At 43.1% G+C, this 144,179-nt stretch overlaps 4 protein-coding genes and 1 pseudogene across 6 annotated transcripts in view; 1 reads left to right on the forward strand and 4 right to left on the reverse strand.

Moving 5' to 3' along the window:
- Positions 1-13,289: 13,289 nt before the first annotated feature.
- On the reverse strand, positions 13,290-58,902 carry kcnh1a (potassium voltage-gated channel, subfamily H (eag-related), member 1a). Its single transcript, XM_056291640.1, has 12 exons — positions 58,830-58,902; positions 50,120-50,243; positions 44,972-45,078; positions 44,474-44,602; positions 43,157-43,275; positions 38,674-39,066; positions 30,828-30,985; positions 28,804-29,075; positions 22,926-23,125; positions 20,998-21,250; positions 17,273-17,469; positions 13,290-14,141 (listed from the first exon to the last, which is right to left on the reverse strand). Exons 1-12 carry the CDS (start codon positions 58,900-58,902, stop codon positions 13,290-13,292), a joined length of 2,877 nt encoding a protein of 958 aa, XP_056147615.1.
- A 1,415-nt stretch (positions 58,903-60,317) lies between these two features.
- On the reverse strand, positions 60,318-64,965 carry mrpl57 (mitochondrial ribosomal protein L57). 2 transcript variants are annotated; one of them, XM_056291281.1, is made up of 2 exons: positions 64,827-64,965; positions 60,318-61,038 (listed from the first exon to the last, which is right to left on the reverse strand). In XM_056291281.1, exon 2 carries the CDS (start codon positions 61,020-61,022, stop codon positions 60,711-60,713), a length of 312 nt encoding a protein of 103 aa, XP_056147256.1. In that variant the 5' UTR covers positions 61,023-61,038; positions 64,827-64,965; the 3' UTR covers positions 60,318-60,710. The 2 variants fall into 2 exon arrangements, with proteins under 2 accessions (XP_056147256.1, XP_056147255.1); XM_056291280.1 differs by lacking the exon at positions 64,827-64,965 and adding an exon at positions 64,300-64,433 and having other exon boundaries at positions 60,320-61,038.
- On the forward strand, positions 64,871-77,699 carry LOC130122393 (cytochrome P450 3A30-like). The gene is made up of 13 exons (XM_056291279.1): positions 64,871-65,028; positions 65,339-65,432; positions 68,922-68,974; positions 69,304-69,403; positions 70,354-70,473; positions 71,651-71,736; positions 72,170-72,312; positions 72,456-72,580; positions 72,790-72,871; positions 73,552-73,712; positions 75,606-75,832; positions 76,367-76,529; positions 77,016-77,699. The coding sequence occupies exons 1-13, from the start codon at positions 64,880-64,882 to the stop codon at positions 77,082-77,084; spliced, it is 1,572 nt and encodes a 523-aa protein (XP_056147254.1). The 5' UTR covers positions 64,871-64,879; the 3' UTR covers positions 77,085-77,699.
- A 6,344-nt stretch (positions 77,700-84,043) lies between these two features.
- LOC130123182 (solute carrier family 22 member 7-like) lies at positions 84,044-98,954 on the reverse strand (annotated as a pseudogene).
- Positions 98,955-138,419: 39,465 nt separating this feature from the next.
- epas1b (endothelial PAS domain protein 1b) overlaps positions 138,420-144,179 on the reverse strand; it is a 75,164-nt gene continuing 69,404 nt past the window's right edge. For both annotated transcript variants that reach the window (XM_056291798.1, XM_056291797.1), the window contains exon 16: positions 138,420-144,179. This exon is cut by the window's right edge and continues 2,159 nt beyond it. The gene's annotated coding sequence lies outside the window, so the exon portion shown is untranslated.

Raw genomic sequence — 144,179 nt, forward strand, 5'->3', positions numbered from 1 at the left:
GCATATTTGAGTATTGTTGTTAACACTTTATTTTAGGGGGTCGGAAATTACCTAGTAATTTCCTAGTAATAAGGTGGTAATTATCACATAATTTCTTAGAAATAAGGTTGAAATTACCTTGTAAATTCCTAGTAATAAGGTGGTAGTTTTTACAGGTAATTTTACAGCTAACCCTAACCCAAATTACAAGGTAATTTCAACCTCATTTCTAAGAAATTACATGATAATTACCACCTTATTACTAGGTCCTACCCCCTAAAATAAAGTGTAACCATATTGTTTTTTAGTGAAGCCACTGTTAAGGGAGTTATTGTCACCTGTAATTGCATTCCAGTTTGAACGGCAGGATACAAACAGCTGGCATTAACGTGCCTTATAGGGTCATTTGTAATAATCTGCACATTCAGTTAGTGATAGTGGTCTATCTGGTCTTTTTAAAACTATATTCACATTGGTGAAATTCATTTTGACATGGAAATGGACGTTCTACTGCCAGCTGTTCTATATTGCCTATATATTCCAGTATGCATTATGTGAGATTTTCACAACGGTGGAGTCATTCTGTCTTGCAGTTCTTCCACCATCCACTCACGTCAATGGATGACGGAAGTAAGCTAGTTGGCTATGGCAATAGTCAACATTGGCATGTTTTGTCGGTGTTATGGACATGCCACCGCTACCATTAACACAGGAATAAGGCTGAAAATCAGAAAAATTTCCCTTTCAATAAAAAATAATTGTATGGTGAAAATACTGTTAGGAAGATGGATTATGATATAAATACATGATTCATACAAATAATTGAAAATAAAGAGCTCTTAAAACGATGATGCCCGTCTCCTGAAGTCGCCCCCCCTTTTCTCCCCAATTGTACTTGGCCAATTACCCCACTCTTCCGAGCCGTCCCGGTTGCTGCCCCCCCCCCCCCTTCTGCTGATCTGGGGAAGGGTACAGACTACCACATGCCTCCTCCAATACATGTGGAGTCACCAGCCGCTTCTTTTCACCTGACAGTGAGACGTTTCACCAGGGGGACGTAGCATGTGGGAGGATCACACCATTCCCCCCCCCCCAAACAGGCGCCCCCAACTGACCAGAGGAGGCACTAGTGCAGCAACCAGGACACATACCCACATCCGGCTTCCCATCCGCGCAGACAGCCAATTGTGTTTGTAGGGACGCCCGACCAAGCCGTAGGTGATACAGGGATTCGAACCAGCGATCCCCGTGTTGGTAGGCAACGGAATTGACCGCCATGCCACCCGGCTTAAGTCCGTTTTTAAGCATAATTCCCTCATTACTGATGATTACATGTATGCCTCCATTTAATTTTTTTAATCAGTCAGAGAAATTCCCCTGCTTGCTTGAGTGAATTCTCATGTCTCATGGGCTCAGCAGATGGGAGGGTCTACTACTACTTTTGGCTGCTCCCGTTAGGGGTCGCCACAGCGGATCATCCATTTCCGTCACTTTCTGTCCTCTGCATCTTCCTCTGTGACACAAGCCACCTGCATGTCTTCCCTCACCACATCCATAAACCTCCTCTTTGGCCTTCCTCTTTTCCTCTTCCCTGGCAGCTCCATATTCAGCATCCTTCTCCCAATATACCCAGCGTCTCTCCTCCACACATGTCCAAGCCATCTCAATCTTGCCTCTCTTGCTTTGTCTCCAAACCATCCAACTTGAGCGGTCCCTCTAATATAATCGTTCCTAATCCTGTCCATCTTCGTCACTCCCCGTGAAAATCTCAACATCTTCATCTCTGCCACCTCCAGCTCCACCTCCTGTCTTTTCATCAGTGCAACTGTCTCCAAACCATATAACATAGCTGGTCTCACAACCATCTTGTAAACCTTCCCTTTAACTCTTGCTGGTACCCTTCTGTCACAAATTACTCCTGACACTCTTCTCCACCCACTCCACCCTGCCTGCACTCTCTTCTTCACCTCTCTCCTGCACTCCCCATTACTTTGGACACTTGACCCTAAGTATTTAAACTCATATGCCTTCGTCACCACTCCTTGCATCCTGACCATTCCACTGGGTAAGACTTGAAACACTGGAATCGCACATCAACCTTTTTGCTTGTTTTTTCCTCGCTATTTCCCAGAGGTAAAGGACACAGTTAGTCTAATTCATACTCTGCTTTGAGTCAATTTACACCATAATGTTTGCAGAAGTTGATTTCGGTTTTGCCCCTTCTGCATTACAGAGGACACTGGTGGAGATTCTCAGTATTGAGCCTATTTGACCGCACGCATCACTCTTCCAGCATACTGCATGCCGCTTCCTAGTGGCATTAGAACAGTGAAACAAGAACAACTCATGCCTTCCCAAAGATTCACTCAATCAGTCATTTAATTAACCAAATATGCACTATTATGACATCTTGATGAGTTAATAACTATTCAAATGAACCATTCAGCCCCTAGCGTAAGCTCTTTTATTAACTGAATGTTTATAATTGGAGGACCAAGTGAGAAAAAATATTTGCACTTGGCAACAGAAAGCCTACTCTGGATGAGCCTCTGGGTTTTTCATTAGTTGATTTCTTTTCTCATCCTAAGGATTACCACATCTGTGGCACTAAGTAGGATCAGAATGTTAGGTCAGCGAGGAATCCTCTTAAATTAACACAAACCTGTGAGGTGTCTCGCATAAGAAGATTAGCCAAGAGAATACATCTTCTGAATTACACTTTGAAATGCTTGTAAAACAAGTGTTCCTATTTGTCAGAGATAAGATGCACTCATTACATGTTACAGATGTCAAATGGAAGCCACTATTCTGGTTTTCCCAATGAAAAGAAATGCACCGTAAACTCAACAAACAGGGTATATTATATAAAATGTTTATTGTTATCAACAATATATCACAGCTTTTAACAAAGTATTTCCATTGTGCTCGCAATAGCAACATTTTCTGATCACGTGAAGTGTATATATAAAGAGGCAGGTGCATATACATGAATGATCATATCCTATAGGCAATCTATATCTCTTTCCTCGTAAGCATAACAGTCCAATATAATTTGTGCATACACAATGTCCTATTACTAGGCAACTCCCATTACCGAAACACAAAAATAGTTCTATGTTGTTAATAAATCCCAATTCATGCTTAAGTGTATCTATCAGAGATGTGGTCATAACTTGGACATAGCACTTTTCATAGTGCAGGACTGAGCAAAGGATATAGAAAATTATCTAAAGGCACAGTCTTGCATGCTTTTCGATGGTAGACAAAGGTAATGACTTTTTGATTGGAATGATGGTAGAAAGTTACATTGGTAATTATAAAAATCCATCATAATCTGCGTCTTAAGGTTTTTATATTTCTGTTGCTGCTTGAGTTTTTAGTGTATAAATGATAAAGCACAGCACTATATATTGCTTTCAAAGATGTTGCCTATGAATTTTAGAATGGACTTATAGTCCCTTCTACTTTCTGCAGAGATGTCTTTTAAAAGATTCATCCCATCACCATGGCCTCTAAGTAAGACTGCTCGTACAGCTGCAACCCTTGTGCCAGAAAGGACACCGTTCAAACAAACTATTGGTTGGCTACATTTGCATAAGATTTTGGGTTCCTGCACACGGGGGCCGAAAATCATACTTAAGTGTTTTGTGAGATCGATCTGTTTGTTGACCATGTAATAAACATCAGATAAGGCTCATGCTCCTATCACATAACAAAACACTGAAGGCTGCGTTTTAACTGATCAGCTGACATCCACATTGTTAGCATCGGTTACCACTCACATGTCTAAGAGGCAGGTGATCTAATACATTGCACCACATGCTGAAAAACATAAATATGAATAAGCATAACCAAAATCTTTCATGTAAAAAGGAAACTAATCACATTTTTTAAATTTTGGACCCCCCCCCAATTTTATCTGGCCAATTACCCCACTCTTCCGAGCCATCCCGGTCACTGCTCCACCCCCTCTGCCAATCCAGGGAGGGCTGCAGACTACCACATGCCTCCGATACATGTGGCGTCGCCAGCCGCTTCCTTTCACCTGACAGTGATGAGTTTCGCCAGGAGGATGTAGCACATGGGAGGATCACGCTATTCCCCCCAGTTGCCCCTCCCCCCTGAACAGGTGCCCCAACCGACCAGAGCAGGCGCTAGTGCGGCGACCAGGACACATGGCTTCCCACCCGCAGACATGGCCAACTGTGTTGTAGGGACACCCGACCAAGCTGGAGGTAACACAGGGATTCAAATCAGCGATCCCTGTGTTGGTAGTTAACGGAATAGACCGCTATGCTACCCGGACACCCCGAAACTAATCAGTTTATAAGTCACATAACATAAAGATGCATACCAGGACTTAGAAGACAGATCCTTGACGTGGTAGAAAACAATACATGCACACCTTAGGCAACACACACAATTTAACCGGCTGTACAGTTTATACATTTTCATTTATGTAACCGTTACCTTGAATGAGTGTTCTTTTGTACAAGGTGGAGGTCTACATATATATTTTGTTCATCATTTTGTTTTCTCAGGGAGTAAACATAGTGGAGATGGACATCAGATATTAAGAGTAGCTCAAGGCATTTGGGTTTATGTTATTCAAAACCAAAATCTCGAACAACAACAAAGCTTCTACCACTCTCATTGGTCAACCGTACAAACACATCCCTATACCGTTTAGCAAAAATAAGCTGCTAAGGGCTAAAGAATAACTTTTAAGGTTATAGTTTTCATTTTCCTCAGATAGCTGTATAGTCTATTAATAATGAGCAATGTTAAATGTATGAAGAAGCCGTCTATACGGAGACTGAAGTGCAAACAAGCGTAACGTGGTGAGAGGATTGTCGAGTAAAGAGAAAGTAAAACTGAAAATGTAATTATTTTTTCTTGGAGGGAAAAGGCTGCAGTTGGTATGGGCAGAGTGAGTCAAGAACACTAATCAGAAAATCAATCGAGACATGAAAGATGACAGCACATCACACAGTACAGAGATAATAGTTCATCTGTGTATTTAGCAATCATACGTCTTAATCTCTTATTTCATATCTGGAAATATAATCACAGTTCTGTTAAAACCAAAGTGGATCAAGTGGCTATTAACATGTCTCCCATAAATTTGTAATGCAAGTTTAATTAACCACTATATCAATATACGCATACATAACATGACAAGGATTATGCCCAAAAATTTGATGTAGTTTTAATAAACCATGTTTTGAAAATATACATTGCTTCAGATGTAATTATCTTCCCTTTTTAAATCGGCTGTACCTTTTTGTGAACAGTGTTCACAGTTATTGTTGTAAAAAAGATGGTTTTATTATGGATTTTATTTTGCAATGATTTTAATTTACTAGGAAATGAATAGTAATCAAGCTTAACTGACTCTGCCCGGAAACCTTTTGTAATATGTGTCACATGCAGTATTGGAGCCTTAAACCACAAGAGATCAGATTGAACAAAACTTTTGGATATAATACCCAGTTTTGGGGAAATGTCTGAAAATATATGGATTGTCAGTACTGATATATAGAGCTTCACGTGAATCGCTCTTGCGCAGTAGGAATCAACACTAGCTTAGCATTTATTTTGATGATATATGCATCGCCATAAAAAAGTTTGTAGATTAATTTGATATGATTTGAATTTATGTAATGATAAATAGCACCATAATCATAAAGGTTAACTTTTACTATTAGGGTATACTATATTTAATTGGTAAACAGAGGGAACAGATTCTCTGGCAGAAAACTCTGCCTGTTTTTTTTCTTCTTCAACAATTCTGGTAAACGTTGGTCTGTGCAGCTTCAAGAGCAGTCTGTTTGGAACAAGCAAGACATTTTTAACACGTTTTCAAAGGTTGGCTTTCCAATAAGATAAATGCTTGGTTTATGCAGCCCAGTATGACGGGTGGCTTCAACTCAGCAGGGTTCTCCCCTATACCAAGATTTTCCTCTTCCATGCTGATGATTTTTTTATGAAAATATTGCTGAAGTGCCAGTGACAACTTCTGCCTTTTTTTTTCCCATTCCCCATATCTTTCTCAGCCTGTCTCATGTTTCAGTAAAAGGAAAAGGTTTACAATCCACATACTGAAAATGGTATAAAGTTTACTTTTTGGCCAAGAACACTATGGAATAAAAAAAAAAATCAGTCGATTATTTATTTTAGATTTTTCCCCCTTTTCTCCCCAATTGTACTTGGCCAATTACCCCATTTTCCGAGCCATCCCAGTCGCTGCTCCATCCCCTCTGCCGATCCGGGGAGGGCTGCAGACTACCCCATGCCGCCTCCGATACGTGTGGAGTCGCCAGGCGCTTCTTTTCACCTGACAGTGAGAAGTTTCGCCAGGGGGACATAACGCATGGGAGGATGACGTTATTCCCCCGTTCCCCCTCCACCCCGAACAGAGGCCCAGACCAACCAGAGGAGGCGCTAGTGCAGCAACCAGGATACATACTCATTATCCGACTTCCCACCCACAGACACAGCCAATTGTGTCTGTAGGGATGCCCGACCAACCCGGAGGTAACGGGGATTCGACCGGTGATCCCCGTGTTGGTAGGCAACGGAATAGACCGCTACACTACCCGGGCGCCCCTCAATCGATACTTTCATTATAATTCAACACACTTAAAAGCAGGGCTTCTTAAAATCTATCAGCTTGGGAGCCTATTTTGTAGTCTCTCTGGGAACCAGTCTAATAAAAACCCAGCTGAACTCTTGCCATGTTGGGACCCAGCAGAGGACCTGTGTAAAACAAATGTAAAAGTGCATAGATGATATTAATTCGACCATAAAATTCTCTGAACCAAAGTGACACAATCGGCTCTAGTTCATTTAAAACCATGCTATAATAATACTGACAATACAAAGATACACTCAATTATTGCTCACCGATACCAGCACTCAACCTGTTCATAGTCTTCCTCCTGCTACAATCTTATGGAACTCCACCCCCCCTTTTTTCCCCAGTTGTATTTGGACAATTACCCTATTTTCCGAGCTGTCCTGGTCGCTGCTCCACCCCCTCTGCTGAGCCAGGGAGGGCTGCAGACTACATGCCTCCTCCGATACATGGGGAGTCACCAGTCGCTTCTTTTCACCTGACAGTGAGGAGTTTCACCAGGGGGATGTAGGGCGTGAGAGGATCACGCTATTCCCGCCAGTCAGCGCCGTGTATAGAGAGAGTCTGGCCAACTAGCTACACGGGCGCTATAGCCCCATGCGCGCGCTATTCAAAATCGCGTTCACTTCATGATCTCTTAAGATGCACTTTCAAAGAAATAAGGGAAAACAATTAGCTGCTCACATGGCAAAATGAGGCTCACAGCTTACCCTGTTTTGTGGGTGTAATGTACCATGAATGGATCACTCTGTTAATTTCTATTACTAAACTTTGACCCAAACTTAGAGGAAACAAGAATTTATTAGTTTAACATTTAGACAACATATTGAAGCTATTGAGAAAGGGGTTTGGCCTTTTAAGGCCACACCACTGTGTAAATAATTTTGAGAGGCACTTTATGTATTTTACATCATTCAGTACCAGTACTTAAGGTTCCAGAAATTATGGATTTTTCAAATCATTAAAATCCCAGTTTCAGAGAACCAGGAATTTTTTTTAATCATTGCGTAACAGTAATCAGAGTGGGTGGTTTAACACCAGATCAGGGGCAGAGGCTATAGTAATAACGTGTTTCACTTTTTCAGTCCATGATGATGGTGATGAGATCAGGAAGAAACCCACCAGCGGTCATAACACAGTCGCAGGCACTGAGCAGGGGCCTCTGCTGCATATATGTAGATTTCAACCCAAAGAATGTACTCCAGAGACTTTAGCTTTTATCCACTACACTACTGGTGTGGTGGGTAAATTGGTGATCAGTACCAGTATTACATATTTTGCAACGTTCAGTAGGCTACTAGTGAATGACAATGAGCAATAATATCAGGGACACTTGAGAAATATTAGGCCTAGCTGTTTCGAGGTTTAGCCAGTGCGGCGTCAGTTCTGTATCGGGGAACTTGTCTAGTTTACCAAAACACTACACATACACTGCCTGAGCTCAGGCTCAGGCCTGTCACTCAATCCATCTCATGTGACAATCTGACACTGTTTACATTTGCCTGATTTCTGTCAGCGGTTATACATGGCTTGGGTTCCACATCAATACCTTACAGACTCTCGGATTGCTCTAGGGAAGTTAGTTTATCGAAAAATCGTAAACACTGAAATGAACTCACCGAGCACATGTAGGAATTCGCCGAGGGGGACCAGCCCAGCCTACGAATCTTCACGATCCAAACTGCCCTCCTTTGTCCATCCTGTGGAAATCGATGCATCATATGGCCTAGTCCCGGCCGAATGAAACTGCCCCAAGCCGCACAACACACCATTTCGCCTTCGACTGCTACAAATCGGCGAGAAACGGGCCGAAAACGCAGGGGGGGAAATCATTGAAACACCATGGCAGAGCAAGACGCTGATAGGCAACATGGCGCCCGTCAAGCACGTGACAGGCTCTCAGCCAATCACAGCGCGTGTTGCAAAGATCAAAGTTTGGCCAGTTCCCCCTCCCGCCAGTTCCCCCTGAACAGGCGCCCCAACCGACCAGAGGAGGCACTAGTGCAGCAGCCAGGACACATACCTACGTCCATCTGCAAACACGGCCAATTGTCTGTAGGGGCGTCAGACCAAGTTGGAGGTAAAATTCGAACCAGCGATCCCCGTGTTGGTAGGCAACGGAATAGACCGCTATGCCACCCGGACGCCCCTCTCATTTCATATTTAATAAATGTACTTCAAACTAAGGGTGGGGCAACCCCGAACAGAAACCCCCGGAGGAGTAACTCCCCGTAGACGCATTATCATGGCCTACTGGCATGTGGACACGCCGTGATAATGAGTCAGTGTTACCTCAGTTATGGGTTAAATAACAAAGCTACGGGGATGCAGCATAGTGGATGTGATATTTCAGCGGAAGAGCCAATCAATGACCAACGGTGAAACTCACAAGACGCTGAGCGGAAGAACCCTTTTTTGGTCAACGGTCAGGGTCACACCAATTCAGTCGAATCTGATACTGCTCACGTCGTCCATAGTTGTAGCGAAACATGGACGTGTTTTAGTAAGACTCGTCTTACTTAACAAGCTATCGAAAGATGACATCCGAGGATACTCGACATGATGATGTTGATGATGATGATGACTTCTAACTAGTATCTCAGCAGGCTCCATGTCCTGCACTCTGGGTTAAAGTTTGCTATGCTTTTGTATTGGTTGTGATGTGTTTGAATATGTAATGACTGGATTAGCAAGGTCAAGGACATGAAAATCTAAAACCCACCCACAATTCCTTGCAACAGCAAATAGTTGATAAATTCATTAAGCACTAAAAACAAGTTACGTGACGATATTCACAGTGAGGTGAGGCTAAAAGTAACAAATGCAGGATTTTTTTTCACATTTTGGTGTAGATATGCACAGGCTATTAAACTTCAAATGGTTGGAGCATAAAAAAAATTATTAAGTTAGCTGGCTTGTGCTTGTGTTTAGCATGATGATAAAAGTTGACTTTGAAACCCCAGTTTACAACTGATTATTGACAAGCCAGTTAGGAGGTCTTGAAAGCCATTGTTGATACACATGGAAGTTCACGAGGCCTGACACACAAACATACTTTCATACTGACATTATAACTACACCGCCCGTTTTTCAACATTGTGGTTTTACTACAGGCCATGTAGACACTAATTAAAACTAAACTTTAAATTTTGTCGAGTTAAAGCCAATCTTGACAAGCTTACACATTAGATCACCTCATTCAGTCCAAATGGGTTTATGTCATGGATTTACAGTTATATGGTGAATTGTTGCAAATATACCTTGAAAAGCAGACATTTACTGTATGTGCTGTATTAAATGGTGTGGACAGAAAAAAAAACGAGATGTACACCAAGTAATAGTGAAGATGCAGCATTGGCAGTAAATGAAAATTTGATGTCATGGATAAACACGTGTGGATTGTAGACTTATTTATTCAAGCAATAATATTGGAAAGGTCATTTTTTACTGTCATTATGCTGAAAACGGTAATGCTTCTAGGAAAAAGGCACCACCATGTGCCATCAGCATGTATTAATGACCCATAATCACAGCAAGGAGTGCAGTTAAGTATTTGTGGCTTTTCTGCAATCATTGCTATCATGTATTGTGTCAGAAGCATTTCTTAAAAGTAGTGTTTATACATAACGGATGATCAGTGCAGTCCAGTCAGTGCAGCCTGCCTCGACTGCACTGACTGGAGTGTTTTTGAGGCCGCATCTACAGACCTGGATGAGCTTACTGACACTGACTTCTTACATCAGCTTTTGTGAGGACATGTGTGCCCACCAAAACCTTCTGTACCTTTAACAACAACAAGCCCTAATTCTCAGCTAAATTCAGGCAGTTTCATCAGGCCAAAGTTGAAGCCTGTAGGAGTGGAGATAGGATCGTGTATAACAAAGCCAGAAATGTACCCACAAAGGAGATCAGAGTGGCAAAAAGGTGCTACTCTTAAAAGTTAAAAAACAGGTTTTCTGCCAACAACCCAACATCAATCAGTCTGCAGCAGTTTGAAAGACATTACCAGCTACAGGAAACCATCCCTCACACTGCAGGGAACTACTGATGACCTAAATGGGTTTTGCTGCAGGTCTGAAAAGCAAACTTTCACACCCGTCACCCTTCCCAGCCACAATACACAACCAACTGCACTCCCTGCCAGTCATTCCCCCCTCCTCACCCACACTCAGGATCTGTGTTGAGGGCATGCACTAGCTCTTCCAGAGACAGAAGACCAGGAAGGCACCGGGCCCAGGTGGTGTGTCATTCTCCTGTCTTAAAATCTGTGCTGACCAGCTGGCCCCATTTCACATTGATCTTCAACAGATCACTGGAGCTATGTGAAGTCCCTTCCTGCTTCAAGAGCTCCACTATCATCCCAGTCCCCAAGAAACTTCATATCACAGGATTAAATGACTACAGGCCCATTGCCCTAACGTCTGTGGTCAAGAAATCTTTTGAGAAACTGGTGTTGGCCCACCTGAAGGAAATCACAGGCCCCCTGCTCGACCCCTACAGTTTGCCTACTGAGTAAACAGGTCAGTGGAGGATGCAGTCAACATGGGATTGCACTAAATCTTCCAACACCTAGACTCCCCAGGGACGTATGCAAGGGTCCTGTTTGTGGACTTCAGCTCAGCGTTCAAGACCATCATCCCAGATATCCTCCACTCCAAGCTCACCCAGCTCATTGTACCAGCCCCCATCTGCCAGTGGATTAAAAACTTCCTGACAGACAGGAGGCAGCTGGTGAGGCTGGGGAAAATCACATTCAGCACCCAGACAATCAGCACTGGTGCCCCCCAGGGATGTGTGCTCTCCCCTCTTTTCTTCTCCCTCAACAGAAATGACTGCACCTCAGGTGACCTGTTTGTTAAACTCCTGACATTAGTGGACAACACAACCATCATTGGCCTTATCCAGGATGGTGAGGAGTCTGCATATAGACAGGAGGTTGATCAGCTGGCCATCTGGTGCGGCCATAACAACCTGGAACTGAACACACTCAAAACAGTGGAGATGACAGTGAACTTCAGGGGGAGTCCCCCAACACTTCCCCCTCCCCCCTCACCATACTCAAGAGCACAGTGTCTACGGTGAAAAACTACAGTTTTCTGGGTTCCACAATCTCCCAGGACCAAAGGTGGGCATCTAACATAGACACAATCATCAAAAAGGCCCAGCAGAGGATGTACTTTCTCTGCCAGCTCAAGAAATTCAACCTGCCTCAGGAACTGCTGATTCAGTTCTACACTACAATAATCCAGTCTGTCCTCTGCACATCCATCAATGTCTGGTTCAGATCGGTCACCAAACAGGACAGGGACAGACTACAATGGAGAGTTAAGTCTGCAGAGAAAATCATTGGTGCCAACCTGCCCTCCATTCAGGACTTATACACCTCCAGACTCAGGAAACAGGCAGGCAACATCACTGCAGACCCATCACACCCTGGTCACAACCTGTTCTAACCCCTCCCCTCCGGAAGGCACTACAGAGCACTGTACCCCAAAACAACCAGATATAAAACGTTTCTTTCAACAGGCTGTCATTCAAATGAATGCTTAACACCATCAATAAATCCAACCATTTTGTATATACTGTACTTTACATTGTACATATACTGGTATGCTCTGTCATGTCCATCTACATCAGGCATGTATGTAAGTAACCTGCGAACATCTATTTCAGCATCTGATATATTCTCTGTACCATTGCACTTTATCACCTCTTATTTCATCTGTATAAGTCAATCCTTGTGTATATATTTGAAGATTGTTGTGTTGTAGTGTTATTCTATGTTTAAGCACACACAGAAAGCCATGAAACTGAAGTCAAATTCCATGTATGTGCATACCTACATGGCCAATAAACATGATTCGGATTGAAAACAAGAAAGTGGCAAACTTGCTCCCTGCTGCAACATCCATAAGTAAAGCAACCGATTCAATGTTCATTAAGCACATTTAGCCCTGCTTTCTGATAACTGTATCCACCATCAATAGTAAACTGACCTACTTCTTTATTAACATTAAATAAAAACGACTTGAAATTCCAGAAAAATATACCAATAGATCTGGAAATTTACACGGTCATGTTTCTTTTCACTGCCAAGGTAAAATAATGCAAATTAGTTTGCCCATGATACTGATGCCTTAAATGTGAATCATCTTCTTGATGAGACAATTTTGTGTCATGCAAATAGTTCTATACAAAGTTTCAGTAGCAAACCAATACATCATGCTGTCTCTGGAGCTTTCCAATACAAACTAAAATAGTCATACATTACATTAACGTGTGCCTTAGTTCAGACACACTGATAAAAGGAGCTGGTGATTGGACTTGAGATTAATTTATATACTGATCAAGATATTTTTCCATCATAGGGTTACAGAAAAATAAATTAATATATACAGACATTGTAAAGCTGTCAGTGTTTGTGTTGCATTTAAATGTAAATGAGTGTTCAGTGCTAAAACCATAGGCCACAACAGCTCAATATGTTCACTTCTCAGCATAACAGTTCCCTTGTAAATCATTAAAGGTAGGAGTCTTTGACTATCAGGGTTCTCTCTAATTTACCATTGTCCAAATGGTTTACTTGTGGTTTCCTAAATTGGGCACATTATCCAAGTAAACTGGATGCTCACAATGCTGTTATTCTAGATAACTCAAAGGCTCCTGTCAACCTTTAAGAGAAGATATCATCCTTGTCCAACTCTGGTGAGGTGGGTCTAGAGATGTCAAAGAGATGCTTGGGAGAGCCATCAGTGGCTTTCCTAGCTTTAAGGAGCTTAAGTGCTTCTGTCAGTTGTGTCTCCAGGTCAGACATTCGAGCATTCAGGTTTTTGAGGTCATCCTTCAGTTCCAGCTTTAGCTCCTGAAGCGAAGCCTGAAGTGTTTGCTCCGGGATTGGGTAGAAGGCATGCCTGGCCTCTGGTTGGATGGGACTGCGGTCCTGGGGGGTTGTGCGGAAATCACCTACTTTGTCCAGTAGCAGGTCGCTTTTGGTGATACCACTATCACAGGAGTCTGTCTTCTTCAGAGACATCTGCGATTCGTGGACTTTGGTCCGTTCAGGCAAGGTCTCCATGGATTCTGCCTTAGACACTTTGTTCCAGTTATCAGCTTTGGTCATGGAGTCTTTGAAGCGGCCCCAGCCTTTGACTTTGGAAGACTCAGTTTGCCGACATCCTATGAAGGCAATGGGAGACGGCGCCTGGAGCTTAGCTTTGTCTGAAGGAGTCGAACTGGGAGGTGTTGAAGATGAGGGTGTTGCTGGGCTTTCTGTTACAGTGACGATGCTGGTGGTGGCAATGGCTGTTTTGGTGGAAGGGGGTTCAGCATAAACAAAACCTTTCTCAATGTCATTTTCATCTGGGTCAGGTTTGTCAGTTCCCAGGCGAGCTTCTTTCTGCTGTCTAAAGCGTTGAAAGAGTCTTCGCACTGGGTGATCTGGTGGAAGATTCAGGGGTGCTTCATTTTTATGTCTGAGGCGCTCTTCTTCCTCTCTCTTCACATCACTGATCTTCCGAAAGACAATCTAAAACAAAACAAAAGCTCTAATGAGCATAACTACAACTATACGGCAGGTTTTTTGCTCATTAAAAAAAATCCGTGTTTTACCATAAATGATACAGAACAGGAAAAACAAGGTAATTAGAGCAAAGAAAATTATCAAATTCATTTCCAGTTACTTGGTTGCAGCCGTCACATTCATCAATTGTGTCTGAGAAGATAATTGTCTAAGATGCTTTTTTTTTTAAATGCGTGCTCTTTAAATGTCACCTTAACAATGAAATTCCCATGGTACAGAGGAAAGTTCACATCATGCCTTTGGCCTCAGTGAAAAAAATACATAATTCCTATTCAAAGGGATATAATGCTCAGTTGCAAAGGATCCTTTAAGGTGGCAAAACCAAACTGTGAATGTCACTTCTTTCATTTTTTATTTTTTTAGCCAATGTATATTGCTTTTCATTGTCTCCTACCTTTTTATTGATGAAAGGTAAATAATAAATGAAGGAACATTTACTATACATGGTATAGTGTATTCTTATGGCTATCTCTGGCTTGTCCAGTCCATACTTGTGCACAGAAGTAAGACATGAACTCGTGTCATTTGGAACTGTACAAAAAAAAACCCAAAAAGAAAACATGGAGAACTGATCTTGTGGCTCACAAAAGGTTTTGAGAATTCAACTCTGCTAAGCGTTTTATGATAATGTTTTCAGTATGGAACAAAAAAAGCCTTAATCCTAAGAAGATCCCCCTGGAGTGCTTCAGCATTTAGTGTTTATTAAAACTCTGTTCATTGTCTCTTGAGAAGGCCCAGATTTCCCATCCAGACAACAAAAGGTATTGGCTTTCGTTCAAAAATATTGGCTGGACTTTTCTCTGCTATCGGAAGAACATCTAGTATGTACTGTGTGCATACTAGATGTATGGTTTCCCCCTCACAGTGAGTAAGAAAAAGACCTTGATGTTACTGTGCTACTTTGCATAATTTGTTTTGGGGGGTTTTTTGCCATGCAATTAAGACATGGAATATATATTAATTGGCTTGTTTGGACTATTGAACACAGACCTGTACTAAAAAGTAAGCTTTTTTGATGAATATTTTAAAAAAAGGTTGTTGATCCTGACAGTTCCATTGTTTTACATCCAGCCTTGGTGTGTTTACAGTTGAGCATTCATTTATCTGTAGCAAAGCTACACGAGTGAAACAAAAATATAGTTCAGTCAATTACTGGGCTATGCTGGACCACATGAAAGGGACAATACTGGTGGCACATTTTATTTTTCTTCTGCACACTGAAACAATTTAACCGAATTATTCTCAAGATTGCAGTAAGAGCTGAAATTACGTTATTGTGCTTCTGCAAACTTTGTCAATTAGTTTAAGGTGTTTACTGTGCCAGGAGCTGAGGCTTGTTTGCTGTGCAGTGAAATTTCTGGGGCAGTCACAGTTGAGAGAGGGTGGGTGCTTGTGCAGCTTTACGCAATCGCTTCATCTCTTGATCACAGTATCAAGTGTATTCCAGATTTGAAAAATGATCTCAAGGCCAAGTTGAAGATGACATTTAAGAGCATCTTAATAAGTCAACCCCTAGTTCCCAGCTCTGGTTCTATCAAGTTTTCTTGAAATACAATTGGGGTGCCTTAAACTGCTGCAAAACAGGGGTGAGGGCCATAACTTCGGTTTCATTCGATGTTCATCATATGGTTCTTTCACAGACAATGAAAAAAAAAACCTGTCTTTGCATTGGATAACTTAATTAGGTTTAATCTATAAATTCACAAGAACTGTATGGATAACTTAATTAGCTTTTCTTTCCCTGTACAAACTTCTTACGTGCAGAAGCCAACTGCATCCCACCCCCGTGCTTTTCATTCAATCAATTGCAGGATTTTCCAGCTGTGTAAATCTAGAGTACAATGAGCCCTAGTGAATGGTCAGTTCAATGTGGCAGATGAGATTGCCTCTTCGTATTCAGGCAATTTGATCTCATGCGCCCTAATGTGAAGAGCGGCTTCCTAAGTAAATGAGGGAAAGACCAGCAACTACAATCAGCAATCATGCAGTTCCCCATCATGGCTGTTTATTTCTGAATAGAGGATGCGAGAGAGATTTAAGTGTATGGGCATCACTCAGTGGCACTCTGTGTTTTTGTTTGCAGTAAAGCAGGTGTATGCATCGTATGTGAGGTATATTGTTAAGCAAAACTAGCAAACCAGCATTTACGGCTACTTTTGAAACTGGTAACCCTGAACAACTTGACAGTTAATTAAACCAAATCCACAAGATTAAGTATGCAGCTTAAGTGCTCATTAGGCATATGTGGGCGCTTGAGACCATCTTGAATTGAGCTGAATCCCACGGTGACCTTCTTTCCTATGCTTTCTTCCAACTTTGAGCATTTTTATAACCATGTTTCTTGAATTAAGACTATTCTAAAAGAAAAAATGCTGCTGGATTCCTTTTTATTATTATTATTATTTAAACACACTTACTAATAGAGAAAAAAAAGGAAATTAAGCTGCTGGAGGGCAAAATGTGTGGAAGGAAAGGGGATGTGCAAAATAAGTTTAGAGAAGTCAAAAAAATTAAGAAGGAACGGTAATTCAACATGCAGAATAGAAGGGCTGTTTTTAAGCTTCCAATCTTTTCTCTGCAACGGTTGTTAAATCAGTTAAGCAGGCTAAGTCATCTCTAATTTGAACTGAAATAATATTACTACCCTGGAAATGTACATCTGGTTAAGGGTCATTTTAGTTTTAGGTTTAGGTGTTGATATATCTTTCTCTGTCTTATCTCTGTGTTGCCTGAACATCTTCACTTACTTTTACATTTCTATCTTGAATATCTTATCCTTTTGAAAAGTTTTTTTTTCTTGCCTTACAAATTGGGTTCACCTGAAAAAGAAAAATTGGATGATGCCTTGCTAATAGTGTGTTTATAAGGCTTTATATTTTTTTCCTAATTAGCAATAAATAAACCATCATGAAAATGATGCAGCTGCACCCTGAAGCATGTTGACTGCAATCTAAGGCTTGGGCAGTAAAGGACTTGTTTAATTGCCCCCTCATTGACAAATGAAGACCATATCTCAATGCCCGCCTTCTGACAGCTTGTATTGACTTCATAATGTTTGCATTAAGAGCCACACTCACCCTCTTCCGAAGGTTGTAAGTTAGCAGCAGATTTCTCGAGAAGTGGTTGGAGAATGCCGTGTAGAACTCCAGCACCTTTTGCAGAGCGTCCCGTTTGATGACATGGAGGTCACAGTAGGTTAATGCTCGAACATTGGCACAGGCTTGCGCAAGAGTCACCTCCTTCCAAAAAACATCCCCAAAAACATCTCCCTTACCTGGAAGAGGGAAGAAAAAAAAACACACCATAAGTAACATTTACACCCAAGAAGCCAATATTCGTCCTGTTGAAAGAAATAAAGTTATCAGTCCTATTATAAAATGGACTGTTTGAAACTGCTATGCTAGCTATGTAAATAATGAATTGAATTATCTACGCTGACACACTGTCATGCTCTGCATGTTTTCAGCTGTACTGTAAGCCATTATCATCCCCACCTGGAGTCATTGTACAAGAGAAATTCAAATGAGAGAAGAATTTATTACAACCCCGGAGCAAATTGTGCAGCTCGCTATTACAGACAGCTTCCACAGCCATGACATAAGCAGCCATTTAGGGCCCCATAACTAAAAAAAGCTCAGATTAGTTCAAATAATAATTAGCTATTATCATGCATCATTCCCCCTCCCCCCCTTTTTCTCCCCAATTGTACTTGGCCAATTACCCAACTCTTCCGAGCCATGCCGGTCGCTGCTCCAACCCCTCTGCTGAGCCGGGGAGGGTTGCAGACTACCACATACCTCCTCCAATGCACGTGGAGTCGCCAGCTGCTTCTTTTCACCCGACAGTGAGGAGTTTCGCCAGGGGGGATGTAGCGCATGGAAAGATCACACTATTCCCACAGTTCCCCCAAACAGGTGCCCTGACCAACCAGAGGAAGCGCTAGTGCAGCGACCAGGACACATACCCACATCCGGCTTCCCACCCGCAGACACGGCCAATTGTGTCTGTAGGAACGCCCAACCAAGCCGGAGGTAACACAGAGATTCAAACCAGCAATCCCCATGTTGGCAGGCAACGGAATAGACCACTACGCCACCCGCATGCCTCATCATGCATAATTTAACTACATTCTAAATGAGTGTTACGAACTCAGGAAGTACCCAAACGCAGGACTCACAGACAGGATGATATGGTAACGGTTTAATGAACAAAGGCAAGCAGAGGTCAGGACACCAGGAAACCAGTATGACTGGAGACCAAACACACAAGGAACAGGGCAGGCAGATAAACAGGGTCAGATACAGTTCAGGTTACTGGGAAGTTGGTCCAAAAACAGTCCACAGAGCAGACAAGGGCAGGCAGCAAACACGGAGTCCTAAGATCAGGCAGCAGAGTCAAACATGAGCAGGTCAGGCAAAAGTTCACAAGGAAAACCCCTAAAAAACTAGACAATCTGTCAGGGTCAGAGGGAAACCAGGGGAGTGTAAATGCTGGAAAGCTAATCAGGGGACAGGGAACAGGTATGTGGAAGACACGATTTTGACTGGTGGCAAAAGCAGATTCAGGAACTGAAACGACAAGACAGATGAGTGCTTCAAAATAAAACAGGAAGGCAACAGATAATGGAAAAAGTAACATGAGTAGACTGAACTGGGATACAGCCACATCCGTAACCATGAGTTGCTTTCATAAAACCAAAGAACCATTCTTGGATTTTGACCACGTACGTGTCAGCTGTCAGCCAGAAATGTCTTATTGTAGACATTTTATTGTATTTGAGTGACAAATCACACATGTAGGGGAAAACTTGGCCCTTTGGATTAGTGTGGGGTGTCTGCAGATGGGTATATAGAATTTCAGTGTCATGTAAAGACCCAAAGAAAGTTTCTTTACAAATGGAAATCTCCATCTTGTGAACACTTGAACTTATATTTGTATTTGTATATTTGTTGCACTTCTACAGTGCCATTAGGATAATTACAATCTGACTCATGGCAGTAACTGCTTCATTACTGGGGACACCACTGCAGTGAGCCCCCTCCAAGACAGCAGTGTCAGCCCTACAGGATATTGATTGTTTCAAAGAGGAAGTGATAGCAGGTTATTGATGCACAGCAGCCTGTGCTGTGCCACTCATCATGCCATTGCTCACTGAATGAAATCATTTGGCTAATGAAATCCAGTTAACAGCCAGGCCTTTCAAAAATTTGCGTGACGAAGTTACAAAGATAGCGTAGCCCTATGTGTGCATGTACATACATTCCAATATGCATAGAAGTTATATTAGCTTTTCTCATGATAAAGGACAAATTGTACTAATTCTATGTATGTATACATTTTACAAAAGAGAAGCAACTTGTATTGTAGGGGATACATTTGGTATCATTAGCTCTCAATTGCGGGTTACACGGACCCAAGGCCCATGCCATTTAAACCACAGCTGATCCATTTTCACTCAAAAAAACAAGACCTGACTAGATCTGGGGCAGGTCCTTTGAAAGTTGCGGGGATGGGAAGCTTTGAAGACTTTTTTTAAGTAAACAAGTAATTAATCACTTAATTTCAACATACTTAATACTTGAGTATACTGAAATTGTCTATTTCACATAGTGAACAGATATGTTTTAGGAACTGAGGAAACGAGTAATGCATTGCTCAAATATTTTGAATAGGTCTGTTATTACCTGGTAAATCAGTCAGTATTTGAAATTTTAAATTGAGAATTCTTTCAAGCCAATTATATATATGTATACACACACACACATATATATACACATATATATACATATATATACATATATATATACATATATATGAGGGAGGCATACCGTACTTTAGCTTCATTATGTAGTATCGTTCTGTTATCTTTTTAATATGATCCAACAGTTCTGTGTGTTGCATACTTATTTAAATATCATTCCTTGCAGCTAGAAGGACCCAATTTCCCCTCAATGATAATTAAACTCAAGGATCATTAAACTTTAATCTTAGTTCAGGGTCATGGAGTAAGCTCAGCAAACGGAGTAACAAAATTGCTATTTGACCAGTGTGGCAAACTCCTTAGGGTCAGACAGCTTTGAAAATAAAGGATGAAGCCCCGGGAGCAACAAGACACCATTCCCTTCAGCCGTTCACATTCTTGCTGAAACTCCGTTGCCCCCCCCCCCAATTGTACTTGGCCAATTACCTCACTCTTCCGAGCCGCCCAATGACTGCTAGGATAGGTTCCAGCATCCCCGCGACCCTGAGAGCAGGCTAAGCAGTTTGGATAATGGATGGATAGATACTATATCTGGCCAATTGCCCCACTCTTCCGAGCTGTCCCGGTCATTGTTCCACCCCCTCCGCTAATCTGGGGAGGGCTGCAGACTACCACATGCTTCCTCCGATACATGTGGAGTCACCAGCCGCTTATTTTCACCTGACAGTGAGGAGTTTAACCAAGGGATGTACCGCGTGGGAGGATCACACTATTCCCCCCAGTTACCCCTCCCCCCTGAACAGGCACCTCAACCAACCACAGGAGGCGCTAGTGCAGCGATCAGGACACCCACCCACATCCGCCTTCCCACCCGCAGACACGGCAAATTGTGTCTGTAAGGACGCCTGACCAAGCCGGGGGTAACACGGGGATTTGAACCGGCGATCCCCATGTTGGTAGGCGGGGAATAGGCCGCTACGCTACCCGGATGCCCCCTCAGTTGTTTTTTTAACGTTAAATAGCCGGAAGTTTTGGGTTGTAGCATTGTAATACCTCCGAGTCCACCTCTTGACACCATGTAATAAAAGTGACTGGACTCACCCAAAATGGCCACCACCTCATCATCCTGAATAACCTCCAATGATCCCGACACCACAAAACAAAGGCTGTCCACACTCTCGCCAGCGTGGTAGATTAGGTCGCCGGGGGCACAGTGGATCGTTTGAAACTCCATGGCCAGGGCTCTGAGGCACCCATCGCTGGCTAGACGGAAGGCAGGGTGCTCTTTGAAAACCTTCCGGTTGAGATGAACACAAATATCTGCTCTCATATCCTTAGGGCATATCTGTAACACCTAGAAAAACGAGTCGAGGATGGGGGTGTAAAGGGAAAGAGGTGAGAAAGGAAAAATCACATGTCAAGCTTAGTGGTCAGTCTTTACACAGCTTGTATATGTCAGCCGAGGAGATAATCTGCTTCGTTCAGGTTGGTTTTACAAATTGGGGACCTGGGTCCTTTTAGTGCATTGTTGTTGTTGTGCTCTAGCATTCCCAAATATCGCTGTACAAGTAGTACTTTGAATCACTAAAACTAACAAACCAGTCCTGATACTTAATGTTTTAGGTTTTGATATGTATATGAGAGCAATGCTAACAATGTCTCCCAAAATGTATGAACAATCAGTGCATGTGCAAATAAAGATATACTTATGCCAAATGAGCCTTGCTCATGAGACCATATTCTTTTTAAAAGCTATAATTTAAACCATGCTTTTGTATCATGGAGGTAGAACAATGTTTTGTCTTTTTATTTTATAAACCAGGGAAGATGAAGTTGTACTTCCTACCTACTTCCACTCTACAACTGATGCACTTCTCACCTTCTGCTATTTTCTCTAACTCTGATAACTTTTCTGGTAATATGGCCTTGTTAAACGGTGCAGGAAAATGAGCTCTACCGTGAAACAAGCCCCTCGAGTTTAAAGGCTCAAACAAATATTCATATCCCACACAGTCGGCTTCCGGTTCAGTGCCGGTGAAGCTCCCCGGTCTTCCTCTGATGACCATTAACGATCAGAGACTTCAGACATGAGTAATTTTGTTGTCTGTTTCCAGCCGCAGAAGACATTCATAAACTGTCATTAAAGGAGTTGAATGTATGAAGTCCGTTTCAGGGTGGATGTTTATTGTGGGTGGATGTTTATTGTGGGTGCATTAAGGTCGTTCACGCTGGGGACCGGTTCAAAGTCCGCCAGCTACATGCAGACAAGTTGTTTTTACGGGTGTGGCAGCATGCGGTTGGAGTAAACGTCGTCCATGGGGCACCACCTCTGAAGCAAGTCTCTTTGATGATGAATGTCAGGCAGAAAGGGAAACGGTGCCATTTTTGGGGCCTGTGGCATGGCCCAATGCCAGATGTGTACAGAGACATTAATACACAGAGTAAGGAGGACAAAATAATAAGCAAGCTGTTTTTTTTTATAGACCTACCCTGAGGAGGCCAAAAAAAAAACCCCGAACAGTATTACTTGAAACAAATTTGTTAACGTTGATATATCAGAACGGTAGATTTAAAAAAGAAGGGCTGTGTGTGATATGAGCATATTGGCTAGAGCATCATTAGTTGAGCATGAGCGCCGCTTTGCCAGCTTGAATTTCACCCATTCAGATCACATTGCATTATTTGCATGAGATGATTTTTGCCAACTGCTGACTGCTGTCGAATATGATCAGCATACCTAGCCAATGGCTGTTTTTCCAATTTGTGAAATCGGTCTCAGGCTTGCCCTTATAACCATTATCTCAATCAGACTAGTGGTGAAAGCACATTTAACACACACTGTGACCTAGAGGCAATGGAAACAAATGAACAAGTTATCTTTCCAATCTCAATTTAATACACACAGCAGGAATATATGTAGATAAGACCACCATGCTGAAGGAACTACCGGCAACCATGTAAGATAGCCAACACAGACGGGACAATGATGCATGCAAATGAATGAATGTCCGGCTTACAGTTTGTGATACCTTTTCAGTATCTATACCCCGAGACATGGACCATGTGGATGCAATGTAGTCCATAACCCTTTCACTCAAGCCCTTGGGCACCTGGTAGAGCTTAAGAAAGTCTCGGACGCTGTTCAGCATCTCGTGGTAACGATTGGTATTGGCATACATCTGCTGGAAGATGGTCGTCACATTACCAAAGATGGTGGCGTAAAGAAGAGCTGGAAGAAGGAGAGGGGAAAAAATAAAAAGTAGATTTTTTTTTTTATGTAAGGGTTTCCTAAACCAGTCCTCAAGCCCCCTGCAGAATTTCATTGTCTTCTTCTTTCAGCTTGTTCCCTGTTTCTCAGGGGTCACCATAGCGGATTTTACAGTTTCCATCAATACCCTGTGAGGGCACAGCACCAATGGCGGTCATTATTTACCTGGGCCTCGACCAATCTGGTATGGTCTTGTTAATCCGCGTAATGATTTGGCAAAATTTTTCTGACACAACCACTAATCCTATGGACGGGGGCATGGGTAAAGTGCTGGATGCCATCCCAGGATTCATGGACTTGCACCCATGCAGATTTTCATTGTAAACCTGCATAAATAGGCCTGCCGGTACTTATTCAACCAATTATATAATAGTACTCAATTATTCCAGGTGTGCCAAATCTGACATAATTAAGTGCTGATTAGCTGAGTAAGTAGTAAACAGGGGTACAATAAAAACGTGCAGGACAGGGGGGACTTGAGGACTGGATTGGGAAACACTGCAATGCATTGTCAAATAGTATGTTTCTGTCCTGATGATAAAGATATAGTGCCACCTAATGTTTGCTACAGAAAGATTTGAGACAGGACATAATCGATCACAATGTTACCGCAGCTGTTTGAAAGTGAGGGTGGAATAGGAGGCCCACTTGTCTTCATACAGACATGTCCACACGACCATGCAGACTTATTTTGCTCTACAGTTGTGAAGAGTATTCTACCAAAAATAATTCATCTCCGAAACTCTTAACTCCACCAAGCATTTCTACCCATAACAGCTGAATTCGTGTCCAATCACTTGGTGTATAAAGCAATCCAATCCCCGTTCCTAGCAGCAAAGATCCCATACTGTATGTAAAATCTGCCGGAGCCGTGAGTACCCGTGCATATCCTCGTGTAGCCGGTCACACTCGCACTTATGGCTCGAGTACATCGATAATAACAAGATACAGTATTGATTCCTGTAGGGCAGTACTCCTGGAGCTGGTAGTGACTCAGTGTCTTTCTCCAGGACTCTGCAACACAGCAGATGATTCCCAACAAGTAGGCTTAAAGTGAAGTCCACCAGTCGAAATACAACCCCTCCACTCACTCAACCACCTTGCTACTCTAAAATCGAAATTCTCTAATGAACAATGCCCTATATAATCCAATATAAGTAAGACTGTTATAATATTAAAGTTCTCTTCATTTCTAAATGAAAATTCCTGCAGCATTTGACTTCCAATTGCTGTAGAGGTGCAAAAACAAAATGTCTGCCGGTTTAAAAAAAAATTTTTTCAGAAAGTCGTCAGTTCGATTTTATGTTTTAGCATAATTATGTGGTGCATCGCATGATGTATGTGACTGACTATAACTTCTTGTTTGGCCTTGGATCATGTGTGATCGCTGTGAGGGAGATTGAGGAAGCAAAATGGCAGAGAGCTGACAGTAAGAGAGTGTAAAATTAACTAGTAGTACTTTTACATACCATAAAAGCTGTAGTTAACATACCCCAAGCAATTCAGTCACAAACAGCAAACTTGTTTCTTGGTCAGACCCAGTGCAATCTATTCTTGGGAACATGAAGCTGTTCCTCCCCCCTCCCCTTTTTCTCCCCTATTGTATGCAGCCAATTACCCCACTCTCCTAAGCTGTCCCAGTCTCTGCTCCACCCCCTCTGCTGATCCGGGGAGGGCTGCAGACTACCACATGTAATGATGATGATGATGATGATTATTATTATTATTATTATTATTATTATTACATGCCTCCTCCGATACATGTGGAGTCACCTTCCACTTCTTTTCTCCTGACAGTGAGGAGTTTCGCCAGGGGGATGTAGCGTGTGGGAGGATCACGCTCTTCCCCCCAGTTCCCCCCTCCTCCCTGAACAGTGCCCAAAGGAGGCGCTAGAGCAGCAGCCAGGACACATACCCACATCCGGCTTCCAACCCACAGACACAGCCAATTGTGTCTGTAGGGACGCCTGACCAAGCCGGAAGCAACACGGGGATTCAAACTGGCAATCCCTGTGTTGGTAGGCAACGGAATAGACCACTACACTACCCGGATGCCCTTCGTGAATTAAATCTTGTATATATGAATAAAGAACGACCGGGTATACGTATAGTGTCTCATTTTCAAGCGGGTTGCCTGAAAATGAGATGCTAAACCTTGACATTTTTTGGGGACGGTTGCAACAGCTGGAGTGCAGATGGATCAAAGACATCAGATGTCAGCTCTGTGTGTGTAGTGTTCTCTCGGCAATGAGGTCCTAATTAGCCCTGCTAGGAGGGACTGAGAGGAAACATGCCAACCCCACATTTCAATTATCCTCAGATGATGACACTAACCTCTTTGTGTGTGTGTGTGTGTGTGTGTGTGTGTGTGTGTGTGTGTGTGTGTGTGTGTGTGTGTGTGTGTGTGTGTGTGTGTGTGTGAGTGTGTGCACACGCGTGTACGTGTGGGTCTTTTGTTGATTTATTTTATTGTACATAATCCAAGTAGTGAAAACTGCACAGGGAATAATACTAATTAAAAAGTGCCAGAAACCCCTCAAGGAAGGAGATAATGATAACTTTAATCCTTTGATCACCACTGCATGGCAGTATGGCAGTGAGAGCACGGTTTGCTGTGCATTTTCATTTCCCTATATCACCTAAAGATGGATAAGCACATCTGGATACCTAACTTGATGCCAGTGCTGCACATCTGCGAGAGTCCAAGCTACAGAAGTGTTAATCTGGACAAGTCTCAACAGCTGAACCTCAGGAATAACTTGGCAATCATTTTCCTTTTTTAGGCTGATTGTGTGCTGGGATAATAACTACCTCAGACTCATGCACAGATGGGCTGCACAAGCACTCATCTGAAAGCCGCTGCAAGTGCATCAAACCACACTCCACGGTCCCAGTGGAATAGTAATTCACATCATCCCTGGCACTGGTCTTCCTTTGCTCGTGCACTTTTACGATGTTGTGTTGCACCTAACAGCCGGCTTGTTTGAAGGTAGTTAAACGACAGTTGTCAGAAACTAAAGCCCCAGGCCAGCAGTTGCTATAGCAACAGGACATATGTATAGACCCCCGCTCCCCCATCCCGCCACTTCCCCAATCCCTCGTCACGCTGTGATCTTCTGCTGCCAACACCGATCCAGTGCTGATGGTAAAAATAGAACAGTATCAGGGCATCCATATTTCATAGAGAACAGCCACGGACTAAAATAGATAGCAGCTTTGAGCGAATCATCTCGAGGTTGTCTCTAATTCTTTTTTTTCTTTCCCCCAGCTATTTAGGCTTTAAGATAATTTGGCTCTCATAATAAAATTAAATTTTAAAAAAAGTCCGACCAAAATAAGTGCAGCAGAGTTTGTTAGTACCCTTGAGACTTTACTCATAAACCTAATACCCAGACCACCGGGGGACTATGATTCTCTCATCACTGGGGTTTAGGTTGTAGCTCAGAAAGCCACTGCATAGGTGAGAAGGGATTGCAGGAGGATTTCAGACGGTGTTGAGCTAAATTGATCCGGTGGTGTCAGTTATTACTCGGAGGTGCTGCTCTCTGCATGAAGCCGCGCATAATGGCAGTGCACTGCACACCGTATTGTGACCCGCACAAGCAGCCGAGGTGCCTTATAAATGTTTAATCTCCACAGTTAGGTGGGGACAGAAGAACAAGCCGTGCAAATGTGCGCTCTTCTTCTTTCTCGAACATTTTTTGATGATTTTGTCAGTGAACACCGAAAGAAGAGGGTTTCTTGGCAAAATCAGCATCTTGAGTTTTTGCCATAACACCAACAACTGCTATCCGATTTATTCCACCCATGGGCTTCTAGTGTAATACAAACTCGATTTCTTACACTCCATTAAGCCAGGGAAACGATCAAACCCTTGAAATTCCCAGAGTAACGTGAACTGCACGTTATTGCATCGTGGCCCTTTTCCTCTCCCTCCTCACATTATGTCTTAAGGCTCTGTCGTGCAACTCATCAGATGGCACCTAATTTGGCTATTTTTAGAGGCATTACAGATTCAGTAGAAACCCATGAGAATTATGCGTCAACAAAATAAAATGCTATATTGTATTCAGCAACATGTCCAACTGCAGTCTCGGGTATTAACTTCTGTCAACACAAAATTGACAAAGCTCTCAGATAACCACATCAGGGTTGACTGCCAAAGGTTGACAACACTCTTAATGAAACTGGCTAAGGGGCTGACATCATGGATTTATACAACCTTCTCTTTCTTATAAATTGTGTTATGTTCGTGGCGTAGTAACCTAGTGGTTAGCGCTGTCACCTCAAAGCAAGAGGGTCCTGAGTTTAATTCCAGGCCATCTGTTTGAATTTGCATGTTCTCCCCGTATCGTCTATGTGTTTCCCTTCACAGTCCAAAGACATGCATTTTACCCATATGTGAGTGTGCGTGTGCGAGAGCCCTGCGATGGACTGGCGAGACATCCACCCAAAGTCTGCTGGGTTAGGCTCCAGCACCCTACAACCCTGAATGGGATTAAGCCTACACATTTTCATCACATGGTGTCGTATACTGACGCCGAAGGTACCCTTCTGCCTCTGTATAGGGGTGGTGTTCCATAGACTCCAATGTGAAACTTCCACCCTGATTTTTCATTACCAGTTACATAACCTACCGATCAGGGAGTGGTTAAAGTTAGGCTCAGGGTTAGATTGTGGTTAAATTTAGGTACTGGTTAATCTGCTGCATCTCATACAGACATGAAAGTTGATGTTATCGCACCCTGATAGTGTGCTCCTCATATAGATGCCAAAGGGTAGCCTTCCCTCTCTCTCTCTCTCTATGTATATACTTTTTTTTTTTAATTTGATTTTTCCCCCTTTTGCTCCCCAGTTGTACCTGGCCCATCACCCTGCTCTCTGAGCCATCCCGGTCGCGGCTCCACTCCCTCCACCAATCCGGGGAGGGCTGCAGACTACCACATGCTTCCTCCGATACATGAGAAGTTTCCAGCCGCTTCTTTTCACCTGACAGTGAGGAGTTTCACCAGGGGGACGTAGCGTGTGGGAGGATCACACTATTCACCCCAGTTCCCCCTGAACAGGCTCCCCAACTGACCAGAGGAGGCACTAGTGGAGCGACCAGGACACATACCCACATCCGGCTTCCCACCCGCAGACATAACCAATTGTGTCTGTAGGGACACCCGACCATGCCAGAGGTAACACGGGGATTTGAACTGGCGATCTTCCCTCCATATTGACTATACGGCATCCAATACCCATTGCTTTGCATGATAAAAAGCCTTCAAGCTTTTTACTTTTCTTTTTGTAGTAAATGATTCAGGCTAGAGGCAAACTGATGAATTTCTACAGGGAAGTCAATAACCGAAGGTCACAAAGGACAAATAAGCTCGTTAAAAAATGACAGCAGTAATTAGCACGGTAACATGCACTAAGCTCCATTAAAATTGAGCACCATATATTAGGCTATACTGGAGTTAGAAAGTACGCTGAGATCATGACATCGAGACGTGTCTTCTGAATACCTATAACCGTGTGCATGATTTATTTGCACAACTGTCATAATGGATTGTGGCTTTACGGGGAACAGTTGAACTTCTCATGTATCATGCATTTTTTGCATAGGATGAAAGACAAGAGAAACTCTCACTCACATCCAATCATCATCATGGCCACGGCAAAGATCTTCTCTCCGTCTGTAGTTGGGGCGATGTTCCCAAAGCCAATGCTGGTCAGGCTTGTCATGGTGAAGTATAGGGAAGTGATGTAAACAGAGTCTTTGTTCGGGCCACCCTCCCACTTTCCCGAACCACTGGCATTGAAGCGGTATGGCGTTCCTACCGTCTCAGCCAGTATGTATAGCCAGCTGTCCATGCGTGGGATATTGGTCTCTTCGTCAATCACCTCGTAATCGCCAATGCTGTACCTGGTGTGTAAAAGGAAAAACTAGGTCAACAAATATGAATTCTAATTATGAATTCAGTCAACTTTGTTGTTTGGAGCCGCTTTAAAATTGATCGGTGTCTGTTTTACGTTGAGTAAAAATTGATCAAAAATTGTAAAATTGTTAGCATCTTTGTGTATCTCTCAATTGTTCTTAGTTGTACATTTGTCATGATGTAAACGTGAGAATATGTAAGTTGGACAAATAAGTGTTCAGCATCAAGTACCACAAGCAAATACGTACAGTACATTATACGGTATAGTTTTTTTTCCTGTTTTCAAGTTTTTCTTTTATCATCATGGCAATGTAATCACTCTAGATGAGTAAAACTTGCAGTACAGCACTTGAAAGTAATCATTCAGGATTTCCCTCTGTTCTTTATTGAGTAATGACTAACACAATATGTAAAAGTTGACCCATTGTGAAGCCCTTATTTCTTTCAGAAAGAACTACACACATAGCCACTGAAGTGCCATGTGAATTTGCTTAGTCTGCACTTGTTAAATATACTTACTTTGAAATATACTTTCAAGGCACTGAGACCAGGGGCCAAATGTATAAAACTCTGTGTATATGTATTTATGCATGCTCAATAATCCAAGTTAGAAAATCACAGAAAGTTGAAACAGCTCCTCCGGACAAAATGTTTATTGAGAGAAATGTTTCATCGCTCATCTAAGTGACCGCTTCAGTCTAAACCGACTGCAGGTATCCCCCCACCCTTATAAACAATACAGGGGCATAATGAGTGAAGCCAGTGATCGGTTTCATATGCAAATTGCCATGACCATTAACTAGAGTTACAATGGCCATGTGCACTATTCACTGAGGATTTGGGAATAGTTGCAATCACAGCATTGTAAGATGGTGACAGATGTACCCTTAGGCCCCCTCTCGGTTCAGGGATGGTCGTTCCCTCTTAACACAGATGGCCTCTTTGACTCCCCGTTCAAACCAGTGTTCCTCCCTATCAAGGATGTGCACATCATCATCCTTGAAAGAGTGGCCACTGGCCTGTAGATGGGTGTAGACTGGAGTCCTGGCCTGACGCGTTAGCTCTCCTGTGTTGTGTCATCCTCTTGGCCAGCATCTGTTTGGTTTCCCCAATGTACAAGTCACGGCAATCCTGCTGGCACTTAACAGCCTACACTATATTGCTCCGTTTGTGCTGGGGGACCCGATCCTTGGGGTGGAACAAATTCTGGCACAGCGTGTTTTGGGGGTTTGAAATCAACTGAGACATCTTAACACAATGTAGTGAAAGAAAAAAAGCTCTAAATAAAATGTCACCCAAATTCACACTTTTCTTATCCTTTTTTGCCAACTCACAACATCGCACTCATCTGACTCAAGACTGTGTGTACGGTACGCATGGTGGGAAATATGTGAACCTGCGTGGGAAGTGGCGTAAGTACAGTTTTTGCGTGTACGCGTAATTTATACATTTGGCCCCTGATATCAACACCACTAAATATAAATACCACCACAGATAGGGGGGCGATGGAGAGAATGCTAAAAGCTCAAAGCAACACTCTTCTATGTGACCATTCATAATTTACACTTTATAATTGCACGATGCAAGGTCGACCCCAATGCTGCCAACAAGGATGAGCTGTTCCAACACTTGAATAGCCCTCCCACTTACGTTTCACATTTAAAAATATATATATTAAAAAAAAAACAAGGCAGTATACTGTGCACTACATATACAAATCACTCTAGAATGAAACATACCAAATGCAGGCAAGCCAATGAGCAGCCAGTCCAAAAACACACACTAGCAGGACTAGGACGGCTGCCCCATACTCGATATAATGATCCAGTTTGCGGGCAACTCGACCCAAACGGAGCAGGCGGACCACCTTCAACGAGCTGAACAGACTGCTAATCCCCTGAAAGAGGCACAAAAGAGGAGACACGTATAGAGACAAGCGGCAGAAACAGCACAGGAGGCCTTTTGGCAACAAAGAAAGTGTGCATGTAGACCCTTGTACGGCGTTTTGTTCCTTATTCTTAATTAAATGGATATTTGAAACCTCAGACCGATAGCCGTGTTCATGTCCCAGTAACAGATGACCCTCCTGGAGTCGTGCGCCACACATCACTCCCTGCAGTGCCACTGAGTAAAGGTGCACACAATACCTCAGCATAAAGCATCGAAATGAAGAAGTTTAAAGACATCAGAAAAAGGGAAAAAGGGAAATCTTCTCTTTCTTCATTTGAAGAATCAATTTCATAATTTCGTTATTTAGCCAGTCGTTTTAAATTGATTTGCTGATACTGGTATTGTTGTTTTTGTATTAAACTAATTCCCAAGTAACAGTACTCCAACGGCAATATTTACTTTAAAATGAAATTACTCAAATTCCTAAATTACCCTTTTTAACTAAAACCATCTCAACTTTTCCCTACCCAAAGCACCAGGCTCTTCATGTTATATCATCTTCGCAAATTAGCAACGAACCAAAAGTCTGCATCTCAGAAAGTATGGTTATAGTATATAATAAATTAGCTCTTCGCCTGCTCTTGGTCTGGACTTTGAGTCAAATATCAGGATTAATCAGGCGACAGTTGAAAAGCCCATTGAAAGACATTAGGGTGTAGGATTTAAGCCAACATGAAACCAAAAGGCCGTGACCCTGCAAGGCATTATGAGAGACTTTCCAAATAAACCATATAGTAGTATATATAGATATATATATATATCATAACATGGATGGGTAATCTAAATAACTATTTAAAAATTATTACTATTTTTGAGTCATCCCTACAAAGGATGCTTTTACTGAGCTGTTAGCCTTGAGATTTCAATTTCAGCTTCATTACACTTGCCATTTCCCAACATTACTGTGAGACACAGTATTTAACGTTACATTAATGTGCATTATAATGGAAGTATGCCATTGACAGTAGGCTCTGTGGGCGTTGTGTCATGGTGACATTTTAGATGGATCAGTCTGTAACCCAGATACAGGAAGTGACATCATTTGATGGGAAAGTTGGTTGATCTCTCTCTGTGTTACCGCCAGATTGGTCGTGCTTCTCTACACACAACTGGCCGTGTCTGCGGGTGGGAAGCCTACTTGGCCAAGTAAAAAATTTGGGGGAAAACGGGGGGGGGGGGGGGGGGGTTGGTCAATGTCTCATCACACAGCTGCTAATCAGAAAGGTAATTAATTATATGACAAAGAGACAAATTTCAAAGCTAATTTTGCACGTGAGCTCGTACAGTATATTCCTGATAAGACAGCTATCCGTGTTTCCAAGTCAAGTCGGAAGAGTTGTGTTGAACCAATAACAGTTTTAAGAGTTGTGTTGATGCCAATAAAGCATAATTGAATTGAACGGTCTATTATCATCCTTTATTTCCGGTGTTATGGACCCAGGACCTCAACACTTGAATACAGGCACGCCATGGAAGAAGAGAAAACATGGGCATTTGGACGGTTGAAGAAATGCCTCACATGCTAATCTCTCTCTCTCACACACACACACACACACACACACACACACACACACACACACACACAGGAACGCAATTTCATAATATTGAAGGGTTACGTAACCATCCGCTAAATGTCTACTCAGCTCCAGTGTGTACTGAAACAGCCACGCTAAATTCAGAGAGACAACAGTAATCACAACAGTCTGCTCCGGCGTTGGTGAGTGTACGGGATCCATTTATTTATTTATCTGATTTATTCCTAGTGTGGTGTGCTGTATTGTGTGAGTGGGGGGGGGGGGTATCGATCTTACTAATGCGCTGCGGTGTGTAATGAGAGTCCACCTTCAGCACTTGGGGTCACTTGATCCCATCCTGCTCCAAGCCAGACCCATCAGCTTTTCTGAAATCAGCTTACAATCCCGAGGTCTCAGCTCAATTCAATTAAATGTGAGAATAGAAAATTAGTATCCACTATAAAGTTGTATTGGCAAAGTTTTTGTATTTTTTCTTTCTTTCTTTTGAGGGAGGGGCTGCATGCTCTGGTTCGGCCACAAAGACGCCCACTGACCATTTTCAGGTGGTAAAAGGCGCATTTTGGGAGTAAACCGCTGCACTTATTTTACAACTCTACTTTTTTTTTCGATCCCCCCCCTCTTTTCTCCCCAATCGTATCCGGCCAATTACCCCATCCTTCCGAGCCGTCCCGGTCGCTGCTCCACCTCCTCTGCCGTTCCGGAGAGGGCTGCAGATTACCACAGGCCTCCTGCGATGCATGTGGAGTCACCAGCCGCTTCTTTTCGCCAGGGGGACGTAGCACGTGGGAGGATCACGCTGTTCCCCCCCTGAGCAGGTTCACCGACTGACCAGAGGAGGCGCTAGTGCAGCGACCAGGACACATACCCACATCCGGCTTCCCACCCACAGACATGACCAATTGTGTCTATAGGGATGCCCGACCAAGCCGGAGGTAACACAGGGATTCGAACCGGCGATCCCTATGCTGGCAGGCAATGGAATAGACCGCTACACTACCTGGACGCCCCCCAAAGCTGGAATATTGATTAAGGTATGGTAAACCTCTTTGATAAATATTGGAGCGAGATTACTTTCTCTCACGAAGTCATTTGAAAGCACGTGGAATAGTGGGTAAAACAAAGTGGGGGTGCAACTAAAACAAAACAAACCGCTTCCTCTAAAGCTCGTCCATGCCCATCATAACGCTCACTCGCAACCTCAGTCAATGCCAAGATCGCTTTCATTTTAAAATTTCCAATCAAAAAAATTGACCCAGCGTTTTGCTACTTGAGTGCAAATAGCGCAAATAATTTATGCGCGTTATGGAAGCTTATAAGATCATGATTATCTATTATGTATTGAAGGATGTGTCCTGAGGCTTTTTTCTTTTTCTTCGTTTTGGAAAAAAAAAACTTTTTTGAAGCAACTGTTCTGGCGTTATGAATGTGTTATAAACATGGTACACCTTTGTAACACGGATACATTAAAACAAAGCTATAAACGCACAGTGGCTGGTGGCAACACATTCTGCTGGAATCAAAATATACTGATATATATATATATTTATATATATATTCATATTTGGATCAAACTGAAGCCTACTTGTGTGACAGCTCGGTGGTTCCAATTCTTCCCATCCAATACGTCCCATGCATGAAAACAGGCAGAGGAGGAAGGGGCCATGCAAACAGAACAGAGGAATGAGAAAGAAAAAAAAAACACAAGTGAGACAAGAAACAATTCATCAGTAGTAAGTGATGGATTTAGAGATGGGAAATCAATGTTCTGTGAACATGTCAAATGAAGAAAAGAAGAAGAAGAAGAAGAAGAAGAAGAAGAAGAAGAAGAAGAAGAAGAAGAAGAAAAAAGGACAAATCATACCTCATGAATACAGCTGGTGCAAACAAAAAATAAAAGAACCTCAGAAAAAGACAGACATGTTTTTATTTCATTCTGGCTTCATATATTGGTTGTTTTTCAACATGAAATGACACAATAACTGTGAAGCTGAATCAGTGTGAACTCATCTCGTGACACGGCACATAATGTTTTACGTGTTCCCCATAGCAGCCAAGTTCTGGGAGGATAAAGCAGGGAGTAGCAGCTTGTTAGATGGAGCTACAGGGACCAACAAGCAGATAGAGTCGAGCAAGCCTGCAGAAAATCAACAGATTCGACAACATCAGTACCTAAAACCCAGGTTCTACCATGTTTGTTAACGGCATTAGTTTTATCTGTGTCATTGTGAATGTCTCTCTGGGCTTTGGAGTGGTCAAACACCTATACGATTACCAGTACCACCATATGTACTGTAAGTTGAACAAAAATGACAATCTTCAGTATACTGCATCTTAAAACATGACAGGACACACCTGCAGGGTTCCCATCTGCACATATCCTGACAATCTTTTTTGTTTTCTTACAAAATATCTCCAAGCTGCATACCACGAATGGAATATGAAGCCAAAACAAAACACAAGAACATTTTTATGGAGATCAAGACGTGGTACATATTCACACTTACACAAAACAAACAGTGTGGCCCAGTGGTAAATCTGAAATGTCACTTCACAAGCACTACTGTTTCTGTCTCCTTCTGACCTATTGCCACTTTCGTCCCGGTCTCCTGAACTTGTCAGCATTTAGGCTGCTGCTGAAACACTGAAAGACTAGAATGGGCCAAAACGCTGTACCTGCAAATACAGCTTACTGCTTGCTGCCCACAAACAAGTCTTTTAAGCATCACATAGCACAGACCACAGCATTTCAAAGAGCCTTGTTTCTGTGCTGCCCCCCCCCCCCATGAGCTAACGTACACTGTATTACCTCCGAGTGACACATTGGACCTCTAAATGCTGTCACAGCATTTTACACACATGCACTCTCACTAAAACACACACCGACTTACAATCACCCAACCACACACACACACACACACACGCGCGCACACACACACACACATACACCCATAAACGTAATGAAAACTGACAAGAACTGGGCCCAGAGCCTACATTTAATCAGTGCATGTGTGGATACAATAAATGTATACTTTGTGAGCTGGATCTATGATAAACTGTCTCAAGGTACACTGGGGGGGACCAGTCCAGCGTTTCCTCAGATATAGTTGAGCTGAATTTCTATCTTGACACTGCTGCAACACATGCATTCTATCATTATCTGGGGTTCCCTTAAAGATATATGGCGAGGTAATTTAATATAAAGGTTGAGGAATTTTGCTTTAATATGCGAACCACAAACTACAATGAAGCCAATTTTTCTTATTGTGCCGCCTGTGACAATTATTGCGAAACAGATGGCTGGACAGCCACTCAAGCTGCAAAACAGTGAAACCATAGAATTTTTTTTTTTAAAGAAAAGAACAAAAGAAAAGCATTATGTATAATTAAACTGTGGGAAGGTTCACTATGGAGGTCTACTGCAAAAGAAAAATCCGGCATTGTTAGGGGCTGTCAAGGTAATTTAGTGTTCAAAATAAAAGAAAAGTGGAATCACTCAAAATGTGTGAGATGGATAAATGGACTGCAGCTGGCATTTCCAATTGTGTCCCTGGCTCACATGTAGTATCGCACAGCGAGAAACATGTCGCGCCATGGATCAATCCTTATGATGTCAGCTTTCATAAGATGTTCACTCAATAGTCGGTCCATTTGTGAAATAGCGGTGGCACAGTGTGCCAATTTGCTACTGTCCTCTGGACAATCACCGAATAGTGCTGTGTCTGCCTTCATCCAGAGTCTCAATGTAGAAACAACTCACTTACCCATCTCAAACCAGCCAAGTAGGTCAGGATTTTGTAAAACAAATCAAAAACAGGTTGCACAGACAAAATGCCTCATTCAGGTTAAGACTCCATAAATCCATAAACCAGTGCTTCTGTAATGGTCTTTGAAAAACTAACCTGTTTATCGGTAAAGAGAGATCATCGACCAAAAAAACTGAATGTTAAATGAAAGAGCAGATGGCAGAGCTGTATACTTGACGTTTGAGACTTGGACTTGGGTCAAACTTAAGTCGGGGGACTTGGACTCACACCAAGACCTGGATTTGGTGTGAGACTTGACTCACTTGCGGTTTGATCACTGTAAGACTTGACTCGAGACTTGATAGCAAAGGCCTAATGAAATTTAAGTCAGTAAAACCCCAGAGCAACTGTTTAATCAAAAAACAATGCAGCTTTTAAATACATCCTTTTATTGTTTTATGCACAACTCTGCCTTTCCGCAGCATTTGTTTTAGAGCAACCTGGAAACTGGCTGGCCTTCAGCCAACGCAAGATGTTTCTGCTGTATTTAAAGGGCATGTTTGAGAAGATGCCTTTTGTTTCTCTTCCGGCCTTTCCACCTTTTTTATGTGACGTCTGTTTCAGCACGCTGTCCATCAAGGCTTTTTCTTTCCTTCATTGGTAAAAGAAAGATGTCATACAACAAAACCGTGGGACAATTTGACATTGACAACAAAATGACAGTGACCAGCACTGCTCTCAATGGGACTTTTAAATTTGGAGCTCTAATTAAGGATTAGGCAATTAAAGGAATTGTTTTTTAATAATCCTCAATAAAGCTTCACACTAGGAAGCCCGTGGGGCTGCAGAAAGACCCACTTGACTTATTTAGGGCCATGCATATAGGTACTGTTAAGATTTATTCGTGTCCTAGCCAGGTACATGGCAAATTAAAAGAAATGGGGGGGGGGAACAAAACAAACAAATAAAACATCTTTGAAAGGAAACTGTCCAAAACCACAATGGTCCCCTGTCATTGTAACGAGTATAGCGAGCATTCAGAGACCCAAAAGACTTGCGTCTTGACATGCAATTTCTAAGATTTAAGACTTGACTTGGGCTTGCATCAAAAAGAATTAAAAAGGCGTCTGGGTGGCGTGGCAGTCTATTTGGTGCCTACCAACAAGGTAGCTGGCTTGAATCCCCGTGTTACCTCTGGCTCGGTTGGGCGTCCCTACAGACACAATTGGCCATGTCTGAGGTTGGGAAGCCAGACGTGGGTATGTGTCCTGGTCGCCGCACTAGCACCTCCTCTGGTCGGTCGGGGTGCCTGTTCAGGGGGGAGGGGGAACTGGGGGGAATAGCATGATCCTCCCACGTGCTATGTCCCCCTTGTGAAACTCCTCACTGTCAGGTGAAAAGAAGTGGCTGGTGACTCCACATGTATTGGAGGAAGCATGTGGTAGTCTGCAGCCCTCCCCGGCTCAGCAGAGGGGGCGGAGCAGTGACCGGGACGGCTCGCAAGAGTAGGGTAATTCACCAAGTACAATTGGGGAGAAAAAAAGGGGGGGGCCATAAAATAAGTTCTGGGTGGCGATGACACTATAGTTATTATCTATAATCTATGTGATCAGCATACTTGAGAATTTTGCTTTTTACTAATTGACATTAGCCGTGTGTTGTATTAGGCTATGTCATCCAATCAATCACCTCGGTCACCTGTCTACTTAAAACCATCACGTTACTGGACTTCCCTTTTTGACCAGAGAGACCGGGGGACAACATTTCAGTATACAAAAGCAGATGAGAAAAAGACGTTTAACTGTGTAACTATTGCTGTAATCACAAATATTGAGAGGCAGCTGAGCACATACAGTAAATTTAAGAGATTAAGCTCTTCATATTCAGCTTTCCTCTTCATGTATTGAGACTCAGCCTTGACGTAGCACAGATGGATAAGCATGTATAACATACTGCTGAAAATAAATGAGAGTAGTCCCACATAAATGGTTTAATTAACTTTGTCTACTAGAGGTCAAATGCTCCATTAGTGAACTAAAGAAGTTTTTCTACAAAAAAACACAAGGTGTTTGCATGCTAAATGGTAACATCATTAGATAATAGACAATACATTATTTCTGCTACTGATTATTCGAAACTATTTTTTTCACGCCGCTTACTAGAGTTGTTAAAAATGCTACTTAGCTCTACCTCTGAATAACTTATATGACCAAGACACCAGTGCAAGTGGTTTTCATAGGATCTAGAAAAACCAAACATAAATAGGCCATACAAAAAGCTCGAGCTATACATATGTTAAAGGGACTGAATGAAAACTGCACTTGTTAACACGATGCCTAAAGAAACGCCACACTCACCTCATCTACGTTCTCAAAGGCATTGATGACATCGTAGGGCAGGCAAGACAGCAGGTCAATGACAAACCAGGTCTTTAGATAGTTCATTCGAATCAGCTTTGGGTCCGAGATTACCTCACCCGCGGGTCCCACAAAAGTTGTGTGGAAGTTTAAAACGATGTCCACTAGGAAAATGACATCAACGATACTGTCCACCACCAACCACGTCACGTTGTTCTGCTTGGTCTTGAAGGAGACATTGTAGGGCACCATGATGGCCGTGTAGAACGTGAGGATGAGGATGACCCAGTCCCAGGTGGTCTTGAAGAGGCAGTAGTGGAGGATGATGTGGGGGGGTGTCTTGGGGGTCTCCTGTTTATACTGAGGTAGAATGTCTGAGCCAAGCTGCAGCACCTGCCAAGGAGCAAATTTCAGTAAAAATCAAGGAACCTTTAAATTATGCAGCACAGGAGAGGCCTAATATACCTACTTGAGTAGGTTATATTTTTGGCAGTCTGATAGATGTTTATTTTATTACACATTGTGTGTTGCGCTCTAGGCCAAAGTATTTCAGAGGCAACACTTGCTTCCATGCTGTCTTCTTGTGCTCATGAAAATAAAAACCTTGAACCTTGAGATACCTAAGAGCTTCATGTGGCTCTCCTTTCCTCAGCTTTCCCCCCCCCCCTTTTTCTCCCCAATTGTACTTGGTATGGTCACTGCTCCACCCCCTCTGCCAATCCCGGGAGGGCTGCAGACTACCACATGCCTCCGCCGATACACGTGGAGTCGCCAACCGCTTCTTTTCACATGATAGTGAGGAGTTTCACCAAGGGGGGGCGTAGCACATGGGAGGATCACGACATTCCCCCCAATTTCCCCTCCCCCCTCCCAAACAGCCGCCCCGACCAACCAGAGGAGGCGCTAGTGCAGCGGCCAGGACACATACCCACATCCCAATTCCCACCCACAAACACAGCCAATTGCGTCTGTAGGGACGTCCGACCAAGCCGGGAGGTAACACAGGGATTCGAACCAGTGAGCCCCGTGTTGGTAGGTTTCTTAGGTGCATTTTTACAGTATAACTCAATGATGTTGGGCATACCTAAAATGATCTACTATTCTTTAAATCCCATGATAATTTCTAAAGTTGATGGGTTAATATAGTCATGGTTTGTGTAAATTTGTTCCCATAATAAGCTCCAAGTGTTCTCTAGTGTATCTAATCGTCTCTATGGGAACACCCCTCAAAGCAAAGTGAGCAAAGCAATCAATCTGCCGTGTTTAGAGCTGAATAAGCTATTTCCCATCATTCAATTCGAAGTTGAGAGCACATGTTTTGCTGCATTCCACTGAACGTGGAACAAGTCAGGATTTCTTATTCGGCATCTTTGAAATCTGAGGCAAAAGCAGGGCTGCCAACTTTTACAAATTATCTGGTGTGAGACTGAGTGGGCGAGAGGGGGAATTGCAATTTCCACAAGTTTCATGACTTAAAAGTGGCACAACTAAAAAAACATTAAGAAAGTTTTATTAGTTTTGTAGTACAGTGCTTCTCAATCTGAGTGGGAACCAAATACCCTGCAGGTTTTGGCTCCTCTCAGATAGATGATGAACCACCCTTTGTTTCAAGTATATTTTATTATTAACATTCAAAGCTCTTCATAATCTACCCCCTGCTTATCTCACAGACCTCCTTCAGACTTACACTCCATCTGGCTCCCTGTGGTCTTCACCAGCACGTCTATTGGCATGACCAGCCATCAGCCTCAGCACAATGGGTGCAGGGCTTTCTCCTATGCTGCGCCCAAATTCTGGAACTCCTTTCCCCATCTCCTCCACTTACTGAACTCCATTACAGAATTCATATCTGCTCTTAAACCCCACCTTTTTAAACTAGCATAGAACACTCTTTATTAGTCATTTTGTACATACATACAAATGAAATTTACTCTCTGCATTTAACCCATCCTAGCTGTGTAGCTAGGAGCAGTGGGCAGCTGCAGTGCAGCACCCGGGGACCAACTCAAGTTCTTTTTTCCAAGGGGCACAGAAAGGAGTATTAACCCTAACATGCATGTGTTTTTGATGGGGGGGAGGACACCCAGAAGAAACTCACGCGGACACAGGGAGAACAGGCAAACTCCATACAGAAAGGACCTCAGACAGCCTGGGGTTCGAACCCAAGACCTTCTTGCTGTGAGGCAACAGTGCTAACCACTGGGCCACTGGGCCGCCTACTTTAACAGTATTAACAGCATCAAATTCATCTTTTTTTTAATTCCTGCTGATGTATGCACTACTATTGCTTACTGTGTGTTTTATTGTTGATTGCACTCATGTTCTTTTACTGTTTTGTTTTATTGGATTTGATGTAAGGTGACCGTGAGCGCCATGAAAGGCACCTTTAAATAAAATGTTTATTATTACAAGTATGTGCCCTGTTTTTGTCTCTCTCCTCCCTACGTTTTTCTCATGTCACGCTGCTGTGTTGTGTCCTGCTGCTCTGTTTCAACTTGCACTGATGAGTAATGTAGTCGATTGAAGCAATAAAGTCCTCACCGTGTGCTATATTGACAGAGAAAGTGCTGCTGTCCTCTGAGTCACAGTGCCTACACATATCAGGATGCACTGCTGCATGCTAGCCTCTGCATCGCTGTCCATAAAATCCTCTGCACTAGTGCTGTGGGACATCATTTCCACCATTGGAACACCAGCTTAGTCAAAAGAACGAGGATGTGTTTTTTGAACGGTACGTTCAGAGTAGATTACAGTATCAGAAACCCTGATAGACTAGTTTTACTCGGTTTCACTGGCGCTCCAGAGATGCAGAAACAATCGGGGACAACTGCAGGTATTTTTAATGTGTTATCCCTGCTGCAGATAGACAGAGATAAGGTTGAACATTTAAATCAGTGAATTTTTCCTGCAGGTGTCCGAAATGAAAAAACGTCTCCTTTTCTTCCTTGGCCCTGCCACTTCAAATAGCTTTCTTAAAACGAAGACACGTCTATTCAAGTCTGGTTAAACACTGATGAAAGCACAATCCCATTTCCTCAGCTTCAAAATCCAGTGTGCATGCACCATATAATGGATGCCACCTCAAAGCAAAACATATTTCTCTGTTTCGATTATGATGGACGGCTATTTGCCTACATGTATTTATTCTTTGATAAATATTGAAAATAAAACTCTATAGGAGTCCTGTACCCAGAGTGCAACTGTTGGCTCCTCTTCTCGCAGGGTAATCAGATTGGGAAACAAAGTGATGAATGGAAAACACTATACGCCATAAGCATTCAGTAAACACATTATGTTCTGCCAGAAGCATCACCGTTACTGAAAACAGTGACAAAGAAATACAATTTCTGCGATACAAATTCTTAAATCTATGCTACAGTAAAATCTAATGCAACACCACCACCACTACCATCTCACACACACACACACACACACACACACACACACACACACACACACACACACACACACACACACACACACACACACACACACACACACATCAAACCGGCAATCACGCTGAAGAAAACCACCACCCTGTGTAGCTGATTCGTTGATTGAGGTGTCAATCAGAATCTGCTGCCTGGGTGTCATGACAACGATTCCTACTCTGAGGCTACAAGGCGCCAGGTGGGGAGGAGGAGACATTCAAGTTGTTTTGCAGCCTGGGATGGATGCTGTTATTTGTTACGCTGAAGAAAACTGCCTTTTCAATAAGGAATCAATAAAGACTATTTGGATTAGACCAAGTTAGATGCACGTTGCAGGGACGACCAATTGGTGAAGCAACAAGTTTGAGTAGGCTATGGATATGGTCTATAACTACAGGCCCAGCTAACATTCATCTCTGCTCGTGATCCCACTCAAAGGAAGCTGTCACACAAAAAAAACAAAAAAACAAAACGAAAAACAAAACAAAACTGTAGGGTAAAAAAAAAAAAAGCTGTCAAACGGGAAAGTTGCCATTAAGAACTCCTCTTCAAGTTTTAGATTTGAAATTCTAGCTTCAATGGGCCATCCCATCGCCCTATTCCTGGTAGAATATCAGAAATACCCATTTCCCAAGTTAAGCAGAATGGAGCATTTGACCATACACAGATCCATCCATTATCCATTATCCAAACCGCTTATCCTCCTCTCAGGGTCGTGGAGATGCTGGAGCCCATCCCAGCAGTTATTGGGCGGCAGGCGGGGAGACACCCTGGACAGGCTGCCGGGCCATCACAGGGCCAACACACAATTGGATATATGGATGAGGAATTTTTGGAACAACTATATAAAATTGGTGCTAATTACAAGGTATTGATCTCTTATTTAGATAAGTATTTTACTGAAAAATACAACAGCAAATAGATTCATAAGTCACCTTTGCTGACACATCCCATGTATCCTCCTCCATACACAGATGTCAAACAAATTATCTGTCATAAAAAAACAAAATATGGAATGAAAAGGGAGGGGGGGGAAAAAAGCGTTCCCCTACCTCAGCCAAGCGCGAGTGCTTGTGGACATTTTCTCCTTTGTGGACCGTAGGCTGCAGCTGTTGTAGTACCCCTCGACTGCTTGTCAGGGCACGAGTCAGGCGGGCAAACTTTCCCCAGCCTGAACACAAACACAACCACAAACAAGTCATCTCTTTAATCTATAACATGATGACTTCGATGGTTTCCTGATAGATTTGAAGAATTCTGCGACCATATCTGGGACATTGAAGACAAAATGTACATGATCTGGGCTCAGAATTAAAAACAGATAAATGGTTAACATGCACTGATGAGTTTGGTATATAATAATGATGATATCAATCAATCAATAATCTCAGTTATGATTCAAACTTCTCTACAATCATGTCCGGATTAACAACTGCACATGCAGGGCATATGATCTGGACCACCAAGGCCTGCAAAGGGCCTGGTACTGTGTGTGAAAAAATATTTTGCTAATTTCAATGGGATATGTGAACATGTTGGCAAAGCTATAACAGAAAAGCATTCGAGGCCTAGAAACAACCAGGGGCCCAAGTTTCAGCAACACACAAGGTCCCCAGATGCACTGTCACTATAAATATGATATCCCTACAGGTACCATAAATTCTAGTCTAGTGTTGTTAAGGGGCTCTAATATAGCTGCAAATTCAACATTATCAATGCAGCGGGGGCCTCTGCCAGCTATTGATGCTTGTGGCCCATGTAAGCTACAGTTTCTTGTTTATGAGAGGACCCGTCCTACTCTGTTCGATGATGTGAGGGGCCTGGAAAATCTATACCTGTCTACTGCTGCATACATCAATTTAAGTTCTTCATCAATGTTTATGAGGAACAATCACTTGTGATGATTCCACACCCTGTTGCCTCATAGTCACCCTTTTATGCTAATTTGCATATTTCAATAACTCTACATTAAGCCATTTTTAGTGTTTTTGGCCTGACCAGGCGCTTTCCTACCATGTGTCTTTAACAGCCCTGTATATGCAAGTTTTGGTTCTGGCCAAATACACCTGCTGACTGTTATTGGGACCCTCCGTCTCCAGTTGAAGGGGTAGACAAAAGCCTGTAAACATTTTTTTAAAGCACAACCCACACACTGAACAGGAGGAAAATATCTTAAAAAAAGACTTAATAGGGTACTAATATATCAAGTAGTAAAAATGCCTGGTGACTTGAGTAATTTATTGTAGTTTTTATTCAAATGTGGAATTAGTAGTGAATTTGGTTGGCGGGGTCACAGTGACATCCTTTCCTGGCAGATGATGTAATAATGTTAAATAAACACAGAGGAAGCTGCATTTGCCGACGCTTACCTTTGGAGGAATCGTCCTCAATGGGCTGTTTAAATGCTGTGATGTCACTGAATGTACAAAGAAAAAGGACCACTTTTTCCTGCTCATTGCGAATCGGTGCAATTTTCACAAAGAACCAAACCGGGGTCCCTGAAACGAAAAGACAAAAAAATATTGATAGTCCTCAGCCAGTATATGGAGAGAGGAGGTCTTTGAGAAAATAAATCAAATCGTAGGGCGTAATGATAATGCAGACATTTTTGGAGACTTTCAAGACTTTCCATGTTCTCCTCTAACACCTGCAGGAAAAGCCAGGCTGCCTGCAAGTGGAAATAAGGTTGCGGCACATTTTTCCAGGGGAAGATTTTCCAGGTCGGGCTTTTAACCAATTAGTGGTTCTAAGGAAGTAGAAATGGTCTGGGCTTCCTTTGAACTCTGCTGTAGAATACAAAGGTCCTGAATACATTTATATCTGAAGATGAAAAATATTTTTTTCCACACTTTCGCAATGCTACTTACTGTTTTTCTTGTACATTAGTATTTCAAATGAATTCATCTCATAGTTCTCAAACGTTAGTCGCACTTTCTCACTTGTGTCCTTGTCTGTGAGCTCGCCGTACATGAAACTGGAACACACAAAGGAAAATAACATTTTATATTTTAGGCGGTATTGGCATAATGGAAATGCGAAGACATAGTTACAGTACAGAGAGACTTCCAGGCAAATTTTAAATGTGGGAATGTTTGAAATGTGTTTGGTGGGTTCCCCTGCCAGGTCTTTCCTGGTTAAAATAATGGCATCACTTTGTGACGGTATATATAATATAGTGATCATAAAATCACGTATTTTGATCTATGTTACTTTTTTTTGGGGATTTTCCCCCTTTTCTCCCAATTGTATCCGGCCAATTACCCCACTCTTCCGAGCCGCCCCAGTCGCTGTTCCACCCGCTCTGCTGATCCGGGGAGGGCTGCAGACTACCACGTCTCCTCCGATACATGTGGAGTCGCCAGCCGTTTCTTTTCACCTGACAGTTAGGGGTTTCACCAGGGGGACGTAGCACATGGGAGGATCATACTAGTCCCCCCAGTTCCCCCCCCCCCCAATAGTACCCGAACCGACCAGAGGAGGTGTTAGTGCAGCGACCAAGACACATACCCACACCCGGCTTCCCATCCGCAGACACGGCCAATTGCGTCCGTAGGGACGCCCAACCAAGCCAGAGGTAACACAGGGATTCGAACTGGCAATCCCCGTGTTGGTAGGCAATGGAATAGACTGCCACACCATCCAGACGCCCATCTATGTTACTTTGACATGCGAATCTTATATCACTGTTTTTAACTCCCAGATAATTTTCTAGTTCCCTCTTGTATATCTTATAAACAAAAACACAAAAAAAACGAAGGACTTCAAATGAGTGTTTATTTCCCTCAAAGCAAAGAACTTATTGTAAACTTTGTGTAGAAGTTCATCATGTGAGGTCTAGTTTCAGGTTTGTAATATGACACTCCATCTATGAGGCCAGACTATAGGCTTGGGCTTTATTGAATCATACTCTGCAGAATTTGATCACGACCGTTTAAAGTGCATTATGGAGGCAAGAAAATCCAAACGATGCTGGCTGTCTAATGAGCTGTACGCAGAGTACCACACGAAAACAAATTAAACTTGAGAGGGGGGCCCAACGACAATAAGCACATTTAACCACGATGCACAGACATTCATCTCACTTTGCTTGTTACTGCCACCCTTAGCAGCAGCCTACTCCAGCGTGGTCTAAATATAACTCTGGAGTTTGTTATGAAATGCGCAAGGATGGGTAATTTTAATGAGGCCACATTCTGGCGGTGCAGACAAAGGTGGGTGATCTGCCACCGCTGGTGCGTGACCGTGAGCGAAGAGACAAAACCACAGCAACTCCCTTCAAAAGGAAATCCTTAAGAAAGTTGAGAAAAGCTATAAACACGTGTCAGCAATAAGGGATTTAAAAAAAAAATTTGCCTTTTGAATGCAAGAAAGATTTGAATCTGTCAGCTTCGCTATTATGGGCATACTGTGATCAAATGAAATCGTATATCGTTCAAAGGCATATATTATTGGACTAATGAGCAAATACAAAGACACACACACACACACACATGTTTATACTTCTATTTTTGTGGGGACCCCATGTTGACTACATTCATTCCCTAATCCTAACCTTAACCTAATCCCAATTCTTCCCCCTTTCCCTACCCATTTGTATTTGGCCAATTTACCTCACTCTTCCGAGCCGTCCCGGTCGCTTCTCCACCCTCTCCGCCGATCCGGGGAGAGCTGCAGACTACCACATGCCTCCTCCGATGCATGTGGAGTCGCCAGCCGCTTCTTTTCACCTGACAGTGAGGAGTTTCACCAGGGGGATGTAGCGCGTGGAAGGATCACGCTATTCCCCCAGTTCCCCCTTCCCCCTGGACAGGTGCCCCGACCGAGCAGAGGAGGCGCTAGTGCAGCAACCAGGACACGTACCCACATCAGGCTTCCCACCCACAGACATGGCCAATTGTGTCTGTAGGGACGGACGTCTGACCAAGCCGGCGGTAACACGAGGATTCGAACCAACGATCCCTGTGTTGATAGGCAACAGAATAGACCGCTCTGCTACCCGGACGCCCACCTAATCCTAATTCTAACCTTAACCCTAAACTCAAATCTTAACCCTAAAACCCTTAAAGCAGTGAGGACCGGCCAAAATGTCCTCACTCCGATGGTTAAAAACTCAAATTGGCCCTCACAAAGATAGAAGTACACACACACACACACACACACACACACACACACACACACACACACACACACACACACACACACACACACACACACACACATGCACACAAAGTTTGAAGTGGCTATCACTGTGTAATCCACATTGTGTATTGCTTCAGTGCAATGGCAACAGTATCTTTGGATAAAAACACACCACAGCTGTAACGTCTTTGATACCCATCTGGACTAGTACACCTTTGGGAAATTGTGACAGTTGTTTTTTTTTTTTTTTGTCTGGACCATCCTCACCAGCATCCAACCTCTATACTGTGATTTGCAAAAGGCTTTGGAGGTTCGTTGAACATATAAATATGTCTCTTTCAATAAACATCACAGTGGATAGTCTCATATGAAATTAGATGTTTGATTTTTTTTCTTAAATTTTAAAAATAGATCTGTGGTGAACAGGAAAAGAAACAGCATTGTTGAAAGCTGAGCAAGTCACATTTGGTATCACAATACAGAACAGGACTCTAAGGAAAATGTGGGGATTACTCTATAATTCTACAGCTACACTGATCTGCAGCCATACGAATATGGTGGTCTCTCAGGGCATGTAGTAAGTCATGGAAATGGATTACTGATTCCTTCAAGGCAATTCATTAGTATACTTGAGTCAATAGTTTCAAGAAGCGTTAGAGCTACAACCCTGAAGATTGTCTTTTTTTTTTCCAATTTACTGACGTCTACAGTTTGGTGATACTGATAATTGTATTGGTGTTTGGTCGCTTCCATTTTAAACTGAAAGAAAGTCGCCACTGCCGTCATGGCAGCATCTTCCCCACTGCCAAAGAAAAAATATATGGGATAGAACCTGACTTTTAGCTTTTTCTTGTTAGCCCAAACAACTCGACATCTTTGTACAACTTGCCAGGCTACCTGCCTTATTCCAACTACCACTACTACCTTCTGCTATGGGGAAGGCATAAAATGCTTTGTGGCTCCTGGGGAATTGCTAGCCGACAGCAATCATTACAAGTAGCAACTACGAGAGCATTCACCAATTTGGATGTTGTTGCATTAACTATTGTGTTAAATATGCTAGCAATAGGAAGTGTCGTGACATTTGGCATTTGTTTGCATGTTCCTGACTGCAGCTTGAAAATCTTCTGCACATCTCTTTTTTTTTTGGTACAAATTTTGATCAGATAACATTTCAACATTTTAATTGACTATTTTTTAAAATCAAAATAGTACAAATTTGTGCAAGCAAAAATGTGTTTTTGAGGGGGTGGGGGGGGTTACACAATATCATGTCTCTGTCTTCAACACTCTAATTGGTGAGGGTTGTAAAGCTAGAGGGCAAGCTAGGGGCCCTTGATCAGCAACAGCCGTAACGCTGGCTGCGACAGATAGTCTCACAAACAAGACTATATCTTCCCACGTATTGAGATCTGGCAGTGACATGTATATTATCTGTGAAACCTATTATTTGGTGGTCATAAATGAACTCGCAGAAATCCAAAAATAACTGTATTTGGAAGGGAATTGCAGCTAAACAAACATACATTACTCTGGAAAAAAAAACACTGCAAATTTTGCAGTGCTAACAACACAACAAAATCCAAATCCACGTAATCACCTGCAAGAGCAAAACAGCTTTCTGAGCTCTTTTCATGAGAGCTAAGGACATCCTAGCAGGGACCATAAAACTGGAGAAAATCGGCATTTAGAGTTGCTATACAACGCTTACACACAAACCCAGTCAGGAACACACTGAGGAGCCCTGAGAGACAACGAGCTAGCATGGGTTAGCAAAGGTCACTCCAATACTGAGCTACGACAGATGAGCCAACGCTGACGAAATGACACCCAGATTAACGAAATGGCCACAAACACCTCAAACATGGGAAGACATCTTAGTATTTTCTTGTCCCCACGTTCACCTTATTTAAAAAAAAATCAAGCAAGGTGTTTCTCTGCATGCTTAAGACAATTTCATAGCAGTGCATATTTTCAAGTTCTTTTGATTTACTCACAGAATTTTTCTCTGTAAAAAAAGACGAGTATTGTGTCACATCTGTGACAGCCTGGACATTTCTGTTCATTTTAATTTATGAGTCTGTGATTTACCCCACATAATATGCAGTGCAGAAAACAGCTTAAGTAAGCTAGTTGTACTTTGGGTTTTTTTTGGGGATTTTTCCCCGTTTTTCTCCCCAATTGTACCCAGCCAATTACCCCACTCTTATGAGTCATCAAGGTCACTGCTCCACCCCTTCTGCTGATCCGGGGAGGGCTTTAGACCACCACGTGTCTCCTCCAATACATGTGGAGTCGTCAGCCGCTTCTTTTCACCTGACAGTGAGGAGTTTCACCAGGGTGACGTAGTACGTGGGAGGTTCATGCTATTCCCCCCAGTTCCCCCTCCCCCCTGAACAGGTGCCCCAACTGACCAGAGGAGGCACTGGTACAGCGACCAGGACACATCCACATCCGGCTTCCCAACCGCAGACACGGCCAATTGTGTCCGTAGGAACTTCCGACCAAGCCAGAGGTAACATGGGGACTCAAACCAGCGATCCCCGTGTTGGTAGGCAAAGGAATAGACCGCTACGCTACCCGGAGGCCCAGCTAGTAGTACTTTTACCTGTTAATTACACTGTTGGGACTTCACACTGTCATATCCCGATGACAATAAATGACCCAGTTCGCTATCAAACCTACATCTCGGTTATGTAAATATGAACTTAATGGTGACACCAAAAAATAATATTCCCAATCAAAATGTGTGAAGTTAGTATTTAAATAAGCGTGACCCAGCATCTGATTTAGGAAACTATGTCCTTAAAAAGGTGGTGGCTGCTAGTTTAGCCTACAAGTTTCAGCCTGACAAACACATAGATCCTCTTGCTTACCTGCACGTGCTGCTTTTCTGCATGACTTCAGCCCTGTGGTACCCGGACAACTTGCAAAAGCCATCATTGCTGTAGACAATGGGCCAGTCCACTATCTGAGCATTTCCAAGAACAAAGTTGGTATCTGTTTTTGAAGGGGAAAGAAAATAGGGCCAAATACATAAAGGGGTCACAGGTCACCTGAAAACACCAACAATTCACAAATGACTAACCTCCATAGTGTCGACGGGGAAATGGTTGGTGCAAATTGAATTTGATCTGGATGAAAACAAATGACTTGGAGGCAATTAAGCTAAAAAAAATGATGGGATGGAATGACGGTTAATGACATTTACTACATTATGATACTACGTAATTTTGAAATCCACCTTGCCAGCATAATTTGACAAGATTCATATAGTTATGCACTGAGCACGGCTGCGTAGCATCAACTGTTTGATATTCACATTGAATTTTTATTGCTGCAAATTATGGTCATCAAGTCTTTGTCACAGCAATCTACTGAACTGTCTTGCTGCACAGTCGCTCCACTTAATCGTGAGCGCTCACATTTCTTAGGTCTCCACCCCTACATGTTCATTTGTTGTCATTTAGTGAGAAACGAAATTGTGGTTGAGCAGTTATTTGCAGAAACGGACATGGTGTTTCATCAGACTAAGACTTGTACAGACCAATTGGTCTGGGTTTCGGAGTAAAAGAAAATGAGCATCTTGTAAGTGGATTCAAAACAAACTTTGCAAAGAAAAGAAAGAGAAGGCCAGGATGCTTATTGTTTCGCAGGTTAGCTGTTGTTGGATTGAGTGCCATATGGGGGAAAAAAAACAAAACAACGACAAGTGTCTCAGATCATGAGAAAAAATGAAATCCTTCATTACCCAGATGAAAGCCTTGAAGTCCAAAATGCCTCTGGTGAGGGTTTTTTTGTGGGGTTTTTTTTACTTTTAACACGGAATAACCAATTAGGAAAAAGTGTCTTTTCAACTTATTTTGGAGTACATTGCAGCTACACAGATCAGTCAAAACATTAAAACCACCTGCCTAACATTGTGTAGGTCCCCGTCGTGCCACCAAAACAAATCTGACTTGTCGAGGCATGGACTCCACAATACTGCTGAAGGTGTCCTATGGTAGCTGGCACCAAGACATCAGCAGCAGATCCTTTAAGTCCTGTAAGTTGCGAGGTGGGGCCTCCATGGATCGGACTTGTTTTTCCAGCACATCCCACAGATGCTCGCTCAGATTGAGATCTGGGGAATTTGGAGGCCAAGACTACAAGTTGAACTCTTTGTCATGTTCCTCAAACCATTCCTGAACAATGTGTGCAGTATGGCAGGGTGCATTATCCTGCTGAAAGAGGTCACTGCCATCAGGGAATACTGTTGTCATGAAGGGTGTACTTGGTGTGCAACAATGTTTAGGTAGGTGGTATGTGTCAAAGTATCATCCACATGAATGCCAGCACCCAAGGTTTCCCAACAGAAAATTGCCCAGAGCTTCACACTGCCTCCGCCGGCTTGCCCTCTTCCCATAGTGCATCTTGGTGCCATCTCTTCCCCATGTAAACGACACACATGCACCCGGCTGTCCACATGGTGTAAAGCAAAACATGACTCATCAGACCAGGCCACCTTCTTCCATTGCTCAATGGTCCAGTTCTGATGATCATGTGCCCATTTTAGAGGCTTTCGGCGGTGGACTGGGGTCATCATGGGCACTCTCACCAGTCTGTGGCTACACCACCCCATATGCAGCAAGCTGTGATGCACTGTCTGTTCTGACAACTGTCTATCATAGCCAGCATTAACTTTTTCAACAATTTGAGCCAAAATAACTTTTTAGTGGGATCAGATCAGACGGGCTAGCCTTCGCTCCCCACATGCATCAATGAGTCTTTGGGCGCCCATGACCCTGTCACCGGTTTACCTGTTGTCCTTCCTTGGACCACTTTTGGTACTGACCACTGTATACTGGGAACACCCCACAAAACCTGCCGTTCTTGGGATGCTCTGACCTAGTCGTCTAGCCATCACAGTCTGGCTCTTACGCTTGTCCATTTCTCCTGCTTCCAACACATCAACTTCAAGAACTGACTGTTCACTTGCTGCCCAATATATCCCACCCCTTGTCAGGTGCTATTGTAATGAGATAATCAATGTTATTCACTTAACTGCCAGTGGTTTTAATGTTTTGGCTGATCGGTGTATTTTTTCTCAAATATTTGCCCATGTTTGTACCTGGAATGCAACAGGGGAAGCGATAAATGACTTTGGGGATTAGTTTTGAGTATCTCTGACAGACCCATCGGATCCCTTGATTCAAATATCTTTTTGCTTATTCCAGAGGCTACAAGGCCTTCTTAAACGTGTTCACACAGTCACTTTTAATGAGCGTAAGTAACCCTTCATCTTCACACTCAGTTTGGGTTGAATTAAACCCTGGAGCATTTTCTCTTAAAATTCAGCTCATTTGGGTGTGGAAGAACATCACGTCAGCACCAAACAACCACCACATGGCCTAAGAGAGATGGTCTTTGACCACTTCCATGTGAAATGTCTATAAGTCATTCAAAGTGACATAGCTATCAGCTGCCAAAGACATGAGAACAGAAAACCGAGCAATTTAATGGAGCTGATTCAACTATTTTCCAGACTGCTCTGTCACTGGATGGGAATATGTGTCCAAAAACAAAAAGGGGAAAAAAAAGCACTTATGAACAAATATTAAATTGCATGAGAAATGTCTCACTAATCCATCCATCCATTATCCAAACCGCTTATCCTGCTCTCAGGGTCGTGGGGATGCTGGCGCCTACCCCAGCAGTCATTGGGCGGCAGGCAGGGAGACACCCTGGACAGGCCATCACAGTGCGCCCACACACACACACACACACACACACACACACACACCTAGGGACAATTTATTACAGCCGATACACCTGACCTACATGTGTTTGGACTGTGGGAGGAAACTGGAACACCCGGAGGAAACCCACACAGACACGGAGAGAACATGCAAACGCCACACAGAGGATGACCCGGGACAATCCCCAAGGTTGGACTATGCTAGGGCTCAAACCCAGGACCTCCTTGCTGGTAGGTGACTGGGCTAACCATTGCGCCACCGTGCTGCCTTTATATATATATATATATATATATATATATATATATATATATATATATATATATATATATATATATATTTAACTGATCAGCCAAGTGCACCTGGTCTGCAACAATGTTTAGGTAGGTGGTACGTGTCAAAGTGAGAGCCACATGAATGCCAGGACCCAAGGTTTCCCAGCAGAACATCTCCCAGAGCATCACACTGCCTTCACCAGCTTGCCTCATGGTGCATCCTGGTACCATCTGTTCCTCAGGTAAATGACACACATGCACCCAGGTGTCCACATGATGTAAAAGAAAACTTGATTCATCAGATCAGGCCACCTTCTTCCATTACTCCATGGTCCAGTTCTGACACTCGCATGTCAATTGTAGGCAGTGGACAGGGGTCATCATGAGTACTCTGACCAGTCTGCAACTAAACAGCCCAATACCCAGAAAGCTGTGATGCACTGTGTGTTCTGACACCTGTCTAGCATAGCCAGCATTGACTTTTTTCAGCTATTTGAGCTACAGTAGCTGTTCTGTGGGATCAGTCCAGATGGGCTAGCCTCCACTCCCCACGCGCATCAGTGAGCCTTGGGCGCCCATGACCCCGCTGCTGGTTCACTGGTTGTCCTTCCTTGGACCACTTTTGGTAGGTACTGACCACTGCATACTGGGAATGCCCCACAAGACCTGCTGTTTTGGAGATGCTCTGACCCAGTCTTCTAACCATCACAATTTGGTCCTTGTCAAAGTCGCTCAGATCCTTACCCTTACCCATTTTTCCTGCTTCCAACACACTAACTTCAAGAACTGACTGCTCACTTGATGCCAAATATAATGCACCCCTTGCCGGGTGTCATTGTAACGAGATAATCAATGTTATTCACTTACCTTTCAGTGGTTTTAATGTTTTGGCTGATCAGTGTATGCTATAGCCAAAGTGGAAATGAGTGTTTGTTCACACAGCAGCATCGTGGGACTCAACATTTTGTCAGCTTAACACCAACATGCAGTGTTACATCTCTCTGTTCATACAGCGTGGCTGTTTTCAAAAAGGAGAAGGTAAATATGGTGGAATAAATGAAAACCTACAATATAACTAAATTCATGCTGTTATTGGGCCAAATCAAACTAAATGGAGGTCAGAATTCAAGTGCTAAGACTCTAACATGCCAGGAGTCTGGACATGCTCATGGGCTGTAGATTTTACAGAGTAATACATTCTGACAATAAAAAAAAACCAATACGCTCTTTATCTAACCACATAAGCTTTTTTTCTGGGATTTTCCCCCCTTTTTCTACCCAATTGTACCCGTCCAATTACCCCATTCTTCCGAGCCGTCCCAGTCGCTGCTCCACCCCCTCTGCCGATCCGGGGAGGGCTGCAGACTACCACATACCTCCTCCGATACATGTGGAGTCGCCAGCCACTTCTTTTCACCTGACAGTGAGGAGTTTCGCCAGGGGGACATAGCGCATGGGAGGATCATGCTATTCCCCCCAGTCCCCCCCCCCCCAACAGGCGCCCTGACCAACCAGAGGAGGCGCTAGTGCAGCAACCAGGACACATACCCACATCCGGCTTCCCACCCACAGACACGGCCAATTGTGTCTGTAGGGATGCTCGACCAAGCCGGGAGGTAACACGGGGATTCGAACCAGCGATCCCTGTGTTGGTAGGCAACGGAATAGACCGCCATGCCACCCAGCCACCCTTAACTACATAATCTTATGTAAAGGCAAAATGGACAGCAGATTTTGAGTAGTTAATTCTATGGAGCTGAAAGGAGATCAGATGCTGTGTGAATATTTATGCTTAACATCAACCCTGGAGGGAGCAGGCGTTGAGGTTTTATACTGGACAGATTAACTGGTGATTATAATCGGGGGAAAAAAAAACATGTTCACTTCATACAAGAACATTTGCTTTGCAAAGTCCCAAAGCATTCCAGCCCCACTGGGCACATAGTCTAAAACAACGTTAACACAACACAACACATAATAGCCACAAGACACATAACGACATTTTTAAGCCAAACAGAAACGAGACAATCTGACCAAAGGTGATCAACATCTCTACGACTACATCACAAAAAAAAACAAAAAAAAACAAAACAAAAAACTGAAATGACAACTATCACCACAACAGACTAGTTTCACAAATGGTTTGATAGTCCAAGACGTTCCATGCCAATGTGTTATTTTACAATGGTCAAATGCACGTAAATAATGGGGGGGATGCAAAAGTCATAATGAAAGTAGTTGTGTAAACTTTAGTTTGCCATCATGAGGCCACAAATCATTAAGATAAAACTAATGAATCGGGGTTTTGTAAATTAACAGCATTTGGTATAGAACATTCTTTGAATAGAAGGGGGATATTAGAGAGGGAGAAAATATGGGCAGCACTTTACACATTATAGTACCTGTCTGTCTATGGGACAGTGTCCAAACTGAAATTTTTCAAGAAAGGGGGGAAAAAAGTTAACAAATAGCAGTGAGAATCATCATCATGGGATGTTATGCAAAAAAAAGAAAAAAGAAAAAAAGTTTGAGGTGCCAACCATAAAAGCAATACAATTTATAGCAACAATGCTGTGATCCCCAGCAATCATGCCATTGCTGCACTAACCCGACTTAATTAATGCAAGCTGAAAGCGTGCAAGCTCCAGTGCAGAGACGGGAGTGAGACCATGCTGGCCTCTTGCTTTCTTTATGGAGGAATCTGACAATATTAGCAACCAAATTCTTGTTGTCTGCAGCCGGGGTGTCCTGTGTTGTTTATGTAGCGTAAATTGCGGTTAAACATCTTGCTCCAACATCAAGAAGTTTAGTAGAGCGGTTTCTGGCTGAGTTACTAATACAGTAGGCAGCAGCGTGGCCTCGCTAGGCACAAATGTCAATAGTTCATGTCCCCCCACTGACAAAAGTCTGGGTCTGCCCTTAGAAAACTGCCTTGTAATGCAGAATCAGCAGATATTGTTGGCTTGTGACATATGGACCTCTGCAGACTAAAAGACAACATCCTCACATGGTGTGCAATACCAGTAAAATATCTGTATCTGCAGAAATGGCATGCTATGTATGTTATTCTTTTAATCATGGATAGTCGAGTCTAAACTACTGCGGTGAATTGGTGGACATGAACAGAGCTCTGCAAAACCGAGAAACAAGGGAGACGGGTCATATTCTCAGACAATGTCAACAGCATGCGGAAAAAAAGCCGCTATATTCATAATGGCCGACAGTCTATGGAATAACTAATGTTTGGTGTAATAAAAGCCTCCCATGAATGTGCACGGTCTCCCCCTCCTTGTTCCTGAAGCAGCACCTGCTGCTTCCCAATGACGTCACAGATTTAGTCTTGGCTCTTTTGTTCCTTGCTTTGAGAGATTTACTGCCCGCTAATCCACCGCCGAACTGCCAAGGTCATACGAAGATTGTCCATTTTGGTTGACAATGGGTTTGCCACTATAAATGATCTTACACTCCTCAGTAACCCACATGCCACAGCGCACATAGCGCGACGAAGTGGACGTCACCTTTTTGATTAATTTGCGCCCCTGACGTGAATTATCTTTCATGATAATTACAACAAAAAGGGGCCGTCTGACACCATGGCCTACAGACCACAGCACAGACACACACACACACACACACACACACACACACACACACACACACACACACACACACACACACACACACACACACACCGTGGCCTACAGAGCACACACACACAGTGCTGCTGTGTGTCTGGATCTAGATCATGGCCTCCTGTGCAGCATCACCATCTCCTGAAACCCAGATACTTTGTTCTGTATTTAATAACAGAGAGAGATTACAAGATCATAGTCAAATGATGTTTAACAACTAAAATAAAAATGCTTTTTAACTCTCAACTCTCGGTAAATTGAGAGTCATTCATAGCTAATGTAATATTTTCATGAAATAAAGTCAGTTTTGCAGGTTCACCAGCAGATTATGTAGTCTATGTATTAGGGCTGGACAATAATTCAATATTATCATTTATTGTCTTTCAATGGTACTGGGATGTAAGACGAAATTCAGACATTGCTATATTTTAATGCACAATTTTGTTATATAAATCAATGACGATGAGAATCTACGCCCTAAAACTTCTCGTAAAGGTGAGGTCTGTAATATTTGAGAGTATTATTTGAGAACTACATTTGGTTTGATATTATACTTTACATTACCAAACAGTTGACTGTGATGAATCTCCGTTGGGTTCTTTAAGTCAGTATTTTCCATATGTAAGCAGATCGTATGATAAAGTCTACATTGATATCATGTACAATTCCTTATGATCATCATGATAGTCATGTTTTTCATATTGCTCAGCACTACTCTGCATGTATGTATGTATGTATGTATGTATGTATGTATGTATGTACATGTGCATGTATACGTATGGACACCTAGCTATATCATGGGTCATATGAATCAGCCAAATTGATTTTTATTTGATTCAAAGCAGAAGATGTTATGGGCTTGCTGTTTGGCTAACAAAGAGGAATGGCTGAGGGGATGATCCACATGTAAGGCGGGGGGGGGGGGGGGCTGCTCCATTGGCTCAGCTGGCCCTGGCTGACTGGCAGCAACTAAGACATCTGGTGGGGTGTTTCTTTCTAACGCACCTTGAACACAAAGTTTAAAACACAATCGAACAAGAGCGAAAGATGTAAAGTAAAGCTAATGTAATCCTCCCAACTGAGTCATCCCAACAAAACCCTCTGTGTGGGAATGATCATTCCGTGGAGTTGGAAATGGTGTGAATCTTGGACCGACAGAGGAAGCTGACTAGTGATAACCGGGGGTTTAGTAGCAGTGGCAGTGTAATGCGATTCGATATTATCCAAGAAAATCTAACGTAAACACAAAGAAAAGCATCACATTTTTAGTTTTACAAGAGTCAAATTATAATTTGAGCCATTTTTTTTATTATAGTAACATAACTTCATTACAGTCACAAGCTCTGATTTGGAGGGCTTACTGAAATTTTGAAATAGTCTGGTTACGTGAATAGTAATGATGATGATAATGACGATGATAATAGACGTTATAGACGTTATGAGACCATAGTGTAAGTACACCCCAGCAGTCATAGAGACAGACGGGGCTGCGTGTGGGTTACAGCTTCGTGCTTTGCACCGAGACGCTTTGAGTCCAACAGAAATGCAGAATTTACTGCGAGACTCCGCTCCCGTGTCCGGGCTCTGGTTGCCATCACCTGTAGACGGTGGACAGACCGCTACAGTCCGCTTCACGCAACGCCAGACACCTGCCTTCGGCTGTAAGGAGCAACTCAGCATGCCCCCCTCCCCCCCCCCTCCCCCACACACACACACACACAAAGCATGACTGATGTGTCGCCACGACACAATTTCAAGCCCTCAAACTTTTAAATGCATTTCACGCTAACGGTTCAACCAACTGCGGGTAATATGCGTTAATTTGTCATACATCGGGTAGGAAATAAGCCACATTTCTGTAAGAGTCTGTGGTTTTTGGGGGTTTTTTTAAAAATTATTTTTATATTATTAAATTTCATGCACTAAAATGAAACTTGCCCTTACCGTTCGATCGTCTGACGATATTCTCCAAAAAAGTATTTTGAGGGGCCACAAGTCCTCTCCGACCCCCCGCCATTCTGCCTCTGCAGTTAGTCAGTAGGGGGGGGGGGACCGAGGGTTTACCTTATCCCTAAATCGACGACTGTCCGCGGCGTTACTCCTTCAGACGTCCACTCTCATGCCCCCCACCCCCACCCCCGTGTCTCCGCCTAGCAAAGGGTTGTGCGTCCAGTCACACAGCCCTGGCAGTAGACAGCGGTCCCCCCTCAGCATCTCATGAGGGGGGGGGGTGGGGGGGGATAAAAAACAAACAGTAGTTGAGCACGCGCCACCTGACTGGTAGGAGTTGGTGGAGGTCCGCCCCCCCCACACACACACGCACGCACGCACGCACACCAGCCTTTTCCAATCATGTCCTTATTGGAGCTTGGCGCTCCGCCTGCTGGATATGATGCGGCATTACATTAAAAGCCGCCGTCTGCTTTCACGTGGGTCGATTTAAAGAAAATTGTGTGCTTTCATTTACCCCCATGGGAAATTTGTCATCCGAATTCCGCCCCCCCCCCCACCGGTTCCCTCTCCCAGCAGGGGTCAGACATCAGTTGTCACCAAAACCAGATGCCACCTCCTGCCGTTGTGCCCTGCAGCAGGAGCGTCTTGAGTTTGGATGGCTGCGTGCAGCCTCGCTACAGCAGCTGATCTTGACTATGGGCTGTCTGTCTGGTCCAGGGATTTAAACTGGTGACCCGCGAGCCTTGGCTAGCCTATTTCTCCAACCTCTGGGGTACCTGCTACCCACAAAGTCACCGCATGACACACTTTGTGTAAGATATCCTTGGCTGATTATAGAAACGTTTTATTGTTTAAATTTGGTCAAATACTTTATGAGCTGCCCTAAAAAAAGGACAAGGCTTTAAGAAGATTTGATGTGTTGAATCTGGTGGTAAGCAGCACCCAAGGGTAATCCCAGTCCACGGCCCCTACTGAATGAACAAAAACTGGTAAGCAGTTATGAATCAGACTAGACGGTGAACTGGGCTGTCTATATTTTACTGGACAACAGAAGTACGCACCAAGGATATTGCATTCATTGCATCTTACTTATCTGTACAAATAAAAAAAAAGTTTCTATAATCAGGCAGTGATATATTTCTCCAGGTGTGTGAGATAGGGACTCTGTCAGAGATAAGAACATCAGATACTGACAAGAGGTCTCATCAGAGCAGAATTACTAAACCAAGTCAATGCTACCTTTGCTCTCACATAGTAGGCTATGATCCAACATCTAATTTCCATTGTAGGATACTGTGATGCAGCCACTGATCTCTATGACACCCAAGACATGACAACCAAAAGCTGGTCAGCGTAGGGCTGTTGTTATTGACCGTTAGGCCGGCTATTAAACAATATTTAGCAATTAGCAAAAATGTGGTCAATTGTTGACTCATGAGCTTGTTTGGCTTATAATTGCTTTAAACTCACACACACACACAAATATGAGTTAAGGGTTTTTTTTCATGTCTTTCAATTTTTTTAATTCCAAAGAAATTTTACTGGATACTGAAATCATATGTTCCTACACAGGTATCATCTAAATTCAGTCTCAATGTGACACTCTGTAACCACACAGGATAACAAATGAAATTCTCCACTATGTTCTTTGTAGAGGAGCCCAATTGCATTCAAGTGTATAGTAAACTGGGTTCAGTTTATCAGGATACACCATCAACTGAGAAGCGAAGACCCATGACCCATTAATCTACATACAAAATGGCTCTAAACTACATACGCCGATATATCGCAATGGTTGTGGCACAAAGGGTATACAGCGTGCGAAAGGCAGTCCATGCATGTCCCAAACGAGAGGTCACTTCCTTGCCCGTGTTAACGTGACCACGTTTTGGTGGTGTTGAGATGATCCAAGTGATCTGTGATATACTTGTGTTCTGGGAATTTGAAAAAATTTCTCTCTCTGATTTTTTGCCAGGACTGGGCTCTGCGCTCCGCTGCATGGCAGTGCTCCTGCTCCCGTGTCATGTATGGCCTGCTGATCCAGTACTCATTCTCAGCCTCGCGCTCCAGATGCTTCAACATGTTGGCCTTCATCTGCCAAGTGATGGGCCGCGGGCGACGGTGCTTCCCAATCCACTGTTTGCCCGGGATGCCTTTCCGCAGAAGCGTCAGGGTGAGAAACATGATCAGCCTGTTATTTCTGAAAATAACATAACACAATATGGAGAGTGAATTCAATGAGTCATTCGATCTTTCATAAATTTTGGAAATATATCGTGTCTTTTCTTTGCTTTTAATGTTGTTTTTTTTTGTATGTGCACTATTCTGACAAACTAGTTCAAGACTGAACACATTCGTTAGTAACCAAAGCCATCATACAGGAAGGTCTGCTGTGGCTACTTAGTATTTCCCTCCACTTACTGAACTGTTCTTATAATAATTACATTATCTTCTATCCATCCATCTATTATCCAAACCACTTATCCTGCTCCCAGGGTTGCTGGAGCCTATCCCAGCGGTCACTGGGCAGGCGGGGAGACACCCTGGACAGGCCAACACACACACACACACACACACACACACACACACACACACACACACACACACACACACACACACACACACACACACACACACACACACACATCTAGGGACAATTGAGTACTGCTGATTTGCCTGACCTACATGTCTTTGGACTGTGGGAGGAAACCCACCAGACAGGGGGAGAACACACAAACTCCACACAGAGGACGACCCAGGACGACCCCCAAGGTTGGACTACCCCAGGGCTCAAATCCAGAACCTTCTTGCTGTGAGGCGACTGCACTAACCACTGTGCCACCGTGCCGCCCACTACATTATCATGCTAAACAAAATCGGCACATCCAAAACAAAACTAAATGCTATGGTCTATACCGTTCACAAGACATTAGAGTGATAAATCTTCAGTTATCACCAACATTGTCCTGGCCAGCCCCGTGATTAGAAGGGGAAAAAAAGATTGCATTGAAAAAAGTGGCCTGTTATTCTTTACTTTTTTTCACGCGCTATGTCTTCCTCTTAATCTTTGAGTTCAGATCTGTAATTTACGGAACATTATATGTGACAGTGAAAAATTATAATTATGTACAATTCCAGCATTATGGACATTAATTCAGCTCTCAGTTACATTGCTCAAGGATAAACATGGTGTATATTTAAATGCAACCCATTACCTCAGTTACTGGGAGTAATCAGTTTAAGGCAATATTTGGATTCAAGCTCTGATGTGGTTTGAAATGAAATAGACTAGATCTTTCACAAGCAGTTTCAAAAAGTCAAATGAAACCTGATTGAGACATAAACATGCAACAATTAATCAAAACATTAAGCAAAAAATCTAGGCGCCCTTAGCATGTTATGCTTGCTCCGATTTTTAATTTACCAAGTGATTACATAAAAGTGATTAAATACCTTTTCATAAAAAGGGTAAATTCTTTATGGTTATTTACAGTATTAACATACTAGTTGTTAGATGTAGGGATGGTGGTCAAAAGAACAGGTTCCGATTTGGAACCGGTTCCACGTTTCCAAAAACATGAATTTAGAAGCTGCTTATTGATTCACGAAAGCATAATTTTAGCCTGATTCACAAAACAGGTGAAATTCATTGAGCATAAAAAAGTGCTATAAAAAGCTTTAGTTGATGTGTGGCTAAGTTTCACAAAAAGAAACATGATACAGCAAACTGATTGCAGTATGATAATTTCATGCAAGGGAGGAAGCCATCCAATATCAGTATCAGAATCGAATATAGTTTATTGGCCATGTAAGTTTGCACATATATGGAATCTGACTCCGGTTTCGTGGCTCTCTCAGTGTACTTAACATAGAATAACAACACTACAACACAACAATCTTCACATATAAACACAAGGATTGACTATATATAGGTGAAATAAGAGGCGATAAAATGCAATGGTTCAGAGGCTATATCAGAGATGCTGAAATAGATGTTAGCAGGTTACTTACATGCATGCCTGAGGTAGATGGACATGACAGAGCGTACCAGTATACGTACCATGAACAGTACAGTATATACAAAATGGTTAGATTTATTTGACGATGTTAAGCGTTCATTGGAATGACAACCCGCGGAAATAAACTGTTTTGATATCTGGTTGTTTTGATGTACAGTGCTCTGTAGCACCTACCAGAGGCGAGGAGTTGGAACAGGTTGTGACCAGGGTGATATGATGACGCTTTTACTGGAACATTATGTAAAACTTTAAGTATGCAACGTTTCAATATCTCTCCTAGTCCTAGTTATCATAAGATCTCACATAGAGCTAACATCAGTATCATTAGTGCCTCGAACTGGGGTACAGCAACACACAAACAGGGAATATCCAAACTGAAAATGGCAAGATTGTTAAGAGCGATAGTAATATTTAAAAGCAATATGGCCTCTCCTTAAGTTCACCAACGGAATGAGGGGCAGATGAGCACAGAGACTGAACGAATGTACCTAATGTAACAAGGTATGTCGTGAAGGGGTTGAGTCTCTTTCATTTAGATGAGCAAAACACAAACGACATTATGCCATTTACAGGCTATTTGTATTCAAAATGACTATATAGTAGGTATATTTAGATTGTATATTTTGAATTAAAATTCTAGGGAAAGATGGTGTCTAGGTGTCGCAGTGTAATATTGCAGGCAGAACAGGTTTAAACCCCAAATACTATGAAAGGAAACATTTTGGTTTCTTCCTCAAAAATTATGATAAAAATAGCAACTGGGATTTGATAAAGGACACGATTTGATAGACAGAATTAAGAAAAAACCCGACCTTTGTTACTATAGCCGACACTTACATTTCTTGCACATAAACCTATACCCTGACTGTTAAAATCTTTTATTCCAAGTTTGTCTTGAACCGGTTTCATCTTGCAGATGAAAGTCGTTAACAAGCTGTATGGTGACTCGGTAGTACTAAAAAAGAGATTACCAAGTGACAACGTATACAAGTCAATTAACCAGTCTATGTGCCTATATGAACTCATTACTAAGTTTTCAAGTTATTTACAGGCAACTAATGTCACGTTAAAAATACAAGTTAGCTGTGCGACTTCAATCGAGGAAGCTTAGACATTTTAACATTTTTAAACCAAGGGCTCACATTAGTCGGATTCGAGTTTAAATACGAAAATATGCATGTGAAATATTAAAAAAAATATATATCATTATTCCTCAGCAACAACATAAAATGACCAAACCAAATTCTTCCGAGGCAGATCCTGCTTTTTCCAAAAAGGTCCATAACAGCTAGTGACTTCATCAAGCTAACTAATGCAGTGTGGTTAGGTTGTTAGCTAGTGTTAAGCTAACCAAGGGCAATGGTGGGTGGTTTAAAACAGTAGTATTTAACTTTGCAAGCACAACAAACAAAAAAACCCTACACGGTGAAGCTTTTTCTTACCTCAGATATAATCTAGAGTGTTATGTTCAGCATGAACACCGCCAACAGGGAGAAAACGAAAGGCATTAAATGAAATTTAACCTGGCCGAAAGACGTCTTACAGAGGCTGGTGTAACATTCTACTTCCGGTATATCATGCGCACGCATGAGAGGGGATCCGAATCGTACGTCATCACGTAGAACCAACAACTTCAGTGGCGGACTTTAACGTGTCTTCTTATTTTTTTGTCTTCATATTTATCTTGTATTTTATTCTTTTGTGAAGTTCTTACTCGTTTTTATAATCTTCTTGAGCTCATGTCTGTTATGTCTGTATATTTGAATGTTTGTCAATAAATTTTTTAAAAAAACAGCCTTCAACAAGAACAAGAAAAACAACAATAACAACACCACCCTGCCTGGAACACTTACTTTCGAGCAATTTGGATTCAAGGTTCAAAACAACTTTTATTTACATTTCCCACTGTCTCGATTATAAAAGCACGGACTCACTGCCCCATACCACATGATCCCAACTCCTCTTTTACCTTCTGTTAGGGTAATAACTTTCAACAAACGGGGCTAGGGCTCCTCCCTATTGATGGTCACTTGGGACTTTCGGCACTTCCTCGTCATACGCAGGTTGTTTTCAAGACTGACATGGTGGAGGAATAGGTCGAAAATGTCCTTGCCCCTGTTTTCCGCGACCACTTGGACTCTTCTTATTCTCCTATTTACTCTGCTGATCATGTGAGTATCCCCCCCCCCCCTCGGATGTCTCTCTAAAGTTCTGTGAGTATAGCCTGTATTTTTCCCGTTTTTACAATTTCACACATCTCTGTGCGTTAAGGTGCTTTAGTGTGACCATACTCGTCTGTCTACATTTGGCTGACTATACGTATTTTCAAGACAAAATTAAGAACAAAACTGATGTATTAAAAAAAATTATATATATACAATAATTTATATATTCTAGCAAGACCCAATGTTATTCCATCACAGCTGATTATGCAACGGTGTTGCAATCAGGCTAAAAGTCCCGTCTTGTGTCATCCTACAGATATGGCGTCTGGCCGTACGGCTTTTTCAAAAAACTGGGAATTCCCGGACCAAGACCCTTGCCGTTTGTGGGAACAATTCCGTTTGCTTTGAAAGTAAGTAAGAATGTATATCATTTGCTCTGTCCCTCCTCGGTTCCTTATTTTTGTCAGTGCTGAACCACAGGCTTGGACTCAAAACGCAGACTCAGTCTCAGTTCCCAAAAACCAGCCCTTTGAATAAAAACGAGGTCGGTACACAGGTGATCAGATAACAAGGCAACGGCGTCCAAATCAGCAGGCGAAAGGCGAGGTCAAAAAAAGGCAAAAACAGGTCAGGACACCGTAGGGCTCAAGAAACTTACACTTGCCCTCAAGTTTCCACATTGTAGAACGGGCAGATGGATCATAAAAAAAATCATTTGAGGAACATTCCTCAATTCAACTGTTGCTCAATTAAAGTGGACCAATAGGCTACATCACTTGCACTAGCATAAGTAAATTACCCAAACCTGGTTTGAACTTCATGCAAATGTGATCCGTAAAAAATGCGATCCATAGATCATAGAGAATATTTGGATTTGAGATATTTGTGCTAGGCGGCATGGTCTCACAGCAAGAAGATCCTGGGTTCGAGCCCCGGGGTAGTCCAACCTTAGGGGTCGTCCCCTTGTGTGGAGTTTGCATGTTCTCCCCGTGTCTGTGTGGGTTTCTTCCGGGTGCTCCGGTTTCCTCCCACAGTCCAAAGACATGTAGGTCAGGTGAATCAGCCATACTAAATTGCCCCTAGGTGTGTGTGTGTGTGTGTGTGTGTGTGTGTGTGTGTGTGTGTGTGTGTGTGAGAGAGAGAGAGTGATGGCCTGCCAGCCTATCCAGGGTGTCTCCCCGTCTGCCGCCCAATGACTGCTGGGATAGGCTCACTCATCACTCATTTCATTGCTATAAACTCCATTACTACCTTGCTATTTTGATCTAAACTGATACACACACCCCTTCACCAGCAATATTTGTTTTTCAAGTTTTGTTTTGGTTTTTTTTGGGGGGGGGTGAAGTTTTTCCTCATCTGAATAGACGGTCCAAGGATAGGGGCTGTTGTACACTGTATAGAATGTAAATGTGATTTTAAAGCCCTATTAGATTAAGTTGTGATTTAGAGCTGTACAAATAAATCTAACGACTTGTATGTCGTAAATAATTCATGGCTATCACCATGTTTATAGAAGTATACATAACTGAAAATGATGCAGTTGGATAATTGTCATTCCTCCTGCAATGGGGCCCATCTTTTGTGTTTCCACCCCACATAGCTACATTTGTCCAAAATAAATTATTGGGGGTGAATCCCTTTTGCAGATGAAAATCCCCCTTCAATAACCATGTACAACAGCTTAGACTTGACCTCTTAGACCCCGAGACCGAGAGATGTGGAACTCATATTGTCAGTAACAAAATCTATGGATGGAATGGATGTTAATAATGCAAGCTCTTGACCCATAAAACAAAGGTCAGAGTATTTTTCTCGAATGTTCTGTCCTTTGACAAAAGTATCAAAATGTTTGCATGGTCTAATTAGTCTTTTCTGGCTAATGAAATGTTTTATTCTGTGGTGTGTTTGGGAGGAAAAAATCAATATGACACCCAGAAACTGGTCAAGTAACTACAGAAGGCTACAGGTATTTTAGTCGTTGGTGTTAATCCATATTGGAGACATAATGGATTAAAGAAAAGGATGATTCGAAGGAAGACCCCTAGGAACAGGCAGCTACCAAAGGATACCATGGAGCACTTGAGGAAATGTTTTGTTCTTGTTGCCAATATATGCTATACCGTCCCCTTGTGGCAAAACCATAACACTACCACTACCACTACTACTACTACTATTACTACTAAATAATAATAACAAATTAAACTTATATAGCGCTTTTCTAACACTCAAAGTTCTACTCTACTCAAACTCAAACTACTACTATTACTACTTTTCGGCTGCTCCTATTAGGCGTCATCACAGCAGGATCATCCGTTGCCATCTCTTCCTGTCCTCTGCATCTTCCTCTGTCACACCAGCCACGTGCATGTCCTCCCTCACCACCTCCATAAACCTCCTCTTTGGCCTTCCGCTTTTCCTCTTCCCTGGCAGCTCCATATTCAGCATCCTTCTCCTAATATACCCAGCATCTCTCCTCCACACATGTCCAAACCATCTCAATCTTGCCTCTCTTGCTTTGTCTCCAAACCATCCAACCTGAGCTGTCCCTCTAATATACTCGTTCCTAATCCTGTCCTTCCTCGTCACTCCCAATGAAAATCTTAGCATCTTCAGCTCTGCCACCTCCAGCTCTGCCTCCTGTCTTTTCGTTAGTGCCACTGTCTCTAAACCATACAACATAGCTGGTCTCAGAGCCATCTTGTAAACCTTCCCTTTAACTCTTGCTTGGTACCCTTCTGTCACAAATCACTCCTGATACTCTTCTCCACCCACTCCACCCTGCCTGCCCCCTATTCTTCACCTCTCTTCTACACTCCCCGTCACTTTCAACAATTGACCCCAATTTAAACTCATCCACCTTAGTCACCTCTACTCCTTGCATCCTGACCATACCACTGTCCCCCCTCTCATTCACACATATGTATATGTGACATCTGATTTATGCTCCGCATATTTGATTTGGCAAAGGTTTTACGCCGGGTGCCCTTTCTGACGCAACCCTCCCCTCCCCATTTATCCAGGCTTGGGAACGGCACTAAGAATGCACTGGCTTGTGCAAAAGCGCTACATAAAATGCAGCTTGATTGATTGCTTGATCCGCAGCGGCTGGGTTGGCAAGGCCACAACACATAACTCAGATATGACATGGTTTTACATGTCCCACATATGAATATCATGAGCATTATGATAAAAGTGCAGTACTTCTTGGTTGCACATATGCATACCTCATTGCATACTTTTGTTCATATTCAACTCAAGTTTATTTACAGGACCAGTCAAAAGTTTGGACACACCTGACTCAATGTCTGTTTTTCAGAATCTTGAGGTTATTGCCTATTTCTGAATTCCTTTCCAAAACCATTTTAAATTGAGAAAATATACATCTTGAAAATCCCCACACCCCATCAAGTCGTTTCATTTCGTACTCAAGTGAAATTTAGTAAAAATAAAGAAAAATGCCTTCGATGAGTAGGTGTGTCCAAACTTTTGACTGGTATTGTGTATAACCCTAAATCATGGCTTTAGATGCCCACAGTCAGGAATAGGCAGATATAGTAAAGGAAAGCAGACAATACCCTTTATTCTTAGTCCCTCAACTGGATGAGGAAAAACGCCACAGAAAAACAATTTCTTTTTTTATAGCTCTTTTTACATTCCTTTTAATATACTTATTGTATTCTTTCTATTATTTCTGTTGTTGAGTTTTTTGTCACTCAGTGGATGTTATTGCACTGTTATCATTTGCACTGTTTGTCTGCTTCTAATGCACACTCACTGGGAATAAATAAAATTTTCTCATATCCTCCCACTTATACACTAATACTATGTATATAGTTGCCAAACTTATATATCCCAGTCATTGATAATGTCTGTTTTTTTCCCCCCTGAATACTTTCTAGAAACCTAGTCATTTTGACATTGACTGCCAAAGGAAGTATGGGAATGTCTGGGGGTAAGTTATTGCTCAGTTATCAAAAATGTTACCCAATCCAATAAGATGATTCAAAGCCTTCCTTTTTGGTGCCGATTGATCATTCTGTTATATTTACGACAGCATTTTCAGTTACTGCTCAAGCCAGAGCATTGATTTTTTTTTAAATTTAATTACAATTATCTTGAGGCCATCATCATTTAGTAACCTGTTATTGCTATTTACACCAGAATACAGTAACATACTGCATTTACCACAAAAGTACCAGAATCCTTGTTTCCTGACTGTCAATCTCGAGTCTTTTAAGCAATTAATACTTAATTACTGTGGCAACTTTTGTCTGTATGCAGGTTATTTGAAGGACGTAAGCCATTGTTAATGGTTACAGATCCGGAGATGATTAAAGCTATCTTGGTGAAGGAATGCTACTCTACGTTCACAAACCGCAGGGTGAGAGAGTAATCATCATATTCCAATGTGTGTTGGTGTATGGATGATGTGGATTTGATAGCACCCCGGCATTTATTTTGTAATAAACATCCATGCGGCTGGGTGGCGTAGCAGTCTATTCTGTTGCCTACCAACACGAGGATCGCTGGTTCGAATCCCCGTGTTACCTCCGGATTGGTCAAGGTGTCCCTACGGACACAATTAGCCATGTCTGCGGGTGGGAAGCCAGATGTGGGTGTGTCCTGGTCGCTGTACTAGCGCCTCCTCTGGTCAGTCGGGGCATCTGTTTGGGGGGGAGGGGGAACTGGGGGGAATAGCGTGATCCTCCCACACGCTACGTCCCCCTGGTGAAACTCCTCACTGTCAGGTGAAAAGAAGCGGCTGGTGACTCCACATGCGTTAGAGGAGGCATGTGGAAGTCTGCAGCCCTTCCCGGAATGGCAGAGGGGGTGGAGCAGTGACCAGGATGGCTCGGAAGAATGGGGTAATTGGACGGCTATAACTAAGGAGAAAAAAAAGGGGGGGGGGTCTGGAAGAAAAAAAACCCCAAAAACAAACGTTCATTTGGCCCAGGTTTGTCGAATCAACCTTTGTGGACTAGGATAATGCACACAATAACCTGAGGTTGCCTAATAAATCAGGTTAATATATATACTTTTATGAGTACCTGCAACCTCCTGCATGCTTTACCCATTTGGGTTTTATCTTATACCTTCAACTATAAAACACAAAATACCCTTTTCTTACCCTTACTTTATCATTTGGTGATTACAGTCCCTATTTTCTACTTTTCTAATTAGTTTAGGAAAGACATGTTCATTCGCAGTCATTTTTTTCTCTCCTCTCATCAATGGGAACCAGTAGAGGATGTTTACAAGTCTCCCGTGGCACAAAAGGAGCATGTATAGACATTAAACCACAACGGTGTTTCTTCTGAACTGGGCTCACAGGAATTCGCCTCAGAGATTGCAGGACCTTTTGTAGATGGAATAACGGTAGTCAAAGATGAAAAGTGGAAAAGGATTCGCAACACTGTATCCCCATCGTTTACCAGCGGACGGCTGAGACAGGTATTCATTGTATTAAAGTCCATACATAACGAGAAATATATTGGAAATACCATTGAATGCACATGCATCAAAATGAGGTGCACCACAATGAGGACGGAAGTAACCTTCATGGTAACATGTACTTTATCAGTCTGTCAGTCACCACCTGCAAATTGTGTCGAAAGATAAATATTATAGAGATGACTATTGGTGCCCTCACAAAATACTTACTCAATGAAATTTTTGATAAACTCTCATTAGTAATGTGGATACAATGTCCAAACAGGTAGAGACAAATAATATACTAGAACTGTCTTAAGTTCAGAAAATTGCATCTCTTTACTGTAATGCAGCCTTTAAAACCAGGAAAAGTCAGCACTTATGCCATATCATGATATTACGATATCCAAAATCCCAGATGATATCTAATTTTACGTAACTATATAATATCAATATAACCAGCCTTAGTATAAAACTGCCATTCAAAAAAAAACATTGGGGCATCCGGGTAGCATAGCAGTCTATTCTGGTGCCTATCAACACAGGGATCACTGGTGTGAATCCCCGTGTTACCTCTGGCTTGGTCAGGCGTGCCTACAGACACAATTGGCCGTGTCTGCGGGTGGGAAGTCAGATGTGGGTATGTGTCCTGGTTGCTGCACTAGCGCCTGCTCTGGTCAGTTGGGGTGCCTGTTCGGGGGGGAATAGTGTGATCCTCCCACACGCTACGTCTCCCTGGTGAAACTCCTCACTGTCAGGTGAAAAGAAGTGGCTGGTGACTCCACGTGTATCGGAGGAGGCATGTGGCAGTCTGCAGCCCTCCCTGGGTTGGCAGAGGGGGTGGAGCAGCGACCGGGGCGGCTCGGGAAGAGTGAGGTAATTGGCCGGATACAATTGGGGAGAAAAGGGGGGGGGGCGTGAAGTCAACCTCGTTCTCTTGGCTAAGCTAGGTTTCAGACAGTGGAAATTACATGCCACAACGTTAGTGCAGAGATTTCATAGACGATGATACTGAAGCCTTCACTCAATGCATCCTGCCATGTGTAGGCACTGTCAGAAAGTGAGTTTATTGCTTCAGTCAACTACATTTCCCATCAGTACGGATTGCACATGCAAAAAAAAAACATTGGCGGAATTGTCCTTTGATTACACTAATAATTACTACCACATAATAATGTTCGACTCATCTGTTTTGAAGATCTTTCCACTTGTAGAGCGGTATGCAGATCGACTCATTGGGACCCTGAAAAAGAGAAATTTGGAGGACTCCATCAGTGTTAAAGAGTATGGTTTAAATCTGTCATATAACAAGCACATCATTGATTTACTTTCATCACCAATGAAAGTCATGTCTTATATTTCAACAAATAGTGAACTTGAAATTTGTTCTGGAAGAGGGATCCTGCTCTGATGCTCTTCCTTAATTTTCTCCCCCCTTTTTGTTTTTTTTTTCTTTTCTGCAATTGTATTTTTCTGTGGACTTTTTCCCTCATCAAAATGGAGGGTCTAAGGATAGGGGGTGTTGTGCAGAATATAAAATGACTGCAAAGCCCCCTGGAACAAAATTGTGATTTAGGCCTACACAAATAATTTTGACTTGATTCGACACGGCATGAAATTAATCACCTAATTTTTTTTCCATTTCATCTTATCCCATTTTTCACACAACTCCACTTGGCTTGACAATAAATCCATGCTAAGGTTTTCTTTCTTTTAGGTTTATGGCATCCTACAGTTTAGATGTTGTGACCAGCGCGTCATTCAGTGTCGACACAGACTCCACAAACAATCCAGAGGATCACTTTGTTCTTCAAGTCAAGAAGATTCTCAAAATGAGATTTTGGCTCTTGTTTGTTACACGTATGTACCATATTCATTTTCGGCTAAGGTAGTTGAATAGAATACATGGTAGAAGATGTTACACCTCCTGTGCAATATAGTATCAGCAGTAAATGTGCATTTTGGTTAACATACTCCCCATCCCTCTTTTTGTTCCCTTTTAGTGATTTTTCCCTTCAGTGTCCTTCTGTTTAAGCTACTGGATATTGGACTAATGCCCAAAGACAGTGTGGAGTACTTCTATAATGTTATAAAGAGAATTAAAAACCAGCATGTTGCAGAAGAATCCGTAAGTCCTCTCTCATGTGCCTGGTGTGTATTGACAGTATGGAACAGGTTATAAATTGCAAGCAGCAGCCACTCTAGAACGAAAGACATTCACTGTATTTGAAATACACATTAGTGAATGCCACTGTATTTGAAATCTTGACTTTGATGACCATGGCACATTTTGGCAAATGGTGTGGCTGGGAGTTAAATATTTCATCTGCTGTCTAGAAACGAACAGACTTCTTGCAACTGATGATTCAGAATGAGATACCAGCGACACAGATACAAAATGATGAACAGCCAAGTAAAGGTATAGTTTCATAGCATCCACCTATAGCTAGCCGAATATGGATTTATTCCATATTCTTGAGATCCAATTTGAACTTTCCCATTAGTTGCCTGATTTTCACAAGTTCAGTGTTTTGTCTCAATAGTTGAGCAGACAGACACTAGGGAACAAATCACCAATGCTCAGCTGAACATGTGAACAAGTGGTGTGTATGCAAATGAAGCAGGCAGGATGAATCTTGAAACCTGATTGGTTAATGTTACATTTTCCAGCATGGAAGTGCTCCATTGACTCCTGTGTTGAAAAATACACAAACTGCGTTTAATTTGGATCATTAAATTAAGGGTTTTTGAACAGGCTGATAATGGAAATAAATGTAAATAATATGTAACTGGCAAGTTTTCTGATGTAACAAATACAATAAAAGTACGAGCGGTTGTTCAAAATAAATGACTTGTGGGGAGCAAATAAGTAAGACAGATGTTGAACAAGTGAAAACAGGCAACTAGTTGTAAACTTCAAATTAGATATCACAAATATGGATCTTAATGCAGCTTGCTGAATTGCCTCACTTTTGTCATTTACAGAGGCTTTAGCATCAATAATGTTCGATTTCTCTTACACACTCCTTCCAAGTGAGTCACATCTTATTGATGTTGACCTATTTGGATTTATTTCACTTTTCTTTGTTTTTGTTACAGGTTTGACCGAAAATGAGATTCTCTCCCAGGCCTTCATTTTCATCTTGGGTGGCTATGACACTACTAGCACCACTCTGAGCTACATACTTTACCATCTTGCAATCAACCCTGATGCAATGCACACCTTGCAGGAAGAGATAGATTCCAACCTAACAAAAGATGTAATTCTGCTTGGTTTTTTTTTCTGTTTTTGTGTACTGTTACTGTCCAGAGTTCAGCGGGCACTGCTTGATTTGAGCCAGATACTGTCAGTTCCAGCAAATGTATGATCTTTGCCATTTGTATTCTGTTATTTGCTGCAAAGGATCCAGCAATTATCATTTGTCACCTATCAAACCACTGTTCTGTTTGCTTCTAATTCAATGGCATGAATCTACTTTTGCATCTGTTAGGTTCATTAAGTCACTAGCCTCTAATACTGCTTGAAGTAGTGCCATGGAAGCAGAAAGGAGGCTTGCCTTAGGACATGAGCCAGAGCCAGAGCCAGGCTTGTACTGTACTTGAACTAGTTAATTTGTGTTCAGTCACTTCCGCATTGGAGTACCTCCCATGGATTTACAGTCTCTACCACTTGCAATATGTTATGGGGACGGGGTGTCCAGGTAGTGTAGCGGTCTAGTCTGTTGCCTACCAACACGGGGATCACCAGTTCAAACCCTCATGTTACCTCCGGCTTGGTCAGGCGTCCCTACAGACACAACTGGCCGTGTCTGCGGGTGGGAAGCCGGATGTGGGTATGTGTCCTGGTCGCTGCACTAGCGCCTCATCTGGTTAGTCAGGGCGCTTGTTTGGGGGGGAGGGGGAACTGGGGGGAAAAGCGTGATCCTCCCATGCGCTACGTCCCCCTGGCGAAACTCCTCACTGTCAGGTGAAAAGAAGCCACAAGTGACTCCACATGTATCGGAGTCTGCAGCCCTCCCCAGCTCAGCAGAGGGGTTGGAGCAGCGTCCGGGACAACTCAGAAGAGTGTGGTAAATGGCTGGATATAATTGGGGAGAAAAGGGGGTAAAATTAATTGACCGAGGATGTGTGCTTAACTTCATTACATGGAGATGTAATACATTTCTGCTGAATGGCAACAGAAAGTTCATATTTAGATAGTATTATCGGCTAAGACTCTTTCAGACTTTTACTAAAAAATCCACGATTTATTGTACACTGCATCCTTGGAAGTCACCTGATGCTACACCAGAGCCTTGAGTTATATTTGAGCTGGATGGGAGTTGGCATTTAATGACATCCTTTTGTGCGCTCCAGGACTGTTGAGGTTCTATGGTCACCCTTACGTGTCACTTTCATTCCAGCAATCAGTTTGTTGGCAAGCATTCTCAAGCTATGCCCGGCTTGGAATCAGACTTCCCAGAAACAATGCATGTTACAGGGTCAGTAGTTCTAACCTGGAATAGTGAATTAATGAGCTGGCCTTGTCTTGCCTGGAGACTTTTCTTGCACACCATCAGATTTTTCACTGACTGGAATATGTGGCTGTTTTGCCTTTCAACCCTAAAACAAGTTGTGGAGTGTTTTCTGTGGAAGGCAACTTAGACATATTGAATGAATGAATGAATGAATGAATGAATGAATGAATGAATGAATGAACGAACGAACGAACGAACGTAGTACGGTCAGCATGCCCATCAATACATGTTTCCAGGAGAGATTTCTATGTGTTTAATCATCCTATTCCTGCCTGCTACTGCCACAACGTTTCTTAACTATGAACGCTGTGATTTCTCTGCAGAAACTTCATATTTACAAAACTCATCTCGTGATGAATCATGAAAAAATGCTTGCCCCACTTCTCGGCATTACACCAAGTGACTCACATACAGTATTTCAGCAATGGGAAATGTATTGGTTAAAGTGCAGTGGTGTGGCTTGCTCCCCGGTCTGTGAAACAGTTTGTATGCAACAGTGTAAGCTTAAGCTGTCAATCACAATAAAAGATGAAATAGGAAAGAAAAACTTTGTACAACTTTGTGGTGATGTAATAACATTGCTCTTAACCTTGTTATAATTTTGTGCGTTTTGCTTGCTCTCTCATTTGCCTCTAGGATTCCATTTCATATGATAGCCTGATGAGTCTACAGTACCTGGACCAGGTCATTTGTGAGTCGATGCGTTTGACCCCCACTGCACCTCGTCTTGAGAGACTATGCAAAGCAACTATTCAGCTCAACGGAGTCACTATCCCTCAAGGGACCTTGGTGGGAATCCCAGCCTATTTGCTCCATGTCAGCCCACAATACTGGAGTACACCCGGGCTCTTCAAACCAGAAAGGTATAAAACCAATACATATTACACTGTGTACATTTAATGTGCTTATACCAGCAAAAACATTAAAAACACACTTATATTCAATAATTCTTGAACTTCAGTGCACGTTTTGGCACTTAACTCTGTTTTAAGCTATGAAGGCCATTCAACTTTCAAAATGTTCACCATTTGAAGCTTTTCATTCCCTTCAATTTTTTTGATTTTATTTTTGCTTTTTGAAAAATTTTGCTAAAAAAAAAAAACAATCCTGATACAGTTGGACCGCATAAAGTTTTTAATCTCCCTGGGAGAGTGGAGGGTACTGGTGACTTTATAAGTCATACTACAGGTTCCTAATAGACTTACAATTCAGCCGGAGCAAGTACAGAGATTTTCTAAAGGATGTTTTGCCTTTTGTAGTAGACGCAACCCTTCCAATCTGAACTAATCAACATTTGTGCCTGTTCTTTTCTAGTTTACTCCAATTGCAACTGAACAACTGATGTTGGTGTCTGATCGCAAAACCTGTTAAGTATGAGTGCATAATTGTCTTTGCAGATTCAGCAAAGACAATGGAGAGGAGGTGAACCCGTATGCGTACATGCCCTTTGGGCTTGGTCCTCGTAATTGTGTTGGGATGCGCTTCGCTCTCTTGGTCATGAAGGTGGTTCTTCTGCGGCTTCTGCAAAACTACAATGTAAAGTCCTGCAGAGAAACTGTGGTAAGCCGGACAGTACACATGTATGCTTATGCATGCACACACACACACAGGGTTGGGTTTTAACTATTGCAACTATTTTCAAATCAGCACACACGTTTCCTCCTGTGTGCACCACACATTGATGGAGCACGGCAATAACTGGCAGATGGTCAATATTGAGATAATGGCAGACTGAAGCACCTTCGGCTTGTGGAGATACCAGTAACACCAAGAAATACGCAATGCTGCATAAACATGATCAACGAAACAGCACAACTGTTTCCAATTTGCCTTTTGAAGATGTGTTCCACGTGTAATGTGAATACGTTACTCTTTTTGAGTATTGTAATAGAATACTGATCCCATTTTGGACATAGTATTCAGATACTAAATACTTTTTCAAAGTATTCTGCCCGACCCTGCACACACACACACACTCGTACATGCTCACACTCTCATAATGCTGTCTGTTTTGTTCATGCTACTGTTTTACATGCTCTTCTTTAGATTCCTTTGGAATTCAACATGATTTTCCAGCCGAAGACACCGATCAAACTGAAGTTTTCCCCAAGATAACCAGAGGGTCCACAAATATTACTTCTAAAATCCTGCTGAACATGTTTTAAGACCCTATTATTCTATTAGTATGACACTCGCTATAGATGATATTTAGAGCTCATTAAAAACTACATTTTCAATAACATTTCAGTATAGAGGAACTGGTGTTTCATATCAATATGCAGAATTACAATGTTGATAATTTCTTTGTTATGAGTCAAGCCGCTCAAACACGGCACAATTTGTTACAGTGGAAACCACTGAAAGCAATCACATCTATTCGAGTTAAATTGATCGCTATAAGCAGATGATTATTATAACATTTTTTTTTCTTTATTTCTCATGAGATTGTTGTATCTAACTGAAATTTGTATACTTTCTCCTACTCCTTTTCCAACATGTAACACATAATCTGATGTGTATGGAGATTTGTTCGCTGAGCTTCATGTGTGGATTTGTTGATCACTTCAGATAATTGGAAATGGTTTATCTGTATGTTATATCCTGCTAGTTTACATGTTCAAAATAAATCATTCATTAATTACATTCAGGGACGACTGGTACAAATGGGCTAACAGGGCTGAGTCCTCCCTATCTTTTACAATAAAGATGAGAAAATTATTGTTAAAAAAACCTTAGAACATCTATCCATCCATTATCAAACTGCTTATCTGGACGCTGGAGCCTATCCCAGCAGTCATTGTGCAGCAGGCAGTGTTGGACTTCAGCTCACTCCACCAACTCATCTTCATCTATGTGAGAGCGTAGTCCTGCGTGTTTGTTGATAAAGCAATAGGAGAAGATGTTCGGTCTCAAAACCATCCGTTTTATTTAGCAGTAAATGGATAAAGCATACAGAGCTCTGGGTCTAGATCTTCCTATCCCTGACAAACAACAGATTGTCAGTTCACGAAGTCTGACCCTCTCTCCTTTCCCTGACCCAGTCTTTATACTATACAAAGTGTTGACTGAATATGGATGTGTGGTCTTCTTTCTGATTGGTCCATTCATCTGACTCCGTTTCCACCTCACTGATATCCGGACTCCAGGTAATCTTCTTCTACATCTGCTGTGACCTCCTTGTTGCAGCTGCTGTCGTAAAATCCTGTTCCTATCTCTGAAACCACAAATCACAGCACATCTCGTCTACATCTAAATGGGCTAATTTTTACAGCCCAAGCACAATTGCATCAGCTTCTATTCATCTTCGTGTTACGTGAGTGACAGGTGTCTTGGTGCGCCTCCTTGATTTGCAGATCATTTGGGCTAAATTCAATCAGCCCACAGGCCACTGACTTTTGACCAATGACAGCACAGACAGTACATAAGTGGTGTGCTACTTGTGTGAGAGTGAGAAAAGTTAAAGTCTGTGGCAATGGTGGCCGCGGGCGTTAGCATGAATGGAATGGGTTATTTACTTTTTCATCAATTATGTTCAATGTCTTTGGAGGAAAAATTGGAAGTAAAGAGACTGGGGACACATCATCCAAACGATGTTCAAATAACACAAAAGGACAAACCACAAAATCGTAAGTTTTGTTACTTGGTTTCAACAAAAGGACTGGCTAACGGCAAGTGTAGCTAAGAATTTACTTTTCTGTTTCCCATGCTTGCTTTTTGGGGGACACAGCTTGGACACAACAAGGAATTGTGGATTTGAAACATTTATGTGACAAAATTAGGAAACATGAATGCAGCACAAGTCACATTGGAAATAGCATAAAGCTCTCAATGCTGGGTAAAGTTAACATCGCCTGTCAACTTGATGACGGCCACCGCATTTCTATAGAGACACAAAGAGCTGGTAAAGAAAAACAGGCATTCATTATCATGGATTGTGGACTGTATTAAATTTTGTGGGGCACATGAGCTAGCTCTGCGGGGGTCTGACGAATCTCCGACTTCACTCCAGCGGGGCGTGTTTCTGGACCCCGTTGACCAGTTCTCTTTTTTGGATAGCCAGTTAGCCGATCAACTGTCAAACACACAGGTTGCCAAGTTACACGTCTAAGACAAGCCAAAATGAGTTGCTTGATTGTATGTTAGCTGTTTAATGACAAAAATTGGCTGATGAAATATCGCAGGCACCATTTGTGGCTGTGCAAGCTGATGAGACAACCGACGTGGCATGTGTAAGCCAGTGCGTGATTGTGCTCAGGGAACAATCTGAGGACAATCTTTAGAGCACTTATTCTGAAACATTGAAATTAATACAAATAGCTATCACAACCCCCAGGACATCTGCAGAGTCAAAGACGTGTTTCAGTACACTTAAGAGGATCAAATCATTCCTCCGAAGTACTATGGGACAAGATAGACTGAACGCTCTGGCTATGCTCTCTATTGACTGGGACTTCAAAAATCACTGGACTTCAATGACATGGTGATTAACCTGTTTGCATCCCAGAAAGGTCGTCGATGTGAGCTTCTCTTCAAATAAGGAAGGCCCAAGCTTATACACCTCTTAAAAGACCATCAGACATGTTTAGCTTTCATGTCTATGTAGCGCCTCCAGTGCAGACTAGGGGTGGCAGTAAAGGCGCTAACATCTAACTACATTACATTTACATTACAGTCATTTAGCCGACGCTTTTATCCAAAGCGACTTACAATAAGTGCATTTAACGTAGGAAATCAGGAGAACTACTAGTCATCAGAGGTCATAAGTGCATCTAAACAAGCATCTAAGAGCAAAACCAGTGCTAAAGTAAAAGTAAGAGTTTTTTTGTTTGTTTTTTTTAAATGAGTGAATACAATAAGTGCTAAGAACAAGTAACAGGGTAGTAGTTCTTAAAGAGGTGAGTTTTCAACCTGTGCCGAAAGATGGGCAGCAACTCCGCTGTTCTGACATCAGTGGGGAGTTCATTCCACCACTGTGGGGCCAGTACAGAAAAGAGCCCTGACCGGGTTGATTGACAGCAAGGGCCTCTGAGCGACGGGGCAACCAGGCGTCCCGAGGCAGCAGAGCGAAGTGGTTGGGCGGGGGTGTAGGGCTTGACCATGGCCTGTAGAGAGGAAGGAGCTGTTCCTTTCACAGCCCTGTTGGCTAGCACCAGAGTCTTAAACTGGATGCAAGCAGCTACTAGGAGCCAGTGTAGGGACATGAGAAGGGGAGTTGTGTGGGAGAACTTAGGGCAGTTGAACACCAGATGAGCTGCAGCTTTCTGAACAAGCTCCAGAGGTCTGATGGCCGACGCTGGGGCGCCAGCAAGGAGGGAGTTGCCATAGTCCAGCCGGGAGATGACCAGAGCCTGGATGAGCACCTGTGCCATCTCGTCGGCGAGGAATGGGCGAATCCTCCTGATTTTATAGAGCAGAATCTGCAGGAACGAGCAACCAATGCAACGTTTTCAGCAAACGACAGTTGGTCATCCAGAATCACACCCAGATTCCTCACAGTCTGAGTTGGCATCACCGCGGTGTTGTCAATGGTGATGGCAAGGTCTCGGTGCAGGCAACCTTTCCCTGGGAGGAACATCAGCTCTGTCTTGTCCAGATTGAGCTTTAGGTGGCGTGTCGCCATCCACTCCGAGATGTCAGTCAAGCACGCAGCAATGAGTGTCTCTACTTGTGGGTCAGAGGGAGGAAAGGACAAGATCAGCTGGGTGACATCGGCATAACAATGGTAAGAGAAGTCATGCGAGTGAATAACAGAACCCAGGGATGTCGTGTACAGAGAGAAAAGGAGAGGACCCAGAACCGAACCCTGTGGAACGCCTATAGTCAGTCTGCGAGTCTCCGACACAGATCCCTTCCATGTCACCTGGTAGACGCGACCCGTCAGGTAGGTTGCAAACATTGAGAGTGCAGAGCCTGTGACACCCAGCCCCTAGAGGGAAGAGAGGAGGATCTGGTGGTTCACTGTGTCGAACGCAGTTGACAGGTCCAGGAGTATCAGAACAGAGGAGAGAGAGTTTGCTCTCACAGAGTGCAGCGATTCTATCACTGCAAGGAGGGCCGTCTCTGTCGAGTGACCCACCCTGAACCCAGACTGGTTGGGGTCCAGGAGGTTGTTCTGGTGGAGGTACAAAGAAAGTTGGTTAAAGACATCACGTTCGAAAGTTTTGAATAGAAAGGGTAGAAGGGAAACTGGTCTGTAGTTTTTGACGTCAGAGGGGTTAAGTGATGGTTTCTTGAGAGGGGGGGTGACTCTAGCAGATGGAAAGCATCCTGCCTGGAGGGAGGTGTTGATGAGGTGGGTTAGATAGGGAAGGAGTTCAGGTGCTATAGACTGAAGAAGAGGGGAGGGGACCGGGTCAAGGGAGCATGTGGTGGGGCGACTGGATGTGATGAGGCTTAGAACCTCATCGGGGGAGAGGGGAGCGAGGTGGGATGTGGAGAGGTGAGGGACGGTGCAGAGGGTGGGATAGTGCAAGCAGCACTAACCGGGTGGTGAGAAAAGGAGGATCTGATGAGAGTCCAGTTGCACTTGATTCAACTCCTTTGGATAAGGCAGCCTTAGCAGCAGAAAGGGAGAAGGAGAAAGTGGAAAGAAGAGACTGGAAGTTGAGAAAGTCCTCTGGGAGTTTGCCTTTTCTCCATTTGCGCTCTGCCACTCTCAGGCTCTTTCTGTCAGTACGTACTGAGTCGGTCAGCCAAGGGGCAGGTGGAGTTGGGTGTGCAGGCCTGGAGGTGAGGGGACAGAGATTGTCCAGAGAAGAGGGTAGAGAGAAGAAGATCAGTCACAGTGTCAGGGGGTAGGAGAGAGAAAGATTCAGGTGTAGGGAGGATAGAGGTAACAGAAAGAAAGATCAGTGGAGGCATCTACGGGTGGAAACCATGTGGGTAGGGGAAGGGGCTGAGGGCGGTGAAGAGAGGGAGAGAGAGTAGGACATAAAATAGTGGTCAGAACTGGAGGGGAGTAACAGAGAGATTGGAAATAGGACAGTGTCTAGTAAAGATAAGGTCCAGCTGGTTGCCGGCCTTGTGGGTAGGAGGAGAGGGTGAGAGGTGAAGGTCAAAGGAGGAGAGGAAAGAGAGAAGAGGATCTAGCTTGTTAGAGTGGATGTTGAAGTCACCAAGAAGGATAAGTGCAGAGTCATCAACAGGGAAGTGCGAGACAAGTGTGTCAAGCTCCTCCAGAAAATCACAGAGGGGGCCCGGTGGACGGTACACAACCACGATGGGGAGTTTGACTGGATAAGAAACAATAACAGCATGAAATTCAAAAGAGGGCGCAGAAAATTGTGGAATGGAAAAAAAAGAGAGTATTTCCATTTCAGGGAGATTAGCGGGCCAGTACCACCACCCCACCTCCCAGCTCTGGGAGTGTGAGAAAAAGAGTACACATCAGACCGAGCTGCGAGTGTGATAATATTTTCTGGCATAATCCAGGTCTCAGTTAGAGCAAGAAAGTTGAGGGAGAGCAAGGACGTATAGCCTGAGATAAACTCAGCTTTCGGCACTGCAAACTGACAATTCCAGAGCCCTCCCGTCACCACTTGCTCAACTAGGTTCGGTGAGGGGTTTGCCTTGACTAACTCATGAGAGGAGTTGATGTGTAGTTGAACAGTTGACAATTTTGTTGCCTCACAACAGCAAAATATACACAACGCTGACTTTTACATAAAAAAGAAATAAAACAAAATAGAGCTCTTTAAAGTAAATAAAATAATAAACCAAAGAAAACCTCATTCAAATCACAACCCTCAATGAGCTTTAGCAGTTTGAGATGAAAGAAAAATGTAGTTCCTTGTCCTTGAGTGTATGTGTTGGTCCAAGAGTTCAGTTCCTGATCCGTGAGTGTATTGAATATACTTCAACGATGACTATTTCTACCCTGGTAGAGGAAATAGGCTAGTGTGTATGGGTTCTTATCTGGTGTCTGGATGAATGATTCAGGCTTGTCAGCCGTTTCCTGGGATAGATCCTATGGTAGGCCACCGCTTCTATGATCATCCACAGTCCCACTGGGCTGGGCTTGCCATCACAATCTTCCAAATTCTATCTGGTAGTTAAAAAAAAAAAAAAAACAATCTACACAAATAGTGCAGAATAGTAAGTATTTCATTCTACATCTGTTTCTAACATGAGACCTCAATTTCTTCTCATTCAGAACGTCTTACAATATGCTTTCCATTAACATGTATATGAATTGCAATATCATTACTTAATCACTACACACACACATATATATATATATATATATATATAATTCATTTACACAAAATCAGTGCAATCACGGTGTAGCCTCAATACAAACCATTTAGGTGCGCTAACCACTTAAGCCGAATGGCTTTAAAGTCAACAGGATAAGTGTCACGTATCTTTAATGCTACACAATTCCCCAATGCTTCACTGACTAAGCTAGCGCTTGGCACTAGCTAACTATTGGCGTGAGCTGTCTTCTAAAACATTCAACATGACACAATGATACAGTATGCACCAAAGTGAGTTCTAAACATTAACATAACTATGATACAATGTACAGGCTATTCAAACAGACATTCTTATAACCCTGACTGGTTTTGTGAAGAGTATCTTAACAGCTATACGATCCATAATCCGGTGGCTTAGTGAAATGATCGTTACGAAGCGGATAAAAGCGGCATTTTTGGTAGGATGGTTCCTTAGGGTCAGTTATTGGATTTTAGGGTAGGAGCCCCTGGAAAATCTCAATTCAAAATATCAAATTGCAACACTGTCAATGAAGTATCTGAAAATCCGCCTAGTATTTTTCAGACAATATGCATCATAAAATCACTTCCAAATGTGATAAAGTTGGCCAACTTTTACAGAAATAAAGTCCCCAAACATTAAGTATTATCAACACATTTAATGCAATGATGAATACAAATGAACATGCATCTTAATGTGAAAACATGGGGTAGAAAAAGTGAGTTACTGTTTATTGTGTCCATCTGTTACAGTTGCATTTGCAAAGAGGTGAGCAGTCCAAATTTCCAGTGCTGCATTTGCAAGAGCTACAATCCCCTTTACATGAGCATCTGATGAGCTCTCTGCAAGCTCTGGAGACCTCAGGAATTGTTAGCCAGACTGGCACCCATGATCCCAATTCCTTGGTCCATCCGTAGCTCTCTGGAGAAGGAATGGCTTGGTGGGTTTGTGTACTGGTGGTCCAGATGCCTGCTTGGTAGACTGCCTGTTTCACGTGCTGGAGGAGTCTCTTGTAACACAATTCATGGTTAACAGTTCCCTTCAAATATCTGAGCACATGCTTTGCAGCTACCCAATGCTGCTCTCTTGGGTCAGACAGGTGTTGTAACAGTTCACTTACAATGAAGCTAAGGTCTGGTCTAGTACTTGTCATTACATAGATCAAACTGCCAACCATTTCTCGGTACCTCCTCGAATCAACAGGGTTACCTTCATCATCAAATTTCAGTTTGTTCTCACATGGGGTCGATCTTGGTCTACAGTGAGTCATGTCAAACCTCTCCAGGATTTTTGTGATGTACCTCTTTTGGTTCATCTTTATTTCACCATCTCCCTGTGTAAAGACAATACCAAGGAAATGTTTTAGTTTACCAAGATCTTTCATCTTGAATTGGTCTCCCAATAGCTCTTTCACATTCCTGAGGGTTTGACTGTCACTCGCTGCAATAAGAAGATCATCGACCCAGATAATCAAAATGATTCTCTCACTCCCAGTTTGTTTGCTGTAAACACAGTGGTCAGCTGGGTTCTGAACAAAACCATTTTGGCAAAGGAAATCATGCAGCGTTTTATTCCAGTTTCGTCCTGACTGTTTCAGGCCATAGAGTGACTTGTTGAGCCTACAGACTAGTCTCTCACCAGTTTGAGACTTAACCTCAAAACCTTCTGGCTGTTCCATGTATAGCTCACAGTCAATGGGAGCATGTAAATATGCAGTTTTTACATCCATTTGGTGCAGCTCCAAACCATATTGGGCAGCAACCTGCATTAAACTGCGTACAGAGGTCATATCAGCGGTTGGGGAAAAGGTCTCACTATAGTCTATCCCTTCAATTTGACTATAGCCTTTAGCTACATATCTTGCTTTATATGTGGTTTCAACTGGGTTTTCCTTAACGCTGTAAACCCATCTGCCCCCCACTGCATGTTTACCTTCTGGCAATGTTGTTAGGGTAAAAGTGTCATTTTCCCTCAGGGAACCCATCTCATCCTGCATAGCTTTAGCCCATAGTGAGGACTCTGGTGAGCCTAGGGCTTGTTTCAGGGTTTGGGGTACATCACAAATAACCCTGTAACAGTAGTCAGTGCTGGTAAAAACCTGGTCATCACACTCATAATCATCTAGATACGGGGGAGGTCTCCGGTCTCTCCTTGGACGACTACCTTCCCCACTCATGTTGGTGTCTGACTCACATTGCTCTACATCTTGTGTACTCTGACTCGTCATCTCGATTTGTGGTTGGGTCTTAGCGCCCTCTCTAGGCAGAACACATTCACTGGTTTCCTGGTCTGTCTGAGTGACATTCAGTAGCGCTCTTTGTAATGAACTTCACCAACCTGTTCTTAAATACTTTCCCTGTGTCTGGATAGTATACCAAGTATGCAGGACTGTTCTTGTCATAACCAACAAAAATACCCTTTTCACATCGGGGATCAAGCTTTTTCTTATTTTGTTTGTATGCATAGCACGCAGAGCCAAAAATATACATTTTGGAAAGATCAGGCTTCTTCCCGGTCAACATGTAGTATGGAGTCTGCCCTACACGCCCATTATAACATCTGTTACGGATAACCGCGGCAGTCTGAACTGCATATGTCCACAGTTCTTTCGGCAGGCCACTCTCAAGCAACATACATCTAGACATTTCAAGCAATGTTCTCCAGCTTCTCTCGGATGTCCCATTTTGATGAGGCGAGTAAGGGGCCGAGGTCTCGTATCTATTGACATTTTTGCTAAGCAGTGACTGAAAATCTCTCGACATAATGCCATAAGGTGCAACGTCAGCAAAGAACTTTTCTGTGCCCTTCACTGTGTCGCTCTTGGATTTCAAAAAATAAGTAAATATTGCTCCTGAATAATCATCAGTGAATCCCAAAATGTACTTGAATCCATCTTTGGCTGTTGGCTCTATAGGGGCAGCTAAATCTGTGTGCACCAGTTCAAGTGCGACTTTAGCTTTTACATCTGCCTCTCTATTTCTGCTTTGGGCAAATTTACCTTGAATGCATATTTCACATGGCACCAAGTTACACTCAGTTTTGCCTTTAACACTCATTCCCTTAGTGACACTTTGCAATTTTAACACATCATCATAATTGCTGTGACCAAGGATTTCGTGCCAAGTCTGTACATCATAGCATGCATGACATTCATCATTTTCATCATTCTCGAGCGCATGCTCACCATTCTCGTAGGTGTTCAGGTAGTAGAGCCTGTTGCGCTCGCTGATGTCGAACCTGGTACCGTCCTTATGGACGAGCTGGTCTCTGTCTTGTTGAAAGGTCACTGAGGCACCGTTTGCAGTTGCTGTCTTCACGGAGAAGATGTCCTGTGGGTAGGAGGGAATGTGCAGCGCTCCCCTCAACGTCGCTTTCACCCGTCGGCCGTTGGTGTCCTCCAGAATCACCTCCACGTCTCCTCTTCTCGTGGCAACACCCGTTGTCCTGGTCCCGTCAGCCAGCTCCAGGGTGTGTTTCGCTGGCTGGAACGTTGAGTCGAAGCTCTTAAGCTTGCGTTGGTCGGTGATGATGTGGGATGTCGCTCCTGTGTCCACCAGCAGGCCACCTTCGGAGCCCTCCCGCTGTCCGTCGCTGACCCGGAATGCGAACTCGTGCTCCTCTTCGTCGGCGGTAAGTATGGTGGCGCGCTTCACGTCATCCCTCCTCCTCCGTCTGCATGCGGCGTCGCTGTGTGTTGTGCTCCTGCAGAGAGTGCACCACTGCCTGGGCCGCTGGCCCCCCTGGTCGTTTTGCTGACAGGCCCGGACAATGTGACCCCTCTCCCCGCAGGAAAAACAGGTAACGTTCGCTCTCCCGTCAAAAAACAATCTGCTCCAACGCGTTCCCACGTCCCTCCTGGGCCCATAACCTGTTGCAGCTGCCATCAGGACCTTGTAGGTAACATATAGCTAGCAGAAAGCACTATTAACGGGGACAAACTGATACACGGTAGCCATCGGATCTCTGGTCTCACCGGAATGCCAAACAAACACAACCGGCCGTTTATTAATTGAAAAGCATAATTAGCAGCACCTGTAGAGTAATCACCCGCCCCCCTCTGCACAGTGACGTCAGCATAAGGGCATTCAAGACAGAGTGTTCATCGGTGTTCAACAACCTTCTTGCTGTGAGGCGACCACGCTAACCACTGTGCCAATGTGCCGTCATCTATGGATCAACTTAAATGAAACTTCTTTGACCTTATTTGCTAGAAGGAACTTTTGTGGTAAGGACCAAACTTTCTTCCAGTCAATATTACTAACAAAGTTACTCCAATAAAATGTTGCTGGAGGAATAGAAATGATGTTGGCCTGAAACAAAGTTCTTATTCTGGAATTCATACCTCTACGAAAAGAAAAACAAACTTTTCCTGATGGAGATTGAATTGGGTCAGGCACTGACACTGACAAAGGCAGAGAGTGGTCAACATTCCTAAATAACATGTACATACCAGATGGGATCGATAGATAGATAACTATAATCAGTTTCCACTGTATAATTTTTCTTATCTGTACAAAGCAGTGGAGATTACTTTCAATAATAAGCATTTTCTGAACAAAGTAGGCTACCAACGATTATACGGATATCTTAAAGATCTAGTCCAATGATTTTAATTCAGTCAGACTAGTATTGTTGTGGAATATTAATGTTCAAAGTGCCATTTTTTTCAGCACAGAAGTTTCATTTGTTTTGTAATAACTGTTTTAGCAACCCCCCCCCCCAAACACAGCCGATTTTTGATGGGTTGAGAGGTATTGACGACTAGCTACCTCACTGATTCGCATGATGTTGGCTGGCAACTAATTGAAATCAGACCAGCTGACAGACTGAAAATAATTAATATTTTGATATTGAATTATGTAATTTAATAAAGGAAGAAAATTGGTTTCCTGAAATGGTTTCATTATATTAACAATCAGGAAGATAGATTCTCAAGGGGCTTTAGTCGTATTTTCGCGACGACAGAAGTTCTAACATTTTGGATAATTTTACATTAACAAACCCTCCATTAAAAATATATAACAAGATTGAAAAATGTGATTTTTCACGGGACGGGGTGTTTAAGTCCATGATCCATGCTGTACTAACACCTCATCAACTCATCACTCATCTAAGTCTGTTGTGCCTTGTGATTGCAGCACAACGTCTGTCTTCTCTGTGGTGGAAGAAGAGATGTGATGACTCCTGAAAATTATACAGAAAGTTGTAGCAGTACTTTGGATATATATTCTATATCATCGTACTGTATCAAAGCTGATGTATTTACTGCTTATCTAATAAAACAATATAATTGCACAATGTTTCAAAACAAGTTGCAAACTGACAGCTGCAAATTTATCCTTGAAGCCAAATTGTTTTAAGACAGACATGTAGAAACAACCTTGATGAGTCTTCCCCTTTTCATTAGATTGTTACCTTGGCTGTTCAATGTCTTCAATGGTCTCTGGCAGCCTTACATTAAGTGTCTCTGGGAGTAGTAAAGACACCAGGCCAGACATAATGGCAACAGTGCAGATGATGACCTCAGGTAGATATTTCCAAACATCCTCAAGAAGAAGAATAAGCGGTGCTATTGATACACCAAGACGACTCATGAAACTGGTGTAACCCATACCATTCTGCCTAGACAGAGGCAAAAAAAAATAAAAAATAACATCAAAAACTGAGGGACTAAATAATGAAATACATCAACCAAATTTGACAAGATGGGATCAACCAAGAGCACCTCAGTCTTCTCGCAGGCAACAGTCAACACAGACCTGATCAGAAAAGTCAAACACCCGGAAAACATTCTCTACAGCACGATATTTATCGTGTCGTAACTCCTTACTTTACAAATAAGATATTATGTTATTAGATACGTGATAAAATAATAATTCAAGAGCAATATATATGATTTCCTTCTGATCACTCAATGTAAAGATATTGAGAAGATCCAAAGAGTTTCAATGGAAGAGTTTTGGCATTTTTTTGTAAATTTGCATCATTAGTATTGCTAATACATGGCATCGTATTCGCAATACTAGTGTGTTATCAACTGTGTAATGTTAACTCCTTTAAAATCCTTTAAAACAGTAAAAAGAACTTTCATCTAAGAGTGAAAGATAAATTTAATCACAAGATTAACGTAAGTGAGACAGCAGCCAGGCATGGGGAAGGCATGGATCCTAGGCATCCTAGGGTCAGCTGCAGGCAACAGCAGGGAACGACAGCGAGACACCATCCCATTGCCATCACCATCACCATCGGTGGTCATTCAGGGTCGAGTATGACTGTTCTCTTTCTGAGTCCTTCTGGGTCTTCAGGTGGGCTTGGAGACCGATCCTGGAGGTGCATAATGGGAGGATGCCTGTGTGTGACAGCTTTTTACATGGAGTGGCGGATGCCACCGTGGTTACCACACAGTCCTTGGCAGGGGGTGGCCAGAGTCCAACGGCATGGAGAACCAAGATGATTGGGACCACTCTCTGTTGCAGCCTTCATCTGCCTTCACTGCTGTTGTGACCAGGAGACATCTTCCACCACTTTCACTGTTGAGGTCTTTGTTGGATTGCGCTTTGTCTGGAACCTCCACTTTGACCTATCCACCTTGGGTGACCCTACCAGGAGCCGAGCTCTGTGCTTCTCCACGACAAGGTGGCGATCCAGGAGAAGGACAGGGAGACATCATAGCTGACAACACTGGCAGCTGACCCAAGAGGTGCAACAGTCAGTAATGCCCAGCAGGTTTACATGTGCTTCTATTCCGATGAAACCCATCTATTCCAACAAACTAAGTCCCAGATTGTAAAAATGTATCTTTCACTGAAGAATGAAAGATAAGTTTAATCACAAGATTAACGTGAGACAGCAGCCAGTAAAGCCATTTTTGATTAAGTTGCAATAATTGGTTTAACTGAATTACAGTGAAGTGAGGTGTAGGCCTATATACTGGTGTACAACTGAACTGAGGGTCATTAAGAATGAACAAAATGAAAAGTGCACTATTATAACTTACCTTACAACAGTGGGATAAAGCTCAGTTGTGAAAAGGAATATGGTAGTAAAGGAAGCCTCTGAAAGCCCTTTCCCAAGCATGGCCACAAAGGTACGTACATGCCACAAACCTACATAGAATAAATACATCAACTTAAACCAACTCAACACTTAGTACAAATGAGGACATATAACAATATATTCAAATAAAACAAAGACTTGTTAGGGATAATGCTCGACGAGGGGTCCATTATCAGGAATTAATGGATGACGGGGAGGCCAGTCGGACGGTTGCTTCTGCAGACTCCACTAATTCCTGATTATGGATACCTCGAAGGGCATTATCCTGCCATGGTCACTTGATAAAAAAAGAAAAAAAAATCAAGACCATTAATTAATGTTTTCACATGTTTTGCAATCAAAATCTAAGTTTTTCACAAGCCATAATTCAGTTTCCCTTCAGGATTTCACTTCACTTCACTCCCGGTTTGACTAATACATGGAACAATCATTACGATCCCTTAAGAGTATTGTGCAATGAAAACATCCAGTAAATAGGACGAACCTTAGATACGATTTGGCAACGGGAGATATTTCTAGTCCGCTCAGCTCATAGTACCCTTTGGCTCAGCTATGAGCCAGAAAGCTTGCTCTGACTGATGGCGGCTCTGTGCTGGGGAAGCGCAGGGGGCTCATGGGACTGTTAATGTTCGGGTTAAAATTGTGTTTTAGTTCATATTTTGGTTATTGATGTGTTGTTTGTTTGGGGATGCGACTCGAACTGGGTAACGACCATTTTACTCACTGACTGACCGTAGGCCCATTTTGGAGGCCAAAATAAAAGGGCACCGGGGTCGTGCGGTGTATGGGACATGGGAGCTGCCATTCAAACAGATCTCTGTCTCTTGCTTCCTTTCACGCCAGCTCGCCACAGTATGTTAGCAAGATTTAAAGTTGATAATATTGTGTACGGTGAACAAACAGTAAATATAATTTGACAGTATGTTTAACAAGACTAGCCAGCTAGCCAACCATGTCATTGTCCTCAAATCAAAATTTTCACAGACAAATGCTAAGCCATCTGTATTGTCTGCCGCAGCCTGACATAGCTAGTTGCATGAATTACTCATTTTAGCCAGCGCATTCATTTAGATTGGTGAACAGACAGTTTCACCGGAACTACTTAGTAGGTATCCATTATCATGAATTAATGGTCACCCTGCAGCCAATCAGAATTGAGTATTCACCCAGACCATGGTGTAAACCATAAAAATCTTCTGTGAAATTTTGGATCTGGTAGATAACTATATTTTTCAAAGCATAACAGAAAAAAGAAGCTAACTGCTTAACACTCAAGCACAGATCAAGTTTGTCCAATTTAAATCTTAGACCATAAAAGTAAAGTGTAACTAGGATTTATTGTAGCTATTATATTTAGTATAAAACATTCACAGCATTTGATATAAAACCTTTAGGAACAAAGATGTTTATAGCAACGCAGGTTCCAGTGAATAAAAGGCTGCCTGCGAGGCACTTCCTTCGTCCAATGATCTTGAGGAAAAAATAGGTCATAAACTTGGCAGGCAATTCAACGGCAGAATAGATGAAGTGGGTGAGGTAGATGTTCAAACCAAATCCAGTTATGTTCAGGCTGATTCCATAATATGTTGAGGCTACGCCATACCTGCAAGGTCATGAAAACAAAACCAGTGCTAATTTATGTTACTGAAGTTTAAATTTAGCTCTTAAAATACAACAATGAAACATAATTGCATTGTGTTCTTGATACCAGTCCTTATTTAAAGACTTAAACCAAACAGCATTGTATGGTGCTACTTTGAACACTTTGTCCATATCTACACTTAGCACAAAAAGTAAGGAAATGTGTGTTTGGTAGATTATTTCTTTGTTGTAACAATGCTCCTTGGCAATAAATCTTATATCAGGCACCTGATTGTCAGCACCTGGGGTACCAGAAGCTCAAAGCAAGAGTCGAATAGCAACAGCAAAATAAGCTGTTTGGCATTGACAGAGAAGATTTGGCAAATTTTTCATGGGCACAACCCACATACTCAGCTCTGCTGCTCATCCCACAAATGCATGTTCCTTACAAATGTGGGACCATTTAAAAGGGAAATAAACAGGCTTTCCAACGGTATAAGATTTATTGCCAAGAAGCATTGTTACAACAAAGAAATAATCTACCAAACACAAATTTCCTTACTTTTTGTGCTAAGTATATAAAGGACCTCCACTGGCAATGAAATAAATACTTCTTTTTTTTTTACAGCTAATGAGCAGACGGAATAGGTAGACATTTTTAGATCAAATACCCACCACGCAATCCCAATCAACAGAGACAATTGTCTCATCTTCCTGGTCCTGATTAGATCAAGGTAGTTATAGTTTTTGTTCTGGTCTTCCAAGAGCTCATTAATGGACAATGTCTGTGTTGAAATACAAAATTAGAGGCTGTACTTGTACATTGCAGTTCCCCATTAAGGCAAAATCTACTCTGCAATCTGAATTCCTACTATAGTTCTTGAAAAACGATGGAAAAAGATGACTAGGTAACCTAGTGCAGTAGTGCAAAATTGACCTCTTAAAAATTTATCCGTATCCTTATGGCTCCCAAACCACTGAAATAGATTATTGTCCAAGTGCCTCAGAGATATCTGTGATTTTAACTGAATTAATCCCACTTCACTGTTTGCCGGTGTGCTGCAGAATTTACTTATTAGTAGTTCAGAAACTAAAATGTAATAACAAACCTAGGCACAAGGGAAGGCTGGCCCTATGGCTTGAAACGACCCACTTTGTAGTTCAGGTTTAATTAAAACTGCCAAGCTTGTAAGACACTTATCCTCTTTTTTAATTTCACCATGTGCAGTGCACCTTGCAACAACTCAAAACTGTATTAATTCTGATGTGTGATGCTTTATGCATATGCCAATGCAAATGATAATGATGCTGAAAATTATGTCCATACAATTAGTGGATAAACTAATTTGGAATGAATTATGTGAGATTAATAAAATATGATGGATTCTAAATATTGTTTGACAATAACAAAAATAGGCAAACTTGATTTAAATGAACTCATACTCAAACTTACCGTCAGCTTCAATTTGGGCGACAAATTTTCTCTCTTGTTGAATTTAGCACATTTATCAAGGTAAAACTGGGCCTTTTCCACTTTACCATTCACTAGAAGCCATCTGGCTGATTCGGGTATCCACCTGCAATTGAAGTCCATATATTGTGTGCACATTATTAAAGTGCTAACCATAACCAAACTTTTGGCAAAGCTTCCATATTAAGAGTTGTATTTGCGTATTTGGGAAAAATGTTCTAACCAGTAGACTTGGTGAAAAAATTCCAAACCCCTGTTTTTCTTATCCTCAAAACAATTAATGTTATAAAGCAGATGTTTTGAGATTCTTCACACATTAAATGATAGACAAAAATGTGCTTGAATAATAAACAATAATATCCATCCATTATCCAAACCGCTTATCCTGCTCTCAGGGTCGCCAGGATGCTGGAGCCTATCCCAGCAGTCATTGGGCCACAATAATATGGAAATAAAAATGACAATAAGAATTTCCCATAATTTGCTGAAATTATGGCCTATGGGTCTACTGTGTTTTATTCTTGCAAGCTATCTTTTTGTAGAGAGCAGTGTAAAGTGGTGGCAGGCCCAACAAACCCCACCCTGACCACTACCAGTCTTCAAAATAATCTCTGACTATAATAATGGATAGGGGGATGGCTTTTAAATGGAGAGTTGCGAACATTTTACATTAAATTGAACCATTTCTAACCAAATTATGTCTAAAATATGATTATGACCTTTATCGTGTCCTTTACTCTGACCTTGACCCATTTACCCTCCATGTTTAATAAGGTCATCTAGGGACCATTATGCGCTGCTCCTGAAAATTTTCATGTCATTAGCTGAAGCCATTTTCTATAACATTGTTGACAGACAGACAGACAGACGGCCAGACAGACAGATGGCTAGACAGCCAGACAGCCAGCCGGACAGACAACCAGACAGACGGGCCAGACAGACAGACGACCAGACAGACAGATGGCTAGACAGCCAGACAGACAGATGGTCAGATGGCCAGACAGATGGTCAGATGGCCAGACAGATGACCAGACAGACAGATGGCCAGACAGCCAGACAGACGACCAGAAAGATGGCCAGACAGACAGACAGATAGGACAGGGTAATAATGTCCAACTCATTTCTCAAAGATCCACTTCCAAAACCCTTTAAGTGTTGAGCACAATGCAGAGCGTAAGTGTTCGTAGCTTGTCATATGATCATACAATCTAATCATCCCAATGTATGAATATAAACTTTGTTTCTCTTACCACCAAGTTAAAATTGCAACACCTATTGGGGCGGTGACGGTTATAATCAGCATTCGCCAGTCATTCACCAGATATGCACAGCCTGCCAGCAGCATGTTACCTACTGACCAGGCCATGCTGCCAATCACACCAATAAATGCTCTATGGTGAACATCAGCCCACTCAATACCTTGATGGACAGGAAGGAGGGAAAAAGACGGGATCAAAACTGGCATTTTACCACACATGATAGGATACTTCATCATGCATTCTGATTTCACTTTAACTAAACTGTGTCAGAAAACCCGTTCCCAAATCATTCCAATAAAATCAGGTAAACAATATATGTTCTGTGACAAAGGTACGAAGGATGGAGTGACAAAGAAGTGTTTCTGCAAAACAATAGTGTTATATCAACTAGATTCAATAATAATGGCTTCCTAACTGGCTATCGATGACACCTCCTGCACCTTAGCTCTTCTAAGGGTGGGGATACCTGCAGTCAGTTGAGACTGAAGAGGTCACTTAGGTGAGTGATGAAACATTTCTCTCAATAAACGTTGTGTCCAGAAGAACTGATTCAACTTTCTGTGATTCCCTTACCTGGATTATTGAGCATGCATAAAGACGACGGTCAATATTTTCTTGTGAGAACAAGAAACTATCTGGTTAGCAAGAGAAACTATCTGCTGCTCATATGATACTCTCTCAAAGGCACAAAGAACATTGAAATTAAAAAAAAAAACATTTTTTTCAACCTGTCACTTTAAGAGTCCTGTTAAGTAATACTGAGGTGAAAAGGAAAGTTTAGTGTCTAATTACAGAACATACAGACCAAAGTAATAAAGAGTATATGCATAAAAAGTTATGCTTTTTATCTTTTCTTTACCGGCGATGAATCAATGATGTAATTTTTGCAAGGACTGCATGTAGTATATCTTGGCGTAGAGACGTACTTACTCAGAACAATTGAGATAATAGTGATTCCTGCAAGTCCAAGACCAGTGAGAAATCGCAATACAGCAAACAAGAAGTAGGAGTTTGAGAATGCACTGGAAAGGCCAAATACAATTACTATGATGTACGAGGCCAAAAGAGTGTTTTTCCTCCCAAACCTGTAAGAACATATAATAGAGTCAACAAAGTAAATTGAAATGACAATAAAGGTGGATGGATTGCGTAACTGACACAAATAACAGGTAAAAAAAAAAAACAGCCTAGTGTAAATATACTTATCACAGATGGCTCCAAAAACAATCGCTCCAATCATAACCCCAAGGAAGAAGATTGTGCCTGTTGCTTTATTCATGCTTTTTCTATCACAGACAAGGTCCCACTGGAAAAAAAAAAGAGAGCAACACAATCATAGTGCCACAGTCGTTAGATCAGTTGCATGTTAGTATATCAGGTCCCCAAAAATATAAGGATAGATAACACAAGGCACAGTTTGGGTTGATGTATCACCCTTTCTCTCTCTCGCCAACCCATCTCCCCCCCCTTTTTTTTTCTTCCCAATTGTACTTGGCCAATTACCTAGAAAAGTAAAGATACCAGCCGCTCTCCAGGAATTTGGTACCAGAGCCCATGATATGTATGGAGGTGAGCCCAACTATATCTAGTTGTTACCGCTCCACCCCCCACACCAGGTGAGGCTCCTTCCCTGCCAGAGAGGTGACATTCCCCGAGGACCAGTCTGCGATGCTGGAAATTAGCATATACCTATGCCTGCCACCCGGCCTGCATTGCACCCTACCCCAATGCTCATCCCCACAGGTGGTGGATCCATGGGGTGGTGGCTCCATGTTGCTTTTTCGGGCTGGGCCCAACTGGGCCCCATGGGCCACGGCCCGGCCACCAGACGCTCACTGGGGAGCTCCCTTCTCAAGTCTGGCTCCAGGAGGGGGCCCCAGTTTCCCTTTTCTGGGCGAGGTGCTGTAGCTCTGCTGTTGTAATTTTATTGGGTTTCTTGGGAATCGCTCTTTGTCTGGCCCCTCCTCTGGAGCCAATTTGCCTTGGGAGACCCTACCAGGAGCTATTGCCCCCGACAACACAGCTCCCACGATCACTGGGACACCCAAACTCCTCCACCACATTAAGGTGGCAATTCATGGAGGGACAATTACCCTATTTTCTAATCTGTCCTGGTCACTGCTCCTCCTCCTCTGCCAAGCCGGGGAGGGCTGCAGACTACCATAAGCTTCCTCCAATACATGTGGAATCGCCAGCTGCTGCTTTTCACCTGACAGTGAGGTGTTTCGCCAGGGGGATGTAGCGCATGGGAGGATCATGCTATTCCCTCCAGTTCCCCCTCCCTCCTGAACAGAAGCCCTGACTGACCAGAGGCGGCACTAGTGCAGCGACCAGGACACATACCCACATCTGGCTTCCCACCCGCAGACACAGCCAATTGTGTCTGTAGGTACATCCAACCAAGCTGGAGGTAACAACGGGATTCGAACCAGCGATCCCTGTGTTGGTAGGCAACGGAATAGACCGCTACGCTAACTGGACACCCCTCCAACCCATGTTTAGTTTCCTTTCACTCCCTTTCCCTTCATTTTGTTTCGTTTCATTTCAGAATCCTATAAAATATCGCCACCAGCCTAATGATGACGATGAAAATCTTAATAAAGATACTTTACATGGTAATATCACAGTCTTATGCATTGAATTCTTGAAGCTCTTACTTCTTATATTACTTCTAGCAGATCTTCCAAGTTGGTACTTAATGTTGACATACACCAGAGGTTTTGAAATATTTTAATGTGATACTTTAAAATACTGCTGCTCATTTACAAATCTCACAGTGGTGTAGGAGCGAGACACACCCCTGTCTTCACTCCGCCATATGAACCCTCTGGACCTCTCAGGTCGTCTGGGACTAATCTGCTGACTTTTCCCGAAGTTAAAACTAAACATGGGGGGGCAGCATTTGGTTACTGTGTTACACATAGCTTCAGCAGATGTATGACTTGCCCGGACTCTGACCACTTGTGAAACTAGGCCAACATCTTTCACGTTCACCTTGGCCTTTAACTGAATATTCACAGTTACACTTTAATCATTTTCACATGCAATTTCTTTAATTCATTGTCTTACTCGTTTAATGTACTTGTTATTTAAGCTCTTTATCCTGTTCTGTATGTCTTATTTCATTTTGGGTTTTTTTTATGGCTTTGTGTATGAAATGTGCAATATAAGTAAATTTGCCCTGCTTTACTTTGAGATGTTCTTTAGTCTTTTAAGCAGTGGCACCGGCACAACATTTTGAAGCCAAGCAAAATGTTTTTAAGATTTGAGGTGTCTCACCATACAACTGCAGCTTATATGTATATGAAGACGTATCATTGTATTTACAGACTGCTCTATGATGGAGTATTTAAATATCTGGGAACAAGTTCAGTTTTTTTTTTTAATTGTAAGGTGTCTTTTAAGAGTTGTGTAAATGCTGGTCTGAAACCAACAAGGTTATTATGGAGGTGCTAAAGGTCTTGTGACCTAAACATTAACCTAAACAACAGAGGTGCCAAGGCATTTATTGAGGGTAGATCTGCTCTTGCTTTCAAGCAATAAAGAGTCAGTTTTGAGTTACTAAATGTGTGGACTCAACCTCGGAGTTTCTTCAGAGGATTATAAGAAGATCAATTATGGGAGCAGGCATTTCAGAAATTCATGATCCTCTTCTACTTAGTCATGATACAAACCTAGCAAGGAAGCGATGACCTCTAATTTGGTGGCTTTTCTTCCTGTTTCATCTATTTGTTTTTTTTTAATCTACTTCAACAACTTCAACCTTTACACCCCAAGGTGAACAACAGTAATTACTCACTGATCATGGGCTGCAAAAGTCAGTGTCAGTTGGTCAGTGCTAATTCTGAATTTCTGACTGCAGTGCAGAAGTTACCACAAAAATGATCACTACACGATTGGTTGGCTTTATGCATGCTCAATAATCCAGGTAAGAAAATGGATCAATTCATCTGGACACAACCGTTTATTGACAGCCAGATGAACCGATTCAACTTTCTTTGATACACAATTGGTTATTTTTACCTCTGTTGCCAAAGTGGAGGTGAAGGTGGTGTTGTCATAAAGCCATCCACCCTGACACTTAACCGTAGGCAGGTTGGTAACATTCGGAACACCGGCGAGCAGGTGTAATTGGGGCTTTGCAAACATCTCACAGGATTTTAAACTCCCATCTTCCTGGCTGGGAATGCTAACCGCCAGTTTCTTCTGGTGCGTTAGATTGCTGAAGAGTCCCCCATCATCCAGGGTGCTTATATCACAGTGATGAGAAGGTACTGCCGCAATGAAGTTATTCAACAAGAAGTGGCAGGGCAGAATTACTCGAGGGGCACAGAGCAAGACGATGATGAGTATTTGAAAACGCCCGAAGCCACCCGTTTCCTCAAGAATATTCTCAAACTTCATCCTCGAACCTTTTCCACTGATTCTGAATTGGACATATTGCAAACAGAAGCAGAATTGGTTAACAATGGCAACACTTCCTAAAAAAGAAAAATGTAACTACACAGTGAAGTGACTCAGGGGCAAAGGAAATATTGTGAATAAATGTTACTCACCTATCCAGGTATTTGAGAGTAGCTTTAAATTCTAGATGTTACGATCAGTAGAGGTGGACCCAAATGCAGACAATGGAGTTAAGTGATGTAAAAAGGGGTTCATTATAGGAATACAGGGGAATGAGAATGACAGGCAAGGTAGAAGGTAGAGAGGTGATGATGGATGCGGAGCTGAGCTGGACGGTAGTTAGCGGCGTTGAGCTGAGGAGGACAGGTGGACGAGGGAGTGAGCGTGGCTGGCTGAGGATAAGCTCTGGGGTTTAGTAAGCGAGGCAGGCAGGCAGAGCAGTTATCCTGGAAGCACGGTAAATACAAGTAATGCAAAAAAAAAAAACGAGGAATAATAACCCTGAATATGCTATTACAGACCGGCCGAAAGTGAGTGCCTACCACTGTTGTTGGAACAATGATCTGGCGAAGAGTGGGTGGAGAACCGGAGTAGATATACCATTGAGTTGATGATTTGACAGAAGGCCGGTGTGCAGACTGGGCATGTAAGGTGAATGAGCTGCAATCAGGAGAGAGCCGGAGAGTGCCAGGCAAGGAAGCCATGCCCACACCACATACACACACACACACATACAGACAGGCAGGGGAAAATGGGAGACACAAGGGAAAGGGAAACTCATGGAAAAACGGGGGAAATAACTGGAGGCACGGCCGGGCCGTGGCACTAGATGAGCTAAAAGAAGGAATTTTAGATGCTAGCAGACATTGTCATCTCTGCATACTGCAGGCAGGACTGCACTGGAGGGTAGTTCTCGATTAACTTTTTTTTTCTGAGGTTAATGAGACAGGGACGTGCTGGTTATATTTCTAACTTGTGTGTCAGCCTTGTACGTTATCAAGTAACATACTTTCACAACGAGGTGGTGCAAAGTGCAAACAGTCATAATAGATAAGAGAGGCTTCTCAAATTGGTCAGTGTAGGGGCTTTGTTAGTGCCCTCTGGGCCTTTTTCATTACTGAACAACACTGAACCTAATTAGGCTTTTTGCCACCGATGAAAAGAAAAATATTCCACCAACTTGAAGTGAGGGGGGGAAAAAAACGACAAAATGTTCTTAATAAAATCATTGATTCTGAACGTATTCACCCAATATGAGCTCTGGTTTGGCCAGTATTTGTAGGAGTCACAAAATAAATTAGATGATCATTTGTGTTCATTTGATGTGTTCAAATGATTTCATTTAAATACAATCTCTATTTACACAGTACCACTCCAAGACACTTTTCCCAAAATACAGAATTGTCCTTTATCAATCAATCAATCAAAGTCATCCAACTGTATTTATATACAGTAGCACATTTTGTGTATAGTGATGCAATGTGCTTTGCATGTGAAGTAAAAAAAATATATATAGATGTGGAGAAGGTGTAGGCTACTCAGTAGCCACAGTTGCAAGCAACTAAACCATTTATATATGTGTCTGGTTGCAATGAAACGGGCTACAGTTTGAATGGACTCCTGGTGCTCAGGCACAGGCACGCAGCAGAGAGCTGAAAAGGACTGATTCTTGTAGTGGTGACAGTTTTTGTTTGTTGGTCTATTTAGTTGTGTGCAATTACCTCTGCCTGGGTTCATCCTGGTCCTCTGTCCATCCCCAGTAGTCTTGAACATCACATGCTGCCCGCATTGCCCAGACTGGGAGAACAGCTCAGTTACAGAGCAGTGATGCAAGTGGTGGTTGAGGTGAAGTACCTTGCACAGCACAGGTGTCATTATTGCTGGGATATGGATACAAGAAATCCCACCAGTTTCCATAGGCTGCAACATACATATCTACTGATGCACTTGGACACATACAACCTGTACTGCATGGTGGGTCGGTTTTCTGTTTCAATGCATGTACCAACCACTGTCCTACCGACGAGATTATAGCATATAGATTATGACTAATTGAGGATTTAATTGATTATGACTAATGACTATTGCAAACTGTTCTCTTCTCTCATGTCTTTTCTCTCTCTCTGAATGATGTCTTCTCCTTTCTCTTTTTCTGTGTGTGAATGGTGTTGTGGGAGTGCAGGAATGAGGAGACGGAGAGATCGAGTCAATTCCGTTTACTCGCCACACAAAACGACACCGATAGAGCACCATCTCTCGTGGCAACCTGCTAACCGCTAGGCTGCTGCAAACAAGCAGTGCCTACGTCAGCACCCTGAATGTCCGTCTTAAAGGAGAAGCAGCCCCTGGTGAATCGACCCTCAATTGTGTATCACCAGTGTCATGTGACGTGCAGTCGGTTCTCCTCCCGTCTCCGTGGTGATGGTGGCCGCCACTTGGACACTGCCTGGCATCCCCCCCCCCCATCACTTTTTCTTTTTATATATCTCATAAATTCATAATTTTTTTTTTTACATGATGATGCTGGAAGCATGGCTTGAGGCCTGGACTGTTCCGGTGGCGTCTGGACACTGCTTGGCATCCTGCGCATCATGTTCTTCATAAATTTTATAAGTCCATTATAATTCTGTTTATCCTCTTTCAGTGTGTTGAAATGATCATGCAGATACGTGGGTTTATGAAGCTTTACTTATAACTCTGGGACATAGTACAGAACATGCCTTATACGTTGGTGCAATCACTCTACTTCTCTTGTCTAGTAGATCACAGATACGGAAGATTAACGCAGTGTTGCCACCTACAGGCCAACACTCGTAATATCTCCCTTCACATAACAAATGAAAGTGATTCTCTCAGAGATATAAAACTTAAACAGTGAGTTCTTGCAGTGGCTACTCAATAAACAACAATAACTCAGATGATAAACATTGCCTTATCAAACTTTTAGTCCTTGCAGTGGCTACTTGATAAAGAATAAACAGTAAATCAGATGACAAACATTACATTCTCATGCCTCTTTTTTTTATATGTCCATGTTCATGTCACATAGTCATTGGTGTACCTCTCTGGAAGCCTGATGTTGTTCCTGGTCCTGGTTTGGCGTAGACCTTGAGGCTCATGGTCTGCAGCCTGGACTGTGTGTTCAGCCAGTGCTGGAGAGTGACCCTCTGGATCGTCAGCCACTACAGCTCCACCCCAACTCCCCCAGTCATCATCCTCTTCAGGGTTCTCAGGCAGTGAATGTCTGAGTGTTTCGTCCACTGGGCAGATGTGTTTCCTGTTTCTTCGGTATGTTTTCCCATGTACCAGCACCTCATATGATCTGTCACTCTTCTGGTCAGTGCAGATTCCAAGGGACCATGCACTGCTGGGCACGTTGGGTCGTAGCAAGACTTGGACTGTCTCCCTTTGAATGATCACTGACATGTCATGGGCATGTGCATCAAAGTGGTGCTTGGAAATAAGCCCCTTTCTGTGCTTCTTCATGATCACAGTTTGCACTACCCGAGGTTGAAGCAGAAGATCTTTGGAGAACAGGCATGTGCGCATGCGTCTGGACATGAGCCACTGAGCCGGGGAGCTGTCAAGTCCCTCTGTTGGAGTGTTTCTCCATGCTAACACTGCCTCCCATGGGTCCTCTCCTACCAGCGCCTCCTTTTTCAGTATTGTTTTGGCTATTTTGACAGCTGACTTTGCCTTGCCATTGCTTTGGCTGTGGTATGGTGATGATGTTACATGTCGGAAGTCCCAGTCATTTGAGAAGGTCTGAAAGTCAAGTCCAGAGTGGGGGGGGGGGGCATTGTCTGAAATTAGTGTGAGGGATGCCATGTCGGCTGAAGTGTTGTTTGCGGTGATCGATGACAGCAGACGCTGTGGTGTCTTCCACTTCATCCAGCTCCCAGTAGTCCGAGTAGTAGTCAACCGTTATGAGGTAGTGTGATTGGTTCACAGTGAACAGGTCCATGCCTACCTTAGACCATGGGTGTTTGGGGAGATGATGGGGATTGAGTGATTCCTTCTGCTGTCTCCCCTGAAAGGTGTTGCGTGTGCTACATCTGCTCACATACTTCTTCACCTCCTCCATTATTCCTGGCCAGAATACTGTGTCCCGTGCCTTCCTGAGACTGCCTTCAATGCCGGAGTGCCCTGAGTGAATCTTTGATAGGAAGTCATCGCGTAGTAGCTCTGGGATGAACACTCTGTCATCTTTGAATATCAGTCCATTGTCAGTGGCTAGCTCCTCCTTGAATGTCCAAAATGGTCTCAGTTTTTGATCTACTGCTCATTTAGAGATGGGCCAGCCTTCAGAGATTTGGGCACACAGAGCCTGACATAAGGAATCTTTGAGCATGGCAGCTCTGATGGACTCCAGTGTTTTTGTGGAGATGTTGGTACAGCTGCTGTGATCCACACCTTTGAGGGCCTCTGTGGTCAGGCCCATGGCGTAGACTGTGGCTGGTGTTTGCATTTGCGTATGTATCATATTTGGTTGAGCCGTTCTGGAGAGAAAATCCGCCACATGCAACAGTTTGCCCAGTTTGTATTGTACCTGCAGCTGATAGCTTTGGAGCCGTAGTAGCATTCTCTGTAGCCTCTTGGGGCCCATGAGGAGGGACTTTTTGAAGATCACCTCCAGTGGCTTGTGGTCACTGTACACTGTAATGTTCTCCCTGCCATGGATGTACTGATCAAACTTGTCACATGCAAAGACAATGGCGAGGCATTCCTTCTCGATTTGAGCATACCTCTGTTCAGTGGGAGTTAAGAGTTCTGGAGGCAAATGCAACAGGTTGTCCATTTTGCATGAGAGCCGCACCAAGGCCTGTTTCACTGGCATCACATTGAAGTGTCACCTCCTCCTTCATGTTGTAGTACTTGAACACTGGGTGATGCAAGACCAGATCCTTCACAGTGTCAAGGGCTGTTTCGTGTTGCGGTAGCCATGCCCATTGGATGTCTTTGTCCGTCAACCGCCTGAGTGGTTCGTACACATCAGGTAGGTGGGGAAGGAATTTTGCTAAGTAATTCACGAACCCCAGAAGCCTCTGTAGCGCTTTGACATCAGTAGGTGTCTGCATGTTTTGCACCGCCGTTATCTTCTCTGGGTCCGGGAGCAGGCCCTCTGTGGTGAGAAGATGATCTATGTATGGCATGCTGGATTGCTTCAGCTTGAGCTTCTTCTTGTTTAACTTCAGGTTGACCTCTCTCGCCCTTTGCAATAGGGCTGCAAGGTTTTTGTCATGGTCTGCCATGCCATCCCCTGTGTGTCTCCACAGCCACAGAGAAGAATGTCATCTGCTATGACACTAACACCAGTCAGTCCCTGTAGTGCTTCATGCTGTCTGCATTGGTATTCTTCAGCTGCTGGCTTGATACCAAATGGCATTCTTAACCACCTGTATCTTCCCAGAGGTTTCCAAAATGTGGTGAGATGGCTGCTTTCTTCATCTAGTTTCACCTGCCAGTATCTGTCCTTCGCATCTAGCACTTAGAATACTTTGGCAGTCGCTATGTCTGGCAGTATCTCCTCTATGGTGAGCATCTGATAATGAGACCTCAGCAGAGCCTCGTTGAGCACACTCAGGTTGATGCAGGTGCGCAGTTTCCCTGGCTTCTCAATAACGACCATGTTGTTGATCCATTGTGTGGGCTCAGTGACTTTAGCAATGATTCCTTGCTTCTCCATCGACAGTATTGCTTCTGTGACTTTTTTCTTTAGCAGGATAGGAACCCACCACGGTAGTTGTTGTACTGGCCGTATGTCAGCGTCAACATTCAGGTGTAGCTCACCAGGCAGGCAACAAAGCCCCTCAAACACATCTTCATATTTGGACAGTATCTCCTCTGTCGTGAGTGCTGTGTGCGCTTCAGTAGGTGTTTGTGAAGTGTACACATGATGAACGACATGTCTCTGATTTACCTTGAGCAAGTTCAGCTTCTGGCACGTGTTCGCTGATAGCAGAGAAATCTGAGATGATTGTATGACCCGGAACTTGTGCTTGTGTGTCTGTCCATCATGTTCCACTTTGAGTTTGATTTCTCCTGTTGGTTTTATCAGTGATCCATCATATAGCTTGAGAGTGGCTTTGCTGGGATGGAGAGCTGGGTTGCCGTCCTGTGTTATGTGTTGTACGTCTCGGTAGCTCAGTAAATTGACAGTTGAGCCTGTGTCCAATTGACATTTCATTGTGTGGCTGGGGTCATATGTCTTTTCCATGAATTGGCGGGGTCAGCTTCAGATTGACAAACAGCTTATGAGCCTTGTGTTGTGTAGAGTTTACATGTGAGATGTACCACATTTCATCTGTTGATTCGTCATCTGGCTCACTGTCTTCCTGCATTAGATTAACATGAGGTTTGTGTTGTGGTTGTTTGCATACTTTGACAAAATGGTTCTTCTTACCACAGGCTTTGCAGATGGCTCCGTATGCTGGGCATTTCAGTCTCTCATGTGTGGACCCACAGTAGTGGCATGTGCCTTCTGGCTTCCTTTCTCTGTCTGCAGCGCCCGTGGATTCTGTAGGCTTGTGACGGTAAGCAGAGCTTTGCCCCTCTGAACGTCTTTCGCGTGATGCATAGTTCACGGTCTCCTGCTCCCCTCCGCTCATTCTCTTGTTTTGGATCTGTGCTTGTTCGCTTGCCCTGCAAGTGTCTATGGTTGTCGCTAGCGTGAGGTTGGATTCCCTCAGTATGCGCGTGCGAGCGCCAACATCTTTTGTCCAGATGACAAGCCTGTCATGTCTCCTTTCCTCATTCAAAGCGCCAAAATCACGGGGGTGCGCTAATTTCCTCAAGTTTGCACCATATTGGTCTACTGACCATCCTCAAATTTATTTTCTTCTTCTATTGGTTGCCGCTGAGTCCAGTTCTGACACCATGTTGAAATGATCATGCAGATACGTCGGTTCGTGGGTTTATGAAGCTTTATTTATAACTCTGGGACATAGTACAGAACATGCCTTGTACGTTGGCGCAATCACTCTACATCTCTTGTCTAGTAGATCACATATACGTAAGATTAACACAGTGTTGCCACCTACAGGCCAACTCTCGTAACACAATGTTGTATTATGCAAATTGTGTAGACACAACTTCCATTGCACGTCGTCCGTCTTGTGAGAGAGATCCCTCCTCTGTTGCTCTCCCTGAGATTTCTTCCTATCTTTTCTCCTTGTTAAAGGTTTTTTTTCAGGGAGTTGTTCCTTATCCGATTAGAGGGTCTAAGGACAGGATGTTGTGTTGCTGTTAAGCCCACTGAGGCAAATTTCTAATTTGTGATATTGGGCTATACAAATAAAATTGACTTGACTTGACACAACATCAGTGATTGAATCTGGAGTCTACAGCCCACCTCTTTGGGCACACACCAGGCACGCCACCCCTGTCTGCAGCACTCTTCCACCAAGTCTGAATATTTGGCTTGCTTCCTCTTGTTGGCTTCCACTATGCGCTCCTCCAAGGGAACTGTGAGCTCCAGCATTACCACCTGTTTTGATGTCTCCGATAACAGCACAATGTCTGGTCTCAAGGTGGCCTCTACGATGGTTTCTGGGAATCAGACCTGCTTCTCTAGGTCTGCCTTTATTTGCTTGTCAGGTGCAGTACATGATAATAACAAGATAGATTGAACTAAGGCACCATTCAGCAGCTGAGAGATTAGCGGGAGGTTGGAAGGGAAATATCTGAATCGATCACAGAAAGGTCTCTATATCAGGGATATAACTTCTAACCTAACGTTCCCCAATCACTCATGAACTTCTAGCATCAACCCTTATATGCTAGAAAATATAGAGCTGGTCACCTAGGGTGTCTAGCTGTCAGGGGAAGGGGTTGCCAGCATTGGTGCCATGGGGCATTGCGCCGCTGGTCTGGATGTGCCGACTTTGTGTGGGTCTCTCTCCCTCTTTGGAGATTCTCAGCTGTTTTCATCTCTCTCTCTTTCTCTCTCTCTCTCTCTCTCTCTCTCTCTCTCTCTCTCTCTCTCTCTCTCTCTCTCTCTCTCTCTCTCTCAGCAGTCAGCGGACAGTTGAATCCTCTTTCACAATCGAATTGGCTGGATTGTGACTGAAACACTATAGAAGCATATATGTGGTGGTTGAGTTCAGAGTTTGTCGCTGTCTTTACTTCTAGTTTTTGTTGAGTCACCAGAAGAACGCAGACTGGTTTCTTTTTGGATTTGAAGCAACAAGTTAGGCGCTGGCTAGCAAAGTTGCTAGACACCTGACGTCATCAATGTTCCGTTGTTACCAGGGCTTCGTCTGGGTTCCAGTAGAACACGGGCATAGAACCAGCTCACGTGCACAAAAGAAGAAAAGAAAAGCAAACGGAAGAAGAGGGGAAAGGGGAAGAGCGAGTGCTGTCCTGAAGATCAGCTCAAGTATAGTCTCCCGGTGGAGAGTGGGTTGATGCAAAACAGCGTAGCATTTCGGTTGCGACACGGCCGCAAGAGCTAATCGCGACGACTCTAGACGATGATTGTGATTCCACCAGATGTACCGCAACGCGTTTCAAACGCGTCCCACAAGCGGCTTTCTGCTCTGCTCCGCTAAAAATATGCGCCAGTCTATTTTTGATGGAAGGCGTGTCAAGCTGCACAGAGCAGATCGAGCCGGGTAGTAAGTCAGACACAGAAACGGCACAGCGTATCTGGTCAATTTTCAAAGTATTAACACCCCGTGCAGACTCCCAATCGTATATCATATCACTACGTCAACATTACGTCATAAACTGTGGCAACAGGCCAGAAGTCAACCGGTCAGAGGATTTTTTTGACACCATGGAAGTGGAAAAAGAAAGAATCTTGGAAGTGGAAAAAGACAAGAAGTTATATGATACCACGGATCATTTTCGTAAGGTCAACGCCAGAAAGGAAAAGGCATGCAGGCAACATGGTCCGCTTCTGAAATGCTTCCGGTTGGGTATGAAGCCGTCACCATAGGGAAGACTGCCTCCTACTGGCCCACCAACACCACTTCCAGCAGCAGTTTTCTCTGGAAGTCTTCCATCCAAATACTAGCCAAGGCCACACCTACTAAGCTTCTGTCATTTAGCAGAACTAGGCCACATTTTGGTATGGCTGCTGGCAATGGTTATGTGTTTTCATTGATATTTTATGGATTTTGATTTGTTCGAATAGTGATTCAAATCAACAGGACATTTGTCAGTGTTATACCTCGTCATCTTGTGGATTGCATTTCATTAAAAAAAAAAAGTTTAGCAAGTAGACCTAATCAGTGGGGTGTGATAAATGGTGTCTATAAGACAACCTGTGTCTACTAGACAGCACAGCCTTGGTTTTGCCCCAACTTGAAGGCATGGGAGATTGCTCTGTTTGTTTGTTGATCTTAACTATTAGGCCTACATGCCCAGGTGTTTCTTAAGCGCACTTTACTGATTATATAGGTTAATTCTCTCAAAGTTTTTAATTCATTTTTGTGCATTTGAATAATTTTGAGAAAAACGCTTGTCTGATGGTGATCCAGTTTCCACTCGTTGATCTCAATGCACACTTACTTCATGTAGTAAGTCTTTTTGTCCACCAGATGGGAGCCTACCCGCATGTAAACTGGAAAGGAAGTGGAAGCCAATCTGGGTTTTGTTTTTTTTTTAACTCGTGAAACACATTTGTGGTTCCTTTTAAAGTGAATGTAAGGAGAGAGAAAAACTAGTTAAAATGTATTATAGGTACATTTGTATAGCGTATTCATAATGTAATATTATTTTAAGTAATGTCTTTTTTTGTTATTTAATGTTTCTCTTCTCATTTTTGCAAACTTCCTGTTTTTGGTAGTGATCAGTATTCACATCAGAAATAAAAAGGAGATTTGGTAGGAGTCACTCTTATTATCAACATCAAACTGCGTGAAAAGTAGTGTGGCCTGAACAGATTTTTTTTTTGTAACCGGAACAGATTTTTTCCCCATTCCGTATTGAACACATTTCTATATTCCATGGTACAAACAAAGACATAGACGATAGACATTTTTAGAAAGTGTCTTCATGAGAGACCTGACGTATACATCCCGGAAACTATTGCATATCTCTGTTTGTGGCTTTCACCTAAATGTTTACGCACACGCACACGCACGCACTCTCGCTCTCTCTCTCTCCCCACAGGAAATTCTCTATAGGTTGCTGAGAGGTTAAAAGGCACATTCACAAGGTCAAACGTTCATTTAAAGATCTAATCTGGGTTTGTTTTTTTTTTTTTTGGTAAAGCAGAACCAATCAAGGCAACATGAAACCGGTTTCTTCCTTTAGTGCGTTAAGATACTTACCTCAAGTTTAGACAGAGAGCAGCGCCTTGCTGGGAAATCCCACGCCAAAGATTAAAAGGGGTTTTTGTGCTGTGCCGGGTGTAAAACTCAATTCTTAATCAACACGGTGAGCAATGCAGCGCTACAAAACATGGTGGCCAGTGCACGAGTTTCTCACTGCACAGCCTCACACGAGAGAGGCATTTCTATTCAGCGCGTACGCAGCTAACGTGAGAAGACAGCTAATCATTCATACAGGCTGAATTAGCTCAAGTGGATTGATTGGATTGAACTGACTTAAAGTGAATTGAAACAGCGTTGTAGTACTCGAGTCCAGGAGTCCGACTCGAGTCCTGATTTTCAGCACTCGTGGCTTGACTTGGACTTGAGCACTGATGACGCAGACTCGGACATGGACTCGAGCATTGACTGCATTCAGACTTGGAAGTTGGAGATGAGGACTCGGACTTGTTAATTGATAAAGACTGTTTTTTGTGTTTTTGTTAGTTTTTTGTGATAGGCCCTCATAATTTGGCATAACATATTGTAACTGGTTATTTTCTTGACCGGTGCGGGATACGATACGAGGTGTACTGCACCACAAGGCGACACCACTAACCGCTCGGCTAAAGGGTCAGACCCGTTAGCTAGGGGCTAACGTGTCTTATTAGTAGTTTACAGTCGTCACCCTCCCCGGAAACGCGCCCTCGCGCTTTGTTATTCCGCGCTCCGAAGAGACTTCTGAGGAGCTGCACACTTCCGGATCCCACCGCTGCCACCAATGTAACCGGTTATTTTCTTGCCCGGTGCGGGATTCGATACGGGTGTACTGCACCACAAGGCGACATCACTAACCGCTCGGCTAAAGGGTCAGACCCGTTAGCTAGGGGCTAACGTGTCTTATTAGTAGTTTACAATATTGATAGCTATATTAAAACCGTAACGTTATTCAATTTCGTGCAAGGGCAGGCACGTGTGTCCCACCTACACGCGGATTCACGTGCATACCCTCGTGTTCAGTAACTGTTGCTGCTAAGATGCCTAAAGACACGCCCCGAATTGTGTGCTTTGCTTATATGGGTTTTACATCAAATTCCAGCAGGAGCACTGCTACATGTTTGCACTAATGCACCTTATGTGACAGCATGTATGACTGAAAGTGTGTGTGTGTGCGTGTGTGTGCGTGCGTGCGCGCATGCTTGCGAGTGCATTTGTTTGGCTATTGTGTCACAAAGTAAATAGACTCCCTTTGAAATGGTGACAGCTGCGTCATTTTTGTTTAACGTACACCTTTTTTATTTGTATGTCAGCTTTTTTACGGTGCCAGAGTGGAGCACTGGAGCCCATCTTGGAACTCGACTCAGACTCAACCTTGATGACTCGGACTCAGGTAATGGGGACTTGACTCGGACTCGGGCTCGAACACTGGGGACTCGAGACTCGGCTCGGACTCGAGGTTTAGTGACTCGACTACAACACTGAATTTAAATGAAATGAGCAAAATGAACTGAAATGAATTGCAATCTATATCTATCTAACTATCTGTCTGTCTGTCTATCTATTTTTTTTGACTACTGTCATCCTGGTCCCACGTCCTGAAACTAGCCAAGCGTAACCCAGTGACTGTCAAGGAAGCTTACCTGCACACGGCGCCATTTATGAGGAAGTTATGGAATATACATAGATGGGAAAATTAGATAATGTCAAGAAATATTGTAGGCTAAAAGGAAAGCCAAGGAAGCAACAAATGGGGGGAGGTCACCTTTAAGAAATAATTTTACACATGGCTTTTGAAATGGAGACAGCTGAAAGATAGCCAGATGTGTTTGACATAACAAACGGAAACTGTGTAACCCATGCATGCCATTTCCACCCAGCACTTACATAACTGCAGTATGGGGGGGGGGGCACTTGTTTCTGTTTCCATGTTCATTATGACTGATGATGCCATTATTTGAAAGAAATTGTTTATTTGTCATCTGTAAAGGATATCCTATCCTCTTGATTCATATTTTCTGTTTTCTATATACAGTATCGATAATCACTTGGCATGCCTCCCAGCCAATGCAACACAAGATCCTATTTTTGGCCCCTTTCCTGCCTGGGCTGAAGTGGGTTTTGCATGCAGGGGTCAGACAGATAGGACTGAGTAACCATTACATAACCTCCTTTGTACTTTCCGCCTCCCAGTTCAGGACAAATGCAAAAAAAAAAACGGCTGTGACTGCTGAGGCTTGATTTAGCAGAGCAATGGGTTTTGTATGAATTCCATCAGAAGAAAACAGATATGGAGACGGCTGAAAAATCTTCACTTTGGATCTGACATAGCTGCTCTTAGTGCTGTTGAAGTAAGCATAGGATGAGTGGCTGCAAACATGCTGAACCAAAGGGGCGTGTCATTGTCATCCACCCAACACATACACAGCACTTTTATTCACAGTACATTTGCATCTGAAGAAGATAATATATATTTAAAAAAATAATCAAATAATGTCCACATTAACCCTCATGTGGCGTTCAGTCAAAACATTATGTTCTATGTTGCCTCCGGCTTGGTCGGGCGTCCCTACAGACACAATTGGCCGTGTCTGCGGGTGGGAAGCCGGATGTGGGTATGTGTCCTCGTCACTGCACTAGCGCCTCCTTTGGTCGGTCAGGGCGCCTGTTCAGAGGGGGAGGGGTAATAGGGGAATAGCGTGATCCTCCCACTTGCTACGTCCCCCTGGTGAAACTCCTCACTGTCAGGTGAAAAGAAGCGGCTGGTGACACCACATGTATCGGAGGAGGCATGTGGTAGTCTGCAGCCCTCCCCGGATCGGCAGAGGGGGTGGAGCAGCAACTGGGGCGGCTCAGACAGCGGGGTGATTGGCCAAGTACAATTGGGGAGAAAAAGGAGGGAAACCCCCCCCCCCCCCCACCAAATAAAGTTCTACATTTTTAACAAAAACAAATGATGCAATGAATGTTTTTTTCAACCTTAACTTCGATGGCCTCGTCTTTCTTTCTGTGAAGAAGGTGGAAGAATACATTTTCATTGAGTAGGCCTCCTACTTATTTATCTCCTTGAGCTCAGTTCAGCAGGCTGGTGGAGTCTTTTTCACCACTTCTCCTAATACTTGTGATTCTGAAATCACACACACACACACACACACACACACACACACACACACACACACACACACACACACACACACACACACACACACACACACACACACACACACACAGACTCATGTCTTCACTATAGTGGATCTTTTGTACAACACACAAGTTTATCATAAAAAAATGAATGACTTTCATTGTCAAATACTATGACTTAATTTAGGTAAATGGCTCCGGGTGCTCCGGTTTCCTCCCACAGTCCAAAGACATGCAGGTCAGGTTAATCGGTCATACTAAATTGTCCCTAGGTATGAATGTGTGTGTGACAGCCCTGTGATGGACTGGCGGCCTGTCCAGGGTGTCTACTCGCCTGCTGCCCAATGACTGCTGGGATAGGCTCCAGCATCGCACGACCCCAGTTGGGATAAGCGGTTTGGATAATGGATGGATGGATGGATAATAATAATAATATTTATATAGCGCTTTTCTAGACATCCAAAGCGCTTCACATTGAAGGGGGTAACTCACCTCAACCACCACCAATGTGTAGCCCCCACCTGGGCGATACATGGCAGCCACTTTGCACCAAAACACTCACCACACATCAGCTTGAGGTGAAGAGAGGGAGGAATCTTTGAGCGAATTACATGGGGGTGGGGGGTGGATTTTGCCAGGACACTGGGGAACCCCCTACTCTTTGTGATAAGTGCCCTGGGCTCTTTAATGACCACAGTGAGTCAGGACCTCGGTTTAATGTCTCATCTGAAGGACGGCATCTCCTACACCACAGTGTCCCCATCACTGCACTGGGGCATTGGGATTTGATATTTATTGTTTTTATTAGGACCAGAGGAAAGACTGCCCCCGACTGACCCATCAACACCACTTCCGGCAGCAACTCAAGTTTTCCCAGGAGGTCTCCCCTCCAAGTGCTTGCCAAGCCCATACCTGCTTAGCTTCTGTCACTGGCAGAGCCAGGGTACATGTTGGTATGGTTGTGGGCATATATTGTCTACTATGTTGTATGGAACTGAACCCAGCCACTGAGGATGCACAAGCCATTGCATCCTTAGTGCCGGTCCCAAGCCCGGACAAATGGGGAGGGTTGCGTCAGGAAGGGCATCCGGCGTAAAATCTTTGCCAAATCAAATATGCGGATCATAAATAAGACTTAGTACATACCAGATCGGTCGAGGCCCGGGTTACCAACGACCGCCACCGGTACTGTTAACCAGCAGGGTGTCGGTGGAAACTATGCTACTGTTGGGCGAAGGAGAAGGAGAGGGGGAAAGCATGTCCAGAGGCAGCTAGAGAGGAGGAAGGGTAGGCATGTGGAGGTGAGAGTTGGAACTTTGAATGTTGGCACTATGACTGGTAAAGGGAGAGAGCTGGCTGACATGATGGAAAGAAGAAAGGTAGGCATACTGTGTGTGCAAGAGACCAGGTGGAAGGGGAGTAAGGCCAGGAGTATCGGAGGTGGGTTCAAACTCTTCGACCATGGTTTGAATGGGAGGAGTAATGGGGTAGGGGTAATTCTGAAGGAAGAGTATGTCAAGAGCGTGCTGGAGGTGAAGAGAGTGTCAGACAGAGTGATGAGTATGAAGCTGGAAATTGAAGGTTTATTGCTGAATGTTATCAGTGCATATGCCCCGCAAGTTGGGTGTGAGATGGATGAAAAAGAGGAATTCTGGAGTGAGTTGGACGACATGGTGGAGAGAGTACCCAAGGAGGAGAGAGTGGTGATTGGAGCGGACTTCAATGGACATGTTGGGGAAGGGAACAGAGGTGATGAGGAGGTGATGGGAAGGTATGGAGTCAAGGAGAGAAATGTGGAAGGACATATGGTGGTCGATTTTGAGAAAAGGATGGAAATGGCTGTGGTGAATACATATTTCAAGAAGAGGGAGGAACACAGGGTGACATACAAGAGTGGAGGAAAGTGCACACAGGTGGACTATATCTTATGTAGAAGGCGCCATCTAAAAGGGATTGGAGACTGCAAGGTGGTGACAGGGGAGAACGTAGCTAGGCAGCATCGGATGGTGGTCTGTAGGATGACTTTGGAGACCAAGAAGAGGAAGCGAGTGAAGACACAGCCGAAGATAAAATGGTGGAAGTTGAAGAAGGAAGACTGTTGTGTGGAGTTCAGGCAGGAGTTAAGACAGGCACTGGGTGGTAGTGAAGAGTTGCCAGATGGCTGGAAAACCACTGCAGAAATAGTGAGGGAGACAGCTAGGAAGGTACTTGGTGTGTCATCAGGACAGAGGAAGGAAGACAAGGAGACTTGGTGGTGGAATGAGGAAGTACAGCAAATTATACAGAGGAAAAGGTTGGCAAAGAAGAAGTGGGATAGTAAGAGAGATGAAGAAAGTAGACAGGAGTACAAGGAGATGCAGCGTAAAGCAAAGAGAGAGGTGGCAAAGGCAAAGGCAAAGGCGTATGGTGAGTTGTATGACAGATTAGACACTAAGGAAGGAGAAAAGGACTTGTACCGATTGGCTAGACAGAGGGACCAAGCTGCAAAGGATGTGCAGCAAGTTAGGGTGATCAAGGATAGAGATGGAAATGTGCTGACAAGCGAGGAGAGTGTGCTAAGAAGATGGAAGGAATACTTTGAGGGGCTGATGAATGAAGAAAATGAGAGAGAGAGAAGGTTGGATGATGTAGGGATAGTGAATCAGGAAGTTCAGCGGATTAGCAAGGAGGAAGTGAGGGCAGCTATGAAGAGGATGAAGAGTGGAAAGGCAGTTGGTCCTGATGACATACCTGTGGAGGCATGGAGATGTTTAGGAGAGATGGCAGTGGAGTTTTTAACTAGATTGTTTAACACAATCTTGGAAAGTGAGAGGATGCCTGAGAAGTGGAGAAGAAGCATACTGGTACCGATTTTCAAGAACAAGGGCGATGTGCAGAACTGTAACAACTACAGAGGTATAAAGTTGATCAGCCACAGCATGAAGATTTGAGAAAGAGTAATAGAAGCTAGGTTAAGAGGAGAGGTGACGATCAGCGAGCAGCAGTATGGTTTCATGCCACGAATGAGCACCACAGATGCGATGTTTGCTTTGAGAATGTTGATTGAGAAGTATAGAGAAGGCCAGAAAGAGTTGCATTGTGTCTTTGTAGATTTAGAGAAAGCTTATGACAGAGTGCCGAGAGAGGAGGTGTGGTATTGTATGAGGAAGTCAGGAGTTGCAGAGAAGTATGTAGGAGTGGTGCAGGATACGTATGAGGGAAGTGCGACAATGGTGAGGTGTGCGGTTGGAATGACAGATGGGTTCAAGGTGGAGGTCGGATTACATCAAGGATCGGCTCTGAGCCCTTTCTTGTTTGCAATGGTGATGGACAGGTTGACGGACAAGATCAGGCAGGAGTCTCCATGGACGATGATGTTCGCGGATGACATTGTGATCTGTAGCGAGAGTAGGGTGCAGGTTGAGGAGAGCCTGGAGAGGTGGAGGTATGCACTGGAGAGAAGAGGAATGAAAGTCAGTAGGAGCAAGACGGAATACCTATGCGTGAATGAGAGAGAGGACAGTGGAATGGTCAGGATGCGAGGAGTGGAGGTGACAAAGGCATTTGAGTTTAAATACTTGGGGTCAACTGTCCAAAGTAACGGGGAGTGCAGTAGAGAGGTGAAAAAGAGTGTGCAGGCAGGTTGGAGTGGGTGGAGAAGTGTGTCAGGAGTGATTTGCGACAGAAGGGTATCAGCAAGAGTTAAAGGGAAAGTTTACAAGATGGTTGTGAGACCAGCTATGTTGTATGGTTTGGAGACAGTGGCACTGACGAAAAGACAGGAGGCGGAGCTGGAGGTGGCAGAGTTGAAGATGCTAAGATTTTCACTGGCAGTAACGAAGAAGGACAGGATTAGGAACGATTATATTAGAGGGACCGCTCAAGTTGGACGGTTTGGAGACAAAGCAAGAGAGGCAAGATTGAGATGGCGTGGACATGTGTGGAGGAGAGATGCTGAGTATATTGGGAGAAGGATGCTGAATATGGAGCTGCCAGGGAAGAGGAGAAGAGGAAGGCCAAAGAGGAGGTTTATGGATGTGGTGAGGGAAGACATGCAGGTGGCTGGTGTGACAGAGGAAGACGCAGAAGACAGGAAGAAATGGAAACAGATGATCCGCTGTGGCGACCCCTAACGGGAGCAGCCGAAAGTAGTAGTAGATGTTGTATGGAACTGAGATAAACACGATATAAGTTAAGTACTTTTATTTCTGTATCTTATTTTTATTTCTGTATTGCTTTAAAATCCCACCAATGTCACGGCTCATATTGACCTGGTGAACCCTAACAAAGGGTGCAAAAAGTGGACAACACACAAGGATTAACGTCAGTCTGAACAACAGCAGGCTGACCCTACTGACTGGGGGAAAATGGCATTGTCAGAAGTTCACAAATAACATTATACACCAACAGTCAAAGGCTGATAATGAAGAAACAGCTGACTGCTTACTTTAAACAGCCACTTTCAATACCTCACTACCTTTATTAATGCAAAAAAGACCAGAGATCATTCTTGGTGCCCAACGGGACAATTATCCTCCCTCCGTTTTGATTCACAATGAAACAAAAAGGTACCGTGCTTCAAATACATGGGGGTTTATATTGACACCACCTTGTCCTGGAATACACACATTGATGCTGTTTACAAGCATAAAACAACCCATTTACTCATTCCAAAGGATAAGACCCTTTAGGGCTACTCATCAGATTTTATTGTTATTTTGTCAGCGTTTTTCTTCTTTTTTTTACGGTGCAGAAAAGCTGCATGGTACTGCATGGTGGCCTTGGTTAAAGCCACATTAGACTCCTAAGGTTGTGGTCAAAGACAGTAGGTGTGTGACTGGAACAGATATGCAAAAGAGACTCCACAGGCACATTTAGACGGACAACAAACATCTCTTGTGAGCCCTCCCATGCGTTTCAACCTGAGCGCCAGGTGCTGCCATCAGGTGGGCGTCACAGGAACTCAGTGTGCATGTGACAGATGTGATTATGCAATCATCCCTAAGTCAATGAGACTGCATAATGAATATCTAAACAGAACTAAAGTTTAATCGTGCAGCTGCAGGAACTTTGTCCCTGATAAGGAAATTGCTGATATATGATCGATGCAATAAATGCAAGCGCAGGGCATCCTGTGTAAGAAAAGACGAGTGCAGCATAATGCTGCAAAATATCGAGTCTTGCATCGGGAAACTGTATTTCCTACATGTGCTGAAGCTCTGGCAAAGTCTGTAAAGTCTAGGATATATCCAAATGATGTAGCGAAGATGATGTACGGGACAGCATGTTACTATTTTCTACCTTTTATTTATTACGTGTGTGCCATGTTGTATGGGAAACTGTAGTGTATGGGATGTAAGATGAATTTTTGAGCAATCTGACAATAACGTATCCTATCCAACTCTCATCCAGTATCTTATTCTATCTTATCCTATCATATCCCATAAGTGGTCCCCTGTCTTTCAGTCATATTCACTAGTTGTTATTATATTATCCATTATTATTACTTTCATAGTTTTGCCTTAATGAGGTAGGACAGTGAAGGATGTCAGGAGTTAGGCCTGTGCCACCACAGTAAGCAATGACTGACTGATTCACCGGGATGTCGCCTGGATGTCGATTTGAGCTCCATGTAGGAGAGCCACAGAGCTCACCTCAGGCCTTAATACAAAAACACCGCTCCACGTTGGGAATTATGTTATTTATACGTCGATTTTATTTGTATAGCCCATTATTACAAATTACAAATTTGCCTCAGTGGGCTTTACAGCAATACAACATCCTGTCCTTAGATTTTTTTGTTATTGAACATTTCCCCCCCTTTTCTCTCCAATTGTATCCGGGCCGGATTGGAGGAGGCATATGGTAGTCTGCAGCCCTCCCTGGATTGGCATCTGGCCAATTACCCATCTCTTCCGAGCCATGCCGGTTACTGCTCCACCCCCTCTGCTGATCCGGGGAGGGCTGCAGACTACCACATGCCCCCTCTGATACATGTGGAGTCACCAGCCGCTTCTTTTCACCTGACAGTGAGGAGTTTCGCCAGGGGGATGTAGCGCATGGGAGGGTCACACTAGTCCCCCCAGTTCCTTCTCCCTCTCGAACAGGCGCCCCGACCGACCAGAGGGGGCGCTAGTGCAGCGACCAGGACACATACCCACATCCGGCTTTCCACCCACAGACATGGCCAATTGTGTCTGAAGGGATGCCTGACCAAGCCAGAGGTAACACGGGGATTTGAACAGGCAATCCCCAAGTTGTTAAGCAACTGAACAGCCCGCCATGAAACCCGGACCTGTCCTTGGACTTTATGCGGTATACGCCAATCTCAGGATGCATATTGAACTACTTTACTGTCCTCACTGCCACCTTTCCCTCGCTAACATCCTTAAAACTATTTCCTATGTCAATTTGACAACAAGACTCTGACATTCAGTGTGGTCTATCTCTGGCGCATACAGCAAACAGAATATACAGTCAATCTACAGAAGAAGAAAAAATAACTAAACTACTAACGTGAACTAAACTACAAACTAAACCACTGACATGAACTAAACTACAACTAGGTACTAGCTGTCCAGTCAGGTTAATGAGTTGTGGGCATGGAGGAAAAAAAAAATCTGAATAAAATGGCAAGCATTCTCTCACTTTCCCTTTCACTCATCCAATTACACTCTGATGTTTCACTTTTCCACTTTTCTCTCACTCTCTCTTCACCAATCTGTCTTTCTGTTTATTTTTATTTTGGAGTTCGTCCAGCGCAGCAGACATGGGAAACTAGATTATTTGTTTACAGTGAGATATGAGTTGTCCTGAGGTCAGTTCATATTGAAGAAGCCCTGCGTCTTGGGATTGGAGGGGAACATAAACAAACTGTCCCTGGATCAGCTTATTGGACAACTGTCTTGGGACAGTTGAGGTCCCACAGGACAGACAGTGAAATAGACTGACGACTACATGGTAGAACATAGGGATGGACGGGTCAACTGACAGGATGAGGCTTCTCAACAGATTTTTCCACTCCTCCCCATGATCCCCATCCATCAGCTGGCTACAGTGTACAGTAGTTCATGTGGGTCAGTTTAAGGCAACCTGCACTTTGGCTGTTAAGTCCTCCATTGTATTATGAGTAAGTAGCTATGCTGCATTCACATCCCCGAGGAATAAGATTAACGCTCATCAGGGGTTTAAAACAACAGCCATGCAGAAAGTACAAAAATACAGTTATATAATGTAATTAAGTCCTTTGCACTGGGTGATCTGTGTGTGTGAAAAAGAGAGGGATAGACGGTGGAGGAGAGACAAAAAAAAAGAAAGAGGGGTGAGTTTTGGATGGGTTTAATGATCAGTGATGCAGCAACTGGGCTCACGTCACAGACACAAGCACACATTCATGCATGCTCAATGGGGGAGGGGGGAGGCTTTTTGGGAAATCTCTCCAACGCATGTTAATTTGCACTGTCCGTACAGTCCTGTCCATACTGAGTCCATTCAGTGATAGCAATTCAGATTTCATGTGTATTCGATTTTGAACAAGTCTAGTTTTCCAAAAAGGGCACCTTCACTACTTCCATCTGTCTGCAAATTAGCTAGCTTGTGCTGCTTTGACTTGGGAGCTGTTGATAGCTCCAAAGCTATGATCCTGAGATCATCTTTTAGTGTAATTTACTGATGCTTATACTACTACTACTACTACTACTACTGCTACTACTACTACTACTACTCCATGGAAAATGGGAGTAGTAGTAGTATTTTAATTTCTGCTATCCTCCATCTTACGGGTAAACACCTGCCACAAGGAGTCAGAATCATGTACAGAACTGACGGACAACTCCTGAACATCAACAGATTCAGGGCTAAAAGCAGATCCACCTCCATATCCATCATGTAGCTGCAGTATGCTGATGACAATGCCCTCGTGGCCCACTCAGAAGAGGACCTACAGTGCATTCTGGATGTTTTTGCCAAGGCATACAAGCAGCTTGGTCTGGCCCTTAACATAAAAGAGACCCAGATCCTCTACCAGCCACCACCCAACACAAATAACCCTGATCCATCCCCAACTATCTCTGTTGACAAAACCAGGCTGGAAAATGTGGACCACCTTACATATCTCGGAAGCCTCCTATCCTCCAAAGCTAACATTGATGAGGAAATACACCACCGCCTCAGTAGTGCCAGTGAGGTTTTCTCAAGACTGAGAAAAGGAGTCTTTGAAAACCGCGACCTCCAGGCCAGAACGAAAAGTCTGGTCTACAGAGCGGTAGTGTTGCCCACCCTACTGTATGGATCAGAATCCTGGACCACATACAGCAGGCACCTGAAGGCACTAGAGGCACATCGTCAGAGGTGCCTCCGAAAAATCCTCAAGATCACCTGAGAAGATAGATGCACCAACACCAGCATCCTGGAGGAGGCTAACATTCCTGCTATCACTGCCACCATCACCCAACACCAGCTCAGCTGGATTGGCCATGTCATCCATATGCCTGACTCTTGCCTTCCAAAACAAGTCATTACTCCCATCTCCTCACAGGACAATGTACCCCAGGAGGTCAAAAGAAAAGGTATAAGGATAACAACCAAGCGAACATCAAAAAATGCCACATAGACCCTAAGACCTGGGAGGACACAGCAACCAACAGGGTGACCTGGAGAAAACTTGTCCGGGAAGGAGCTGCACTATATAATAATGATCTCCGCTGTGCTGCAGAAGACAAGTACAGATTCAGAAAGGAGGGAGTTTCCACCAAAAAGGCCCAAACCAGCACCTGATCCCCTGTCAATTACCCACCCATGGACCAAAACAGGGCTGCAACCAGCGGTTACATCACCCAGCGGTTGGTCCACTGGAGATGATAGGCCATGTCACAAAAACTGTCTTCCGCTGTTGTGGCGGAAAAACTAGCGAGCGGTTAGCGGTCATGGGCCGAACAACCCGAGGATTGATGATCCAAATCTAAGTAATGAAATTCTCAAAAAGAAATCAGGTCAACACAAGGAAAGTAAACAGTCTAAAAAGGAAAGTGGCCGTCGTCAAATCAAAAAACAAAAGGGACCGTTGGAAACTGTCATTTTCAATTGAGTCACATCCCAAAAGCGACACTGAGTGGGTTTGAAATGACTCCTGGGAAGTGTATTGTAACGAACATGGATGTGTAGACCCGCTAGCCTTTGGCTAACAGGTCGGACCCTTAGTCGACTGGTTAGTCACCCATGGTGCGGGCGACCCGGGTTCGCGTCCCAGCTGTGGTGGTTCCCGGCTGCCCCCTGAATTCACTATATTGGTGTCAGAAGTGGGTTGGTGAGACTGTGAGGCCATTGGAAGCGTGTGCAGCCCAGAGGCATGAGGGAGCTGTTATGCTGAAGCGTGGGGACGCGCTTCTCGAAAGAGGGGGGTAGTGTAATGACCACAGATTTGTAGACTCGCTAGCCCTTGGCTAACGGGTTGGACCCTTTAGTCAACTGGTTAACGTAGTCGCCCGTGGTGCAGGAGACCCGGGTTCATGTCCCAGCTGTGGCGGTTCCTGACTGCCCCCCAAATTCACTACAGTATGGCAAAACAGGATGCAACAATCTTTGAGACTTTAAATTCAAACACACATAACCACACGTACTCACACATATACATGTGTATGGCAAACCTGAATAAGTCACCTATCTTCATCAGGTTCAAAACTTTGTGATATGAATCCCATCATCTCAGTATGCGGCTGTACTACTGCCTACAGTGATCACAGTATGTGTATGTGTATTTAGGACTGTGTTTCTTTTTCACCTTGCTGGAGAATACACATTGACAACCTTTGCAGTGAGCCCAGTGTGTGTGTGTGTGTTCTTGTTCAGCTTCATTTTTGACAACCAATTATGCGTTTTTAACCATCAGAGTGAGAACATTTTAGAAAGTGAGGACATTTGGGCTGGTCCTCATTTCTTCAAGAGGCTATTTTAGGGTTAGGACTAGGGTTTGGGGGTAAGGTTAGAATTTGGATTAAGTTAATTTTAAGGTTAGGCATGTAGTTCTGATATTCAAGGCCAGAGTTGGGGGCTAGGGAATGAATGTAGTCAACGAGGGTCATCATAAATTTAGGAAAACAGACATGCATTTGTGCGTGTGTGTGTGGGCATTCCCAATTGTGTACTGTATGTGTGCTTTTGGTGTCAGCCCATATCTCTATGTCTCTCTCTCTCTCCCTACTGTTAGGTCATGCTGTCCTAGGGGAGAGAGGAGAGTCCTCAGTGTTCTCTGGCAACACAGCCAACTGTCCTCACAACCCTGTCCCTACTCTCCATCCCCCCGTCATCTACCATCGTCCCCACATTCTGTTCATACCCCTTTTTCCTGGGCCTTGTCGCCAACGTTCCCTCCCTCGCTTACCGTATGTTGCTCCCTTGTGCCAATACCAGTTCCCTCATCTGCACCATCACTATTCTTCTGAATGGGGCCACTTGTTGTGCCCGTGTGAGTATTATTATGTGGCTTTGGCAGCAAAATGTGGACTGGCAACATTCAGGGCTGGGTGGCACCATGCAAAGTGAACTGAACCAGAAGCTGGATGATCAGTCCCCCGGCACAGCAAGACTGAAGTATTCTTGAGCAAGACACACTGGAACCCCGTCGTCCCCAGGCAGCTCCCTTCCTGAACCCTTGACCTTGTGTGCTTTGCTCAAGCCATGAAGACATGCTTGTGCTTGACTGTACAGATTCTGTACTTGGTATCTGTTAATCACCTTTGCAGCTTCCTGTTGAAACAGTGAGCTGTTTAGTAGCTCTGCAAGGGGAAAAGTTTTTTTTTAAATGTTATTTTTCCTTGTCAAAAAAAGAAGAATGTATTGTTGCAGTAGCGAAAGTTATTTACAAGCTCTGCTCCTTGAAAAAACAAACAAATGCACAAGATAAAGTAATGATGCATTTTCAGTGCTTCCATGTAAGGGGTTGTTCTGGTGACTAACCATCAACCGCTGAATCACCCAATAAATCAGATGATTGTACTGCACAGTACTTAGCATTTTGTTCTCTCACCCTCCAACATCAGACCCTTCCTTTTGGATCGAGTGAAAAGATGAAAAAGACACGACCTTGCATCTCATAGATGAAAAGATAAGTAACAAGGTGATTATTCCAACTTTGTAAAAGAACAAAACTTTACATTACCGAAGGGTATGTACTGTACAGTATGTACTGCCGGCATACGCTCCAGCATCCCGCGACCCTAATTAGGATAACCGGCTTGGATAATGGACGGCTGGATGTACTGTACATTCAGTATGCTGCAGAATGATGCAACGATTGCAATGGCAAAAAAAAACGGTTTTAACAGAGGTGAGCCTTGGTTTATTACTTAACAAATCAAAGGTTGTATTATTAAGCACTGATATATATCTGGAACAAACTGTTGGACAATCAGTTGTAAATGGGGCAGCAAAAACAAAAAAGCAGTATCAAACATTGAGACCATAAAACTAATTATGAGGACTCCATGAGACAATGTGTCTTTGAGTGGCTTTTCTTGTTTTTCAACAGAGTGGAACACTAGCTGCCCGATTTACACAATGCTCCTGCTCCTGGATAACAGAGACGTGCGCGTGTGCGCGCAGAGTACACACTCAATAGTATGTTCACTAGTAAACTGTAGGCTGAACTCGTGTCTGAAATAGGCCAGCCGCGCTGAGTAGGTTAAGGTCATCGGGTACATGTGGGCTGCAAGACGAACCAAGGTCTTATTTTGGGGATATCTCTCCAACGCACGTTAATCCACAACTGCACAGAATCAAGAAGATTATTTAACAGCAAGTCGCAAATAATTGCTGATCAATTAATGATACGCAATTAATTCTCCACCGTGGAAATAAAGCAAGTGCCCTCGCCGAGTGAGAAAACCAGGCAGACGAAAGACAGCAGCCGAGCGCCGACATTTTGAGATTTGTTTGGTTTGTTTGGTTTTCATCCAGCACGAACGGCGGTCCGGCTGTATACCCGCCTTAGAAACCTGAATCGGGAGGAAGCCGATTAATCTGAAACGCCCGTTCCTCCCATTTTACCTCCGCCATGTTTTCTTTACTCCCTACCTGAAGGAGACAAAAGGGCCCCGAGTCCGCGGGAACAAAGGCAGCGTTGTCCGGCCGTGGGAAGGACCGACTCCTGGACGCAACAAGTATGTATGTGCGCGTGCGTGTGAGTAGGTACGTGCATTTCTCTTTGTGCGTGGGGATTTTTTTTTCTTTTTTCAAATCCAGTCTTGGCAGAGGAAAGAGGAAACAGACACACACAAAATATATTTACGGACTGTTTATGCCCATGTTTTGGGCTGATAAGCGCACATCAGCTCGGACCAGTCAGGAAATGTGGAGTAAAGCCATCTCCTCTGTGGCGTTTGAACCCCATCACACCCCGATATCAAACTTGCAAAAGACGAAACGAGAGAAGGATTTTACGAATTTACCTGTTTTTGGTTTTTCGAGTTATATGTCCCCCCCCCCCCCCGACTCGTCTGTCCTGGGTTCCGGTGTGAGTATAAGTTACGGAAGCCTCTATTCTCATCCATTCTGGCCTCGGTCGAATTTTACGGTCCAAGTCACCGTGAAGCACCCTGATGAATTTTGAAGTAATTTGTAAATGTCGAACTTCGTCCCATGGTATTCGTTCCTACCCCCCCCCCCAGCTGCAGCATCACGACCAGTCAACAGGCTGGTTGCCACCATGAGGTTTTACTACGCATGGCAGAGATGCGCCAAGTCTCTACGAAGCTTAGGATATGACTCCGATCAAATGGATTCCCATTCAAACCTGAGGTCGTTTGTGCAGTGGCGCAATAGAAAACCTACAGTTTGGGGCGTCCGGGTGGCGTGGCGGTCTATTCCGTTGCCTACCAACACGGGGGTGCCGGTTCAAATCCCCGTGATTCCTCCGGCTTGGTTGGACGTCCGTACGGGAAGCCGGATGTGGGTATGTGTCTTGGTCGATGCACTAGCGCCTCCTCTGGTCGGTCGGGACAACTGTTGGGGGAGGGGGAGGAATGGCGTGATCCTCCCACGCGCTAAGTCCCCCTGGCAAAACTCCTCATTGTCAGGTGAAAAGAAGCGGCTGGGGACTCCTCATGTATCGGAGGAGGCATGTGGTAGTCTGCAGCCCTCCCCGGATCGGAAGAGTGGGGTAATTGGCCGGTTACAATTGGGAAGAAAAAGGGGGGGTAACCTACAGTTTTACTTCTTTTTTGTTGTGTTTATAGAATGTGAAGGTTGTGAAATAGCGACGTGCTTGATCTGTAGACCGGCAGCAGCAGAAGTGTTTGTGTTTGGATGAAACCAACTTTTGTTTAAAAAAAAATAAAAAAGAGACCACGTGATATGAAAAGTACCAAGGTAAATACACCTGTGACGTAGGAGACAGTTGGTAAACTCATTGTCCGTTTGATTTTTGGTACCAGCCTGTTCAGCACCCTTTTTGAGCCCCTCTGTTTGGCTGCCAGGTCAGGACTGGAAGAGGATGTGCGTCACAACCCAAAACAGAAACACCAAGGGACAAAAACAAAGGTGGAAGCTTTGAAACATGTTTTCAATGCAACGGGGAAAAGAATCACAAAACTCTTGCAAACAGTCTTTGAGTTCAGGCTGCACTGAGCATTTTTTTTTTGAAAAATCTTTTTATTTGGAGATGTTAACAAGTGCAAAATACAATAGGCATGAAATTAGACTATCTCCTTTTTTCTTTTACACCAACACCCCAACCACCCACCCTTCCCACCCGCCAAAACATGGGGTGCACCCGCCTAGAGAAGCAGAAAAAGAAAATAAGATAACACATATACAATAATAATAATAGATACATTTACATGTGAAAGAGGTCACATTTAGCCATGTTCAATGTCACTGTGTACATACATATTCAAGACTGCAGTCATACATGCCTGCATCAGTCCAAGGCAGAAACAATGTCAATACAATTTGAATACAATATCCACAATATGTACGTATATCCCTAGAATATACAATCCCTGGTAACTGGTATATAAGAAAAAAAGAAAAAAAGGAGGATATGGGGAAGGAAAAATAACTGAATACGTTTAAACACTTCTATTTGTGAAATGTTATATAGGCCTACTGTGGTCTGTGGTGACTAAATATCTTAGGTCATCAGGCAAAGTTTTTAGTTTGCTTAGATATGTTAAAATTGGACCCCAGATGGAGAAAAATTTGTCACTGGACCCCCTGAGAGTGTACTTAATATTCTCTAACTGTATGAAATGCATCAGATCACTCAACAACATAGACACTTTAGGTGGGTGTTTTGATTTCCAATGTAATAAAATTCTTCTGCGAGCAAGCAGTGTCGTGAAAGCAATGATGGTTTTATGCCTTTTCTTCATTATAGAGTGTTCCCCACCTGTGATTCCAAATATAGCTGCTGCTGCATTGGGTTGGAAATCAATATCAAGCGCTTCCGACAGTGATTTAAAAACCATAGACCAGTAAGTTGTCAGAGCCAGGCATGACCAAAACATATGGGTTAAGTTGGCAGGGGTGTTTTGGCACCTGTCACAACTTGCGTCTGAATTAGGGTAAATCTTAGCTAGTCTTGCTTTAGAAAAATGAGCACGATGTAGGACTTTCAATTGTATTATACTTAGTCTTGCACAGGAAGTACTATCATTCACTTTTTGTAAAGCACAGTTTCAGTTGTCCTCATCCATGTCCTCTCCAAGCTCAGCTGCCCAGTCTGCCCTAATCTTAGCAAGAGTTATGTTTCTAAGAGAAGCTATACAATCATGTATCCTTGAAATTAGTCCTTTAGAATTAAAAGGGATCTCTAGCATACCATGTAAACCTGAGACTGAAGATAAGTTTGGAAAGTTGGGGTCATGGCTCTGAAGGAAGTGGCGCACTTGAAAATATCGAAATAAGCTAGACCGAGGGAGCCCAAATTTGTGTGATAAGTCATCAAAGCTTGCAAATACACCATTTATGTACATATCTTTAAATTTAGAAATACCTTGTCTTTGCCAAAAAGAGAATGCAGTCTAATCTAGCTGGAGGAAAAAGGTGATAATTGCATATAGGACTCATGCTAAGACAATGTTTGAACCCAAAGTTCCGTCTAAATTGAAACCATATCTTGAGGGTAGTGATGACGACTGGGTTGTTAGTAAAGTGTGTAATAGAAAGAGGAGAGCTGGAAGTGACCAGGGCTGTGAGAGATGGTGAGATACAAGATGTAGCCTCAAAGTCACACCAGTCTGTATCTGGCGAGTGAAGCCAATACATAATTTTTTGAACATTTGCAGCCCAATAGTAATAGCAAAGATTTGGAAGAGCTAAGCCACCCTGTAATTTAGGCCTTTGTAGTAATTCTATACGTATTCTAGGGATCTTATCGCTCCATATGAATGAAATGAAAGCCTTATCAATGGATTTAAAAAAAGGATTTAGGAAGATAAAGTGGGATACATTGAAACAAATAAAGGAATTTGGGAAGTACATTCATTTTAATACATTTCACTTTTCATGCCAAGGACAAGTGAAGTGACTTCTACTTTTTCAGGTCTAGTCTGACTTTCTCAAATAAAGGAGAAAAGTTTTCCTGATAAAGACTTTGCATGTCTCTCATGATATTAATGCCCAAATACTTAAAGCCATTTCTAGACATTTGGAACGGTAAGGCATTATCTTGTATTTGCAGAGCCAATTCATTAACAGGGTGTGCTTAGAACTGGATCTGAAACATATAATAATAAATCATCAGCGTATAAAGACAACCTATGCTCTATTCCTCCTCTATGGATTCCACTTATAGATGGTAACGACTTAAGTTTAATTGATAAGGGCTCTATAGCTAAAGCAAATAATAGTGGACTGAGTGGGCAACTCTGACGGGTCGCTCTTGACAGCTGGACGCATTTTGATTGTTTACCATTTGTAACAACTGAGGCTTTGGGTGAAGTATACAAAAGCTTAATCCGTGAAATAAAATTAGGACCATACCCAAATTTTTTTAAACAAGTGAACAAAAATTCCCATTCGACCCTGTCAAAAGCTTTCTCTGCATCCAGTGAGATGACCATTTCTGATACCCCACTGGATGCAGGAGAGTGAATAATATTCAAAAGCCGACGGATATTTGTGAATGAATGTCGTCCCGAAATGAAGCCGGTTTGGTCAACAGATATCACTTCATGCGTTGTGGTTTCTAAGCGTAGGGCAAGAACTTTGGCTAGGCTCTTCACATCACAGTTTAGGAGAGAAATGGGTCTATATGAACCACATTCTGTGTTATCTTTACCTGGCTTAAGCAGGAGAGTAATTGATGCTTTGGTCAGTGTTTGTGGCAGCGACCCACAAGTCAGAGAATCGTTAAACATATCGAGTAAAATTATAGACAATTTGTTAGAAATGTTTTTAAAGAACTCTATTGGGTACCCATACGGGCCAGGCGTTTTACCACTTTGCATCGCCATTATTGCGTTAATGATTTCTGTCTGTTGTAGTGGGAGTTCAGTCTCAGTCCTATGAATTGCATTGATAGAAGGAGACTGGAGATTATCAAAAAAATGTTCCATATCAATACTGTCACTTGTTGCTTCCGATGTATATAGGTTTGAGTAATATGAGGCGAATGTTTAATTAATTTCTTCTGGGTTAATAGTTAACTCCCCATTTGGTTTCCTAATTTGTGGGATCTGTCGAGCAACTGCTTGGCACTTAAGCTGGTGTGCTAAGAGATGACCAGCCTTCTCACCATGTTCATAGACGAATCCACAGGATTTTAGTAAGAGTCGTTCTGTCTTTCTAGTTGATAACAAGTTATATTGGGTTTGGAGGTTGCGCTTCCTTTTAAAGAGCTCAGGGGAAGGGGCCGTAGAGTACAGAGCAGCCACTGTATCTATAGATTTAATGAGCTGGTCCTGTTTAATCCTTTGCATCTTGTTGAATCTAGCTGAATATGACATAATCTCGCCCCTGATTACAACTTTCAATGTTTCCCAAAGCAATGATGGGGAAATATTATCTTTTTTATTGAATTCGATAAAGTCATCAATTTTTTTAGATATCAATACACAAAAGGCTTTATCAGGCAATAAAGTTTTGTCTAGTTTCCAAGGAGAGCGTTCCAAATTGTTAAGAGGAAATGTGATATCTAGTAACACAGCTGATAAACCGTACACCAGCCTTACTAGTTCTAGTTTCCATATTTAGCCAGGAATGGTAGAGTAACAGTGATGACAGTGACAAGATAAATAAGTGGTTGTAATAGAATGCACAGCCTCATGAATAACCTCTCTAAGGAAAACAAAAGAAAATACACATTGTAAGAAAAACCTAGGGGTGCCCCTTCCCATAACCCTGTCCCTCATCCCAAACACGAACGAAACTAACACTAAGCCTGTACTTGTTCCTCTCCTTGAGGCTAGCTGCAGGCTTCATAGCCCTATTCCCAAGTCCTTCCGGTATTACAACCTGGCTCTGTTTCACCAAAGGCGGCTCCCAGCAATGAAATATTAAGAGCTTATCATACTCAAGGAAAAAAAACAAATTAAAGCTTGTACCGAACAACATCTGTAGGCCAGGTGAGCAATCAATATACGTATGAAAGCACCACCTATGATGGCAATACAAAAAAGAAAAGAAAAGAGAGAAAAACCCGGGGGTAGGCGACGTCACTATAATGAGTAAACTGAACAGAAATGAGTTAACGTAGCCCAGCAATAATACAGCGAGAGTGACCACACCTTCAGTCCCAGGGCTGCTGAGAGGGTGAGTTCAAACGGTAAACATAGCCTTACCCATTTTCAAAGCAGTCCAGGTAATCAACAGTCTCCAACCAGTGTGGTTCAAAACAGCCGTTTTGCTAGCCTACTTTTTAAGCTATCTTCTGATCGTACAACTTCTGAGCTTCATCGGGGGAGTCAAAGGTGTGCGAGTCGTCTCCGTACATCACGCGCAGCCGGGCCGGGTACAGTAGGTGGAACCGCACGTTCTTTTGGTACAGAGCATGTCCGATGCCGTTAAATGCGGCTCGCTTTTTAGCGAGTGCCGTGCTGAGGTCTTGATAAACCCTTATAACTGCTCCTTGGTACTTCAGCTCGTGGTTCCTGGCCCAGCGCAATGCAGCTTCCTTCTGCTGGAATCGGGAAAAGCAACCCAGTAACGTGCGGGGGTTTGTTCCTCGGCCGGATTTGAAGGTCGGGGTCCGGTGTGCTTTCTCCAGCTCAGGCGGTGCAGAAAAGACATCAGGGCCCATTATTTGCATCAGCATCTCCGACATGGACTTCACCGGATCTTTACCGGCCTCACTGCCTTCAGGAATGTTCAGTACACGGAGATTGGCCCTCCGCGATCGGTTCTCGAGGTCGTCGATCCGGTCCTGCAGAGACAGGTTTTGGGTTCGGAGCGTTTTGATGGTGGACTCAGCTGCAGTTAAACGTTCAAAGTTGTCACTGGTTACAGACTCCACAGAGGTAAGGCGCTTTTGGAACGAGTTCACTGTCGCCTGCAAGCAGTCCAGTGGGGCTTGCAGGGGTTTAATGGACTCTTGGGTCAGGGAAGAAACATCACCCCTAAGTGACCTCCTCTGCTTTTCGAATTCTGCACAGTTGATCCACGGAAATGGGCATATCAGCAGTGGTATCTCCGGTTTCTGTCGTTGTCGAAGGGTTGTTAGCAAACGCCGCTAGCTTCTCGGCTGCGTTGGAAACGTTAGTATATGCACGGTTAGCATTAGCTGGAGTTTTGTCGACGCTTCTTGCTGGTTTGACGCGTTTACAGTGGCTCATTTCGCAAGATATCTCTAAAGTAAGTCTTACGACGCCTTATTTGTCAAAGTCTCAAAGGAAAAGTTAGGTAAAACAAGTTTCGTCAAAAAGTAGACTGGAAGCCCTCAGCCGTGCGTCCTCTACCTATATCGCAAAACCGGAAGTGGCATTTTTTACCTTTATTTACCCCGGGTAGTACGCTGAGCACGTGTGCTCTTTTTCAGCAACGCCCTGCTGCAGTCACACCTGGGAATTGCCCAGTACAACCACAGCCTATACTGGTGGCCACCGAGCAGCTCTACTGGAGCAGTTGGTTGGGGGGTAAGTGCCTTGCTCAAGGGCACATCAGCCGTGGGTATTGAGGGAGGGTAGAGCGCCGTTCATTTACACCCACTCACACACATTTTCCTGTTGGCTCAAGGGATCGAACCAGCAACCTTCTGGTCACAAGCCGGTTTCACTAACCTTTAGGCCACGGCTGACTCCACATGAGCACTGAACGTTCACTTCAGAGCGTCAGACGTCTGAGCCCCTGTTCAGGAAAGGCAGGATGATTACAATGACGTTTTTCGGTGTTACACAAAGTTAAACAAAGGATAAAAACATGAAATTCTCCTGCATTTCAGTCGTCACTGCCAACTCGTGGTAGATCCTGATCCTGGAGGATAAGCCAAAGGCAAACCCCACATCTCCATGACCTCCTGGGTTACAACGCCTCCAATCCTACATCCCTCCATCTTTTTCAGTTAGTTTCCTCTATAAATATATTAAACAGTCAGGTGACAAATTAAAGGAAAAACCAACATAAAGTGTCTTAGTAAGGTGTTGGTCCACCAGGAGCCTCAAGAACAGCTTCAGTGCTCCTTGTCATAGATTCTAGAAGTCTCTGAACTCTACTGGTGGGACGAACACCATTCATCCAGAAACTATTCCCTCATTTGGTGTTTGGATGATGGTGGTGGAGAGCGTTGTCTAAAACAGCGGTCCAAAATCTCCCATAGGTGTTCAACTGGGTTGAGATCTGGTGACTGTGAAGGCCATAGCATATGATTTACATCATTTTCATACTCATCAAACCATTCAGTGACCCCTCGTATTCTGTGGATGGGGGCTTTGTCATCCTGGAAGAGACCACTCCCATCATAGAATAAAGGTGATCACTCAGAATAACTATTGATTTGTAGTGACCCTTCCCTCTAAGGGGGCAAGTGGACCCAAACCATGCCAGAAAAATGCCCCCCACAGCATAACACCAGACCCACTGTAGGGGTCAAGAATTAAGGTTTTTCCTTTAATTTGTCACCCATCTGTATAAATATATATATATATAAATGTGTGTGTGTATATATGTGTGTGTGTGTATATAGCTGATGATTACTTAAGGCATGAAACAGACTTGTACTGTCTCATAATTTACTTGAATCACTGGATTATATACAGTGCATCCGGAAAGTATTCACACCCCTTCACTTTCCCCACATTTTGTTATGTTACAGCCTTATTCCAAAATGGATTAAATTCCTTTTTTTCTCATCAACCTACACACAATACCCCATAATGACAAAGTGAAAAAAGTTTTGTAGAAATTTTTGCAAATTTATTAAAAATTAAAAACTGGAATATTGCATGTGCACAAGTATTCACACCCTTTGCTATGACACTCAAAATTGAGCTGAGGTTCATCCTGTTTCCACTGATCACCCTTGAGATGTTTCTACATCTTGATAGGAGTCCACCCGTAGTAAATTCAATTGATTGGACATGATTTGGAAAGGCACACACCTGTCTATATAAGGTCCCACTGTTGACAGTGCATGTCAGAGCAGAAACCAAGCCATGAAGTCAAAGTAATTGTCTGTGGACCTCCGAGACAGGATTGTATTGAGGCACAGATCTGGGGAAGGGTACAAAAAATTTCTACAGCTTTGAAGGTCCCAAAGAGCACAGTGGTCTCCATCATTCGTAAATGGAAAAAGTTTGGATCCACCAGGACTCTGGCCGCCCAGCCAAACTGAGCAATCGGGGGAGAAGGGCCTTGGTCAGGGAGGTGACCAAGAACCCGATGGTCACTCTGACAGAGCTCCAGCGTTCCTCTATGGAGATGGGAGAACCTTCCAGAAGAACAACCATCTCTGCAGCACTCCACAAATCAGGCCTTTATGGTAGAGTGGCCAGACGGAAGCCTCTGCTTGGTAAAAGGCACATGACAGCCCGCTTGGAGTTTGACAGAAAGCACCTAAAGGACTCTCAGACCATGAGAAACAAGATTCTCTGGTCTGATGAAACCAAGATAGAACTCTTTGGCCTGAATGCCAAACGTCACGTCTGGAGGAAACCAGGCACCTCTCATCACCTTGCTAATACCATCCCTACAGTGAAGCATGGTGGTGGCAGCATCATGCTGTGGGGATGTTTTTCAGCAGCAGGAACTGGGAGACTAGTCAGGATCGAGGGAAAGATTAATGGAGCAAAGTACAGAGAGATCCTTGATGAAAACCTGCTCCAGAGCGCTCAGGACCTCAGACTGGGGCGAAGGTTTACCTTTCAACACGACAACGACCCTAAGCACACAGCCAAGACAACGAAGGAGTGGCCTCGGGACAAGTCTGTGAATGTTCTTGAGTGGCCCAGCCAGAGCCCAGACTTGAACCCCATTGAACATCTCTGGAAAGACCTGAAAATAGCTGTGCAGCGACGCTCCCCATCTAACCTTACAGAGCTCGAGAGGATCTGCAGAGAAGAATGGGAGAAATACCCCAAATATAGGTATGCCAAGCTTGTAGCTTCATACCCAAGAAGATTTGAGGCTGTAATCGCTGCCAAGGGTGCCTCAACCAAGTACTGAGTAAAGGGTGTGAATACTTATGTACATGCAATATTTAAGTTTTTTATTTTTAATAAATTTGCAAAAAATTCCTCAAAACCTTTTTCGCTTTGTCATTATGGGGTATTGTGTGTAGATTGATGAGAAAAAAAAGGAATTTAATCCATTTTGGAATAAGGCTGTAACATAACAAAATGTGGGGAAAGTGAAGGGGTGTGAATACTTTCCGGATGCACTGTATATACATATATATATATATATATATATATATATATATATATATATATATATATATATATGAATAATCTACTGAGTCAAGTGCCAATGCCATCGGCAGCTGATGAGTGCGCAACGCACGAAACATGCTTGTACTGAAATGCATTAAAAAAAATTCCTACATCTATCTTTATATATATCTTTTCTTTTCGGAAACCCTCAATGGTGTTGATAAAAGTGCTCAACAAATGAGGAGCAGAATATTAAGATAGATGTAGGAAAAAAAAATTTATGTACGAAAAAAACTTTAATACCTTGCAGTACAAGCCTGTTTCGTGCATTTGGGACTCATGAAACAGGCTTGTACTGCAAAGTAAGTTTTTTTTTTGCTACATCTATCTTATTATATATTTTTTCTTTTTCTCTTCAGTGTCTTCACTGTGAATTTGTTCTAACATTATCAGCACTTTTTTCAGTTCTATTCATTCGTTTACTTTTACCTTTATTTCCATTTTCTCTTCGTCCCATTGCTTTTATCCTGTGTTTATATTTCAAGTCAAGTTTATTTGTGCAGCCCCAAGTCACAAGGTAGACCCGAAGGGCTTTACAATCAGTACAGTATACAACAGTATATGATATAGGACACACTCTATCCTTAGACCCTAAACCTGAAATAGGAAAAACTCCACAAAATTTTAAAAAAAAATGTTATCGTTATCAGGACAAAAATATGGGAGAAATCTCAGGAAGAGCAAAAATAACAATTATAAATGTAACATCATAGATTACACAGTGCAAGATAATGGAATTAATGCATAAAATTCAGCAAATGTACAGTACCTTGCAAAACTATTCAACCCCCTTGACAGTCATCACTAATTTCTGGATTATAAAAGATACACTCTGTGATGTACTGGCGGCCTATCCAGGGTGTCTCCCTGCCTGCTGCCCAGTGACTGCTGGGGTAGGCGCTAACATCCCCACGACCCTGAGTAAGGATAAGTGGTTTGGATGATGAATGAATGAATAAAAGATACTCACACATTTGTTCCTGAGCAATATTATTTTTGTGAACTCATAAGCTCTAGCAGCATGTTCCCAAAGCCAAAAAAAAGTTATGTTTCGCTGACTTTTTGTAAATAAATTAAAAACTAAAATACAGTGCTTTCATAAGTATTCAACCCCCACATATCAATACTTTGTAGAGTACCCTTTTGCTGCAATAACAGCCATGATTCTCTTGGGGTAAGTATGTACAAGCTTTGCACATTCTTCTGGAGTATTTTTTTCCCATTCTTCTTGGCAGAATTTGTACAGGTCTTGCAGGTTGGTGGGATGGCACATCTGGACTGTGATTTTCAGTCTGTGCCACAGATTTTCAATGGGGTTGAGGTCCGGACTTTGACTTGGCCACTTCAAAACATTCACCTTTTAATTGCTGAGCCGTGCCATTGTTGCTTTAGCCTTGTGCTTAGGATCACTGTCCTGCTGGAAGGTGAACCTTCTCCCAAGCTTCAGTTTTATGGCAGGCTGCAACAGATTTTTGTCCAATATTTCCCTGTATTTAGCTCCATTCATTCTTCCCTCAATCTGAACAAGGTTCCCAGTGCCTGCAGATGAAAAGCAACCCCATAGCATTATGCTGCTGCCGCCGTGCTTCACTGTAGGGAGGGTGTTTTTTAGAGCATGAACAGTGTTAGGTTTGCGCCACACATAATGCTTGGAGTTTTGGCCAAAAAGCTCAACTTTCGTCTCATCTGACCACAAAACCTTTACCCACATCCTAACAGGGCCTCGCTCATGTTTGGGAGCAAACTCCAAGCGTGCTTTTATATGTACAGTTTTGAGCAATGACTTCTTTCTTGCCACCCTCCCATACAGGCCAGATTTATGGAGAGCCTGTGATATGGCTGACTCTTTATCCCAGTTTCAGCCACCGGCCTCTGGAGCTCCTTCAAAGTGATTGCAGGATCATCTGTGGCTTTCCTCACCCGCCCATGTCTTGCTCAGAAACGTAGCTTTGAGGGACGGCCTGTCCTACAAAGCGTCTGGGTGGTGTGATACAGCTTCCACTTTCTGACAATGGATCCAACAGTGGGACATCCAAACACTTTGATATTGTTCTGTATCCCTTTCCCACCTTCTGCATTTTAATCACTTTATCTCTTACTTCAGTATTATGCTCCTTTGTCTTCATTATCTGATGGAGTTCACACCCGGCTAATGAACTTTACACAGAATGCTTTTGTACACCCATAAACGAGACCATTACTTTAATATCTTACAGGTGCATGCTAATTATGTCCAACTGTGTTAACCTGAGTTTGTTTTAGGAATAATTTGTCATTTGTGTAAACTTGCAGCTTTCATAGCACAAGGGGTTGAATACATATGCAAGCACTATATTTCAGTTTTTATTTACAAAAAGTCAGCGAAAGATAATTCATTTTGGCTTTGGGAATAAGCTGTTGGAGCTTATGAGTTAACAAAAATAATATTGTTCAGGAACAGATGTGCGAGTATCTTTTATAATCCAGAAATTAGTGATGACTGTCAAGGGGGTTGAATACTTTTGCAAGGCACTGTAAATGTGCTGGGTAATAAACTTGTAAAGAGAGTGCAAGGCAAATTTAGTGAATCTGGTTCCATCAAAGACAACGTCAGGACCCCCACAGATGCAGTTGAGAACCAGCAAGACCCCTCGCCACAAACCAGCCCTGCTCAGTGGGGCCCTGCGGAGAGAATAGACTTCACATGCACACAGGAGCCGAGGCAGATGGGACCAAGGGAAAACAGGACACATCACAAACAGGCTCTGAAGTCATCTGGCAGTCGAGAGAGAGAGAGAGAGAGGAGAGAGAGAGAGAGCGAGAGATGATCCATGGTCATCACACAGTCCATAAAGAAAGAAAAATTTTCCTGGGGGGGGGGGTGCACAACATGGGTAAACAGAGGTACAAACATGGTGCGATTAATCCAGTAAATTTGGGAACATTCTCGTCGGCAGAGAAAGCCGAGAGATTACCGCTAAGACCTACAGTTATACACACAGTGAGACAAAGACCCTCCCAAAAGAGGATGGTTGTGACAAAGCTCAGGAAGAAGTCAAGCTATCAAAGTTTGGTAAATAATAATAATAATAAATTAAACTTATATAGCGCTTTTCTAACACTCAATGTCGCTTAGTTTGAACCATTTGGTTTTTTCTTCCTTTATGATGACCTACTTTTTACCTGTGCACTCTGACATAATGTGAAGCACATTGGATCCTGATGTATGAAATGTGTTGTATAAATAAAGTTTTGATTGATTGAAGTAGGACTCCTACGTCTCCCTCTGCAACAGATACACCTGGCAATATTTAGCTAAAAGGTTTAAACCTTTATTCTTCAACCTCAAAGAAAACATTTTTCAGTGTTGTGAGGTTAGTTATCACGCTCCATTATCCTTAACCTTGTTTAACATGAAGACTGAGTAAACTGCATTCAGTCCCATGTGCTCAGTTCTACTGCGATCCAGTAAACTGAGGGAGACTGACCAGGACCCTTCATCTTTCCCCTCCGTTTTATGGCTGTTCTTTGGTCAGTGGCACTGAACATAAAGAGAGACAGATGGACAGACAGACAGTCAGAAGGACGGTCAGACAGACAGATGGACATACAGACAGACGGTCAGACAGACAGAGATAGAGGGACAGATAGCGAGATATAGAGACAGAAAGATGAAGAGAAAGTGAAACAGAAGGAGAGGGAGAGAGAAAAGGAAGCAGAACAGAGCCCACTGTTACGCAATGTTCTTCATTCATTTAACATGTCTGAAGCAGCTAAATCCTCTGAAGTTTACTATTGTTCTTCTTCTGGATGAGATATAACTCAAACACACGCAACCATAAGACACACACACACACACACTATTATGCACTCAGAAACACACACACACACACACACACACACACACACACACACACACACACACACAGAAATGGCCTACTCATGCATGGTGGTATAGTCATTCAAAGACAACAGTGTTTCAGAAGACTGTGATTTGAAATTGTCTTTGACTGTGTGTGTGCACGTGTGTGTGTGTGTGTGTGTGTGTGTAATTGTTATTCGTAAGCAGCTCAATAACTAAATTTTAACAGGAATGGGACAGTCAGAATGTGCAGCAGTAGGTAAATGAAAATACCAGCTTAGTTGTACGCTCGCAAACACACATCGCTCCACAGACACAACTGACAGCAATATCTATGTTCTTCTATATGCAAGAAGGACGCCAGGAAAAGAAGAAGAAGAAAAAAAAATCCAAATGAAGGGATCAGTATACTTTATTAAAATATCAGTGCAGAAACACAAACTTCTTACTGGGCTACATTCCCCATACAGCAATAACAATTAATAATAACAATATGATAATAATTATGTCAATATGGATTTTTAGCATATTAGAAATTGCAGTCAACTAACATAACTGTACTGTATGATATCAAAAAAGGGGAAAAAAACAGAATATGGATCCTATAGAAGGCAAAACAAGCCAAAAAAACAAAAAAGAAAAGAAAAGCAAAACAACCTCATTGTATAGCTCAGAGATAACGCTGATATCGTCTTTAAAGGAGATAGTCTTTAGGTGGTTTAACTCGCAACAATCATTTGTTGCTTTGTTTTAGGACCCTTCAAGTTTCACAGTATCAAAGGGCCGTAGGACTGGTGATAAGCTTTCTGTTGCCATTACTCCTAATGTTACGATCAACCTCCGTCCAGCCTGCCTGTTCCACATACATGAGCACAGTTTGGTTCAAATCTCCTACGCTGATGAGCATTTCCCTACGAGGGTCTGTCTATCCACAGTTCAACATCACTTCAGGCCTGTCCGGCTCCCAAAGCACAACTTAGCACTTAGCACGCATCTTAGGATCATTTCATATTTCACTGTAAATCAGTAAGACAATACTACTACCACTATAATAATAATAACAATAATAATAATGATAATAATGCTAGACTGCACATTTTTATAGTGTTTTAAGGTGCTTCTTCTGGAAACCCAATCTAACTAGCTTTGGTTGAAACCGGTGGTTTTTCAAGTAAGGAATAAATATAAAATTTTTGAACTAAATTACAGCACAATTTTTTGTCTTTTTTTATTATACAGATGGGAGTCTTCCCATTGGTGGGCTTCTACTTAAACTGTCAATTAATCAGTGTAAAGTTAGGGGCCTACTAAAGGTAGGTATTTGGATTTCATTTTAAAGAAATGAAGATAAGCATACTAAAAAAAAAGTTTTTTTTCAAAAACAAAAAAACAAAACAAAACAAAAAACAAAAACACGGGGAGAGAATAAAAAACCCTGTCACCTACTCCTAAGAAATAATTTCTGGAATTAAAGCAAGGTAGATTTTAGTTTATTATTGAGTTTGTGATTCATTTCAAGAATTTTACCTGCAGATATTCATGTTTGGGGATAGAATCGATTACTTTTTTTAGCATGAAATGTACTTGTTATTTTTGTTTGGTTTTATATCCAAAACCGGGGGTAACAACAGTAGAACACAACCTTGACATCATTTGCCAGCTGTTGCACAGAACCAAGTAATAAGACGCGTCAGACTATGGAGAAGTATTTTGGCTGTGTAAGTTAAATAGTCCTGCCATGGCGTGGTATTTCCAACTGCAATGCTATTTCCTGTACTGGGCAAATTACTACCTATAGCTTTAACTTTACTGCACATATTCCCCTTCAGCCGTACCCATGTCAAGCAACTAACCTGGGGCTGGTAATTCATGTCATATAAAAGTTCATAAATAACAATGTTAATGTCGATTAATACTGACAAAAATGTCTAACAGTAAATTTAATTGTATAATTTTTCTGTAAATGATATCCCTGAGGCATCATTTACATGAACTATGGAATCTTTTGTGTTGTTTTTTTTAAACAGGAAGCGTCACATCAGTTCATTAAACAAACTAAATTACTAGTAAAGCGCCAAACTAATTAAGTTCACTAACATGTAGATTCCATATGAACTATGTGATCCAGTGGCCCGACCACCTCCAGCCACACCAAACGCAGGTTACTCACACACACACACACACACACACACACACACACACACACACACACACACACACACACACACACACACACACACACACACACACACACACACAGCTATGTGCTCATTGTTTGATGACGATGAATAAATAAATAATTGCTTAGAAATTATACATCCTTTCTTGTAACATCCTCGTGTTTAGTTATTCTTGGCTGTGGGGAATAATTAAAAAGGAAATATCCCACATTCCATCGGCTTTGGCAGAGCGACAACTAGGAGTTGGGTTTCTCTTCTTGTCTTTCTTTGGAGTTCACAGCAGAAACCTTTCCTTTAAAGATGGAGGCCAGTAATTTGTGTCTGTCAAAAAGTACTATGTACGAGCCGACGAGGGGATGCACTTCGTAGGGCTGATGCCAGATTACTGGGAATGTTTGTTTTCATCTTATCAGAATGGAGAGAGTGAGAGAGAGTCAGAGAGAGAGATGAGAGTGAGAGAGGGAGATGGAGAGAGATGAGAGAGAGAAGGAGATGGAGAGAGAGATAAGCGAGAGAGGGAGACAGAGAGGGAGATGGAGAGAGAGATGAGAGAGGGGGAGATGGAGAGAGACAGAGAGAGAGAGGGAGATGGAGAGGTGAGAGAGGGAGACAGAGAGAGGGAGACGGAGAGGTGTGAGAGAGAGAGAGAGAGAGAGAGAGAGGGATAGAGAGGTGAGAGAGATGTGAGAGAGAGAGAGATGTGTATCAGTAGGCAGGCTGAGCGAGATGTACCTCAATTTATTTGTCACATGAAACTCAGCAAATCTTAATCGTCTCTGTATTGTCTCTCCCTGCAGGACTTGTGTATCTGGCTCACACCATGTTGGCCACGCACATCCGTGAAGCGAGAACCTTTTAACTTAGGGTACAGCTTCAACCGATTCTTAATGTTCGTTAAGTCATGGCGGACAATCTTTTGTGTGGCTATGTAGTTCAAATCAATCTAAAGTTCATGCATGAAGCCGACTTCTTACCAAAAGCATCTGAATGTGCTTTCATTATACTTATAATTAAATTTATAATTATACATTAATGATAATTTAAGACTAAACTTTTGATTCCAGGATAGTGATAATCTCTTCTCATGTTAGACTGCATGTTTTACATTGTCAAGATACACACCATCAAACCTTTAAAGGAAAGTTCTTTCAACAAAAAAAAAAAACAAAAGCAAAAAACAAAAATCAGAACGTTCAAGCGCATCACCCTCACTTCACCACCTCAGCATCCACCACATCTCTGGCAGGATTGGTCCCCTACAGGTCACACAGTCCATGGTTTTAAATGGCAAAGCAAGTCATCAAAACAGGTGTAGAAAGAATTTCTCACTTTTGCAAAAATTCATTTTCCATTGCCTCTTTTCATGTAAACTTAATGACATGACAGCACAAAGGTTTTCTTACCCATTTTTTAACTTTCAAAATTTAGCATTCTATTCACAATGCCAGAATTTGCATATATATATATATATATATATATATATATATATATATGTGTGTGTGTGTGTGTGTGTATATATATATATATATATATATATATATATATACATATAGTTTGATGGAAACAAAGGTAGAGGCTATTGTGGTATTAGGTGACACATCTGAGCTTCACTGTTGTGTGGTTGCCACAGAGCTGTTAACCGACCATTATATATTTAAAAAAGGGCCACACAACAGTATGACATGGCCAACTGTGGATCAGTGGTACTCCATCCTGCAGACAACATCTCCTCCCCTGGCTTTAAGCGAAGCAGCAGTGTCGATGCTGTCAACAGGATGAGTTTCACACCATCCTCCGCATGTGACCTCAGGGGAACCTTTACTGTACAGAATTACCTTTTTTTTTCTCAACCAACCCTAAAACCCACATGTAGCATCATCAACACATTGTCAGATATGTTGACGCACAGAGAATCCATTTCCTGAAAGTCCCTCCAGAAACTGACGCCGCCGAGAGCACTCCGTCATCACCAACTCAAACTGCCTTGTCTGAGTTCAAAGTGGATTTGGTTTCAAACTAACGGGCTCCGCTTGATGATATTCTATTCTGATTGAGAGTAATTGTGTCAAAGAAGGTCCCGAGGGGCTACCGGGGGAGCATTGAACTACACACCGCCTGGGGGATTGTTATATTTCCTAACACCAACTTTCACATGTTCATCACACCACTGCTAAGAACTGTCAAGGCTGATTTACACTCAGTTGTGCGACGGTTTCAACAACAGCATTTTTGTCATAAAAAGAGCTGCTTCGCATCATTGATGTTGGTTTAGCACACCTTCAGGATTTGGTCGCATCACAGACCCCCCATATAACACCACCGTGGACTGTCGTCTGCTTTTGATGGGGTGACCATTTTGGACCGCCAGTACCGCTGCCATGTTAAAAAAAGCACTGGTTTCAACGGTGAAACGCAGAAGTGATCGTCTGAGCACAGTTTAATTTCTGTCGACCAACAGATGTCAAACGTATTGGGCAGCTGAATACTTATCGTCCTTTAGGATTCAGGGTATCTTATTACCCATGCAACTTGCTGCTGCAGTAGGTAGCAGTCGCCGTATAAATAGAAAAAAAAAAACCCAAAATCACACAATGCCACCGTGACCAATCCATCCATTATCCAAACCGCTTATCCTTACTCAGGGTCGCGGGATGCTGGAGCCTATCCCAGCAGTCATTGGGCAGCAGGCGGGGAGACACCCTGGACAGGCCGCCAGTCCATCACAGGGACAACACACACACACACACACACACACACACACACACACACACACACACACACACACACACACACACACACACACACCCCTAGGGGCAATTTAGTACGGCCGATTCACCTGACCTACATGTCTTTGGACTGTGGGAGGAAACCGGAGCACCCGGAGGAAACCCACGCAGACACGGGGAGAACATGCAAACGCCACACAGAGGACGACCTGGGACCTTCTTGTTTTGAGGCGACCGCACTAACCACTGCGCCACCATGCCACCCAGAATTAAACATTACCCTGGGAATTTGAGCAGCTTTGGAGAAAAGTGTCAGATAAATATAATTTCAATCTTAAGCACTGGCACTGATCTTGCAAAATAGGTGGGGGGGGGGGTTGGACAAGGCTACACATAGTCTAATCTTTGATATAAAATAGAGTAGGTAGTTAGGATTTTGATTTATAATAAGCCCCCAGGAACACGCCTACAGAGTCAAGGGAACTTACTGTGCAACTTGAAGGGCATATTTCAGGGTTGAATCCATATTGAGACAGGCAATGATAAGGCACATTGAATTAATTAGAAGTCAACCTTAAAGAGAATTTCAGCGCAAATTAAAAGACAAAACATCAAAATACACCGTTAGTGGAACTGGATCCAAGAGACATGATAATAGATGACTTTAAAAACGAATATCAGAAACATTGTCTATGAAGCACCGTTGCTTTATATATGCCTTTGAAAAACTAAATGATTAATTCAGTGTAAAATTTTGCCTTGTTTACAATATTTAAAATGCTACATGTCAAAAAGGTGAAACTTTAAAAAAAAAATGACATACATCATTCATACATGTGTTTTTCTCCATCATTATCTTTTTTTTTTTCTTTCTTAAAGCACGAGAAAAAAAATTACTGGCCTAATGACAGATTCAAGAGATACTTTATCATAAAACTCTGAAACAAAGGAGACGCCAAAGCACCAAGACACCACATGGAAGAAGAAGAAACCAGCGCTAAGAGAGAGAGAGAGAGAGAGATCTGCATCTGCTCCATCTGCGTCTTCAGGCGGAGAGAGGACAAAGTACCAGGACACATGAGCACTAAAAACACCGTCTAAGACACTTAGCACGTCGGTCTTTTAAATACACCAGCTAGGCATGTACAAAGCTCTATGACTCATACTCAAAAGTGGTCACCACACAAAGACAAAGACATCAACAAATAGTGACACCAAGACAAGAGGGAGAATGTGAGACAACAGGAA

This window comes from Lampris incognitus, chromosome 13 (genome assembly GCF_029633865.1).
Source record: "Lampris incognitus isolate fLamInc1 chromosome 13, fLamInc1.hap2, whole genome shotgun sequence".
Taxonomy (NCBI): domain Eukaryota; kingdom Metazoa; phylum Chordata; class Actinopteri; order Lampriformes; family Lampridae; genus Lampris; species Lampris incognitus.

Bases quoted from the DNA above. Each gene is read 5' to 3' on its own strand.
- kcnh1a (XM_056291640.1), bottom strand. From the start codon at position 58,902: ATGGCGGGGGGTCGGAGAGGACTTGTGGCCCCTCAAAATACTTTTTTG. The intron at 23,126-28,803 runs GTGAGTGAGAGT...TCCTTCTTCCAG, and splicing joins GGCCATGATGATGATTGGAT to CTCTTCTTTACGCCACCATC. The intron at 14,142-17,272 runs GTGAGTGTGGCT...GTTTTGTTTTAG, and splicing joins CTTACAACCTTCGGAAGAGG to ATTGTCTTTCGGAAGATCAG.
- mrpl57 (XM_056291281.1), bottom strand. From the start codon at position 61,022: ATGTTTCTCACCCTGACGCTTCTGCGGAAAGGCATCCCGGGCAAACAG.
- LOC130122393 (XM_056291279.1), top strand. From the start codon at position 64,880: ATGGTCACTTGGGACTTTCGGCACTTCCTCGTCATACGCAGGTTGTTT. The intron at 65,433-68,921 runs GTAAGTAAGAAT...AATACTTTCTAG, and splicing joins CAATTCCGTTTGCTTTGAAA to AAACCTAGTCATTTTGACAT. The intron at 68,975-69,303 runs GTAAGTTATTGC...GTCTGTATGCAG, and splicing joins AAGTATGGGAATGTCTGGGG to GTTATTTGAAGGACGTAAGC.